This window comes from Lontra canadensis, unplaced genomic scaffold (genome assembly GCF_010015895.1).
Source record: "Lontra canadensis isolate GAN:19392208 unplaced genomic scaffold, GSC_riverotter_1.0 scaffold40, whole genome shotgun sequence".
Lineage (NCBI taxonomy): Eukaryota > Metazoa > Chordata > Mammalia > Carnivora > Mustelidae > Lontra > Lontra canadensis.
In genome coordinates this window covers 1,658,497-1,802,675 of record NW_022631034.1, presented here as the reverse complement: position 1 = coordinate 1,802,675, position 144,179 = coordinate 1,658,497, and the positions used below count along the sequence as shown (strand labels likewise).

General features: G+C 38.4%; 3 protein-coding genes and 1 long non-coding RNA gene across 11 annotated transcripts in view; 2 read left to right on the top strand and 2 right to left on the bottom strand.

Annotated features, from left to right (window-relative positions):
• SERBP1 (SERPINE1 mRNA binding protein 1) overlaps positions 1-12,875 on the top strand; it is a 16,037-nt gene extending 3,162 nt beyond the window's left edge. The window contains exons 2-8 of one of the 4 annotated variants that reach the window (XM_032870071.1): positions 1,351-1,501; positions 2,177-2,317; positions 2,448-2,519; positions 3,144-3,218; positions 6,042-6,219; positions 9,147-9,320; positions 10,657-12,875. In XM_032870071.1, coding sequence (XP_032725962.1) covers positions 1,351-1,501; positions 2,177-2,317; positions 2,448-2,519; positions 3,144-3,218; positions 6,042-6,219; positions 9,147-9,320; positions 10,657-10,713 — 848 coding nt within the window. In that variant the 3' untranslated portion in view covers positions 10,714-12,875. Of the gene's footprint in view, positions 1-1,350; positions 1,502-2,176; positions 2,318-2,429; positions 2,520-3,098; positions 3,219-6,041; positions 6,220-9,146; positions 9,321-10,656 lie in introns of all 4 variants that reach the window. The other 3 variants (XM_032870069.1, XM_032870070.1, XM_032870067.1) reach the window with 3 other exon arrangements.
• Positions 12,876-23,035: 10,160 nt separating this feature from the next.
• IL12RB2 (interleukin 12 receptor subunit beta 2) lies at positions 23,036-98,571 on the bottom strand. 5 transcript variants are annotated; one of them, XM_032870062.1, is made up of 16 exons: positions 98,371-98,571; positions 86,960-87,071; positions 84,901-85,188; positions 77,612-77,726; positions 76,504-76,688; positions 75,026-75,168; positions 73,347-73,497; positions 63,972-64,051; positions 52,571-52,790; positions 44,481-44,681; positions 39,732-39,830; positions 39,483-39,641; positions 34,590-34,727; positions 31,553-31,643; positions 28,636-28,736; positions 23,036-23,601 (listed from the first exon to the last, which is right to left on the bottom strand). In XM_032870062.1, the coding sequence occupies exons 2-16, from the start codon at positions 87,033-87,035 to the stop codon at positions 23,060-23,062; spliced, it is 2,589 nt and encodes an 862-aa protein (XP_032725953.1). In that variant the 5' UTR covers positions 87,036-87,071; positions 98,371-98,571; the 3' UTR covers positions 23,036-23,059. The 5 variants fall into 5 exon arrangements, with proteins under 5 accessions (XP_032725953.1, XP_032725954.1, XP_032725955.1 ...); XM_032870063.1 differs by lacking the exon at positions 98,371-98,571 and adding an exon at positions 88,975-89,476 and having other exon boundaries at positions 23,036-23,599; positions 28,637-28,736; XM_032870064.1 differs by lacking the exons at positions 86,960-87,071; positions 98,371-98,571 and adding an exon at positions 88,975-89,476.
• A 34,382-nt stretch (positions 98,572-132,953) lies between these two features.
• Positions 132,954-144,179, top strand: part of LOC116874993 — a 61,934-nt gene continuing 50,708 nt past the window's right edge. The window contains exons 1-2 of the long non-coding RNA XR_004384111.1: positions 132,954-133,205; positions 139,377-139,518. This is a non-coding gene — a long non-coding RNA (uncharacterized LOC116874993). The remainder of the gene's footprint in view (positions 133,206-139,376; positions 139,519-144,179) is intronic.
• Positions 138,965-144,179, bottom strand: part of IL23R (interleukin 23 receptor) — a 57,449-nt gene continuing 52,234 nt past the window's right edge. The window contains exons 10-11 of the mRNA XM_032870059.1: positions 142,547-142,637; positions 138,965-139,691 (exon numbers count right to left, since the gene is read on the bottom strand). Of these exons, the coding sequence (XP_032725950.1) occupies positions 139,038-139,691; positions 142,547-142,637 (745 nt within the window). The 3' untranslated portion in view covers positions 138,965-139,037. The remainder of the gene's footprint in view (positions 139,692-142,546; positions 142,638-144,179) is intronic.

Below are 144,179 nucleotides of genomic sequence, written 5' to 3'. Positions count from 1 at the left end.
TGGGGTGCATCCTGATGGTGGTCACTTTCTTAGAACCAGTGAATCAGTTTAAGATCTTGTTATAAGACTAATTCCTCAGCCTTTTTTTTTCTTTGTCAGAAATTATGGTTTGGGAATTAGAGCATACCTGAAATTTTCCAGTCATGAATTTATCTACTTATCCTTGAGGCCAGTAATGTATACTGGTTGCCTTTGTGGCCCTCAGACACTAACAGGAAAAAAGTAATACTGGGGGAAATCACTAAATGCTTCAGCCATCACTTAGTGCCACAAGTTTCTATTTCCTTTTTTTTTTTTTTTAAGATTTATTTATTTATTTGACAGACAGAGATCATAAGTAGGCAGAGAGGCAGGCAGAGAGAGAGGAGGAAGCAGGCTCCCTGCTGAGCAGAGAGCGGGATGCGGGGCTTGATCCCAGGACCCTGGGATCATGACCTGAACCGGAACCCACTGAGCCACCCAGGCGCCCCACAAGTTTCTATTTCTTAAATAGAAAAAAAATAGTTTTTTAAAGGGGTATGTGTGTTTGGGGGGAGGGGATTTAAAGATTTGGAAACAAAGGTACTTGTTAAGGCAAAAAAAAAAAAAGCTCTCCATTTATAATAAAACAACTGGACTATTTCCTAGTGGTTGCATAGCAGTATTTTTTTTTTTAATTTGTGTGTATGGATATGGATGGATACATATGTGTATACATATACTAATACAAGAAAATAGTACTCTTTTCTGGTTAATTAGTTGTTTGAAACTGTGGAGATGTAATCCTCAATGCTGTTTGTTTTCCTTTCAGTTTTTCAATTTATAGAACTATCACTCTTTACTCTGCTGGGGTTCTGTTTTCTCCAGATCATTTAAAATAGTGGTTCTCACTGTTTTTCTGAGGGCCTTTCTTTTGTGAGTGTGTTGATTTGCTTGGGTATTATTAATGAATGGCTACTGGTGTTAATCTCTTTTGGTATCTTTAAAGCCAAAATGTATCATGACTAAAATTTCTCAAAAGTTAGAATTTTAAATTAAGAGACTGTGGCATCTTGAAACCTGAGAGGAGTGACAGTTACTCAGATAACTTTCAGGTTGGTTATAGAGACTGCTTGGTGGGGGAGGCATAATTATGCAAACTACACAGAAGTTTGAAACAAGTTTATGGTCTTTAAATAGGAATTTCTCAGGTACTTTATGTTACCTTTCTAGAGATCCTTTCTAGATACTTTATGTTATCCTTTTCAGCTGCAAGTGCTAGTTACTGGATTGAAAAAAGCAGCTTTTTTTTTTCTTTCTGGTCTTCAATAGTCTGCCAGTTTTTTTGTGTTGCAAAAATAATTTGCTTACGCAGGTTATTTATCATTTCAGGAATAAGACGTGTTGGAAGAAGACCTGATCAACAGCTGCAAGGTGAAGGGAAAATAATTGATAGGAGACCAGAAAGGCGACCACCTCGTGAACGACGATTTGAAAAGCCACTTGAAGAAAAGGGTGAAGGAGGAGAATTTTCAGTTGATAGGCAAGATTTTTAAAAATCTCTTCATGTTTTGTCAGTTTAAGAGAGTCATGTCTCAGTACAAATCTATAAATTGGGCGTAATTTGCCAGGTAGCGGTGTGGCTGGTTACGTTTATCAGTTTTTCAAGAAATACCTAAGTGTATTCATTGTTCTACTATGAACATTTTGGTAACAATTTTTAGTGTGCAGTCTTGGATTTCTGGTAATGGAACACTTCAGTTGAATCGATGGACAGTTTCTTTTCCGTGGTATCCCCAGATGTTAGCAGAAAAGTCCTCTTGGGTAATTGTTTATAGCAAAACAGATTACTCATATTATCGTGTTAGATGTGTTATGCATGAAGATGTGTTCATTTTAATTTCGAAGTGTATTGGTGAGGTGTAGTGGTTTTACTGGATTATAATATGAATAATTATGAAAAAAGTACAGGCACTAGTAGTAAACTTTTAGAGAAAGCAAAAATAATTTTCCTGTTTGGGGGGAGCTTCCCAGTTCTGATTCCTTTTATGTGGTTCGAAGTAGACTGTTTCTGAATTTTCTAAAACCTGTGTTTAATGAACCATTGGGTTATTAGCCAATAAATATGTTTCTACATTTGAGCCTTTGGATGCATTCCATTCCTCCTTTGTTTTTTCTGGAAACCTTGGAAGTACATGATATTTTTTATTTGTTGCAGACCGATTATTGATCGGCCCATCCGAGGCCGTGGTGGTCTTGGAAGAGGTCGAGGAGGCCGTGGACGTGGAATGGGCCGAGGAGATGGATTTGATTCTCGTGGCAAACGTGAATTTGATAGGCATAGTGGAAGTGATAGATCGTAAGTCTTACATTGGTTTTTATTGTAGTTTTACATGTGATTCTACTTCTTTAATATAACAAAATTTGCATTTCTAGAATTAAAGAGTATTATGTTAACTCAGTTTTGTTAGTTCTTTTTCACATTACAGTGGCCTGAAGCATGAGGATAAACGTGGAGGTAGCGGATCTCACAACTGGGGAACTGTCAAAGATGAATTAACGTTGGTATTCTGATTTTTAAAAATAAATAATATTTAAATAAGATTGATTTTATGCTTTATTAGAGTTTTGTCTGTAACTTACATTTTAACTTATCTGTAGGACATTAACAGGTGCTCTCAGAGCTACTCCTTAAAATAGCTTGTTGGATAGGTTTGAGTACAGTATGTCACATGACCGATTTTTCTATATTTAAATAAATGTGATGTTAGTTTTTCTTTTCATACAGCTATGTAACTTTTCCTGAAACTTTACATTTTAGTTATTTGGGTGTTCTGATTTTCTGTGTGTCTTTAATAGTTCCTGTTAGAGCTGTTGACCCTTGTGGTCATTAAAAATTTGACAGCCTGGTGATGTTTGTCTTAAAGTAAGCTTCTCTGTCCTGCTACTTTTTGAGTAAAGTACTTGAACTATAAACTTGGATCAGTATGCATTTTTAAATTATTTTCTCTTAGAGGTCTACTGGGAAGTAAATTTAGTAAGAAAAGACTCAGAATGTGAAGATTTTTTAAATTGTGTAAGAAATCCTTAAGCTACATGTAAATGGACCTAGATGCTTTTCTCTTTCTTTTTTTCCTTAGAGAGTCCCCAAAATACATTCAGAAACAAATATCTTATAATTGCAGTGACTTGGATCAATCAAATGTGACTGAGGAAACACCTGAAGGTGAAGAGCACCCAGTTGCAGACACTGAAAATAAGTAAGTGGTTTATGTATAGTGGTGATGCCACTATACATAAGCATTGGAAGCAATTTGGGTTTCTACCGAGAAAATAACATAGGTGTTTAATGCTGTTATTTGTATATGTGCTGCCGTAGAGAGCACTAATGCTGTTATTTGATGGCTTTTAATAGGAGGCTTGTGTTGTACAACAATTCTTCAAATAGTATCTATTCAGAAGAGTGCTCTACACATTCCTATATTGGGCTATAATGGTTTGAAAAATAGAAATTGTTATTTCTATTTAAAATTATCATTGTTGTCTTTGAAAAGATAAGGAAAACACGTATTTTAGTAATATCTGTTAACTTTAAGAACAAAAATAAACTATTTAACCTGAGAATGGAGAATAGTAATAAGATGTCCTGCATTTTACTTAGCTATTTGGTAGAGAAGTTGTGAATGGCTTTTAATATTATTATAATGAATAATCCTGGTGATGATGGCTATCCAGAGGCACTGAATAGGTGGGAACTGGAAGCTAAAGTTGGGGGGTTTCTAAAAATTAGACCAAATGATTGACAGAAAAGGTAGTATTTAGAACACAGTTCAAAGTACTTTGGACTCTTAACTATATAAATTTTATTCCAAAACTAGAAGATGTGACCATTTTAAAATATTTTGTTCATCTGAAGTTTTTTTCTTTTTCCATCAACATAGAATTGGAACATAGCATTATTAGCATGTTTTAAAACGTATGAGGAGAGCAAGGGCCAGAATGTATGTTATTAATTCACTGGCTTTCTTAATCCAATTTTTTCATTTTCTGAATTTTTAGGGATAAGATTTGATTTTGAAGTTTTTCATTCAGGGATGAAAGAATTGTAAAGATAGAAATACTTTAATGCCTTCCTCTATTATCCATCAGCCCAAGCAGAAGTTACATGCTGGTCATGTATTGTGATGTAAAGACTTTAACTAGGAATCATAGGGTTTATAATTCTTAATCAGAGCATATTTAAATCGGGTGGTTTCTGCTTTTTCTCCAAGGCTTTATCCTACAGTGAACCATTGTTGGTAATTCTATCATATTCCATAGGTTTGTTGGAAGAAGGAATGATAATTGATTTACAGTTAGAGTAAATAAAAACACATGGTATTAAGTGATGTTGAATTTGGGGTAATATGACATTACAATTTTGAGTGGTAAACAATAAAATTATGGTGGGCGACTAAAATGAACCTTAATGTAACAGGAGTACTTCATAACATCCAACACAACTGTTCCTTTAATAAAGAGCCTATATTTAGATCACCTTAAGAGTGATTTGCAAAGATTGTAAGTTTATCAGAAGAAATTATTGACAGGACCCAGGAATGAAATTGCGGATATTTGGCCTAAAGAAGATTGAGATAATGACATTAGAGCAGTTTCTGGTCTTATTCTAGAGTAGAGAGAATCTGAATATAGCATTATATCTTGCATATGGAAGTATAAATTTAAGAAGCACAGGCTGAACTTTGATTAATTCCCTTAATATGTAGTTCCCTGAACTTCTGTTTTGTTCATTTGATCCTTACAGCCTTTGAAGGTAGGCATTGTGGTTTCATGACATGGTAAAAGTATGCCAAGTTCTATTCTTGGCTCTGTCATGACTTGGGAATAACTAGGACCTTTTCTTGATCCTTAGTTTTCTCATTTGTAAGGTGACAGAGTTGGACTTGATATTGATAGCCAAGATCTCATTAATTAAATGTAAACATGGTATAGGCAGTTTTAAGATAAGATTTGTCAAACAGGAGTAGCATGGAAGAGAGATATTTGAGCTCTAAGGCTAACTGAATCACCTGCTATCTTTGGAAGGAAGCAGGGCTCCCAAAATAGCAAACAACTTGTTTGGTGACCATTACATGTTGAGATTAGACTAAAATAAGAGAATCCTAGGCCCATGCTTTGTTTTTATAAAAAGGGAAAAGAATAGTATATAACAGTTATATCCTGAGAATTTTATTTGGAAATAACTAATTTAGTATTAAGTATTGAAACTGTTTTGTGGAGGGTTCCAATACTTATAAAACCACAGTCTCCTTCCCATATGCAGGCTGGTTTGAAAGTTTGGAGTATACAGGATTTTGGATTTATGGGATCTTTGCTTTTAAAATTGTTTTGTCATTAAGTGTTAGTTGATAAAGGAGAGAGGAACAGTTCTTTTATATTCTAGAGTGTGAATTTTGGTTGTTCACGGGCGTCCTAGATGACTGCCTCTATTTTTGTTATAAGTTCTATATTGTGGGAAATTGTAGAAATTATAAGTGTGTTTTAAGAGAAGCTAGGTCAACTATTTTAATTACATAAGGGTACAGTCTTTATTTATTTATTTATTTATTTATTTATTTATTTATTTATTTTTATGATGGAGAGTGGGAGAGGGAACACAAGCACAAGCTGGAGAAGAAAAAGCAGGTTCCCCGCTGAGCAGAGAGCCCGTTAGGGGGCTTGATACCAGGATGCTAGGATCATGACCTAGGCACCCCAAGAATACAGTTTTAAAGCAGTATAGTTTTAAGAAATGTGTATTTTGGATAAAGACAGTTCAAGGTTGTTATTACTGATAGTTGATTTCATAGTTTATGAAGTTGAGTTGTGTATTTCTGTTACCCATGCTTTCACTAATTGAAGAAGCATGGAATTTCTATTCTCCACCAAATTATGTGTTAACAAGAGGACAGAAGACTGGTATCCTCTTGTCCTTGGATAATCTCTAAAGATTACCAACAAGCCAAAATTTTTTTCTTCCTTATAATCATAAGTTACGATTTTATCAGCCCCTTACCAACTATAAAACAAGTATGTTTTCACAGGGAGAACGAAGTTGAAGAAGTAAAGGAAGAGGGTCCAAAAGAAATGACTTTGGATGAGTGGAAAGCTATTCAAAATAAGGACCGGGCAAAAGTAGAATTTAATATCCGAAAACCAAATGAAGGTGCTGATGGACAATGGAAGAAGGGATTTGTTCTTCATAAGTCAAAGAGTGAAGAGGTAAAATTAAATTTTGTGGTGTTTGGAAATGCTCAGATGTGTATTGAATTGTATTTACTTGTTTTAAGATATCACATGGTTAATCTTTATAAAAAATAAAAACTTCACATAAGATCCTTGGGGGTAGATAAATTGTTCAAAAAGGAAAATAAACTATGTTACCATATATTTCAAGAAAGGTAGTCTTTCTATAAATATATCCAGAATATATTTAATGTGGTGGTTTTGTTTTTTCTAGAAAGCAATCTGTTGTATATCATACAATTACTAGTGTTTTTGAAATAAGGTAGGTCTTTTCATGATGGTATTTTTTTAAAAGTCCCGCCTTTGAATCAGTTGAAAGGTTAGCATTTTCATGTGGTTTAACCAAACCTAAAAGAATGGCTTCATCCATGTTCAGTTTTTCAAACTTTGTCATTTATAATGATCAAGACTCTTTAATAATGATGCTATCCTTTCTGAGGTCTGATGTCTTATAAGAACCAGCAGATTAATTTACTAGTGAAATATTGGAGAAAGACCTGTTTCTGCTTTCTGATTTGGTAACAGTCCCTTGGGTAGGTAGTTAGAGGAATGGCTCACTGCTACATCATTTAGGGCTTGTGCAAGTATGAGTTTTTAATCATAAAGTTAAATTGAAATTAAGGCAACCTGTAATAAGATGCAGTGAGATATTGCATTTTAATTTTCTTAAATATCTGCAAAACAAACTTGGAACATTTTGAAATAAAATCAAGGTTGAAACAACTTTGACTCAATAAAATAATATAAATGGGGACATTGTCTTAAGGGCCAGGTCCTGTGGGAAAAAAATATTTGGCTTCATTTGAATGCTTTTGCTTATTTTTTTTTGTAATTCTTTCAGATAAAGTTGTGTATCTGGGTTAAAGTATTCCTGATTAAAGAAATCATGCAAGTTCATCTGGGGAGATTGTTAATTTGTACTGATGATTAAACTGCTTAATATGGGAAAGATTTACTTAGGTACCTTTGATAGAATTATCTGTAACTTTTTTGGGGTCTTGACAGAACTGTCTCCAGAACAAGACACTGCACAATAAACTGATATATTTTACATAATTCATTAGTTACCCTGAAGTCTCTTTATGCAGTTTGTAAAAATCACGTTAGTCACAGTTTTACATTGAGCTTTTCAGAAACAATTATTATATAAGATGATATATATAGAATTAGGAATCTTTGAAAATTAAAATGTGAAAGTGGTTGAGAATAACTGAAACTGGGATAATTTTGTTATCAAGCCACTTTTTGTGTGGATTCATGTAGCCTTTGTGATGTGGCTACCTGTTCGGATCTGAACTTATCGGCATATATGGTCTGGTCTTTGTGTAGGTCTTCAAGTTTGTTGTATATTTAAGGGCTCTTTTTCTTTTACATATCCTAATCCTCAGAACAATAAGTAGTAATTAGGGAAAATAAGAAACTTTAGAAATGGAAAATTGAATTACCGTGTTAATTGACAGGGCTGAAGCTAGAGCTCTTATTTCCTGATATCATTTCACTGCCCTAGAAGATAAAGCAAAAACTATGCACATTTATTTGCTGCCTTTAAGAGATGTTCCCTGAACATCCAAATGTCCTCTGTATTACTGTAGTAAAAACTTAGAGGTGTTTCAGCAGTGTATCAATTAGGTTTTTTGGCTTCCGTGCTCTATAAACTTATAAAACGCTTCTAATTAATGAATTGATACTGTTGCCTTGCAATAGCAAATGTTTAAAAATTAAACAATTAGTATATATAATTGATTTCAATTTGCTAGTGGTTTTGTGGATTTACATTTAAACATTAATTTTAAATTGCTCTCTTAAGAGGAACCTTTTACTGCCTTTAAGTTGCCTAGCACTGAGGAATGACAGTTTGGATAGTAGATGATTAAAGGGGTAAAGACATAGATATAAATACAAAATTTATTGGTACTTTAAGGGATAGTTATTAACAGATGTAGTGTTATAAGATTTAGAACAAAATGTTTATTGTTCTTTCAGAAAAGGATTATACCAGTATTTAGAAAAACTAAAACATACTTTAAAGTAGTGTAAGAAAAGTTATCAATTAGAAGATTTTAAAACCTATTCATCCCAAACGTACAGGAAGAAATTAAGAATTCAGCCGCTTAAAATTGTCTGGCTTTGTTTTTTTTTTTTTTTTTTTTTTTTTTAACAGAGTTGGTGGTATACCTTATATATAAATACAAAGAAGGATCTGGATTTCACAGACATGTTGACTTTAAGGTTACCTGTCAATATTTAAGACTTGCATTTTTTATGCTTGGCTTTTCAAGGCTCCCTGATAGAAAGTTACATTTCACTTGAGTCTGTCATTTTCCAGTTTATAGGAAAGAACACAGAGTAGTTGTACGTGAACAGAAAAGCATTCTGAGAAGTTAATACCTGATTTTCCCAAGTAATACTTGGGAAGAGTACAGAGCGAGTTTTCTTTATAACTTAAAAAGTGATTCAGTATTAATCATCAGTAGAGACCTCCCATTCCATCTATCCATAAGTCTTCATCAGGGGTTCCATATTGGAATCTACCTGAAGCACATATTTAAAATGTACTTTCCCAAACCTCACTTCTAAAGATTATGATTCAGTAGGTTTCAGATGGGGCCCAGCCACTTGTGTTGTTTGATTTTATACCTTTATTCAAGACTTGCCAGTATGAACTGTAGTTTATAAAGTTAAAAGTCAAAGGGTTCTTACTCTAAGATGACTATAGCTGATCCCTAAGCGTTACATATTAACTGTAGTGGCATTGGCATTTTTAAAATTATCATTTGTTGATATATTTGTTCACATGAAGTGCAGATTAGATTTTTAGTCTTTTTAAGAGAAGGTTCATTATTTAGAAATTTGCAGTGTTGCTTTCCTATTAATCACCCCATGGCCTGCTCTTAAATTCTTAGGCTCATGCTGAAGATTCAGTTATGGACCATCATTTCCGGAAGCCAGCAAATGATATAACGTCTCAGCTGGAGATCAATTTTGGAGACCTTGGCCGCCCAGGACGTGGTGGCAGGGGAGGACGAGGTGGCCGTGGGCGTGGTGGACGTCCAAACCGTGGCAGCAGAACTGACAAGGTAATTTTAAGAATTCTTTCACTTTTTGAAGTAATTCGAGGACCTCTTTCGGTAAATGAGTGACCTAGATCTTTTTGGGGATAGGATTAAAAGGGAAAGGATAGGTATACTTTGAAGAAAATACATTCTAGGCTATATTTTTGCTTAAGGCACTTAGGAATAGTGCTCTAGTAAAGTTACACTTATCACTGTTTCCTGAGTATTTACCAGGTGTTTATTGAGTACTTACTAGATGCTGGTCATGGTGCTGTGCTAGGTATTTTATGTACTGTGACATTTAATTGTTGTTACTACATTGACATCTCCATTTTATAGAAGAGGAAATTGAGGTATAGGGAACCAAGTTAACTTTTGGCTTTGGCTGAGGTCTACTTGAAATTCCAACTACTTCCTTTGCCTCGACTCTCTTGCTCTTTTAGTCTCAGGATAGCATTTGTGTCCATAATTGTGTGACACTAACTGGATGATTATAGGCATGTATTTTTTCTTGATTTAAAAAAAAAAATTTTTAACTACAGTGTGCGAGCTGGTTCATTTTTGTCCTACTTTTATAATTTAATACCTTGTACCATGTGTATGACACAAAATAGGTTCTTAAATATTTTTATAGAAGCCCTAGTAAATGATAAGTTTGAATTCTGATCTGATACCAAAGTACATACTGTTAAGGACTAGATAATATTAAAATATTAGCAGTAACTTCTGGGTTAGGTTAGTTCATTGTCTCTTGTGGTCTGGCTAGGAAACAGTGATGTCCTCCTGAATTGTCAACACCTGATGATGTAAATTGGGAACCTACCTGCTTGATTGAGTCTGTCAGTGTTTGATTATAGTGGTAGCTTAATACAGATTTTATGGTTGCCAATAATAATGGGGTGCTGACTTCTTTTTCTTCCTCTGAACATCAGGTTTTTTAACAGGTCTTTGTGTATGTAGATCTTTAAGTATGTTTTTGCTGTTACTCTTTGACTGTAAGTAGGAGTTGGGTCCTTTCTAGTATTGATGAGTGAATCATGTAATAGGTTTCTTAGCCTGCTTTCAAACTGAGGCCATTCTTATTTAGCAATTGAGGAGAATAAAATAGTAAACAATCATATATATATCCCATGTGGTTCTCTTTATGTGATTTATTAGAAAACTAAACCCATGTTACTAAGGAATAGGTCTTGATAGACACTCAGGACAAGGCTTGTTGCAAATAATTATAGTCCTGTTCTGATCCGTAACCGTAAAGCTTTGACACATTTTTACTTAGTATTTTAGAGTTATGTGTGTAAATGTAGACGTGGAAATCCAAGATTTGAGAATTGTTAATTTTGATCTCTTTCTTTTTCAGTCAAGTGCTTCTGCTCCTGATGTAGATGACCCTGAGGCATTCCCAGCTCTGGCATAACTGGATGCCATAAGACAACCCTGGTTCCTTTGTGGACCCTCCCATCTGAGGTTTTGCATGCTTAAGGATCCCAAACGACTTAAGAATTTAAAAAAAAAAAAAAAAAAAAGACTCTCATTCATACCATTCACACCTAAAGACTGAATTTTATCTGTTTTGAAAATGAACTTCTCTCGCTACACAGAAGTAACAATATGGTAGTCAGTTTTGTATTTAGAAATGTATTGGTAGCAGGGATGTTTTCATAATTTTCAGAGATTATGCATTCTTCATGAATACTTTTGTATTGCTGCTTGCAAATATGCATTTCCAAACTTGAAATATAGGTGTGAACAGTGTGTACCAGTTTAAAGCTTTCACTTCATTTGTGTTTTTTAATTAAGGATTTAGATGTTCTCCCAATTACAAACTGGTTTTAAATATTGGACATAATATCAGTTTTAATACCTGCTTTGCATTTTCACACATGGTCAGCTGGGTCATGTAAACTTTGATTTGTCAAATTTTATGCTGTGTGGAATACTAATACTACTTTATGTATTTTAACTTAGTTTTAATATTTTCATTTCTGGGGAAAATCTTTTTTCACTTCTCATGATAGCTGTTATATATGCTAAATCTTTATATACAGAAATATCAGTACTTGAACAAATTCAAAGCACATTGGTTTATTAACCCTTGCTCCTGCATGGTTCATTAGGTTCAAATTTATAATTGACACAATTTCAAGTATATTTACTTTTACAATGTGTGGCTTTCCCATTTTAAAAACCAGACTAGACACCTTATTGGTGGAAGTTTAAGCTACTTATTGTTGATACACATCCTATCAAGTGAAGTAGTTTTATAGGGATTGGGTTTTTTCCCCCTTCAAGGGATGGGTGGAACAAGTTGATTTGGCTACTGCATAATATTTAAACTGTTATGTAAAATAAGCATCTAGCCACTCAGTATGATATGTGTGTATGGAAGGTCCCAAATCAAAATTGTTCTTCCATAATCAACAACCCTTTAACCCTTCCTTTTTCTAAAGAAACCAAAGGGCACTGGTTTGTATGGTAAGATGGGGGAGTATGTTAATTTTTGGAATTTGGAAAGCAGACAGCTTTACTTTATAAGGTTGGAACAGCAGCACCGTCCATGAAATATAAACCAAAAATCTTACTGTTTCTGAATTTCTTATATTACTGTTAAGTTTGGTCTTGAGTTGATAGATAACTGTTCCACATAAAGTGATAAGTATTTTTTACCTCTTCCTCCATTAGAAAATTAGGTTAATGGGTTCCTTGAATGGGGGCATCACCACTTACTAAAACATACATGGAGAATTATCAACAAACAGATTTTCTAGGATTTTTTTTTTTTTATCTTATGCCACATTCATTAGTAAACAGGAAAGGAAGTTTCATGTACAGTTTCAAAGATCTTCTGTAACTCAGTATTTTCTACCTGTGTATGGTAATGTCTAGTTTTGAAATATTGAAGATCTTAAATAATACCTATTTAGCTGATTCATTCTCCCATATACTTCTAAAAGAGAAATTGTACAGTACAAGAGTTACTCATTTGGATTAGATTTATTAATCTAGTTACCTGCTAGTTTGACATCTTAGGAAGGAGGTAATTGGTTTTTAATGATGGATAAACTTTCGTGCTGGTGTTTGGATCTTATGATGCTGAGCATGTTCTGCACTGGTGCTAATGTCTAATATAATTTTATATTTACAAACATACCTGCTACCCAGAGGCAAGTATTAATTTAGTCCATATGGACTATTGACCCCTCTTGAGATTGCAACATACACGCTCTGAAATCATTGTGGTTAGACTTTCGAGTATCTTAACCTTGTTTCTGGACATGTAACATGTATGTAAACCTTGATTTTTAGCAACATATAGAAAACACCTCCTATTAAAAACACGTCACAAGTTCTACTTAGTGTCAGCCATTGCTGGCATTCTGTCACTAGAGAATACAGCAATATCTGGTATGTTGCAAGCTTTCAAGATAGCCTGAACTTTAAAAAGTTGGTCCATTAGTTGTATCTGATGGATGTAAATTTGCCTCCAAGTTCACTTTGTGTCAAGAGCTAAAACTGTGAACCTAACTTTCTCTTATTGGTGGGTAATAACTGAAAATAAAGATTTTATTTTCATGCTCACTTCTTAAAAGTCATGAAAACAATCAAATAGGAGCCCATTTATCGTCACGTGTTTTCTGACCTGTGTGTGCACCCCCAAGATGATCACGTTTCATTCCCCCGCCCCTCCCTTAGATTTAGATTTTGCCTTTGTGGGGTTTTTGTTAAACCAGGACATTGGATCACATTTGGAAGGGATGAAACCTACAAAAATTAGAAAGTTGAATTTTTAACTTGTAAAATGAATTTAAAAAAAAAATGAATTTCAAGGACTGACAAGGCAGTTGGCATTTCTCTTAGCAGATCACATATTGAGTGTGAAGGTTAATCATACTGAATGCCTCTCTTTTTTTAAAACACATGATAAAATACTAAAAATCCTTTAATATGTATCTGTAAATAATACTGGTGGCTGATTTAATGTTCTAGTCAACATTTATTTTGATGCTTTTACATGGGAGTAATGCCAGAGTTGGTAATGCCAGAGTTGGTAAGACATTTTCAGCTTGCATTGAAATAATTGGAATCTAGTTAACTTTTTTAGTTTAATTTTTGGAGACCTGTGTGGAATGAGGAAAGATTTTAAAATGTGCAGTAGGCATTCTGTATCTAGTTAATTTACTCAGTTTTATTTTGAACATGTAAGCATGACACATAATCTCCAGGGTTGTAAATATATTTGGGGCTTATTTCAGGGCATGGGTTTGGAGGGAGAATATTAAGTACTCATTCTGATTTTATTTTTCTAGTTGCTAGAGGTCTTTGCACTGAAATAGAAAAGTTTTACTGTGCCATTAGGGAGTTGCATACAAAGTATAAATATTATGTATTGGATATTTAAACTATGGCATATTTAAATATGCCTTTAGAGCATTAGTATTACGTGGAAGGAACCAACAGGTATTAAAAGGTTAAAAAAAAAAAAAACCACACAAGTGTGAAGCTACTGGAACCTGAATGATACTAACTACAAGGTAAGATTATATCAGGTATATTAATGGTCATCTGTCCCAACTTGGATGCAGCCGGTATGCAAATTCTAGGGTTCTCAGGTATACTTAAACTGTACTTTCTAAAAAAAGTAAGTTAATACTTAGATTTTAACCCATACATTTGTAATTTTGAAATTAACCTGTGTTGAGTGAGTAAAAACATAAGCCACATTTCCAAATCAGCTGGAAAAAGCCCAGAGTGTGATTAGTATTACACTTTACAGAACGTTTAGTGACAAGTTGTAAAATGATCTCTTAACCAAATTTTCAGATCTAGTAATTACTGAACTAATTTTTTGATGTGATTTGCAAAATTGTCAAAGTTTTAGCATTAAGATTGTATTGACTGGCAGCTTTTAGAAATTTGGGTGGTTTCTTTTTGTTCAGCTTAGGTTTATCTTGGTCATATTCTCTCATGTTGAAAAATCCCACTTGAATTTTAGGTTAAATAGAGAAGATGTACAAGGACTGATTGAAGTAAGCATGTTTCAGGCTCAGAGGAATTCATTAAATTAAAGAATATAAGGAAAGAAAAATTGTAACTAAAGGATGAGAAGCTCAATTTCAGGAAATGATTAGTAGGATATAAAGATACATTAGTGAAGCTATCAAGATTTTGGCCTCAGGAAGATGGCATTGGAAATGAGTACTGTTTAAATAAGTTCTATATCTAAGCTAGGAGTCCCCAAACTAAAGCCTTTGGCCTGCTTTTGTACAGTTCATGAGCTAAGAATACTTCTACATTTTTAAAGGGTTAAAAGCTTACTATACAAAAGATGGATGTAACCCACAAATCTTAAAACATCTGTCCCTTTGTAGAAAATATTTCCTGACTTCTGATCTAAGCTGTCATTCCCAGGTCAACATAAAAGAGTTCTTTCAAATGAAAGTTTAGTTCTAGGTACAAATTAAATCATCCTACCCCATGGGAAGTTGTAAAGTTAGCAGTATCTTAAATCAAGTTACCTCTTAAATTCTACAATCAGAATAAGGGCAAGATATCTGGTAACATCCAATAAAGATGGTCTTGTTATTTTAAGAAAGATTATATAACTTGTAATTTAAATATATGTCCTGAAAACTTTAGGAAAATATAAATTTGCTGCAAGTATGTTTAATGCCGTGATTACAGTTTAATGTTTTATATATAGTACTCGTTTTTGTCAGTGCTAAACTCCTGTTCCAATGGGTTTTTCCTATGAGGTGAGACTTGTGACCATTTTGTATAGGTGAGAAAACGAATGTCTTTTCATGAACTCCATAGGTTGAGTTGGGGTTGAATTGCTTCAATTGCTTCTTGATGACTGAGTTCTCAGAGCTGCTTCTGAAGTATATTCATTTGGGCAGAATTTAGATTTTGTGCCATTGATTACCTCGTAAATAGCTAGAAGTCAATATTTCTAAATGGAAGGAAAGAAAAGACGAAAAATGACCCATAGAAGTTAGGAAATTACCAAATTATGTTTTTGTTTAAGGTGTTACTAATTATGTAGGTACTTAAGTGTTTTAAATTGTTAACATTGTCCCTTTTGCTTCCTACTTGGCCGGGTGTGGTATTTCCTAGTATGCGTATGCCGAGCTTCGTGCTTGAAGACATATAAAGATAATTGTGATAACTAATATCTGATAATTCTGATTAATTATGGATTTCTTAAACCTATTGGATAACTGATACCAGGTGTTGAGAGAGGTGCTCTGACCTGGTCTTGATAACGGTTTTATTTCTTGAATAGCTGTATAAAGTGTTAATGGGGGAGAGCAAAGCCTAATTAATATTCAGGATTTTGATACTTGGTGAACTGAGTACTGGAAATGGACAGTATTGATTACACTAGATTACCCTCAGTTGCATTTGTAGCTGATCATTTAAAAATTTTAGGACTTAGCTGTCTTAATTTGAAGAAATGGCACTGGTTTTCATCAACCTAGCATGAAGATTCCTTATAAAGTAGTCCACCTGAATGTGGTTCTTGACATTTGAGTGCACAGAGTTCTACCTTGGGCATAAAATTTATTAGCCGATGAATAATGTCAAAAACTTTGTTTTGGGAATTTGCTGAATTCTTTGTTTTACATCTTGGGTGTAATAATCTATAGGGAAATATTTCTTTGACAACCTCACTCAAAGTGCTGAGACTGCAAGAGGTGGTTGTAGAAATTGATGGCTAAACACATCAAAGAAGATGGTAGTTGTTGCCACCCACCCACCCTGCTAACTTCCAATTTCTTGGCTGAAAATGCTGATGCCAGTATGATTGGTAAATTGAACTAAACAGATACCTTCCTGTTTAGCGAGAGAGAGTTGGTTTGTCTTTGATCTAGAAATACTGAATTTCCAGTGAAGCTTCTACACTTTTTTTTCCAGTAAAGGAAGAACTTTTCCAGAAATTACAGATAATTTTGTTTCAGCATGATTTTATATATATAGTTACCAAGGTGTTAAGTGCTAAAGTCTAAAGAGTGAAGAGTGCATGAGAAGAATGGATTGGATAAAGGTACTTTCACAACCTGTTACTGGTCACTAGGAAGGAAATCAGCATAATTTAGCAGGTATATTTTATTCATAATGGATGAGTGGCATTTAGTCACTGTATTAACAAAACCCAGTAAATCTTTTTTTTTTTTTTTTTTAAACAATTAGACCCCCTCTTTCCCCCCCCAACACACATACTTGGGTCATGGTGGAACTCTGGAAGTCATGTTGACTGAAGTGGAGAAGGGCATTGGATGCTGTGTAATGCTAAGTGAGATAGAATCTGAGAAGACATTCCTTTCAGGAGAAAATGGGCAAGATTTATTAGAAGATTGCCAATATATTGTTGATGAAGAACTGAAATAACAAGCACCTCCAGTTAAGGGAGGGCATTGATGTTCCCCTTTTTTCCAGGATCATCAGCCTTGCTACTTAAGAGTTATTAGACTTTAAAAATAACTAGATTTTTAGAGGAAAGAAATCTGAATTGATTTGAAGATTGCATCTGTAGCTGGAGAAATGACTTACGACTTAATTATCCTTGCAAGTTATTTTTGTCTATTGCAAGCAGGTCAAAGTGGGTGTTTTCTAAAAACTGTCTGCAGCTGCTTTGAAATCTACCCTGCCATAGACCAGGGGGGCTAAACTAAAGGGAGTGTATAGGAATGGAAAGGAATCTAGTCATAATGAAGTTGTAGTGCAAGTATGAGGAGAAAACCCTTAGGAAAAGTATTTTATGCAGTGTCATGGAAAGGTGGCAAGTGATTTTTTTATTCATGATGGAATAAAGTAAGATTTCTGTTTCTAAATGATACCTTGTGACACCCTATTTTCACCTTGAGAGTTTTTGTTTGGGGAGGACTAGGGATGGGTTGTCTTCAGGCTCCTTGGTTTAGGTGGCACAGAAAATGCGCCCTCAGCCTAACATAACAGGCCACATTTGCTATGATTGCCATTTTAGCAGGTGAATTGAGATTTTCTTTCACAAAGAACAAGTGTCTTATGTTACTGGTTTTCATCCGATTTTGAAAGAATTTTTTTTTTGCAGCTTTTTGAACTAGTAAAAGTATCCTGCTATGGGGCGTTCAGGGCTTTTGAGAACAGTTTTTTTATTCTCTGAGAAACCCCTGATAGTTATTACAGTATTTCTTTGGGGTCCTATTATTAACTTATAGTCAAATGTCTGAAATTGACAAGGGAAGGGTATTTTGAACTTCATCTTACATTCTTTTGCCAGGGGTAAGGCCAGGGTCTCTTACGGAAGAATTACTTAAATTTGTGGAAATTAAAAAGAGGCATGAATTTACTTTTAAAGGGAACCCATGACAGCACATGAATAAGTTTGTATGTCACTTAGAGATGTGATTGGAAATCTCAGCAGAACCAACTTAAGAATGGTTTTGCTGCCATAAATAAATGTCCACTAGCAAAATGTGGATCCAATCACCACAGAATAGAGGAACAATAATTCACATACACAACAAAAGTCAAATGCAGCCCCAAGAAAGTCTTTGTGGAAAAAATTAATAGGTAAGTTGGGTGGGGTAATAGCTATTTTAATTAAAGAGAAAACACATTGCTCTGGTTATTTTTCATTTAAAAGCATAATGTACTTAGAGCTTTAACTCAATTTATCAATTCCTTAAATAATGGGCTTTAGTGGGAGTGTTACCTCCTTTCTGTGGCCTAACTGCCTTCCATTACAGGATTTAGATTAGCTGGGTAGATAAATTTGCAAATTCAGGAGTGACATATTTTCTGATCATTTGAGCTTTACCATGGTTTTAGGTAGCTTTCTCAAGAATCCGTAATCTAGAACTTCAGAAGTATGGAAATGCCATTTTTTGGTTACCTAGTAAAAATAGGAATCAAAGATTTTTATGGCATTAACAGTCAATTACAGTCAAAACATCAGTTGATATAAATTTGTAGAGCAGTCTTACATAGGAAGGAGTTACACAGTAAAGTTTGTGCTCTGAAACAAGACTGTTCAGTATCCAGTACTAGTTACGTGACTTAGGTTGTTTCTGTTTTCCCACCTCTATAGTTAGAATGAATACTGCATTACACCCTTCAAAACTGCATGTACTAAGGACTGTGTTAGATGTTATTGTTTGTTACTCTTGTTATAAGGGGGATTTGGGAAACGTTGGCTTGTCATATAAACTTTGTATTTCCAAGAACCATCGTTAAGTTATTACCCTAAAATTTCCAACACCCACCCTCACCGAGTGTGTCATCTGCTTTGCCTTGAAATTTCACTTTTCTGCTATGCCTTCTGACAGGAGTACTATTGGTCAGTGAAAGTGCCAGACACGGTGGAGGATGAAAGCGACATGGGCTTAAAGTGCTCAGTAGGGTCTGTCTCTAGATCCACTGTTTTCAAGTCTTCGGAAAGAGATTGGTAATACTTCATATTTTATTGACTTTTTCCAATTATAAAAGTAATGAGTATTTGGTGAAAAGAATGCAAAAATGTAATTTAAAAACCTATGGCTAGAGATAACCACTAGCATTTTGGTGTATATTTTTCCAGTTTTTGTTGTTGTGTTTTGTTTTTGCATTGATTTATAAAAAGTGAGAGGATTCTCTTCAGCCTTTTGTAACCATTTCCATGTCATGTATTGTTATACTTCTATAAAGACTGTATAGTATGCTTTTCAAGCAGTTCTACAATCCATTCCTATTTCAGGCATGTTAAAATGGGGGGGTGGGTAGGGGGAACGTCCATCATGGAAATTGATGAAATATTAGTTTAATTAGCAGTTTTTCCTACTCCGAACATAAAGTAATGTTGTATCTGGAAACTGGTAGAATCAGATTCCATGAAATTGAGTGTTTTATTATATGGATTATGCTATAACCAGGTTCCTACTGAACGGCATTTAGGCCCCCTCTCCATTTTCATCTATGCTGTAATCAGTCCTTTATCCAACTTAATTTATACTGTTCTTTAGTCTACGTTGCTAGGAGTGGAGTTACTTACTCAAGTTTTACTGAATATTTTGCCCAACTGCCTCCCAAAAGGAGCCAGCTAACATTCCTATTTGTGAATACCAGTGTCTCTGGTTAATACTGGCTAATTTTCCCCTTGATTTTGCTAATTTGGTAAGTGGAAAAATGGTATTTAACTTTCATTTCTTTGATTACAGGTGATTGTTTCATGTTTCTTGGGCAGTTACATGTATTTTGAGTTGGCTCGGTCCATTTTTCTTTAGTGTTGGCTTTAGAAATTGATTTCTTAAAAACACCTACGTTATTTTGGGCATATATTGCAAATATTTTTATATAATTTGGTGTAAGTGTTTTTGCAAAGTTTTAATTATTCTTTATTATTAGTTTATTCTTATTTAGGCTATGATGTTAAGATCTGACTCTATTGACAGCCAATTGATTGAGACCTTTCTGCTCGCTAATTATTCTAGAGAAGTGATTTTACTTTAGAGTTCATCTATCAGCCTTTCATAGGGTAGGTAATATGAATGTCCAGGAGTCCTTAAGATCGGGAAGAGAAAAATGGGGTTCTTTTGGAATGTTTGGGCTGCAATATTGGAACAGATCACAGTTGTACCAGATGAAGGAAAAGGCTAATGGAGAAAAACCAAGAATCAAACATAAGGGATTGACTAGAATAGAATGTGCCTAGCTTGGCATGTCTTTCACTGGCCTCAGGGCATTGGTGAGTTGCAGCTGTGGGCTATTAATGGAAGCTGAGAAATTAGGACAGAATGGAAGGGAAAAGTCAGTAAAGGGAAAGAACTAGATAACACTAGTTAGACTTTATTGCCAAAAAAGAAGACAGGCCCAGGAAATAGGATCTCTGGCTTTTGGGAAAGAGGGCCTTTTGAGGGGCAATTTAAGATAAGGATTTCTGCACAAGAATTAGTAGTGGAGACTCCCATGTATCCACTAAGAGTGAACTTGAACTCTTATTTGTGGTATTTAGGTCTCAGAGAATAAGGAATTTGATGTGTTTCAAAGGAGCAGAGATTTCTGGGTTGGCTTTGGGATGTGTAGAAGGAATGAGGATTGAAATCAAAGGTAATTTTCCTGAGTAATAAAAACTGAGCATAAGAGTATTCATGAGCCTCACCTAGTCCTGGTTAAAGGAGGCAACCTGATTTGGTATTTTGACTGCATCTGCAGGATGAGGGGATTGTGAAAACTACTTGGCAAGGGCAGAACAACGTTTACCCGTCCTCTACTGTTCATGAGAAGAGGGTGTTTTATCTGGCAAAGTGAGCAGCTAAAGCTCAAAGAGATCTTTAAGAGCTACTGCTACATGTATTATATAGCAATGTCAATGAACAGTAGAGTAGAATGTTGGGAATGAAGAACAAATACAAACTCGGTTGTCCCGATAAAGAGGAAGCAGGCACAGCTAGACTGGCTTCTGGAACAGAAGGAACAAAGTGATAACAGTGGCAGGTGATGATTCTTTGTTTTTATTGATGGCCTACTATGAAACAGGCATGTGCTGGGAAGGCAGATTACCATTGTTCCTGCCTTCATGTTATTTACAGTCCAGTAGAAGAAGTAAGTGGGCATTATGCTTAGGGAAGCAATGAGGGGGTGAGACCTCTGCAGTCTTAGAAGGAGCCTTTAGGAATCAAGGAGGTCTGTCTTTTTTAAATGACTTTTTAAAAAACTTTTTCTTTTTTTACTTTTTAGGAAAACAAATGCATTATCACCCAGAGACAGGAAAGAGTCTCTAGGGGGAAATAAGATTGGAGCTGGGTATTGGGTCCAAGGTGGGGGAGGGATGAATGTTGAAGATGAGTATCAGGCAATCAAAATCAGAGATAAATAAAGTAGGTATTAGAAGAAGAGAAGTTTGCCCCCATTGTCAAGAGGTGATAAGTTATCTAGCTTCTAAGGAGGTGGCCTTGTCTGTTACAACCCAGTTTAAACAGTCAAACATGGGGCACTAAATCCTGGGTATAGACAAGCCAACACTGAAGCTGCTGAGCTGGAAGAAACCATGTGTGAAGGTGTTAATTCTTAGCACCTAAATAGAGAATAGAGATATAAGGAAGGAACTTAAGCTTTTCAAAGAAAGCCTGTGGAAACTAAGTATGTTTGGAGTGTCAAGGAGTATAGATAAAGAATTAAACATGAAAAGGCATAGCAGATGTTCACGATTTCAATTTCTAAAGCTCTGAGAGACAGCTGGTAAAACCAACACTGTCTCAGTGCCCATGTTTGGGTGGTGTCAGGGTAAGGGGTAGGCTCCAGGGCTTGGCAGGGATTTAAGAAAAAGGTTCTTGGACCTTTCTTCCTATTTGGGAAGGGCACTAAGCATTTTGAAGGACTTCCCTACCAGCTTTGCAGAAGGGCCTATAGTGAAGGGACAGAGGCATGATGGAATAAGGAAGGGGGACAAACCAGGGCCACAGTTTTAAATGAGTAAAATGTATCTTGTTCCAAGTTCATGCTGAGAAAAAGAAAAGTATCTTATAGGCTCAACTTGAAGACCAGCTCAGTCTTCCTGAGGAAGGAAAAACAGGATGACTTGGGGGGAAAGGGATGACACAAGTATAACCTTAGTGATTCGGGTCTTAGACCCTGAGACAGCCCTGATCCTGAAGGCAACAGCTGCTGCAGCAGAAGGAAGAGGAAACAAGGTGTCAGCCTTTGGCCCACAACTTTCCAAGACACTGGATTTCAGAGAGGGGAAGCTGTTGGCCCAGGGTCTTCACGGAAGGTTTATGGTAACTTTCCACCATCAAGCTGCTCTTGATTCACTGAAAGAGGGTGACGATGAAACAATAGGAAAAAGGTACATTTGTGTAGGCTTTCATAAGGATAGTCACGACCATCTTGGGGGGACTTTTATGTCCTTATCTGTAAAACGGGGTTGATCTGTTTTGAAAACGCCCTATAATGCTTACTGGTGTATCCGTCATTTTGATCTGTGCCCTCCAAATACAGTAGCCACTAGCCATGTGTGACTAATAACAGTCAAAATCTGCTTACTCCCTCAGTTCTACTACACAAATTCCAAAGTGGCCAACAGCCAATGTGGTTCATATCTACTGCATTGAACAGTGAAGATATATAAACATTTCTACCTTGGGCCTATTGGATGCTACTGACTTAGGTGTATGACCTGCTATGGAGTAGCTGCTTTATAAACTGTTGAGTGAACAGTCCCCTGCACTGTTAGTGATTGCTAGTAAGAGCCTTGGTTTCCACTCTACCCTTTCCCTTTCCCAGCAAACAGAGCCAAGAAGTTGTAGGAAACCAGATTGGAGTCTAGGTGCACAGTGTACACAAATGACCATTGGACAACATGGGTTTGAATTGTGTGGGTCTATTTAGGGGGATTTTCTTCAGTGAATATAGTATAGTATTATGAATATATTTTTTGTATGACTTGTAACATTTTCTCTAGCTTTATTGTAGAATATAGTATATAATACATCAATAAGAGTGGTCATCAGGCCAACAGTTATCTTTCTGGGGAGTCAAAAAAATATGCTGGTTTAAGCTTGTGCCCCTAACCCTCACATTGTTCAAGGATTACCCACAATCCCAAGGCCCTCTAGAGAAGGCAAGATGAGGTATCTGGGTTAAGGCCAATTCTCAGTTCCCAAGATTGATCCTGAGCTGCTTGTCTGCCGTCTAGCTGCAAACTTGATAGTAGCACCCTAGAGGTGTTGGCCACTGGAGTAGAAGAAGGCTGGGGAGGTGGGACACATTCAGGGTTAGGGACACATTGACTGTCCAAACTTCACCATTTACAGCATGAGGGAGTTGCATCCCATCTTTAACCGATCCAGAGTCAGCTTCTTGTCACAAGAGAAGGTGAGTGGGTGAAGGGAACTTGAAGGGAAAATGGAAAGAGAGATGTGTTGAGGCTCTAGTTCTTCCATAGGGTCAGTTATAGGAACCTCATGTGAAGGGAGATACTCTATGTTGGAGGGTAAATATCCCTCATGGGTGGGAAGGTAGTCCACTGGGAGAACTGTCAAGGGGCTCGCTAGGTGTCCTGGCTTTGAGTCAGGGCCCCTGCTCCCCAGCATCTTGTACAGATCCACTAGTTGTCCTGTCTCTGCTATGAGAGTTTTTGAAGGTGGTAGGCTTGAAGCACTGTACTGTGTGTCTTCCTCAGAGGTATAGTGACCTTGGACTCCTTGCCCCTTGTCTGGCCAGTTGGGGTGATAGGGATGTCTGAAGAGTGGGGTTACTTGATGAAGGACTTCAGTGATGACCAGGGTCTCAGGTTCTTCAGGATTGGGCCTGTCTGTCAGGAGACTGTCCAAGGGCAGCTGCTGCTTCTGAAAAAAGGGAGAGACTGATACAGCTATGTTATGTAAGTAGCCCTAGGCAACCAACTTTTCCAGGGTTATGAAAGGCCTCACAGCCTGCACTGCCTAGTTGGCTCAAGGTGGGACACTGTGGGCCCCTGACTTTATGACCGGAGTGAAGCAGTTAACATCGTCAGGGAGCAAGATAAGAGCCATGGACTCCTTAACGCCCCCAGCCAATGAGTAACTCGCTACACAGCTCAACCCTCAACTAGACTTTCTGATGAGTCCAACTGCACTAGCTATTTCTCTAGGATAGAGGGCATGGTAGGTGCAAAGCGAAGGCTGGGCTTGCTCCTGTCTGGGGGAGGAGCCAGGAAAGACTTTCAAAAAGTCACACTGGAGCTAAATCTTGAGAAAGGTAACTTTTCATTTTCACATAGGGATGTAATGGGCCAGGAGGACGGGTCTGTTCTGGAACCTGTTCTTTTGCCAGGCAAACAGGCTTTGGAAATTTGAGGTCACATGATGAAGAGATTTTTTTTTTTTTTTTTAAGGGATGCTAATGACTTTGGGCTTTGCTGAAAGGTTTAGGGTAAACTGGAATCTGGAGTTCCTTGGAAAAAATGTTCATTCTTTTTTCCCCTATGGCTGATTTTGTCTGCTACTTCTCTGCCTTCTCTTTGTCAGTATCACATCAGTTACTGACTCTTCAATATCCTAATTTTTTCCTTTCTCAATTTACTGCAGATTCCTGAGTCCAAGTGCAAGCACTTTGTTAACATTTCTCTTTCCATGCTTTAGTGGGCTCTACCTGCCCCTCAAAACTATGTTTCCCACTGACTGCTTGATCTTTCTAAAGCCACTTCCAAAGCCTTCATCAACTCAGACTTTATCTGCAGTGAAGCTTCTAGCCCTTAGTCAGGTGCCTGCACCTTCCTCTCCCTCCCCATGTCTCCATTCAGAAACTACTTAAGGCACACCATCCTGTTTTTTTTTTTAAACACATTTTTTCGCAGTGCCACCACCACACTGGTGCTTCCACTGCTAGCCTCCACCGTGCTTTTGTTTGCTGCACCATTTCCTGCTTGATGCCCTTCCTCTCTCATGAAGCCCCTCCTGATTGTTTCTGCAACTGGACTCCTACAACAGCAAAGAAACCACCATCAGGTTCTTGGCACATGGTATTTTATACGATCACTTTTTTTTTTTTTTTTTTTTTTTTTTTTTTAGCATGCCCATATACCATCTTAAACAAGGATCATTCATGCCTTAAGAGAGGAGTAGGATGACAAAAAAATAGCCTTGGTACAGTGGTAACCCTGAGAACTAGTCCCAACTCTGATACTCTACAGGCTGGGCAAATTCCTTCAACCTCTCTGGCCTTTGGTTCCCTCATCTGTCAAATGCCAAGTTGTGTAAGAGTGTTTAGGTCTGGATTGGCCTCTGATTCCCCTTCTTTCCTCGAGCATGGCAAGCATCCAACAAGTGAATGATGGTGCTGTCTCAGGACACACTTCCACAAAGGACACTGACAAGCTAAAGGGTAAGTGTGTGTTTCTTTTTTGGGAGTGTGCTTTTTCCTGATCATCACCCAAACTGGCTGTGGCAGAATGGTCTGGCTTGGTAGATGGCCTTCAGCTCTGGGAAGCAGAGCTAAAAAAGCACTGTAACCCAGATGTGGGAGAGAGTATACAGAATGCAGAAATGGTTTGTTTCTTTTGTAAGGTGAGGCATTTGCTATGCCTTCTTGAAAGCTTTGACAATATTGATAGGGCCTGCTCCTCAGAGCTTGTACAAAGCAGGCCCTCTGGCTAACAAGGCCTGGGGCAAGGCCTCTGGGACCACTATTAGCTCAGGTACCTTATGGACACCGTTTAGTTTCTGCAAGTTCAAAATGGGGAACATCCCTGCGATCGTCTTTATGATTTGGCTTTTTCTCTAGAGCTTGGAGACATGTTACATTTTAGCCATATCTTAAAAAGTGGTAAGGGGGAATCTAAGGCCTAGGAACTCAAAGAATTCTCAGAATTTTGTTAGAGGTGAAAGACATAGTACTGTGTTTCTAATGTTTGCCTCAGCCTATTGCCAGGAGAACAGTTTGGGTCTTTAAAAACAGTCCACCTACTTTAGAGGTCAAGTGACATGGAGTTCTGAGGCTACCTCAAGGCCATCATAACAGATGCCATGTTTAAGCAAAATTTTATTTTCTAATTTACCAGTTATTTTTTCAAAAGATACATATGCTCTTAGTTTTGTAAAAAAAAATTTTTAAAGTTTGAGGAGACTTTGTAATGAAAATTAAGTGCTCTCTTACCTCCAACCTGCTACCCAAAGGCAACCAGTTTCAAATGCAGGCTTCCAGAAATACCCTGTACACATGCTGCAATTGTGTCTGTGTATAAAATCTCCCTCCTTTTTATACAAATGAGAACCCATTTTAGACAACTGTTACAAACTATTTTTTCACCTTCAAATATCTTAGGGATTTTTAGACATGTAGATCTCTCTCTCTCTTTTTTTAGTAGTTGCTTAAATACTATTGTATGGATGTACTCACATTTAATCTGCTCCCCTGGTGGCAGGCTATATTATGCCCAATTTTTTGGCTTCCATTTACAGTGCTACAATGAACATATAAACTATACAACCTTGGACACATGGATGGCAATTTCTATTATCTTTTCTCTGTGCTACTGTCTCTAACCCTTTGTGTGTCTTTCCCAGCATTTCTTCTAGGTTTTTACAGTCTTCATGGGCCCTACATGCCTCTGTTTCTCTTCATGCCCAAACAGAGGCAAACAGACTATGACGCCAAAGCTGTAATTTTGGGAGCCAGGTGTCCGGGACTGACCCAGAGATGCTTCCCACCATGCTATTTCAGGCTCTTAGGATGTGGAACTGTGGAATCTCAGCAATGGAAGAGAGAGATCTTAAAGCTCAGCTGATGGAGCTTCTAATTGGATCCTCTCTGACACCGACAATGGCATCCTTATCGAATGCATTCCCATAGGTCATCACAGGACTGCCACCAAGTGAGAGCCCAGTGCGTGAACACCTCTTCAGTTAGTCTGTTCAGCTCAGAGGTGTTGACTCCTAGAAACCCTCCCCTCACCCTATGTTTAAAGATCTTTTAGAGCATGTAATATAATGGCAGGTAGCACATCCTACTTGTATATGAATCCAGGATCCACCATTTACTAGCCAACTAGTGTTGGACAAGTTACTTAGTCTTCTGTGCCTCAATTTTCTCATCTGAGAAGTGAGGATAAAAATAATACAATCTCAAAAAAAAAAAAAACTAATACAACCTCATAAAGCTGTTGTATGGATTAGATTTTAATGCATGAAAGAGGTTTTTAGAGTGCCTGGCATAGAAAAGCTATATGGCTATATATACCTTATTTTTTCATGCTTGGCTTTATTGCACTTTGCAGATACTGTGTTTTTTTGCAAAATGAAGTTTTGTGGTAACCCTGCTTCAAACAGGTCTGCTGGCATCATGTTTCTAACAGCATTTGTTCACTTTGTGTCTCTGCGTCACGTTTTTATAATTCTTGGAACATTTCAAACTCTCATTTTTATATTTGTTATAGTGATTTATGATCAGTGATTATGACTTGCAGAAAGCTCAAATGAAGATTAGCGTTTTTTAGTAATAAAGTATTTTTTAAATTAAGGTATGTATATTGTGTTTTTAGACAATGCACTGAACACTTAATAGGCTACAGTATAGGATAAGTAATAACTTTTATGAGAAACCTAAAATTCATTTGACTTTATTGCAGTGGTTCAAAATCAAAGCAATAAATCAGAGGTATGCCTGAATATATGTATATGTAAACATATGAATATATTATTTAATAATACAATTATATACTGTATTATATATAATACAGTATGTATGTGACATATATATATAATTAAATATATGTCTACCTATATAAAAGCTACTGTTGTTATTATTGTTCTTGCTATTGAAACTTAACAGGGACAAAATTCCTCAGTAGTGAAAGATGTCAAGTGTGAGTCTTCCTGGGAAGAAAGAACCACCTTTGCCTTGTATGATCCACGTGCCTTACGTGACATCTTCATCCTCATAACAGTTTACATGGGAGATACTGTCAATTCCTGTTTTACAGAGGATGAAACTAGGGCTCAGATCATCAGGACAGTTGCCCAAGCACAATCCACCATAATAAGTGGCAAAGGTGGGGTTTGCACCCAAACTTTATTTCAAAGGCACTAACAGCAGTGACTTCAGTTCTCATTGAGGCAGACATGGCTGAAACCTGCTCTCTCCCTGAGCAACAGCTGGTACCACTGGCTTCTCGCCTGAGGAAGGGTGTGGATGAGAGAATGCGCTGTGTAACTGAGGAGAAGAATCTTGGAGGAGAATGGTTATGAGGTACAAGGAAGAGTGTGGGGCTGCCAGAATCCTGGTCAAGAATGCTGGCATACCACCTTCCTCCTCTTTGCTCCCCTGAAATGCAGTCTTGCTCCATGTTCAGATGCCTCCAACTCCCAGAACCCCCACCCAAGATGGCCATCTTGCCCACAGTGAGCTATTCTTACCTCCTTGGGCTGTGCTGCAGTGCCCTTCTCATCCTTTAGTCTCCGCTCTCCTATCTACTAGCCGAGCAACTCTCCTTCTTTAAAACCTTATCCTTACACAATGGAATGACTTATTGGCTTCCTGCCAACACCAAAATAGTCTGAGCTCTATTTATCTGTTCTATGCTCAGGACAGGAAATGTCACGGTAAAGCTCCAATTCTCTTGAATTTGGATGAGTCAGGCTAGTGCTCAGCAAAAGGCAAAAATACTTGCTTTTTTATTTCTTTTGAATTAGTTGAGGTGAGGAGGGGAACATAAGGCAGAGAGAGGAATGAAAAGCTGTGGGTCTTTTAGTCTTTTGGTCATAAGCTTCAGAAAATTCCTGTGCATGGGAGTGGTGACTCAGTAACCTAGCACGGGATTCCACCTATCCATAGGAACTAAGCACTAGAGTGGGAAAATTACATCACTGGAATCCCATCAACTCACCAGTAAGCCTTTATAACCTTACCTCCACGATGGGGTATTTCTTGGCCCAGGTGCTGTTCGCTGGGTCTGGAATTTCTTTACTACACCACTGAGGTCTGAGGGCCAAAAGGAGAACAAATACCCTATAGATAAAACAATGACATCTGGTTAAGTGTGCCCACAGTGGCATGACAGCACTGGTGCACTGATTTCATTGTAGAGGTAGTTCAGTATGGAGGTATGCAAATGAATACAATAAAACCCTGAAGGAGAAAGATGATGCATCATTCAAGGCTAGACTAGTCTTCTCTGAAGTTTGGATAGATGATAGAGTCATGATGCAGCCATTTGGGGTTTGCTAAATAAACAATGAAACTTTTACTCAATGTAATGTTTAGCTGTCACTATCCAGCCGTGCATTCATTTCTCAGTGACTAAACCCCTAATGTGTGATGAGCACATGCCACATACTGGAGATGGAATAGCAAGCAAGAAGACATGGCTCCTATCCGTGGGGAGTTTACTATTTAGGTTAGAATGTTTATAAAGTGTTCATGATAAGAGGTAAACTATTATGATAAAAGTAAAAAAAAAAAACAAAAACCCTTAAAGAACAAAACAGGATACAAATGGCATAAGTAGTTTGAACATAACCAAGTTTTTAAAAAATGCCCAGAAAAAAAAGCCAGAGAGAAATAATCCAAACTGTTAACAGTAGTTGTATTTGATAATCAGAGGAAATATGGGGCTTTTTTTTTTCTATCATTTCTGGGTTTTTGAAAAAATTTTTTAAAAATTATTTATTTATTTGACAGACGGAGATCACAAGTAAGCAGAGAGGCAGGCAGAGAAAGCGAGAGGAGGAAGCAGGCTCCCTGCTGAGCAGAGAGCCTGATGTGGGGCTCGATCCCACGACCCTGAGATCATGACCTGAGCCAAAGACCGAGGCTTAACCCACTGAGCCACCCAGGTGCCCCATTTTTGAAAATATTTTAAAATGTGTTCATATTACTTTTGTGACATGGAAGGAAAAGATTCCTAAAACTGTTTCTTACAAATGCCTGTGACTTAAATGTTTTATTTTTTTAAAATTTGAAACTAATATGAAACATTTTTTAAAAATTGGCTTTAATAAGCTTTGATGTTTAATAAGAGTAGAAAGCTTCCAGGATGGTTAGTCCTTTGAAGCAACAGATGTGCTCCTGTGACAGTTTTTCTCCAAACAAATGTGAGCAGATCGTGCAGATGAGGACAGTGCCCAAGGGATTGGGGGCCAATAAAAACCTGGAAGAAAACGGGATCCCTAATGGTTGTGTGGAGCACAGCTGCCAACCAACCTGGATGACTCACGTCAGGACTACTCTGTGGGAGAGCAATAAACTATTTTATTAAAGCCACTGATCTGGGGATTTTTTTTTTTTTTTTAACAAAAAAGGCTTCACCCTAACTGGTATTTCCCTGAAGAAGATGAATGTGATCCTCCTTGACTCTATTCAAATTAAACTTTTTCAAAGTCTACCTAAAGAGAACTCTGCTTTGAAGTATCTATCACACATGGGAGCTTCAATAAATGCAAAGCTTTTCAGTCAAGTTCAATGGCTAGTAGAATGACTTTGAGCTTGTATTATTTTGGCCTCTCCTTACTTTATACATTTGGAAAAAACTCTGTATTGAATAACTCATTAAAAAATTCTCTTCACAAAATCATACCTGTTTAAAGAAATTGTAGAAAATAGTTAAACAGGACTACAATCACCTGTTATTCTATCCTCTGATAGAACCACCATTAACATTTTGGTGCATATCTCTGAGGTAGAGGGTGTTAATCACTTCCCAATACTCCTTTACCTTCTTCCTTAGGTAGAGAACCCTGATATACTGGGATGACAATGAGCCCAGATGTAAGACGACAGTTTTAAGTTTCCCTTACTCTACCACGTTCTGGCCAATGTGGTGTAACCGAAAGTGTCCTAACTTTTTCACGTAAAGACTCCTGAACAGGGATGTGTGGGCGCTTTCCCTCCTTCTGCCTGTAGTTGTAGAATGCAGGCATGACGACTATAGTTCCTGCAGTCATTGGACCATGAAGTGAGCCAAGGGATGAAAGCCAAGAGAGGATAGTGGCACAAAATGACAGAAGGAGCCTAGATCCCTAATGACTACATTGCTACTATACCAGTCTTCAACCTAAGTTTACATCATTAACTTGGGTGAGAAACAGCTAGTTTAAGTCCTATAATTGGCTTTTTATGTTACATAGAACCAAATTTAATGCTAGCTGATATATCTTGCATATGGGTATGTATGTATGTGTGTGTACTTTTTAAAAAGTGAAAGTATGTAATTCTTTACAACCTTTTTAACATGTAATATTGCAAATATTAACCATTTAATTTTCTTCTACCTCTAATGGATATAATATGCCATACAGCACAAGATACAGTTTGATGTAGGAAACAAGTCCCATATCACTGGGCATTTAGGTTGTTTCAAATTGTTCTCCCTTAATGAAAAATAATTCGGTGAACATATTTGCCACTAAATATATGCATATACTTACGATACACTTGTAATAAATTTCTTCTTATAAATTGCTAGGTCATAGGTATGTTTTAATTTTTTTTTAAGATTTTATTTATTGACAGCACAAGCAGGGGAAGCGGCAGGCAGAGGGAGAAGCAGGCTTCCTACTGAGCAAGGAGCACGATGTGGGGCTCGATTCCAGGACCCTGGGTTCATGACCTGAGCTGAAGGCAGATGCTTAACTGACTGAGCCACCCAGGCGCCCCAGTATCTTTCAATTTTTTTAAATTAATATACACTGTTTCCAAGAAAGTAGAATAAATTTAGTCTGCTACCAGAAATGTTTAAGAAAACCCATTTCTCTGACCCATAGTGGCAACAGCTATTATCATTAAAAAAATAAATTTACTGAAATTTGGAAATGTAACCAACTCACTTTTGCCGGAAGTAACGCATTGAGAAAATGCCCAATATGACGACAGCAACACAAATGCTTGGTGCCACAAACACACTCCAATTGGCTTTACCTGAAAAGTTAGCAAACCCTGTGACTTAGTTATCCACAATGAACATGTAAAAATACATTTTCGTGAACTCTCTGGCACCTACCCACAACTACTGGATAGCTAGACTCAAGAACAAGGTCAACTTGTTTTTGTCCCTTCAGTTGGGGAAAATGGGCCTATGGTTCTAAGGAAGGGGCTCCAGCCCTACAAGGGCTCCTTCCTCTAACAGGGGCAGAAGGAGAAGCGGGTGTGGTATACAAAGCATTGACTGTGAACAGGGAGCCCCGAATTCTAGTCCTGGCTTTGCCACTGACGGCTATGTGATCAATGGACTTCAGATTCTTGATCTATAAAGGTTGAATGATGACGTCTACCTTGCAGGTTGCTGTGAAGATTAGAGATGGTGCATATGAAGCACATGGCGATGTATCTGAATATAAGCAGCCTTTGAGAAATGGTATGACCTATTTCACCAAGCCATTGGAAAAGCCTGCTGGTTTTTTTTTTTAAGATTTTATTTATTTATTTGACAGAGAGAGAGAGATCACAAGTAGGCAGAGAGGCAGGCAGAGAGATGGGGGGAAGCAGGCTCCCTGCTGAACAAAGAGCCCGATGCAGGGCTCGATCCCAGGACCCTGAGACCATGACCTGAGCCAAAGGCAGAGGTTTAACCCACTGAGCCCCCTAGGCACCCGAAGGAAAAGCCTTCTGTTTTAGTAGGGTCTTTGAAATTGTTCTCATTCCTTGCTATGAATATGCAGTTTGCAATGTGTTAGGATTCTTCATTAATTCATCCAGTTAATGAGTATTAACGCATTAGGCCCTCTTGGGTGCTGGGATGCACAGATCACTAGGACATCGGCTCTGCTGACTTAAGTAATGAATCTAGTCCAGGAGACATGTGTAAACATGTAAATAAACCACGATGCCATGGGGTATACATAAAGGCATGTACAAGGCAGTGTAGCAGGGATCAGCATGGGAAATGACATCAAGGGGAGCCCAGGGTGTTCTCCCAAAGACACGATGTGAAAAGTGACAGATCTGAAGGATGGAGCCAGCAAAGCAGACAAGTTAGCGAGGCAGACTAGACACAATTAGGCAAAGGCATGGAAAGAGCAAACAGTGTGGCACTTTCCGGCAACTACGGGTAGCCTGGTTTTGCTTTCAAGTGTAAGCGATGAGCGTATGGCAGAGGATGAAGCTACACAGGTGAACAGGAGCAGATCATGCCGGGCTTGGGGAGGGAGCAGTTTGAATTCCGCCTTGAAGGGCCTTGGGGAACCACAGGAAGTGGAATGTCAGCATGGAGCAGGGTGTCTTGCAGAAAGATTCTTCTGTTCCACAGCAGGGCAGGTAGAGGTGGGAACCCAGGGGAGAGAGGGTGAGCAAGGAGGGATGAGAAGCCACAGCCCTGCCAGCCCCCATGAGAGGTGTGTCACGGGGGCTGAAGGAGGGGAGGTTGACGCAGGCAGCTTTGCTACTCCCACCACTCAGCACGATCTGACATTTCTTTCGCATCTGCTGTCCTTCCTGGGCAGATGGGACAAGTCTGGAGTACCACAAGTAGAAAGATGCTGAGTCGTTAATCCAATTAATCCCTCACAAGTTAGTTTCCATGGGAGTACTAGGAGATGGGGTTTGTCAGCTTTCCCAGTTGAGCAGTACCTGGCATAGAACAACAAAGTCCCGAATGATCAACCTGATACCCCATGTTGCAAAGCAAGAACAGCTTGTTTCATGCTTGGAGCAGATACAGACAGGTGCTGCCAGAGAGAACAGCACAACTTAGCCCGCAGAGGGAAGCGCATGTTAGCTAGGTCACTTATTTATATACTCCAATTTAACTGAATCACTAAAATCTAAGTTTGAACTGTAGTTCTACCATTTGCCACTTCTATGACTTTGGGTAATTTTCTGTACCTTCTCGGCCTTATAAAAAGGCATCCTCATTCCATATTTCTTTATTCATTTTGAATAGAGTGCCTCCTGGTACTGTAGCCAGGTACAATCATGTAAAGCAGACACTTTATGTGGCTGTGGTCAGGATTAAATGAGTAAAAGCATGTGTTACACAGGCTGAATTGTGTCCTCCCACCCCAAAAGTCCTATGTTGAAGTTCTAACCTCCAGTACCTCAAAAAGTGACCGTATTTGGAAACTGCAGATGTAATTAAGATAAGGTCAGACTGGAGTAGGGTGGCCTTAATCCAGTATGATCAGTGTCCTTTTAAAAAAGGAAATTTGAACAAAGACACACACAAGGAGAATTCCATGTGAAGATGGAGACAGCGGTCCATAAGCCAAGGAACACCAAAGACTGCCACTCAACTTGGAGGGGAGAAGCAGGGAGCTGATTCTCTCATAGCCCTCAGAAGAAACAACTCCGCCGACACCCTGAACTCAAGACTTCCACAAGTGTGAGAAAATAAATTACTATTGTTTAAGCCACTCAGTTTGTGGCCCTTTGTTACAAGAGCCCCAGCAAAATAACTACAGTATGCAAAGTACTTAACACAACGACTGCTGCATAGTAACTATCTGATATGAAATATCTGCTATTATTGAGATTATTCTCATTGGGTACTGGAACAGATATTTAGTGAACAAGTACCTTACTAGACCTTGAAGATAAACAGATACCAGTTCCTGCCTATCGGATTCAGAGTTTTGAATAGGGGTCAAATGTAGTGCATTATGAAGGAATTATGTTGATGCATTTGGGAGGGTTTCCTGGAGGAGGAAACATTTAGGCTGAGTTTTGAAAGTTAAGTAGGTACTATCTCCAAGCAAACCATGAAGTGGTAGGGTACTCCATTTAAAGGAAACAGCAAGTGCAAAGGTGTAGCAGCAAGAAGGTAACTGATGAATGAGAGAAACTCTGATCATCTCTATGCCAGACATAGTGGGAGTGTATGCCCATGTAGGGTTCCAGGGTGGACATACCATCTTTGAAGTTATTTCTTACCTTGCAGACAAAACTCCCTCTCGTTTCCTGGGGGGCTTTCCCCAGCAGCTGTCAGAGCTGTCATCCACAGGACATATGTCACTCTGGGCTGCAGGTTGTCTATTGAATGTGAATTTGGGGATACCCTGTAGGGAATTTCTGAAAGAAGGATAAAGATAAAAGAAGAAAGGCACGTATTAAAGGAAATATTTGAATGTGAGCTTTACTTATTTTTATTGTTGTTGTTAATGATTTATTTAATTTGAAAGAGAAAAGCACATTGCTGTTTTACAAGTACTAATTCATTAATACTTAATACTTTGATAGGCCGTAGACACTGTCATTTATGGCGGTCCTACTTCACAGCATACCAAAATAATTAAATATATTTTCTGTGGTAAAATCTTTTTTTTTTTTTTTAAAGATTTTATTTATTTATTTGACAGCCAGAGAACACAAGTAGGCAGAGAAGAAGGCAGAGAGAGAGAGAGAGAAGCAGGCTCTGCACTGAGCAGAGAGCCCGATGTGGGGCTCGATCCCAGGACCCTGGGATCATGACCTGAGCCGAAGGCAGAGGCTTTAACCACTGAGCCACCCAGGCGCCCCTGATAAAATCTTTTGAAAGAACTTTTATCACTCTGCCTTTTTTTTTTTTTTTTTGAGATTTTATTTGAAAGACTGAGCTTGTGCATGCACAAAAGCAAGAGCCAGAAGCGGCAGAGGGAGAGGGAGAAGCACACTCCTCGCTGAGCACGGAGGCCCAGCAGGGTTCCATCCCCGAGGATCATGACGTGAGCCAAAAACGGACACGTAACCGACTGAGCCATCCAGGCGCCCCTATCATTCTGCTTCTGAAATTATTTAGCTGTAGTAATTCCTTTTATTTCCCATGACTATTAACGTTTCCAACGTTTTTAGATATCTTTGAAAATTTGGGGGGAGGAAATTAAATACACAAATTGTTTTCAATAGAATTTTTAAGCAAGCTAAGTTTCGCAGTTAATAGTCAGTTAAGTAACATTAATTTTTATTTTCTGCTTTTTTTGGTAGGTCCTGGATACTGGTCTTAATGGGTTTAATATAATGATCTGCTTTAATTTGACATAAAACCTAAAAGTGGGAGCAATGGTACTTAAATTAGATTTACTTGGTGGTTTAAGCCTAGATAATTGGTCCCTTTTGCTCTCAACACTCCTACAGAGTCTCAGCAAGGAAGATGTTGTGTTTTTTGGGCAATGCATGGGTGTTGTTTTTCTCCTCCTATAGTACACAGGCAGTCTTCTCCAGTGATCTGCCGGGTGTGAGTTTTGGAGTGGCTTCTCAAAAGCTGCGGATACGGGGGCAGGGGGACTAAAAGATCAAGGGCAGAACTTTGGCAGGGGTCGCCTCCTGGCTCATTCAGCAGATGCGTCTGTGCTGGTGATCAAAGTGGAAACTAGAACCCAGCACTTTGAGCCTCAACATCAGTTACCGGCTCACAAACCCCAGGGCAGGTCAGACAACACTCCTGTTTGCTAAATGTATTTCAACAGACACAAATATTTATTGAGCTTGTGCTCTTGATGAGTCACCACGTATATACAAAGGCATAGAATCTGCCTCAAAGTGTTCACCATCTAATGGGGAAAACAGCTCTTGTATTCCCACACCCATGTTTACTATGGGTAACCAGCAAGAAGGAGTCCTGTAATATCATGGTCACTTCACCCAAAGCGGGTGAGGCCTGAGCAGATCACCTAACAGCTGTGACTATCAGAGCACTCTCTCTATTCAAAATCCTGTTGAGAAAAAAGTACCATGTGGAAAATTGCAAGCCAACTCTAACCTGATGAAATTGTTTGCACAGACTTAACCAGTCTGATTGAACTCAAAAATCTCTTTCCTTATTCCTAAGGCAGGGAATTAAAAAAATAATTTTGGAGAGACCTTCTGCTCATCTTGCTGTAGCAAAGCATCAGTGAGCCTCAGAGTCAGCTGTCTGACTGCGTGAAGGCATCTCCAGCTCTGAGAGTGAAAGGAGACCTTAGAACAGAAGGGAAGGGATTTGAATGGTTTGCTGGTCAAAGAATGGTCAAAGAAGTTTACATGCAAACACACACACACACACACGCATGCATGCACGCGCTTGCGCATATATTTGAAGAACAAAAATCGTAACTCTGTGGAGGGAGCAGTGAGGTGGTTGATGGAGCCAGCAGTTTGGCTAGCAAAAGAATTTGTGTTGAGTAATGGGACAAAGAAGTCATGCCAGAAATACTGGTTCTGCTGCCTGGTCCAGACTGTGATCTCCAGCAGAGATAAAGGGGGGCATTCAATCCATAGGGGTCTGAAATTTTAGGCTCCGGTGGTGAAACGAGGAGACACCAGTTTAGGACGATGGGCTAGTTGCCAATCTTTTGAAAGGCTGCAGGTAGGAAGGTCAAGTGCTACCAGACAAAACTTAGCTGCAGTTACTGGAAACTAGTTCTAACCTGACAGTCTCCACTGGTTTAACAAGTGTGGGGCAGTATTCACTCATGTGTCAGTCAACAAATACTGTTATTACGCGCACCTCCTGTATGCCTGGCAGTATGGTAGGTACAGGGAGACAATGATGAGCAAACCTCCGGGGCTTCTTCCTTCAAGATTCTTTGAAACTGTTGACAAAAACAGCCAGGAAGTAACAATGCACAATGTGTGCACTGGTAGAGACATGCGCTCTTGGAGCCCATGGCAGTATCGGCATGTATCCAGTGGAGCGGCTGTGCACCAGAATCCCCTGAGCAAGATACTGACGTTGTGCAGCTGCACCCCTCCTTTCTGCTCAAGCAGGACTATGTACTCCTCCTGCACTCCCCAGGCTCCCTTTGTGCTGCTGCCTGGGGTGGGGGGTAGCACCCAATGACAGAGGACAGGGCCCCTTCCTCCTTGGCGCTCCATCTTCCTCTTCCGTTTGTGATGTCTCTTGGACGTCTTTTTCCCTTGTCCTCACTTACTGCCCTCTACCGCTCTCCGGAAGCTGTACTTGTGGGTCTGCCAATGACTGCTGGTTGCCAAATACAGTAGGGAGCTGTCAGTCCTTGATTCTAGTGGTTACATCACTTTTGTGGACCTCTCCATCTCCCTCCGTAGACCCAGAGCTCTCGGAAGACTGGGCACAGGTCTGATTCATCACCAAGTGCTTGCAGCAAAAGGAAAACTTATTTTAAACTGGTGTGAAGTCGGATTTTGAATCTCTACCTCCTTTCAACTTATTTTAAAGTGCCCTTACATAGGGAGTGCCTGGCTGGCTCAGTCCCTGGAGTGTGCCACTTTTGATCTTGGGTCTTGAGTTGGGTGTTCAAATTACTAAATAAATAAATAAATAAATAAATAAATAAAACAAACAAACTTCAAATGCCCTTACATAGACTTTAGATTCATCAGATTTGTGATAAAATAAGGTAGAGATTTTCTTCAACAAGTCTAAGAGTAGCTTTAAGAACCAGTTGACTGTGTTGATTGTTAATAGGCATTGTGGTCTTAATTCTGCTAAAATGACAGTTGGGGGTGGGAGGAAGGAGCACATTTCAAGTGGAGAATTCCAAATGGCCCACAAAGAGGTCAATGAAGTCACCAGGTTCTGGAGTGCATTTCTGGACTGACTTATCCATATAGGCCCAGTAGGAAGCAGCTCTGTTCAGTGATGGGTTCTACTTACCAATGGTGGATTAGTTAAGTGACTGCTTGCAAGGCCTTATAATAGAATTATGTAGAGCTTTTGTTAAAAAAGAGTGATGCAAATCCATACGTACTGATGTGGACTGATATATTATTGAGAGGCAAAAAGCAAGGTGTAGATCAGAATATAGATGATGGTCCCAAATATATGCTTTTATGTGCATTAAGGTTTTTTTCTGGAAGAACGTGTGAAACACTGCTATAGCCTAAGAATGGAGGAAGAGATAATTTCCATTGTATAGCTTTCTCAACTATTTGAATGCTTTTACCATGTGCAAGGTTATTTATATAATAAAAATAAACTAGCATTAAGTGCTAGCATTAACTAGCACTCTTAATGCTAGTTCATTTTTATTATATAAATCAATATTGAAAAATATTGAAAATCAATATTGAAGATCTGCTGAGGTCAAGAGAAAGGACCATTCTGTCCTATCTCCTAGGTAAAAGTCCCTCTTACAGAAAGCTCTCTGGCGCCCACATCTCAGCTTGGATTTGCTGCATTCTTTCTGGACCTAACAGCTCTCACGAAGAAATAAAAATATTGCTTCTTTATGATAAATGGTCCTGAAAGAAAGCCAGCTTGCTTATGAAATAAAGAGAAGGTCAAGCCAGGAAGAAGAAAAAAAAAACCACGACTCTGAATAAATCAGAGATTAGAACATCAAATCTGGCAAGGAACTTGGAGCTGCTACATAAATGAGAAATGAAATCATCTGAGATAATGTCCCAGCCAGAATTTAATTGCTTTCGTTTTAGAGTTATAGAATAATTACAGGTCAAAAGAAGTTACTTACCCTGTATTGTATTTTACCTATTTTAAGGAGAAAATAATATGCTATGATAGTATTTGCAAATGTGAGAATTCAAAATTTCTCCCAACTCATCCCTTGCAAACCTCAGGGGTCTGCATGATAGTATTCAAGTGCTGTTACTGCCTTCTGAAATGCCGTCTCGCTACGTGAGCCATTCCTAAGAGCCTAGTCCATCACCTTCACTTCTATTTGCTGGGCACTAACATGGTCAGTCACTCTGTGTGAGTGTGTGTGTTTATATCTTTTATTTCTCTTCATTCAGTTAATTTCACGGATATTTAGTAAGCACCTACTATGTGCCGCTCACAGCGCTAGTACCTGTCAGAATGCACATGCGTGATGTTACAGGTCCCCGACACCTAAACGAGAAAGACCCACTGCATTTGTCTCTCCCACATACCGCACACTTGAGGCTGTGAATTGGAGTCCTTTTCCTTCCAGTATATCCTGTAATGGAGGAGGCAGCCCATTTGCTCCTGGGCTGGAATTTCGTTCCATAAAATTACCATACTCCCCTTTTCCTCTGAGATGGCATTAATGTGGGGGCCACTCCGTGGTGCTGCAAAGTAGAACACAGGAGGCTTTTGTCACCCTCCAAATCCAAACTGTTGAACAAAAGCAAAATTTGGCAAAAGGTCCCAAGACTCACGTTTGTGCTTCGAGTTACCCCGGATGGAGCTGCACCCTCTCTGGTCCCCAGATACCGCACACACGATGATTTCATAACAGCTGTAGGGTTTTATGTTCTCTGTAGGGAAAAGGGAGTTCTTATAACAGGTTTGGCATCATATGTGAGTCACTGAAGGGAGACATTTAAGTATCTGAAATGGATGCATTCAAGGCACTCCTTTGCTCTCCTTCATTTGAAGATAGTTCAAGGACAGTCTGGGCTGAGGGTGAAGGGATGACCTAAGTCACAAAATCTCAGCATCCTGTTTGCCACGTCAATGGCTTCAGGAAGCCACTGCTCCCACCACCAAGCCCAAGTTCACCTCATGGTGAACAGACAGGCCAACCTGAAGTGTCTTTTCAGGGTCATCACAATCAAGGAGACAAAAGCTATTCCACTTCCAACAAAGATCTAAATATAACCACACAGACTGCTTTTGAAACAGAAGTCACTTTCTCTCTCTCTCTTTTTTTGAGATTTTATTTATTTATTTGACAGAGATCACAATTAGGCAGGCAGAGAGAGGGAGGGGGTAGCAGGATCCCTGCTGAGCAGAGAGCCTGATGTGGGGCTCATCCCAGGACCCTGGAATCATGACCTGAGCTGAAGGCAGAGGCTTCAACCCACTGAGCCACCCAGGCACCCCAGAAGTCATTTTCAAGAAAAAGAAAAAGAAAGAAAAACCATGGACTTCTACAAACCAATTGTTCGCTATTTACAGAGAAGTGCAGCTGGTGTTTTCCAACACAGAACCTGGACAGGCCTTCTTACTCCAGGTATGCTTATGGGGATCTGCCCCATGCAGCTGGGACACACTGGGACAGCTCAGGGCAATGCAGCCTCTCCTGCTGCCCTCTTCCCCTGAGTTTCCCTCAGCTCCGGTCAGATTTCACTTGGTTCACAGCCTGGAGATTAGCAGGATACCTGGGAATGTTAATGCTAATTCCTCACTTTTAAAATGCCAAACTTTGCAATTTTCTGTTGGTCATGAAGTTGGCTGGCAAGTTGCTCTTTCCTGTCAAAACTCCTTATATCCATGAATTTCAGATTCTACTTCTTGTAAAGAAAAGGCTCTTTTTGGGGCACCTGGGTGGCTTAGTCCTTATGCGGTTATGCATCTGCCTTTGGCTTGGGTCTTGATCCCAGGGTCCTGGCTCCCTGCTCAGCGGGAAGCCTGCTTCTCCCTCTCCAGCTCCCCCTGCTTGGGTTCCCTCTTTCGCTGTGTCTCTCTCTGTCAAATAAATAAATTCTTTAAAAGGAAACGAAAAGGCCCTTTTCACAGATACTGTGCATAACATAGCTTTAAATTCCCAAGGAAATTTAATGGGAAATGAGAGAGAATCCTTACCAGACAACGATAGGGTCACATGGTCAGAGTAAGCACTCTCTCCCACAGTGTTTAATGCCCTGTCATGAACAGATCTGGTCCCCTCCACTGACAATTGATTAGGGCATAACATTTTATTTTTGAGGAAGAGGAATTTTATATCACAGAATAATTTACTAAATAATGTGTGTTTTATATGAAAATCCATTGTCCCTTAACTATCCCAGCAAGTATCACATAAAGCTCAGATGGCAACAATACTGTCAGAAGAGACCACAAGGAGATCCAAACTCATGCCACGGTGAGTTCCCATTTGTATTCATGAACCAAGTGATAGGGAAAAAAGGACACGGTCAGCTTAGTTCAGTCATCCAAAGATTCTTCGCCATGGCAGGCAGACCCAGAAGCCTAAAGGGCAACTTGGAATACGGAATCATATTTCTTTTGGGAGAGGGTTGGGCCTGGCCGCTGTTTCTAGTCCTGGAAGCAGCCGACCAGCCACCGTGTCATGTGCAGGTGTGGGAATTCCAGAGGAGCTCATTAAGCAATTAGTATCATTGCATTTTGCCATGCAAAACGTGAGTTCAGGGCAGAGGCCTTGAGACTGCTGTGGGTTTCTTGTGAACAGCCTACCCTTAGTGGAGGAGGGAAGAAAGTGTGGCTCTATAACTTAGCTGGTATTTCCCTTTGCATGAAGAAAAGAGTCCTAAAAACCTTGTTCCCTGATTCAGACTTTAGGGATTCCTGTTTTATTGGCTAGTTCTTATACAAACATGCCCTAATCATTAGCCTTCAGAAATTCACCTCAGAAGGTCCTTAGCTTTGCTGTCCAGTGTACAACATCCACATTCCTGAGATTTTTCTTTCTTTCTACACGCTGGCCCCAAATTCCAGGCTCATTTCCCACTACTCCTGTGCCTACATATATACCTCCCATCCTTGGGCAAAGGCTCTGACTCCATATTTATAAACTACCTCTTTGGTGGATTTTTTGTCAAAAGCTATTTTCATCTATTAAATATGGGAGAGGACAAACATTAAATGATCAATAATGAGGAGTCATCGCCGAGGAAATAGAGTGGGAGCATGCAGAAGTCCAGGCATCGGGGAAGGCCTTTCTAGACACCTACAGATTCTGACATATTTGTAAAAGGAGTGGCTCTGTATGGTTAGAATCATTTTTACCCACAAAAGACGGTACCGACGGTCTCTAGCTTACAACCAACCTATAACCCAAGAGCTGGACTGTGTTCTGGCCTCCAGAATATACTCCAAAACACCAGTGCTGCCCTGGCAGCTGGGAAAAGGCTGGTAAGGATCTTAATGGCAAGGAGTCACCTTACTGACCGGAGAGTGCCATACTGAATTCATAAGTATGAATTACTTAACTTTTTAAGTGTTTATTTCCAGAACGTAACATCAACACTAATAGCTAAACAAGTGTTTTCAAGCAGGGGAACAACTTTAATTAACAAAGTTATTTTACCCAGTATTATACTGATTTCATGCAAATGAGTATTTCTAAAGTGCTTAAAAATATTTTAGTTCCCTAAATACGCAAGACATTCTCTCTTATCATCTCTTTTATGGTATTTGAGTGTTATTACAGAAATTCTAAAAGTAAGAAACTATAGGGGCCACAGGGTCTAAACTACCCCACAGAGGTCAATCCTAATATAGTTTATAATAAGCATTTACAATTTTGTAGCAGTTTGGAATTCAGTAAATGCCTTTTCTATCCACTGTTTCATTTGATCTGATAGGCGTAACCGCGCTAAAGGGAAGTTGCTTCTACTGCAACAGTTCTAGGGACAGGGAACACATCGCCCTGAGGGCCAACTGATTGTCCTCTTAGAGACTATCACATGTAAGGCAATTTCTTTCTCAAAACTGAGCTGATACCTGGTTTATAATGTCTATGTAGAGGACTTAGTTTCATTCTCCAGAGCAACAAAGGGCAGACACATAGTCTTTCCCACATATACATCAAAGCCAGCAACAGCCATCAAACTGCCCACCCACATCTAGAATTCTTTTCTACAGGATGAATGGTTCCCACATTATTACTATTACTATTACTAGTATTATTACTATAAAGTAGGCTCTACACCAAGCATGGAGCCCGGTGCAGGGCTTGAACTCATAACCCTGAGGGCAAGACCTGAGCTGAGATGAGAGATGCTTAACCAACTGAGTCACTTAGGCGCCCCTAAATGGTTTCCATATTAAAAGTTCCAGACCCCCAATAACTAGTTCATCTTCTTCTGATATTCTTTGGGTTATCTAGACAACACCATCTTTAGGTGTAGTGATTATGTCTGAACACAATCCACTAGAAGTCTGAACAGCTAACCTGTACAAGAGGCTCACGGTTAAGGACTAGCTCACATACTGTTTGATAGTGTGGTCTGTTTATTCCATTTGTCTTGTCTCCATAGGTAGGGCGTGTGTATCCTCTTGGGGAGATGTAATGATGGCCATGGTGTAATAAAAATATTATAGAGTTTAGAGTTTGAAAACCTATGAAAATCTTAGCCCCATCACGTATAACAGTAACAGTGACAGCTAAATTATTGAGTACTTAAAATGTGTGAGGCATTGTTCACAATGTTTTCTCTCCATTAATTCAGTCAGTCCTCACAATAACCCAATGAGGTAGGTATTATTATTTTCCTCATTTGGCAGTAAGGAAACTGAGGCAGAGAGACATTAAGTAATTTGTCCTAGGTCACACAACCTAGTAAGTGACAGAGCCAGGGCTTAAACCCAGATAGTCTAGCTGCAGAAACAGCACTTTTTAATACACTGAGTTTATTCCTAAAAGTGACATTGACAAAGTTCTGTCTGATCATTTTACTATCTTTTTGGATGCTTTCTATCACTTGATAGAAACCACTGACAGATTTGGATTTGAGGACTGGGATGCCAACTATCATATAGATAAATCTGGATTTATTATCACACAAATAATATGCAACAGAATTGGGATTGAAAGATCTCCTGGTTTCCTCATCTGTACAAAGGGCAGAGTTAAACACTTGTTACGGATGATTGTTCTGAGAATTACGTAAACTCCCACGTGGAAGGTGCCTGTCACACTGACGGGTTACTACCTACTCTCAGCCATGCTTGTGTGGGTCAATGATGCATGTGTCTTATATGGCTCTGTGCCAGGCACATGAACTATCCATAAATACTAGAGGCTTTGATCAATCAGCTGGTCTTCCATGGCTGCAGTGCTGTGTTTTAAGGTAGTGTCCTAAAGGACTCAAGGTCATCACTGTCCCTCTCATGCAACTGCCTGTAATTGAGGAAGGTTCTGGGTTCCCATCTGCATGTTCTTTAAAAAAAAGGGGGGGGGACTTAATAGTTTTTGAAGAGGAAGGTGAACAACTAAATACCTGAAATCAGAGCTGACACGTTGAGTGGGGTACACCGCAGCCAGTTTAGAGGGGGCTGTGTGCCACCCCTGGGATGGGGCTCCCTCCATTCCACCACATACTCCTGGACAGCAGGTGCAGCTTTCCCAGGAGGCTCCCACGTCACCATAATGTTGTCCACACCCTTCGAATTTGCAGAGACCTGGCGAGGAGCCAGCAACTCTTTGGGGGAAAAATGGGGAAACACAAAAACAAAATCACAGGTGGATAAAGATATAAAAAACAATTCATCCAGCAAAGTGTTAGGAAAAACTAATTTCTTGTTAAGAACTTCAGATTTGGGGCACCTGTGTGGCTCAGTGGGTTAAGCCTCTGCCTTCAGCTCAGGTCGTGATCTCAGGGTCCTGGGATCAAGCCCCGCATCGGGCTATCTGCTCAGCGGGGAGCCTGCTTCACCCCCCCACCCCCTGCCTGCCTCTCTGTCTACTTGTGATCTCTGTCCACTAAATAAATAAAATCTTAAAAAACAAAACCTTCAGATTTGTTTTTATTAGTGCAAGGACCCTGTGCAGGGTTATTTTCCCTTCATCTTCCACTTCTTTGTCCCCAAAGGTAACTGCTGTAGTGATATATGCATACTTCTAAGCCACCTCCCAGATGTTTATTTAGATATCTATGTATCCTTGAAAGTTAGTGTGGCTTTGTGCTTGTGTTCTATATTTTCATGAAACGTGCTGGGAGTAAATTTAATGCTTTTTCTTACTTTTTTCCTTCCCACTCAATATTATATTTCTGGAATATGTCCATCCTGCTGCTATATGTAAATACAGCTCATTCCTTCCAACTGCTACCTCAAACCTCTTTCTGTCCAGTCTCCAAGTGACAATCAGGAGGTTCCTTCCAACTCTCGGCTAACACAAACAAGGATGCAATGAACATTCTTTGGCATGTCCTCATGTGAGCCTATGCAAGAGTGTCTCTGGAGATATCTGCACAGAGTTGCTCAATTATAGAGTAAATTCACACATTATTTCATTAAACACAGCGAGTGATCTTTAATATAGCCGGTCAATTGACACTGCAATAAAAAAGCATGAAGATTCTTATTTCCCCACCAACACTGGGTATTATCTGACTTTCATGTTTCTACAAATCTGGTACATGCAAGGGGGCATTTTACTGCGGTTTGTTTTTCCGATTTTTTAAAATAAATATGTTTTCCAATTTCTTATGAAGCTGAGCTTTTCTTTATACATGACTAGCGATCTGACTTACCCCTCTGTAAACTCCCTGTTTATATACTTCACTCGTGTTTTTTGTTGAGTTTCCTATCTTTTCTCTGATTTACAGCAACAGGTTTTATGTTCTAGATATCATTTGTTAGTTTCCAACACTAGAAATATACTCCAGTCTTTCAACTCTCTGATAACTTTATGATATGTTTGTTGCACATAAGTATTTACTTTGCTATAGGTGAATTTATCTATGGCTTGTGCATTTTGAGTCTTGTTTACAAATTTCTTCCAACCTGGGATCATGAACATACTGACCTACATTTTCTCTTATTGGCTTTTGGTTTTACCTTCCCCATTTAAGTTTGTAATCCAAATCTAGCTAAAAGGCTTTTTTTTTTTTTTTTAAAGGGAATAGATTTTATTATATTTTTCCATACTGAGTCAATATTTCCGAATGTGATGCCATCCCTAATATATACCAAGTTCCATACATTCATGGGTTTGTGTCTGCAGTCAACTTCTTTGCCAGAACACACTGTTCACATTACTAGGCACTGTGATGTCTGATTATCTGGTTGATAAAGTCCTTTCCTCGTTTTGCCCTTCATTTTTCAAAGTGGTCCTGGATATTTATGACACTTTATTCTTCCTTTTAGCTTTTAGAATCAGTGTATCAGAGTCCTCAGAAATGTCAGCTGGTACTTTTTATTGGAATTAAGTTAAATTATTCCATTTGTAAATATGCTGTTTCATTGAAATTATTCAGCTCCTCTTCATAAGCCCCAATTCCTCCTTAATGGAGGTAAGGCTTTTATGCATTCTTTGTTACAGGCTAATTCCTAGACACTTTATACTCTGACTTTGCTTTTTAAATGGCATCTTATTTTCTACCATTTATTCTACCATTAATTTGTGTGTATTATTCTTATTTCTGGAAAGCCTGCTAAAATTTCTAATTAGTTTTAGTAATTTGTCCACTGCCTTTGTTGAATTTTCCATGTAGTAATCTTATTAACTCCACATGTGAAATATCTTCTTCCAATCTTCAATCTCCAATCTCTTACTTACTATTTTGTTTTTATCTTGTTGCAAATTTTAAAGAGAATGTGCCTACCTACCTTCATAAGGTGATATTTGCTATAGACTTTTGGTAGAAAGTCTTCAAAAAACTAAGTTTTCTTTTTCTTCATAGTTTTCAAATAGGTTTATTTTTATAAAATACTTATTTACTAAAAAATTCTTTTTCACCAAATACTTTTCACATCTGTTAAAAACATATCCCTTTTCTCTTTTTTTATTATTGTGATGAGTTACATTAATACCTTTTTCTGATGTTGATCCATTTTTGTATTCTTGGGGTCAAACCTCTTGATCATTCTGTACTAGTTTTCCTCTCTCCACCCTCCCTTCCCCTTGCTTTTTTTTTTTTTTTTTTTTGGCAGAGACTTTTCAAAAGCAGATTTTATGTTTTAGAGAAGTGTTAAGTTCACAGCAGTGTTTTCCATATACTCCCCAACCCCACATGGGGACAACCTGTCCAGCTGACAATGTCCCATACCAGCATGGCACCCCAGTGTGGCATTTGCCACCAAAAGATTTTTTTTATAAATATTTTCAAGTACTTTTCCCCTTCATTTAGTTTTTCTGTTACTGGGACTCTTTTTAAGTAGTTGCTGTAATTCTCTTCTATTCTTTCCATGTTTTAACTTTTCTCATGTTTGACTTCTTTCCCACTTGGATGGCCACTGGAAGATTCTCTCACCCAATCTTCTGCTCATTCATTCAGTCTTCAGATGAGTCCTTTCTGTTATCCAACCTGTTGGCTGCGTTCTTGATTTCAAAACTAACTTTCCATATTGAATCTCTTGGTTTGAGGCTTCTTCCTAACCACCTATTTCTGACTGAGCCATGTTTCTAGCATCCTCTCTAATCTTTCTAAGGATACTTGTTATGCTTATTCAAACTCTCATTCTTTCTGTTGCATTAGTGAGATTTCCTATGGCACAGGTTGCCTTCCCCAGAGTGTGTGCCACTCAGATTTCTCCTAATTTTCCCCTTTGGGATCTTGTGTTATTTTCTTGGATTGCTCAGCAGCCTTGGCCTTTATCTTTCTACAGGGGGAAAGTGAAAGATTTCCCTTAGTTTGTGCTTCTCCTGGCAAGTTCAGGTGGGGAGGAGGAGCTGTTCAGGGTGAAAAGCTCCAGTGATGCTGCCTGAGCTTACCTGTCTCCAGGTTCCTCCAAGGTCTACCTGGTACGTCCAGAACCTACCCAAGCTGCCATGGCTGGAGCTGCTCTTCACCGGGGATTCAAGGCTGTTACTATCTTGTAATTGCCAGGCACATGGGGGTGGATGGCAGGAGAAATCTCAAGAGCCAGCCAGTTCACAGATGACTCTGCTTTCAGTCCTCCTCCACAGTTAGATGTTGGGGCTTCCTTGAAGTTACTTTGTTTTGCTCTCTAGACTTCCCTGCTCCATAGTAGAGATGTCCAAGCAATGATCATACCAGGGCAATGTGAGCTAGAAGGAGGAGGAAAACCAGAATGTGCTACCTCACTGCTCCCCCTTATCACTATTCCCCACTGCACTCAGCCATCTATCCTGTCCCTCCTGTGGCATCCTCAGAACTGTGCTTGGTGGTGAGAACCTATAACCCGTGCCCTGGCTATTTTGCAAGGAATTGAATTCCCCAGTAGGGGTTCCCTTATATTTCATTTGCCTTGGTATTAGATGTCCTGGCTGTGCCAAAAGATTTTTTTTGTTTTGAGAATGGAATGCATTCATTTAGTATTTATTGAGCACCTATATCTATCTTCTAGTACCGTTTGGCTGGTGATGGGCTAAAATAGCCAAAAAGCCCTTCTGACCACTGCTTTCTTTGGAATGAGCTAAGCAAATCAACTTGGCACTACCCTGTCTGAATCATCATATGTACCAGGAACCAGCCTGAATTTCCTTCCCATGATGTTTGCCAGGGCACATTCTCTCTTTCAGAACTCTGCTAACAACTCACCTTCTTTCTATCACTTTTCAAAATTATTTCTTTAGCTTCAATCATTCAACTTCCCATCTCCTTTCCCCCTGAGAGCTACTGAACAGAGTTATCCATTTCATACGGTATTTGGAATAGTTGCCCACCTAAGAGACAGGTGGTCTGGTTTTTCAGTCCAGCTCTGCCACTAATTGGATGTATGGTCTTGGCTACGTTCCTTCAGCTCCTGGGGCTTCAGTCTCTGACATCTGTGTGGGTCTCTGTTTATGACTGTACTGGCTTCTGACTCTTCCTGTAGTTTCAAGAATTCTTGAACACAGGGACTAGTCTGAAATATTAAATATGTTTTTACTTGTTGACTGCAAGTTTTAGCACACATTCAGTTTTCATTGTAGACCAACAAAATCACTTTCATGGTTCTTTATAGGCAATGCTGTGGCAGGTGCTTTTCACAACAAAGTTGTCCCTACTTTCTGCCTGGGTGAGGGGGCACATTATTTTTCCTTTCCTAAAAGGAAAACTATATATGTGAGTACTGTGAACATATCCTGAAAGAGAGGGAGACAAAATCATGGTATGCTATTCCTATAGATCATTCAGAATTTGTGTAAGAGCACTCAAGGATGGGACCGTGTTATTTGCCAGTATGCCCTCCATGTCACTCTGGGATACCCAGAGTATTGGGTGGTTCAGATGTGGTCTTAGGAGAGAAAATAGACCCTCGAGATTCCAAGATTTCTAGGACCAGGACACTCTTAGTTACAGCTTAGTTCAAGTACTCTCCTATCTTACCTCCCCAAGATGTTCATCCTTATTGAGCCTCATCCTTATGCAACACCTGCCCAATCTGGGAGAAACAGGTGTTCCTTTTACCTCTCTGTCATTGGTTTCCATTATCTTCCCACTCTGCATGGACTTCATTTCTTTAATTAGCTCCTCTCTTCCCTTAATCTCCAAGCTCTTCCCTAACCAATTCTTTTCCTCAACTTACACATTTGCTCAGCTCTCAATTTAAAGCAAACCCTCATGCCAACATTCCTCTCCCTCACCTGTCTCCCACGAACTTGTCTCTCCATACTCCAGTCACATGTTGCCTCCTTCCCTGGCCATCTTCTCCAAGCCCATGTTTCATCTTTCCTCTCTTCCTAGAGTTACCCTGGCATCCATCTAATCTCACACTTAATACTGCACCACAGTTTCCTTGTTTATGTCTGTCCCTCCCATGTGACTGAATATAACTGGAGGACCTCAACAGTATTTTTTACCTACTGCTGGATTCTAGCTCCCTTATGTAGTATACGCTCAGTAAAGAACTGTTTAATGAATAAAGTAGAGGCCAGCTCTAACATAATGAATGTGTCATTTTGAGATGTTGCTACCAAGTCTAAAGAAAGCACCTGGAACAGACCCAGAAAATTCATGAAGTTTATAGCCTCAAGACCCGTATGCAGTGACACCTGAAGAAGTAAGGTATTCCGACATACTACATTTTAACAACAGCAAGATACTATATAGTGGTATGAGTTCAATCTCCCCGACAGAATTCACCTTAAAAACTATATATGTGGTACTTACCCAGAGAAGAAAAATTTTTAAATATATAAAGCAAAAGGGAAGGAAATTCACCTGTAGTCCCATGATGCAGTTGTGACCTCTATTAACATTTCCACATACACTCTACTAGATTTTTTACCATGCAAAAAATGTGTATTCATGTAAATACATATTTCAAATGGCATCATCCCATATACACTATTGAAAGTCTACCTTTTAACTTATTATATGCATCTTTCCTTGCCAATAAAAGCATAGCTACAACACCACTTTAACCCTGGTGTGGGTTAAGGCAAGTAAGAGGCATGATATATTATTAAACCAGTCCCTTCTCTATTATTTTACATTTAGGTTGTTCATACTGTTTCAGTATTTCAAAAAATTTTCAATAAACATCTTTGTGCTTTACTTTAAAGCACTTATCATTTGCTGAAGATACATTTCTAAGGGTAAAGTTTTTTGGTGAAAAATACGTTAGTATTTAAGGTTACATATGGCCAAATTGTCTTCAGAAAGTTGTACCAATTTACATAGCCATCAGCAGGGTAAGCCTATCTTTTCCTCACACACTACCCACATGGGGTACACTAATTCTACTTATTCTTTCTCGATCTGATTCAGTTTCTCAGACTTTTCAAATTTTGCATCTCATTGATTGCTAGTTAGGCTGAACATATTTTCATACCTTTATTGCTACTTTTCTATTTATTTTTTGAGTTGCTTGTTCATATCCCCGGTCTCTTATTTATTCGAAAAAGTAGATAGACAGACAGGTAGATAATCAATCTTCTTTTGCCAAAAAATGTGATATATGCTTCTCTTAAACTGGTATTTACATTTTTAAGGCTTTGTTTGTGGTGTTTTAAAATTTTTATTTTACTATGCATAGCGTTTGAGCTTTCCTCCCCCACAGTTAATTCATCTTTTCAGGTTTGTACCTTAGGTACATACCCACATTAGTCACAGATTGCCAGTTGCCTACCAAATATTCTCTCCTTTTTAGCAAGGGAACACTGCTGCCTGAAATACACTTCTAAGCCTCCTTTGCAGCTGGGTGTGACCAGGTGACCAGTTAAGAGTCAATGACTACAAGTGTATTGCGTGACTTGGAACAAAGTTCCTCAAGTGTGAGGGGTGGGTCCTCCTCTCTTCCTTCTTTTTCTAGAAGAAAGTAGATAGAGCTCTGGCAGTCATCTTGGATCATTTCCATCTTGAGGATGGAAGCCAACTTGGAAGAGGAAATAGAAAGAAGGAGCCTGGAATCCTAATGATGTTCCCAAGCTGTCACACCAGCCCTGAACTGTCTACCTCTGGACTTCTTTTATGTGAGAGAACTGATAAGCCACTGTAGTCAGGCCTCTGGTAAGAGCAACCGTTACTCCTAAAAGCAATTCCTAATTTATATACCAACCTCGTTACATCAATATTTACTTGTATTTTCTTCTAGTTATTTTTAACTACTCTATCATCTCTATGTTTATGGATATATGACTGAATATGTTTATGGATATATGACTGAAAGGATATATAACAAAGATTTAACAGTGTATATAAAATAATCATGTTTGGGTAGAAGCTTCTTTCAAATGATGATTGCTAGACTCATATGTAGATAAAATTGTTCCACTGAATTTTAGGAAAGGATTTAATTATAGTTTTATTAGGCATTTTTGGAAAAGTTAGGCCAATGATCTTGACATTGAGAAATAGCACTTATAGCCACTTTGTTGACTAATCATAGGCTTTTATCTTGAGAAATCAATTTTCAGAACAAGCAACTATAAAATGTGTATAGCTAGTTGGGAGATTTCAATGTAAATAATTGGATAAATATCTAAATTTGCATAATAAAGAGCAGTAGTATAGAAAAATTTTGCTACAGTTTCATTGCAGCCAGAATTTCATTTTAATACTATTGGCTTTAAAAATATGTTTTGACTGTAAGTGTGGAATGTTGTTTCCTAGAACTTGACAACACATACTATTCTTGTACTAGAAAAATTAGCCAGATATTAGTGTTCAATTTAATGCAACTAACATTTGTTAAGCACCTGCTGTGTATTAGTCTCTATATTTAAATCTCACAATGACCTGTAAGACAGATAATATAACCCCTGTTTTAGAGAGGGGGAAATTGAAACTCAGAGGTGTTAATTCACTTGTCCAAAACCACTCACAGACTAAGTGCAAAAGAGCCTCTGAAGGTTGTTGGCTCCAAAGTCTAAACTCCTGTGTTACTCATGCCAGGCCCTGGGCTCAGCCTGTGGAGGATAAGAGGTAAGTAAGACACAGTTTACCATAGGCGATATTAAATAAAAGTTGGTACTCACCTGTCCCACACAGGTCCGTTATGTTAATACGAGTGGGCAGGGAACTGCCTTTTGAGTTAGCTGCAGACACAGTCACAACCCAATTTCCAGTTCTGGGAATGACCCATGTCCAGGAGGTGTGTTCTGTGATGTTCTGTAGTGTGACTTTCCCCCCGGCCACCTCCTGCAAGGTCACGCGATAGTGGAGGATTTTTCCTTGTGCCTCAGATACAGTCATATTCTGCAACGAAACACATTCACTTACTTGTGTACTCCCAGACAAGGTCGCTGGATGCTTTGTGGCTGGACCTGATGGCCCCTGCAGCAGTAGGTAACATATGAGTGACCTTTTTATTTACATCTCATCTCCTCCACTGTATATTTTTATATGCACCTAAGCCTACGCAAGCCCACCATTTAGGAAAAAAAATCAGTTAACTTTTTAAAGATTTTATTTATTTATTTGACAGACAGAGATCTCAAGTAGGCAGAGAGGCAGGCAGAGAGGGGGGTGGGGAAGGAGGCTCCCTGCCAAGCAGAGAGCCCAATGCAGGGCTCGATTCCAGGACCCTCGGTTCATGATCTGAGCCGACGGCAGTGTCTTAACCCACTGAGCCACCTAGGCATCCCCTCAGTTAACATTTTTAAAAGTTAATTCATAAAAATACATTGATTTTCCTTTCTTGCTTCAAAATAAAACTTCCTAACAGTAGAAAGCTCAATTACGTCTAATGGAACAAGTGCGAAATCTGAACTCTGATAATGTGGGTTTCAATTCTATCTCTACCAACCACTACTAGCTGTGTGACACAGAGAAAGGCAGTCAGCTCCTCTGAATCTCCACTTCTCAATCTGTGAAATACAACCCCCTCCACACACACCCCTTTTCATATAGAAAGTGTAATGCTGCCCATTAAATAAAAAATGAGATTTTCAAGAGCTAAACTCATAAAATCCACACTTAGTGAGCTGGATTAGCCATCTGTGCTAGGAAAGTAAGACACTGTTTATAAATGTGTGACTAATGAGTTTTGGAATTGCAAAAATTCCAATTGAGATCATTTGGGAGCAATCCCAGAAAGTAAGCAGAAAACTAATTATTTGTATTTTAACCCTGTTTGGATAAGGACCATGGGAAACAGAAGCAATGAAAATGGAGAGTGGCCAAGGTCAGTCCTGGCAGTGCCCATCCTTGCCTTGTGCAGGGAGAGGAAGGTTTAGCTTGCCAGACATAAGCATGATGGTTTTTTTGGCAAGGCTAGTCCTTCTTTGGGTTCAGGTGCTGAAAAGACACACATTAGGATTGGTAAATGCCCCTTTCTCTGATTTTCTACCTCTTAAGCAATCTTCTAATAATCTCTCAGGAAAGGCTGAAGTAACATGAACATCTGGTTCACTTAAAATTTGTCTTTTTCCCTTTAAGTGAATAAATTGGCCTTCTGATGATAATTTGCCTTCTGAAATAATTAGCATGCTGAGAGAGAATGTTCCTATCTGCTGACTCAAGTCTTCTGGGTAGCCCAGCAGCTGCATTCCTCACTGTAAATTAATCCATGAACATCTAGCTTTTTATATTTCAGTCTCTGGGAACTTGATTAATGCAGGTCCTATCCCAGGTGCCCTTCTGGATCCACAAAGTCCAGGACTGGATCTCATGGTCAATGCACCAGGGGAATGCCATATTGCTGAGGACTCTTCCGGGTGCATATTCAGCCTTTCCCTAGAAGATATCTTTGTGTTCTGGCAGGAACCAAGGAAGTTAACATTTTAATTGTCCATCACAATCAATTTTAAAGGCCTGTGGTGTGAATTAAAGTTAAGTGTCTGCTTTTGAAATTGTGGTGTTCTGAACTGTTATTAATAAATATGCCCTTCGTCACAGGAGAAAAACAAGATAAATTAAAGCAAAAGCTGGCTAGGGAAGAACATCCCCTCAGGTCTTTTCTCAATCCATCCTTCCCTGACTCCTCTGTAGGTCCAGAGATAGGACTATTATTTCACTCCCACACCATGCACCTTCTCCTTCAAGGCACTCCTCAAGAGTTAACTGAGCTCACAAAGCTCCCCCTTCTTGGCAGGAACCCAAGGGGCTTCAGACTTACTCTGACAACTGAGGAACCAGAACCCTAATTGAAAAAACAAAACAAAAAAAAAAGAAAAAAGAAAAAAGAAAAAAGAAAGAAAAACACCTCGCAAATCAGCCCTTATTACCTTCCCCTCATTCTCCTTCATAGACACCTCAGCAATCCCAATCAATCCTATGGTAGAACACTAGAAGAAGGGGAAATGTCAGGTCATCTTGGATCCGGTGAACTTGCCTTGTGACTGCTGTAGAAATCTAGCTGATTTCCACATACTACAGTGATCTAGTAAGAGATGTGGGTCTGAAAGATGAGTAAAGGTTCCTAGAGGGTAGTGAAGGGCCTAGATCCAAACCCTTGCATTTTTTCCTTCACATCTCATATTTTAGACTTGAAAATATTGAGAAGGTAAGGGGTTAAGGTAGTTAGGGAAATAAATACGATATCCCATGAGTTATGCTTATATAAAATGTCAAGCTCAAATTTTGGGATAAAAGTTAACATCTCTCAGGGAGTTGGCCTCCTTCACCAATTTGAAAATGGGCTTAACTTGTCCAATATGGTCCATGCAACAAAAAACCAATTTAGTCAATAGGAAATCAGCTATTTATCCAGCTGGGCATAATGTCCTGAGGCAATTGAAAAGAGTTTAATTTGGTTTTTAAAAAAATAGCAACATAAAGTTTGCAAATAATGCACGTTAATCCATCACCTCTGGATTATATTGGTCCTGATGTAATGGAATATCATCACAAACCACAGAACCAGAAAGGATTCTATAGTTTAACAATTAATTCAACATTTCATTTTATCAATAGGGAAATAAGTCCAGGACTCGAAATGACTTGCTTAAGGCCACTCAAGGAACAGATGGAGGAGCTGAGAGTGGAACCCAGGGCTCCTGACTTTGAGACTAGTCCCTCTACTCTGACACGGTGCTCCTTACGTTGGGAAGCCTGAGACAATGAATGGGTCACTATAGGGCGCTATGTTTCATAGTTGGAATCCCAGTCAACCTTCTGGCCAGACATTGGAAAGCGGCTTGTCTCATTGTGAGGGTGTAGGACATTCTGAGGTGGAGCATCAACAGCAGACATCAAGTCAGAAATTTTGGGAAAGTGGAGATCCAGAATTCTTCTTTTCCAGAGTCAACAGGCCTTAGGTCACAAGGAGACTAGCTGTGAACCCAGAAGAACTACCATGTGAGGAGCCAGCTAGGTCCTTCCAGATGAACTTATTTTACTCTAATATTTATATATTTGGGTGTGTGGTGAGGAGAAACTATCTTTTGGGGGGCATACCATGAGTCAGACGCTTTATATCTACTCTCCCATTTAGTCCTCTTATCTCCCCATCCTGAGGTTAAGAAATCGACTAGGCTTCAGAGAAAAAAAGTACAGGGAGATTTTAGTGCGCCCCCTGGTGGGCATGAGAGAGGAAGGTGTTGTCCTGAATGTGTGCGGTGTCCCCGGTACTTCTTGTACATTTATGAGCAGTGCTGAAAGGGGTGTCAAGCCAGGGTTCCTGCATTGTTATCCTCTCCTACTGGTAAACGTTTGCTAAACAGGAAAATCTGTCTTATTGTGTCCTTCAGTTTTCTTTTTGCTCTGTGTGTGAGAAATGATTTTAACTTAGTAAACGTGACTTTTCTGATTTAGGTTTGTCAAAGAAACAAAGAGTGAGCAGCTCCCTTATAAAACTATTGTGAGAGTTCTGTTGGCTGAAAAGCCTTTCAGCATCAAAAATAACGTGGTGAATATAGGACATGATAGGACAAAATCTGGTCCATGTCAGAATGCAAGTCCTCTGTGTTTGTTTTTAAAATTTTCTTTTTTTAAAGTAATCTCTACACCCAACATGGGGCTCAAACTCACATCCCTAAGATCAAGAGTCACATGCTCCACTGACTGAACCAATCTGGTGCCCCTGTTTTGTTTTTAAGTATATGAGAGGAAAGGTGTTTCTATGAGTTGATAAATCATTTCTTCTTAGGACTTGAAGAAAAAACTACTGGACTTATCATAAAATGATATTTTATTCTGAAATTCCCGATGCAAACACACACACACACACACACCTGTCAGAACTAAGCCTCCATCAAAGAAGAGAGTCTGTAATCAAAACATCCTAGAAAGCTGGGGAATTCGAATATGTCACAGTTTTGTCATGAAGACTTTTTGCAGAGCGAGGTCAGTTTTTCTTATTAGGGCAGATCGTTCACTTTCCTGCTGTGTGACCTTGAGCAAATTATTTTACCTCTCTGAAGCTCAATTTACTTATCTGTAAAATGAGGATAATTCTATGTACAGATTAGTCTTACTGGAGGATGCAATAGGTTGAGGGAGGCAAATGGTTTCAAAGAGTGCTTGGCGCATGGTAGATTTCTGCCACTTGGTGAGTTCCCCACTCTCAGTTACTCTAATATATAAATCATCATAATTGACACTTTTCCCCATTGTAATCATATGACTCTTCTAACCAATCTATGAAAGCCCAGCCATCTTGACTCAGTTTCCACCATAGCTCTGTATGAAAGTCTCACCAATGTCATACTGTTGATTACAAAGTACATACAGTATGTGGGTTTAAGCCTGGGTACCTTGATTTCAGAACTCATGACTGTTTTCAGCAACCCCAGTCCAAACTGAAGAAATCACTGTATTGAAATGATCCATCTGTGGATCTGTCCTCCCACTAGCCTGTCAGCCCATCTTTGCCTCTTCGGCATCCTGCACCATGTTTGTCTTCTAGTGACTTAGCAAACACTTTTCATGATTCTCTCATTAATCTTTGCAGCCATCTCATGTGGTAAATTCTATTACTGTCTGCACTTTACTTGTAAGCGAAGGAAGGCACAGAGAGGATAAGCACCTTTCAGAAGAACACACAGCCAGTAAGCGGTGAAGCTACTACTTGAACTCAGTTAGCACAGCTCTACCTAGAGGATGAACTCTTAACTGTTGTCCTGTTAGCACTCAGTAGATAGCGCCAGGTGTTTTGCTACCCTGAATCTATTTAACTGATAGTAATCCCTCATGCTAATTACCCTGACACAATGATTTCTACCTTATTTTGCAGCAGAGGAACAGCAATATAATAAACTTTGTCGGAGCAAAACTTTGTCAGAACAAAACTTGAACTCCCCTTCTATCTGTTTTCTATCTTGTTAATTCTTCTCTGCTACCCACTTTCTTATCTTCGTCATTGACCACATTCTGTCATCCAACTGAAATTCCCTACATAACAGCTAGTATAATATGTATGACTAGTAAGCAAGGCAAACAACCTGTTCTTTCCAAAAATACCTTCAGAAATGCTGTGCCAGCTTGCTGGGAAAGGGAAGGAGACAGAGTTGAATATTACAACAAAACTATCAAAATCTTCTCATTTGCTGCTTTTGTATTTCAATACCAATTCTGAAATTGGATGCCTCCTTTAATTATATAAAGGCCTCAGGGTCCCGACAGCCAATCTTCCCTGTGGATTTATGATAGACCTTCATTCTACATCAATATAAATCAGATTACAAGTAATATTTCCTACATTTACTGGATTTCTTTCATATGAGGAGGCCAAAGGACACATCCCCTTCGTGCAATGTGATATGGATGGGAATAGTCTTCATACAACACAGAGAAATACAGGGAGAAAGAGACAAGGGGAATGTGCCAACAAGGCTGCCTCTGGCCACAGCAGCCTTTCTGAGGTTCTGCTGTGAGCTGCTTTAAGAGGCTTGTTACTTTCTCTTTCTTCTCACCTTCTGTGGTTTGAGGGTAGCTGTTCATCCAAATGAGTTATTTCATTTAGCAAATCAGTAAAACCCACGAAATCTTCCCCCCATTTTTAGAACTGAGTTTGCTTAACTCTCTTTTAACTCTCTTTTCTACTGCCTGTGAAGGGCCCTGGTCATTCCAGGAGGGAGCCACCAGCCGCACACAGCCATGGAGCTCTTGAAGTGTGACTGAGATGTGCTGTTCTCTGGTGGGGGAGATCTTAGCCACTGTACCCATGAGCGCTTAGTAGATATGCCAGTTTTCAAAGACTTGGTAGGATAAGGAGAATGTAAAATAGCAAATCAATAATTTTAAAATATGACTACATATTGAAGTGATAATAATCCATACATACGTGGGTTAAATAAAATACATTATTTAAATTAATTGTACCTTTTTATTTTATTTTATTTATTATTTTTTAAAGATTTTATTTATTTATTTGTCAGAGAGAGAGAGAGAGAGCGAGCACAGGCAGACGGAGTGGCAGGCAGAGGCAGAAGGAGAAGCAGGCTCCCCATTGAGCAAGGACCCCAATGTGGGACTCGATCCGAGGACACTGAGATCATGACCTGAGCCGAAGGCAGCTGCCCAACCAACTAAGCCACCCAGGTGTCCCCTTTTTATTTTTTAAATGTGGCTACAAGAAAATTTGAAATGATACATGTGGCTCTCATTTGTGGCTTGCTTTATATTTTTATGGGATGGTGTTTCACTACAGTGATCCTTTATATCCTTTACATCCTACCAAATGTTCTCCCACCCTTGTCCCAGCTAAAATGTTCTTCTGGGGTCAGCTCCAATATTACCTTGCAAGAGGTCTTCTGTGACTCCTCACCCATTCCCCTGCTCTCCTTGCTGACCCTGATCATCATTCCCCTAGCTGAATCTTGAACTGCTCCTTAACACCTAACTGCCCTCATCACCCCCATTTCTGTCCTCCTGGTCTGTGAGCTCAAGCACCTGAGGACAGCACTTGTCTTACTCACTTCCATATCCCTGGCATGGAACAGTGCCCAGTACTAAAGAGAGGCTTTAATATGTTTGTCTGTTTGAGTGAATGGATGATAAATAAAGTGAACTTGGCTTCCTTTATAAACACATATTTCTCCTTCAGATCCAGGCCTCAACCACAACTGCAAGAAAGTTTATGGTCTGCTGTGATTAAGAAATTAACAGAGGAAACTGGAAAGGTTAATGTGATTTAAACCCATTGCCGTATCTTTTCATACACTATCTATCTATCTCTCTATCTATCTACACAGTGATTTTCTCTTAAAGAATACATGTTGTGTTAACTGGAAGAAAAGTGTATTGGAATCATGGATTGAAATGCTTAAACAAAGAATAGGAAATAATATGAAACTTGCACAGAATGAAGAGACAGGGAATCCGAGGGAGAGGAGGCTAAAAGCACCTGTGAAGGACTCTAACATGACACTGGGGCTCTTTGTGACAGAGCAACACTTTCTAATTGTCATTGCATTTATTGTTTTAACAATACCTTGGTATTTTTGTTTTATTTCATAGATTAAGTTGTACTTTTTGGCTTCAGTACAGAATGAATATTTGTCTTAAAAATAGCTACAGCAAAAAAAAAAAAAGTACAACATATTTTTGAAGAAACAGAACTTTCGGAAGAAACCTTTGAGCAGAAACCTGAAGTAAGTAAGTAAGAACCAGAACAACAAAGCAAAGGTCTCCTTCACCCTCAACACATTGCCACAATCACATTCACATACACACATATTCTCAAACACAACCACACTCATACCCATACAAACCCCCCTTACACACTCATACTTACTCACTGCTGTAGTCTGAATGTTTGTGTGTCCCTCCCCAAGATTCACATATATGTTGGAATCCTAATGTCCAATGTGATGGTATTAGGAGGTAAGGCCTCTGCGAGGTGATTAGGTCATGAAGGTGGAGGCTTCATAAATGGAATTAGTGCACTCGTAAAAGAGACCCCACAGAGCTCACTAGCCCCTTCTTCTTCTTCTTTTTTTAAAGATTTTATTTATTTATTTCAGAGAGAGAGACAGCACAAACATGAGCTAGAGGAGGTGCAGAGGGAGAAGTGGACTCCCCGTTCACTGAGTAGGGAGCCTGATGTGCGGGTCAATCCCAGGACCCTGGGATCATGACCTGAGACAAAGGAAGAGGATTATTAACCCACAGAGCCACCAGGCACCCCTCACTAGCCCCTTCTGCCATGTGAGGATATAACAAGTCTGCAACCCTGAAGAGGCCCCTCACCTGACCATGATGACACCTGATCTTGGACTTCCAGCCTCCATAACCACAAGGAATAGATTTCTGTTGTGTATAAGCCACCTGGTCTATGGTATTTTGTTATAGCACCCACATAGACTAAGACACTCATCTATATGCACCTGCACTGACACATATACTCATATATACATACCCACACTCACACCCCACACACATAAAAATCTCACACCCATTCACACTTACCCTTTGCACTCACACACATCTACAACACACATGCATACACATCACTCACACAGATACCCTCTCACTGCACATACTCACACTCACCTACATTCATACTTCACGCAAGGGCTCTACCCATTCAGCACCAAGTTGTTCGCTTCTGATGTAAACATCCTATAAAAATGAAAGGTCATCTCACATTTCCCCGGTTGCAAGAGAAACATGGTCTCACTTTGTTCATAGACTAATGGGGTTTTACCTGGGGCTTCCTTTGGTGCCAAGACCTGAAATCCCCCTCTCCACAGTGACAGGGTGTCCCTCTCATTGGGTTTCCCAGTACTGATCAAAGTGAAGAAAAAAAAAAAAAAGCCACCACACACGTCTTTGCTTCCTTTCCCAGTGAGGTCTGATTTGAGTCCTACCACAGAACACCTGATCTAGCTGCAGTCTTTCTTTTTAGTCTGTCATTTAGACGAGTCCCCATGTAATGGCAATATCTCATCAAATTCCCAAACCTGCCTGAGAGTAGCATAAGGAATCCCCCGTTGGATGAGTGAGGCAGGAGGGGCTCCAGACAGAAGGGGCAATGATTTCTACTCAGGAAAGGCTCCTAGCAGCAAGCACCATAGTACCTGAAATCTTCCTTAGGAATCATTTCATCTCCCTAGAACTGTTTCTGTGTTTATAATGTGAGTGATGGGACTGCACACTGCTTTCATTTCCTCTGGCTCTTGGGCTCTATAGTTCTGTGGTCTGAAGCTGGTCTGTTCATCTCAGTAACTCTGGTCAGTCTTTTATTCCCACTCCCAGATAAGTGGTCTACTTGGGGCCCCTGAATAAGCCTAGGATTTTGCAGACAAGGACTTAATCCTGTTATGGCCCCAAAAAACTGAGGACTAGATCCAACACTCCTTAAGGAGCCCCTCAGTCTGGATAGTCACCAAAGGTTTTGAAGGTGCCCTGTCTTGGCCACCAAGTTGGAGAAGTTTCTAGTATCTACATTTTTGGCTTTGTATTCAAGTCAGTTCCAGTCGAGCACCCACAATTCTGGTTCCACAAAAGGGGAATTTTTTTTTTTTTAAGATTTATTTATTTATTTTAGAGAGAGAAAGAGAGAGCATGCGAGCGAGTGAGCGAGCGCATGGGGAAGGGGCAGTGGGACAAGAACAGTGAATCCTCAAGCAGACAACCCCCTGAGCATGGAACCCAATGCAGGGCTCAATCCCAGGGCCCTGGGATCATGACCTGAGCTGAAATCAAGAGTCAGCTGCTTAACAGGCTGAGCCACCCAGGCTCCCCAAAAGGGAAAATTTTATAACAATAAGAGATGTCCACCACAGCAAGGACTGCTTACGAAGGGGAATTCTCCCTTTCCCAGATGGTCCCAGCAGAGGCATCTCTCTGTCCTGGGTGGAGTGGGAGCAAAGTTTATGACAGGAAGGGTGGACTAGAAGAGAACTGAAGTCTTCTTGAATTCCAAAACCTCACTTCAGAATTTAGGCTTTTCAAGGATTAGGGGCAAGATTAAAATGAGAAGCAGAGAAGAATTTGCATATGCACGTGGGCTGAGCCTTACCTGTGGCTAAAAAATGTTTATTGGAACTAAAACAGTATATCTTTTCAGATCACTGCTGAGGACATTTTGGGAGAAGCAATCTTTATGGAAGGAGGAATTTTGGTTTTAACCAGTGGCTTACTTGTGAAATGAAAACCAACAGCCAAGAATTGGACTGGGTTCTTCTATAATACCAATTATGGCTGCTCTAAATGTCTTGCTTTGAGAATTGCCTTGCTCTTAAACATGGCTTTATTTCAAAATAAATTTTAAGCTGCAGTTTTAGTTTCAAAGTGAAGAGCTTGATTGTGACTCACCAAGCTATTTATAGTGGTCTCATACCAGACATTTTGTGTGCGTGTGAGAGAGAAAGGAAAAGAGGGAGAAAGAGCTCTGGCTCATTTCTGAAAACTGAAGAAGATTGCAATTATCAAAATTTATCATGCTAACCCCATCAGAGGACTTTATACTCATTTCTCTGACTGTCTGCGTTTTGCGCTCATCAGCTTCCTAATTCCAAAACTGTTGACTTACCCTTACGTGGAAGAGGTGTAGGGAGAGGGATGCAGGCTTGGGGAAGGAAAGAGGAGCATAGCTCTCCTGGCAACCTCTTACGAGCATTCCAGTCAGGAGCTCAATTCAAATAGTATTTTCTTTTCATAAAGGTGAGTCATGATGTAGCAGAAAGAGGACTGGATGGGGTTTGAGTCTCAATTCTGAGCTTAGTAGCTGGGTAAGTGTAGGAAGAACATCCCCCCCCTCTCAGTTTTTCCATTTGTTAAGTGGGGATGCCTCGTACCTACCTCACAGGGTTTTTAAGGGATTTCGTGAAACAATTGCCCCAGATTTCAGCACTTTGTGAAACTCTCACACTCTGTAAAAACATTAGGTCTTACTGTTTTCTGGAAGGTTCTTCCAGTTACTACTGTTTTACTACTATTACTGATGAAGAGCTGCTTTCTGTTCCTGTTCACACTATTTTCTACTATTACTTGAGTTCTTGAGGTAGAGCAGCCTTCTTTCCACCCTCTACCTTTTTGGTGTCTACAGAAAATATATTCCTGAAAATCCATATCCACACACTTCTCATCTTTAATTAAAAAAAAAAAAGTGAATAAGTAAGGTGGCACAGTCATGGCTGGACATGTGGTCTGTAGGGAGGATAGGGTGACTGGGAGGGGCAACTGTCAGAAGAAATGCTGCAGTGGGGTCAGAGGGTGGACAGGCCTGGGGAGGAAGGCGTGGAAGTGGATGAGGAAAAGATGTGGTTGTATGGAGGCGAGAACACAGTCAGAGCTCTCACCCTTATCTGGCAAAAATAAATGACATTGAGTCAAGTGTCATGAGGATACTGTTGAGAAAATGAGTTCTAACTAAATCTCTGAAGCCTCATATAAAGCCATTATGGAAATAAAACATATTTTTGACCTTGAGACATTGTCCAAACATATAATTCTTTTTATATAACAATTATATCTCAGTAAAAACAAAATAAGACAAAAATAATTAAATATATAATTCTCTTGAATTTTACACTGACACTGAAAACTTACCTTCCAGAAAAGAGAAATCTGTTGTCTACTGTAGTCGATGTGCTGTTTCATGTACCAGACATCCAATGTCCCTGTAGGCTCTATTTTGAAGGGGAAAAAACATATTTTTGGTATCAGACACACACACACACACACACACACACACACACACACAGATCCACAGATGCCCAATATAAAACCTTTCAAAGGCAATTAGTTATTTAATAAATAACTCTGGGAGAGTAGGATTATAGAACAATTTCAATTTTCTTTGTGCCCCAGTATTGTTTTCCTCTTGTTAAACAATGAGCATGTATATTGTTGGCCGTAGAAAATACAAGGTTACCTTAAAAATAATTTTAAAAAATGGTAAGGAAATTAGATTCCTAACATACTCTTAAAATAGGTATTGATAAAATAACTCAGAGAAAGTATGTATGGTTTCCTCTTTTTTGTTGGAATGCAGAAAGAATTCTCAACAGAAAAATAAAACCATTAATCATAAGGAAAATATTTTCTGATCCTGTAAAAATATAAAATACAAATGATAAACTGTGTTCACTTCCATTCCTGAACTTACCATGTTGTGGCATAATTACTTGGTTTTATGATCATTAGGCAATGATCTTCTTGACAGGAAGGCCTATCTCATTCATCTTAATATCCCTCACACCTATGTAGTGTTTAGAAGGTAACAGGCTTCCAAAAACTCTTTTTAGGTGATAAATGAGCAAAGGGACAATTCAGGCAATATTAGCTACTTCATGCTAAAACACAGGCTGAACTGATAGAAGGAATAACCACTAATCCATATCAAATATGACCTAATTTAATTCAAAAAAGTCAATCAAAGAGATTAGAAAAGGAACTGAACAATCAACTCCTGTGTGTGTAAGAAAAAAGTGTGTGTGCACATGTAAGTGGGTGAAATAGTTTATTTCTCTCATTATCAGATTTGTTTTGATTTACAGGTCAGGGGTGGACTCCACAGAAAGAGTCCCTGAAAATAATCTTCTACTACAACAATGTAACTTGTTTATCACTGACACTTAGATTGTATTGAGATGAACTACATAGGAGTTCCTTTTCGAGTGACAATTTCCATTTAACCAGATGGAAGTTTCCAGAACATTAAGTCCCAGCAGGAAAACAGACGACAAGCAGCCAGGGAGAGGAGAAGAGAAAGAGGGAAAGGGAGGGAGCACATGGACCTGCACACACTATGGGCAGGTCCTGCGGGGGCCCACTCACAGTTATCTCCCCTGTCCTCCTTATCCCACAACATACGCAGCTCTAATGCAGTGGTTAAAGTGTGAGCTCCAGAGCTAGACCATCTATGGGCAAATCCCAGCTCTGCGATCTTGAACAAATGTTAACCACGTCCTTAAGTCACTTTCCTCATCTGTAAAATGAGTGTCGTAGTTCTATATGTCACATGGGGCTGTTGTGAGAATTAAATGAATAGCAGCATCCTGACCTGTGATAAGCATTCAATAAATTTAGCTGTTGCTGTTTTGGAAAATGAAATGCTGAGAGCCTAAGGAGCTTGTTCAAGGTCCCAGAAATAGTAAGTGGAGAAGCCAGGTTTTGAACACTGGTCTGTTTCATCCCATAGCCCGAGCTCTTTGCTCTGTACTCTGCAGTTATCTGGCTCTGAGAAGGCTTACAATTTCTCTACAGTACTTCCACCCCTAACAGGTGCTCTTTCATATTCTAATCTCTTCCTTTGTCACTTCCTTTTCCTGCCTCTCTCACCCTCTTTCCTATCTGTTTTTTTCAAAACTATCTTCATTTATTTTCTTCCCCTCTCTTCCCACTAGTGGTAACTTATACCCTTGCAGTGAGGACCTAAAGATAAGAAATGTTTATTTAAGACATTCTGAAAATGCTCTCCATCCTTCAGGATTATGAACAGAGACTCAGAAATCAAGCCTAGGGCTTTTATTCCTACTAGTCCAGATGCAAAAAGGCGGGGGGGAACAACACAAGCAAGAGAAGGAAAGGGGACCTGAGAGTTATCAACCACCTACTATGTTCCAGGAACATCTGGACACTTAATAATCTGTACATTATCTCATTTAATCCTCACACAATGCACGGGGTGCTTGTAGCTACACCTGTTTTAGAGCTGAGGACTAGGAGGCTGACAAAGGTTAAATGATCTACACAACACTTGGGGCTGGTGAATGGCAAAGCCAGGAGCTGAGCCCAAGTTCCACTGTTTCCAAAGACCTTGTTCTTCCATTACAGTTTACTACAATAAACAAAAATCTGAACAAACTAGATAATCCAGACATTGACTACATAATCAGGATTTGGAAACCTGGGTGTGCTCAATGTCAAAGCCAGCTGACTTGTTAGTGCTAATGTCTCCAGTTAATTACATATTGGTAAGAAATTTGAAGGAACACTCATTGCCTTATTAAAGATCTACAACCTACCAGATTACTGTGGAGCTAAGAATTGAATTCTAGAATCACAGTCTCTTCAAAGGAAAAATTGCAAGTGAAACTGAAATTTTAATGGTGCCCACCTGCAGAGTTAGCCTCTATGGGAGAGAAATCATTAGTTGAATCTGTGTGAGTTTCAAAGTGTAAAATTTCATGACCAGGGGTGTTAAACCACTGCTGCTTAAAGCAACATAAGAGCTGATATTAAAGAGAATCTCTGACATTCAACTGACACAAAATCACTTGAAGTTCTAACCTCAGTGTTATCTAACAAAGGCAGATAAAACTATTATAGGCAGGCCAGAAAAGGAAAGTCAAAGGCCAAGTCCAAGTGATTACAAAACAAATGGGCACAAATGATTAAAAATACAAATATTGAGAAATGGAAGTCAGGTCTCCTGAGATGAAACTACCTCTTATATAATAAATGGGGAAACTATACGGTTGAATATAGTCACCCGCATGAAAAGAAGCAAAGATCCTAAATTAAGCAGGAGACGGGCCTAAATGACCTTGAGGGTGCTTCCAACTCTAAAATCCCAAGATTCTGGGTTTCTGTGAAACAGTACATGTGGCAAACAAATCAGAGTCAATCCATGTGCTTCTGAGATGAGCATCCATATCTAAAGTCAGGCAAGTGCAGGGATGTGGTCAAGGGCAACTGAATCGCAGGTGGAAAGCAATCCCTCGACAGAGGTTTTCACAGGTAGTGAGGAGGAGGAGCATAAAGATTTCCAAGAACAGTGAAAATGGAGAATTTACCACAAAGAGAATATGGAAAAGGCATTACCTTGGGAGGTTTCAGGTAGTGGACTAAATGCAACACATGAGATTTTTTTTGGTCCAAGTCATCCTCCAACCAGGGCAAGGCAGAGATAAGTTATTTGTTGCCCTGGTTCCTCAATGTCCACTTTCTGGGGATGACACATTTATTTAAAATCTAGTTTTAAACAATTAGATTCAAACAGATCTTATAAGTATCTACTTGATTAAACAAGTTTTAATTTCAGAAGTTATCACCAGCTATGCCTGCACAGGATGCCCTATACAGACTCCCCCATTCCTCTTCCTTCTTGATTAATGATGTTTAACACTTGATTCACTCTTTCTTTTCCCCTCTTTCTGTCATCTCTTTTACTGTCATGAAGGGCCACCATCCACAGATTATTCCTTCCCAGTAGCTGGTACCGTCATTCCCTCTGCCTGCCCACTTCTAATGATATGTTTCTCTCAACTGATGTTTTTGTTTCATACTTCCCTGAGCAAAAAGAAATAATCAGGCAGGGATTCCCTCATCTTTTCACCATGGAAACTTCCAAAATTCACCATTAATTCTCAAACATAGCACTCCTACTTCCATTAAATTTCAACCCCTTAACCTGAGTGCTTGATCCTATCCTCTCTTGCTTTATCAAGGATCTTTTCTCCACTTCTCATGTATCATTAATTTCTCCCTCTCTGCTGGGACCTTATCATTACCTTGAAAATCACTACATTTTCTCTGATCCTAAAAACAAAACCAGCCAAAGCATTTCCTGATACCTCGTCCTGCTCCAGTTACTCCCCTGCATCTCTGCTCTCCTTCATAGAACTTCTTGAAGAGCTGTGAATTGTCCTGTCTTTGGTCCCTCACCTCACACTCACTCTCAACCTACAGCACCTTAGATTGTCTCCCCATCATTCTACTGACACTGCCTCTGGTTGGCAGTGAATCTGTGTTGCCAAATCTAAGAGTCACTTCTTTGTTCTTAGGTCATTGGACTACTCAGCAGCCTTTGACATAGTTGGGGAAGCTCTCCTTTTTTTTTTAATATGTATTTTTTAGAAATATAACCTTTTAAAATTTTTTAAAAGGTTTATTTATTTATTTGCGAGAGAAGGGAAGAGAGAGGGAGAGAGTGCCCGCTAGGAGTGGGGCAGAGAGAGAGAGGGTGAGAGTCCCAAGTGGACCCTCTGCTGAGTGCAGAGCCCAATGCGGGGTTCAATCTCATGACCCCAAGACCATGACCATAAGATCATGACCTGAGCTGAAATCGAGCATCAGATGCTTAAGTAACTGAGCCACCCAAGCACCGCATTTTTAACATTTTTAACATCCAGGTCACAAGTGAAGAGCTCGTTTCTTGATAGAACAGGGAGGCTTCACCCATACTAAAATTAATGGAGGCATTGTGCCAGAGTGCTGATGGGAAACAAAACAAGTTGTATTACAGTATATAATTATGATTAAGTTCAGAAACAAGCAAAACTAATTATTGTTTAGAGATATATACATTTCTGAAACCTATGAGAAAAGTACTGATAAATGTACAGGATAATAGTTACCTCTGGGGAGGCATGACAGGGGTAAGAATATATCAGTAATTTTATAGTATTTAAGTTGAATGGTGAGTTCATAATTGCTCATTCTGTTGTTATCCTTTGTAAGGAGAAAGTAGCTTAAACTAGGATAATCATAGTGGCAACAGAAGGAATGAAGAGATTCTGAATATGTTTAGGAGAGTCAAGTGCTAATATAGGGGAATGGGGGAAAAGAAGAATTTTTTTTAAAGGAGAATTTAAGGATAATTTCTTGGTTTTTGACTTCACTAACCAGGGAGATGGTGGGATTGTTTACTGAAATAGAAAATATTGAAACTGAAGTATTTAGAGGTTTTGTCTAGGCTATGTGTGGTTCAGAATATCTGTTGATATCTAGGTGAAGATATGGAACAGGCTACCAGAGCACAAATCTGAAGTTTTGGAGGGAGTCCAAGACTGAAACTATATACTCTACCTACCTACCTACCTATCATCTGTCTGTCTAGTTTTAGAGCCTTGGGACTGGATAAAGTCACCTGGGAAAACAAGGGAGCCATAGGGATTGACACTGAGAAGAGAAAAATGACCAGTAAGAGACCAAGAAGAACTGGTTAATAAAGCAAAATAAAATCCAGGAATATGAGATTTCACAAAATTCAAAAGAATCTAGTACTTCAAGGAGAAACTAGCTCCCTTCTCCTACTGCAATGACCTTGGAAGCCATATGTTCTAGGTGAGGGAAGGCCACAAAATTCCCTTGGAACTTTGCATTTCTTCTTGGTGTTGTATCCTCCAGGAATCTTTCCCTAATGTTCCAAAATAGACTATAAGTTTGAGTTTGAGGATCTGACTGGTTATCATTGTATCCCAGCACCTGGCATAGTTCCTGATACACAAACACCTTCCTCACAGATCAGCCAGAGAAGCATATATTTTTCATTGGTTTCTGTTTGGAAGGCTACAGGGAAAGCATTTCTTCCTTTGGGATAATCACCATCTTATCAAATAATTGAACCCAGACATTGATTTCTTCCAGGATAGGTGCTGGGCTTAGAGGGGACCAAAAAAAGAAAGAAGGGCAGAGACTGTCATTAGATCTCAAGCAACATTTTCCTTCTAATGAAAATGTTAGCATGTAAGCCTCTTTCAAAGGCTAAGAACCTTTTATTCTCATTTTCTCAGGTCTTACGCAAGAAGACACAAATATATATTCAAGTTTAGCTAGTTTAGGAGTCAGCAAATGATGGCCTCTTGGCCAAATCTGCTCCCTGTTTTGGTACAGCTTGTGGACTAACAATGGTTTTTTATTTTTTGTTTTGTTTTTACATTTTTAAATGGCTGAAAACAAAGAGAAGAATAGTTTTTTGTGACATGTGAAAATTACATAAAATTCAAATTTGTGTCCATAAATAAGGTTTTATTGGGACATAGGTTTGTCTACATATTTATACACTGTCATTGGCTGCTTGCACACTGTAATAACAAATTTTAGTACTTGACAGAGATATGGTCTGCAAAGTAGCAAATATTTACTGTTTGGACCTTTACAGAAAATTTTGCTGACCCCTAAGCTAGACTGTTATGAAGTACTTGCCAACCAAAATGGTAAAATAATCTCTAGTATTTAATTGGCCTTTTCAGCCCAAGGTAACTGAAGGATGCAGAGTAAAGAGCTCAGGCTATGCAATGAACAGACCAGTGTTCAAAACCTGGCTTCTCTACTTATTCTGGAACCTTGAACAAGCTCCTTCCCAAATGAAGAAAACAATAGCTAAATTTATTGAATGCTTACCGTGGGTCAGGGCTCTTGTCTTCATTTAAATTCACCCATCTTGGCAATATTTCAGAATAAGAAATGAATAAATGAATTGCCTAACATCTTAACTTGAGATGGGGTGGTTGCAATGGGTAACCCTACATTTTCTCCCCTCTGGGGGGTTTCTCACCAATCACCCATGCTATCACCTATGCTGGGGAAGGGTTATTCCTTTACTGCTCTGGCATGAGTTTGAGCATGTAGCATTTTCTTTATTCATTGTCCATAGTATAGATTACAGAACATGTAAATAATACTTTAAAAAATGGTGAATGAGCGGACAAAAACACTTAATTGATACTACAGCTCTGAGGAATGGCTTGTTCATCTTTATTTTGGAGTCTCCTCCTGGGTGTTCTGAATGCTGAGGGAATCACCTCCCCCCAACACCTGGGTGTATTCTCAGGCATGTCTGGAGGCCATGCAGCCCAAACTCAACTGTTTTCCACTACAGTCTAAATATGGTTGCTCAGTTCCCAGTATCAGGCCTGCTTTTGACAGATAAGGGCTGAGGGACTGTCTTCCTTAACAGAGGAAAGCAAGTTCTTTTCTCCTACTCCTTATTTAGTGGCCATTTAAAAAGTGTTTTTCATGGAGGACCATGACAGAAGTTGAATTTGATGACATAGGAAAGAGCCATATGGAGTAAATAAAACCCTCCTTCTCTGCTGACGTGATCTAAATAACTGCCCAATCCACCAGGAGATAACATTGCTCTCAGTTTTGAGCAGCAAAGGCTGCAAAGAGCTCTATTGTAAGGTCATTCACAGTTTTAAAAACTAAAAGAAAAAAAAAGAGAGAGAGAGAGAGAGAAAGCTTACCAGTAATTTTTTAAATGCCAAGTTACATATGAGTACAGAGCCAAAGGCTGAAAAGGAAGACGTGCTAAAAAAAAAAAAATAATAAAAAAAAATTCACACCTTTTAGGTGATATCAGTTGGTGTTTCATAAAGAAACTGATGACAGAAGCAGTGGTAAGGGGTGAAAACCATACCGCTCAGAGTAAGAGGGAAGAGGTCTTGCATCAACCCACAGAAGGATCAAACACAGCCAAGGGAAATGCAGACATTGAAAGGAAGCCAGCAGAGCTTGGTAAACGTGGTATCTCAGAGGGTGGGTTTCTTCACAAATGCCTGCGATTACTCTGAACGAGCCAGTTCCTTGGTTTAATTCATAACTGTCCACGAGTTCACAACCATAACAAGCTGCTGCACTCATTGTTATGATAGTGGTTTATTTTAGGGGCTATGAGAAAGTTACTGTTCTACCTTGAAGTGTTTTTAATTCAACACATAGACACTTAAAAAAAAAATCCTTTTCACACATCTCCAAACAGGTCATTATTAAATGTCAGTAAGAATGACAAGAATTCACAAGCCCAGAGTTTCCCTGATTTATAGTTAAGCCTAATGTGATAGAACTTAAAATCTTCTCAGCCTATTTACTACCTTGGCCTTGGACATAAAATATGGTCCATTTTCAAAAATTTTATCTGTAGGACACATAAAGTATAATCCATGAGGTATTTAAAAAATACATTACTTTGACTATGTGTAATAAAAGAATAAAAAGAGTAAGCTCTGGATTAGAAAAAGGACAAACATTTAAACGGAGAACAAATTAAGAGATTTGTATCATAAAATGAGAGGGAATAAATTAGAATTTGTTGGGTGGATTTATTTTAAAATATTTTTTTAAAAATACAGAATGCAATTACTATAAGAATAAAGGAAGAATACACAATTATTCTACAATTTATATATTAGGTATTTTATCTTATCAGATAGACCCTTTGGGTCCTTGAAAGTCACTGGGATATAACTGGTAAGTGCCATCAACTCTCAAAGGTCATTAGCAGAAAATGAATGTAACTTGTATCATGAGACTAACTTACAGGCACACATATCCATAAATTTTACAAATAAGCACTTAAGATTTTCTCACTTGAATACTTCAAAATCTCCACATAATAAAATAATGGATTATATGACAATAATTTTTCTTCTGAGCCAAATATACAGATTAAGAGAAGCTGTATAGTATGTCACTAAATGAGTGCTTTTAAAAACTAATATTCAGATGGCTACTTCTTGTGTATCCAAAGATTTGCTAATATTGACATAAAGCTCAGACAGGTAATTTTGCTCCAATAAAATTACACCTTCATAAGCTGTCTTTCCCATAATTGCCAAAAAGAAAATCCTATCAGACTGAGAATTATATTTGATATCCTTTCTGTAGCTATGGGCAGTCTGGTGGCCCTCATTTGAGCAGTGAGTATCAAAGGCATGATGAAGGCACTGCCATAATATTTAGAGGAGAGAGGATTGCTGGATGTTAAACTTTATTTAAAATGTTATGTCTCCAGAGTCTATCTTCTTTCAAGCTTTTAATTTTCATAGAATACAGAAAGTAAAATGTATCAGGTTTTAACTTCTATAAAGGAATGAAATTACTGGTTATGGTTTTGTGGAATGAGAGCATTCCTGAGATAAGAAGTGAAATAGAAATAAGAGTTATCACCAAACATCACTAAAGCATCAGCTGGTAACCACAGGACAACACATGGCAAACAAGAGTAGGACTTACTGAATGTTAAAATTTCCTAGCAATATAAACATATCACCCTGGACAATTACAATATTTAAGCTAATGTCAAAATTGACTTGTTAATTAATGTACTCATTTACTTGTTCATTAATGCATTAAATTAACTCATTGGTTTAGTACCAGTACTTAGAGATCCTATTCCAAGGAAATCCTTATATCTTCCTCTCCCTCTCCTCTCTCTCCTCCCTCTCCTCCCACTCTTCTCTTTAAAACACATACCTTCTTCTGGTGTTTGTGTTCTCAACGATTCACTCCAATCACTCCAACTACCTTTATATAGATGTAGCTTAGAGGAAATCTGAAATTCATACTCTGTGAATGGCTTCAGATCCAGCAAATCATGTCTTCCTTTGGCATTTGTAGTACTGACCTTGAATCAGACAAGATTTTTTTAAAGGGGTCTATTTAAATTAAATTAAAGAATTCTGACATACATAGGTAAGAAACTTGAGTTGATAACTCTATTTTTTTTAGATCTATCATTCATTGAGAAGACAATGACAGGGTTATTGAATACAAAGGATGTTAATTTGAATTAACTTCTCAATAAAAACAAACTCTGGGGTCTAAGAACCCATCTATAAAGGCCCAAGGGGGATCCTGAAACAAATTGAAAAATACCAGTTTTCAGAAGAGCCTTGGAGAATTTTCTAGAGATTATTTTTTATTTGGTCATAATTACAATGTGATAAATGTTTCTTTTAAAATAATTCTTTTGGGGGCGCCTGAGTGGCTTACTCATTAGGCATCTGCCTTTGGCTCAGGTCATGATCCCAGGGTCCTGGGATGGAGCCCTCCCTAGGGCTCCTTGCTCTGCAGGGAGCCTGCTTCTCCCTCCCCCACTCTGCCTGCTTGTGTTCTCTTTCTTGTTGTGTCTCTCTCTGTCAAATAAATAAATAAAATCTTTTTAAAAATAAGATAAATATTTTATTTATTTGAGAGAGAGAGAGAGAACAAGAGCAAGCATGAGCAGGGAGTAGGAGCAGAGGGAGAGGGACAAGCAGACTCTCTGCTGAGCAGAGATCAGGGCTCAATCCCAGGACCCTGAGATCATGACCTGAACTGAAGGCAGATGCTTAACTGACCGAAGCATCTAGATTCTAACACAGACATAGAACTGACTTCAAAAAGAAAACTTTATGTTAAAAAATTAATTACTATATTTCTCCTGAGTTTCAGCTATATGTGGAACTTACCTTTTGTTATTATTATAAGTCATTATATTTTACAAAAATACTAGGAGGAATTATAATCTTAAATTTAATTGTAAAAAAATTAAAGTCTAATATTAGAGCAAATTGTGGGTCTTAATCTTTGGAATATTCAATTCCATATGAGTCTCTATGGACATTTCCTAATACTCTTCCTTCTAATATGTTAAAAAAAATTACTAAAAAGTAATACAGAGGGAAGGGTAGCAGAAAAAGGTGAAATGAGTCCTTTACTAGAAATAAACCACAGAAAATTAATATTGGTTTACAGAAGCCAATGGCTTCTTAGCCATGAAGTGGCTAAAAAAATTTCAGAATCAGGGACACCTGGGTGGTTCAGGTTATAATCCCAGGGTTCTGGGAGTGAGTCCCACATAAGGCTCCTACCTCCATAGGGAGCCTGCTTCTTCCTCTGCCTCTGCCTTTCCCCACCCTTCCCTGCTTGTTCTCTCTCTCTCCCTCAATTAAAGAAATAAAATATTTAAAAAACATTTCAGAATCAGTGATCAGAACTAAAGATAGTTCTTAATAAGTAGAGATATATGTGACTATCTGTTATGTCCCAAATATGTACTTCAGGCTACACATTCTTAAACTCCGTATTTCACCGGCAAGAAAATACAGAGACCTGTGCAGTGATATTAAGAGCCCCTCCCTGATTTTCCTGTTTACTCTAAAAAGCATTACCATTTCCCAGGGCCCACTGCTGTTGGGCCGATATCTGAGTCGGTTAAGCAGCACCAGTCCCTCATCACTCCACCGAAGGATACATCTGCTCACAGAAGCGTTTACACATTTGATTCTGATGTCCCACGGGGGAAGAGGTCTCACTGGTAATCAGGACAAACAAAAGAGTGTGATTCAGGCTCCACAATCGGAAATAACCTTTGTTTTGATGTGAGATAGGAAGACTTGAACAAAACTCATTTCTAAGATACATGAACACCAAAGTTGGTGAAATATAGAAGACAGAAACCCCTGGCTTTCAGAGAAGAAACAGGTTGATTCACTATGAAATAATTAAAATATTTCTCCTTGATCTACCCTTATTTTTACCAAATAAACTACCTCCAACATTAGTGATGGTGTCAATTGCATTAAACCCAATATATCAAGAAAACCAGTGTGCCAAACCTGAGAGTCCCAGTGGCTGAGAAGACAGAGGTGGCTAGTGGTGATCAGCTCTCGGGAAGGGAAGAAACGCTAGTAGGAGAAGGTCGTGTGGAAGGGGCAGAGAAACAGAGAACACAGGAAAAGAGGAAGAAGGAAAGAAGGGACCTTACAGAGGAATAGTCAATGTGAAGAAATGGAAGGTAAGATGGGGAGAAGAATGATAGGAAAATGTATAGTAAATGCCTATGTCAAGACTTAGAGCATTATGTAAGCAAAGAGGTGCTGTGGGAAGAGAGAAGAGACAAGCACAGTGGAGGCCAGAACTTAAGGCGGGCCAAAAGCCCAGGCCTACTTCGGATAGTCAGAACTTGGAGATGCTTGAGATTGGCCTCTGATTCAATTGCTAATTATATTTGCTCAGAAATGTGCTGGGATTGGCTTTGTCTGGCTCCCAAGGTGATGAGAGGAATGGAAGTAGGTATTCTCAGAGAAAGATGCATTTGTACCTTGATACACTTTATCAGAGTTGTGACCTCTGCTGTGGCCCAGCAGGCCCACAGGTAGCCTATCTCAGAACAGTGGAGTAACCATGGGGCTAAAAAGACACCTCTGCCAAGATGTGCCTATACTGAGCTTCATGAATAACCTTGCAGGACCCTCTCCTCAGTCAAATGGTATCACTGGTAGCTAGTGCCTCGTAGGACTGGGCTCTTTTTTCTCCAACAGAAAGAATAATGTTGAATATTTCATTTCATACGATCATCTCTATAAAGTTCTAGCATCATGCACCCTTTTGCTTGCATCCAATATCTCTTCTTTGTGACACGGTGCCTTTTAAAACAAACATATATTTTTTTTGTTTTTTAAATTTTTTTAATTTTTTATAAACATATACTATATTTTTATCCCCAGGGGTACAGGTCTGTGAATTGCCAGGTTTACACACTTCACAGCACTCACCATGAAACAAACATGTAGAACATTCAAGTGATGTTTAAAATAATGTTCATATACCAATGAATGATACCTGTAAAAAGTAAAATAAATTGTACCTATGTCCAAGAATGTAAATGTGGATGGAAATGATGAAGCACTCCCAAGGCTATTGTTAGCAGTGACCTTGGCTATGTAGCTGGATTCAGGCTTTTCAGGGGTTAGACTGACTCCAAGGTCCAAATGGTCACAATAATGACCATTACATTGCTTCTGCCAAGTTAAATTTTTTGGTCCACTTAACCTAGAAATAAAAGACAATTGTGTTTAGCAAGATACTTTATGAGCTACTTGCTCCTTCTAGTACAAAGGAATAAATATTCAAATATTTAAAATTCTAGACATTTTGTTAAGGTCAGTCTTATTACTAGGAGATACATTATGGGAATATTTGTATTCTATGGTCATAATTAGGAGCATATTTTCTCCCCTCTCCCCTTACTCAGTAGGACTGAGACTTTTTGATGTTCATATAGATAAGTAACCATAGCTACACTGCCTAAATTCCCAAAACCCTGGCTGACATCCTGGCTCCTCAGGGCAGATCTAATTTTTATACAAAGCACCCAAGGCCACCTAGGCATTTTCTGCAATAAAGTGCCAGTTTTTAGTACAGACTGGAACCCTGGGCTCCACTTCCTTTCCCCCATTTCCTGCTCACTTTGGCATAGAGCAAACCAGCTGGATCTTTGGATGGGATTATGGGATCAACTCCAGGGAACAGACTCCCAGACTCTCCTTTGTGGGGACTTTCAGGTCAGGCGAAGGTGCTTTAATAAGAAACTCCTCCAAAGCTAATGGAAAGCTACCACAAGGATGAGTCTATTTATGTATTATGACCCCAAGAGTTTGCAGCTGCAAAACAGGGAAGGGGTATAATGCAGCCAGTTTAACCCTATTGGCAGGGAGGAACATCCATAACATGGACCTCGAATGCCCTGAAGAAATTTCTGAGTTAGAGCTCAGATCCAAGACCTTAGTTCCCACACTGCAGATGAAATGAACCAGTTTTAATTGATGAACCCCAGACTTTTTTCTTAAGTACCTAATTACCTAGAGGTGTCTAATGCTTCTTCTCTCTGGTAAAAATAAAACTGTTAAATATTTCTAAGTGTAGTCTAAGATAACACCTCCAAAATAGCTGCAAAAATACAGTCTTTCACTCACTGTAAAGTATACGCAGTATATAGATGGGTGTCTCGTCCTCTGTCCCAGGTGCAGGTCACAGTCCCACGTTCACCCTTCTGTATACAAGATAAGTTTTGAGGCTGTTCTGGAACAACTTTAAAGACAAAGTGCAAAGCCTCATATTTTAAGCAGCACACAGTCGATATCTCAATCATATTGTTATTATTTGGGAATAAGATAACAATATTTCCCCTATGTCTAGATTCCATCAAGTTTAAATTTGTTTCCAAGGCATGAATATCTTCTAAGAAACAATAGTGAATATGGATCAAACATGACCTGCCAAGTCCTATACATTATATGAGGTCTTTTCTCAATTAGACCTCACAGCAGCACCATCAAGTATTTATTGTTATTATCCTCAATTGATCCAAGAGGAAACTAAGCCTTAGAGGCGAACTATCTTGTCCCAAATTATAAAACTGTGAAGTGGCAGAGTCAGGGCTCCAGCCTAGTAGCTGACTTGAGTCGGAGCATTTTACCACCACATTCCTCCATTTTCCCTGACCGGTGAGCATCCAGGGCTAGCTTTATTACCACTGGTGAGGCTGAGTTTACTTATCTAGAGTGAAGTAATTCAAATATTAGAAACCTCTAAAGATTAGGGTCTCTTTCTCTCCATGGACTGGGTATTCGCTGCCAAGACATTTCCAACCACTGGCCCTAGACATGTCCTTTTGGGTTGTACCAGCTAAATCTAATTTCTGTAGCATCACCTGGAACACTTTATAAATGTTTATAAACTGATTCTTTATGTACATGGACACTGAGTACCTTCCATGGGCTGGGCATTACTAGCTATGGACATACAAATATGTACAAGGCAGGCAAGGTCCCTTCTATTAAGGGTGTGTATTTGTAAATTAAGCCATTTTCTAGTCAAAGGTAAACCCAAAGCTAGGAGTTTCTCAGATTTAGTGGAGGTAAGAGAAAATACTGTTACTTATTCATCTCATTCTACTCTAATACTGCTACCCACACGAAGGAGATGTTTCATTTGGGTGAGATAAAACAATTATACCACTGGGGCACCAGGGTGGCTCAGTGGATTAAGCCACTGCCTTTGGCTCAGGTCATGGTCTCAGGGTCCTGGGATCCAGCCCTGTATTGAACTCCGCATCGAGCCCTGCATCAGGTGTTCTGCTCAGCAGGGGGCCTGCTTCCCCTTCTCTCTCTGCCTGCCTCTCTGCCTACTTCTGATCTCTCTCTGTTAAATAAATAAATAAAATCTTAAAAAAAAAAAAACCCTAGATATTGTCTGTACCAAAACAAAACTATAATGGATGGAATAAATGGCTTTTTTTGTGTATGTGTCTTTAGCAAACATCACAGACCTGGGCACGATAATTGCCCCCTATGTGATAGTAGACAGATTAACTTCTCACAAGTTCAGTTTCTTCATCTATAAAATGGGTATACAATATGTAGCTCATATAGTTTTATTTAATGGAATAATAGACTTTCTTTTCCTGAAAGAAGACCCTCTCTCTCTCTATATATATATGAAATATGTATATCTTATATTGAATATATATGAACTATATATGTGCACACACACACACACACACACACACACATACTGTATACAGTTCCCTGGGAAAGGGTGCAGGGAAGGAAATATTTTGAGCATGGCTAAATGTATATATACACTGTATATGTTTGCATACATAACTACTTATGACTGATCCACTTAGACTACTACCTTAACTTCTCATTTTCTGTAGAACTTTTTATCTTGGAGCCAATAAAAATTGTCTTGTTCTTCCATTAGTTTTCTTATTATTAATATAATTCCAAACTGTCAAGCCAATTATCTGAACCACTGTTCCACATATTCAAATGCTATTTCATTTGCCTAAAGACCTCTTTCTTGGGGCCTTGGGAACTATCCAACAAGACAGGTTTGCCTCTGTGCCTGGTACACAGCTGTTATTCTGGTATTGCCCGTCCTTAGTATAATGGAAGTTCCTTCATTTTTTCAGTGTTTGATCTCCTGTTTCTTAAATCCAATTCTTTCTTCTTCCCTGATTCAATTATTTGTGTTGGTGAGGTACATCCTCCAGTAATTCCTTCGAAAAGGGTTCAGGGAGAAAATATTTTGAGCATGATTAAAAATGTCTTTATTCTACCCTCACACTTGACTGATACTTTGGCTATGTATTGAATTCTGAATTGAAAAGAATTTTCATCCAGGATTTTGGAGATGATGCTCTGTTGTCTTCTACATTCTTCTAAATTCAGGTCTGAAGCCAGGGACACCTGGGTGGCTCAGTTGGATAAGAGTCTGTCTTTGGCTCAGGTCATGATCCTGGGTCCTGGGATTGAGTTCCACATGGGAAAGGGCTCTTTCTCCCTCTATCTGCTCTGTCTGCTCTGCCGGCTGCTCTCCCTCTCTGACAAATAAATAAAATCTTTAAAAAAAAAGAAGCCTGAAGCCATTTTGATTCTTGAACCACTGTTTTTAATTTTCAGTAGACTATAGAATCTTTGCTTTGTCCCCACTTTTCTGAATTTTCACAAAAATATGCTTAATGAGGGTCTATTCTTCTCTGGATTCTCAGAGTTCATACATTCTGGGAAGTTTTATCCTTCAGTTTGGGAAAAAGTCTTAAATTATTTCTCTGTTGATTCTCTCCTATTTTTTCCTTTCTAAAATCCCTAGTTTTTATAGGTTGGATCTTCCTCTAATTTTATACCTTATCTTCTATATTTTTAAGTTCTTGGTCTTTCTGCTCAACTATCATGGAAAAATCTCAGTGTATAGATCCACCCTCCTATTAAATTTTTAATTTATCTTTGGGAGGAATATTTTCTATTCTCTGAGTATTTCCTTTCCACATGGCATCCTATTTTCATTCTATATGCAATAGTTTCTTATAATTTTCTGAGGGTATCAAGGATAGTTTTTGTTTTTTAACATTTCTTCTCCTTGAATACATATTTCTTCCACTTTGTTTATATACTTTGTTCCATATGTTTATTCTGGTTTCTATCTTTCATAGTAGACATTTTCCCCGGATTGTTATATTTTTCCTCATGCATGGGAGTGAGGGACACTAAATTACCAATTGGAGCTCTGTATGTGTGTCAGCTGAGGGGTGTCTGCTGACTCTGGGTTTCACTCCAAGGTGATCTCACAAGGTTTTCTTGAGAACCCATGTTTTAAGTAATTTTAGATATTTCCTCTTGGACTTAACAGATTTCCCTGAAAAAGATATTCTAACTTGAGTGGAGGAGGGTACAGGGCTGAAGGGAGCTGTATGTAAATCCCCTCTGTTTTCCAGCACGGAACTACCATCTCAGCTTAACTGGCTGGAACTAGTTTAGTGATCCTTTAATGCCAAGCCTCCAGTCTTAAGCCAGAGTAGGGCAGTGAATGTCTAGCTACATGGAATTGGGAAAGAGATCTGAGAATCTGTTTTTCAAATAGATTTTTCAATAAAATCTCCCATTTTTAGTCCCATTCTTACTCACTCCCAGAAGGACATGGTATCACCACTTTCTGAGTGTGGGTGGGAGCTTCTGCATTCAGTCATGTTGTATCATGACATTTCTCACTGCCAGCTGCTGGCTAAGCCAATTATCACTGGTCTACCTGCTTTTCAGCTTCCAAAAGTTTGTTGATATGTCTCCCTTCCCATTTCTTTTGTCCTTTAGGATTTGTGCCTCTAGAAAACTTTCTCTACTGCATCCTGGCTTAATTTCAGGGGGATCAATGTAAATACATGTGTTCAAACCACCATCATTACCTCCATAGGGTTAAGGTAATGATGACCAAATGAGATATAAAGCATGTGGCCCCTTTAAGTAATGAAACAGTTCTCACTTGTATCTTTATTCCTAAAAGTTCACAGAGACTCTCATTTTAAAGAGCAAAACTTTTTGTTTGTTTGTTTTGTTCTTAAAGATTTTATTTATTTGACAGACAGAGATCACAAGTAGGCAGAGAGGGAGCCAGAGAAAGAGAGAGAGAGGAGGAAGCAGGCTCCCTGCTAAGCAGAGAGCCTGATATGGGGATCATGACCTGATCCGAAGGCAGAGGCTTTAACCCACTGAGTCACCCAGGTGCCCCTAAAGAGCAAAACTTCTACTGAAAAAACAAGTCAACTTTCTGAACATGAGGTCCCTACACCATGAAATCAAGGTATCTACTTCAGCCCAGGACTTGGTTTTGGCAGAGACTATCTGTCCCAGGGGAAAACAGATTTCATTCTCTTTAATACAAGTGCATAATAGCTGACACCAAAAAAAAAAAAAAAAAAAAAGAACAGAAATCAAAGCCTCTGAAAATTAAAATAACTTGCAATATAATAGTTATGAGCATTATAGTTGTTATTGTTTTGGGGTTTTTTTTAGAGAGAGAGTGTAACAGGGGGAGGAGCAGAAGGAGAGGGAAAGAGAGATTCCCAAGAGGGCTCCATATGGAGACTGACATGGGGCTCAATCCCACAACACCGAGATCATGACTCGAGCTGAAATCAAGATTCAGAGCCCAACTGACTGAGCCACTCAGGTACCTCATGGTTGTTTTTGTATGTAAAAGCCCTACTTACTATGGGAAATTAAATGCCTTAGAAAAATAGCTTTCAGAAATATCAATAGTCAAGCATATATTGAGAACAGCCAAGCAAGGATCCATTGTCTTTCATTTATTACCTTGATTTTCTAAGTAGTTTGTGGATCAACCCTGCGAGGTTAAGTTAGAGCACTGATGGCTTAGTTACTACACGACTTGAATAAGCTCTTGGGAGCAAAGCCACCCAAGCCCAGGGAAAGGCTAGAAAGAAAAGGCTAAATTACCTATTCCTGGTTCTGAAAAACCAGCCAACTTTATGACAGCATTCTCAGGATATACAATGGCACTACAAAAAAGAATACCACTTGTCACAAAAAAGAAAAGGAGCTGTTTACTCCCTCACTAGAAAAGATTAAGCTTACTACACTAGGTGAAACCAAAATTCATTATGTCTTTTCTTGGAATGACTAGCCGTACTCAGAAAAAGCTATTGCTTCCAGTCAGTCCTTTACCTCAAAGGTGCTAAACTTGCTCAAAGAGCAGTCATTGATGGTGTGTTTACCACAAGAGCACACTGGACAAGCAACATTCTGGCAGTACCACGTAACTTAGCTGCACTATGACAGATCCTCTTAACCATCTCCTTAGGTCTTCTGAGGCTGCAAGCCTTTACAAATCCATCTCTGGATGGAAAAGTCCTGCTGAGATCAAGACCTGAGCCCATATCAAGAGTCAATTCTTAACCGAATGAGCCACCCAGGTAATCCACTAGATGGAAAACTTTAAACTTTAAAAGTAGAAAGATGTCAAAACACTCTAACACACCTGAGGAAAGGTAGGAAATACAACAGGATGGCTAAGGACGTGTACAAAAATATTGACCTCCAAGGCTATTGTTAGCCTATAAATATGAAGAAAAACAGCAGCAGCAACTGACATCACAGGCCTGGGAACATCTAATATGAATACATGATATTGGTCTGCTAAGATAATGAGTTATGGAGTGAAATATTCAGGTGTTCTGAGGACAAAAGAGGTGAGGACCAATGGTGCTTTTCAAAGAAATTTTCATTTGTCTATCACTTTCTTGTACTTTTTTTTTTTTTTAAGGGAAATGGACACATACCCAACATGCTGCACACAGGAAGAAGAGTCAAGCCAGCTGAAACCACCACCCTAGGGCTTATCACCTCAGTGCCTTCTATGTGTCCGGTACTAGATTAAGCACTTTGCATACCTGGTGTCATCTAATCACTACAACCATCTTATGAAGAAAGAAAAACTGGGGCTCAGAGAATTAAAACTGCCTATCGGTACACTGTTGGTGACGGGGTTAGGCTTCAAAGCCCATGCTCCTTTTAAGATACCACAGGCAGTCGGAGTTGAGAGTACATGACCCATGAGTGGTGTGAATAGGAGACCATGAACTGGAAGAGGAGGTCTGGACCTGGTTTATGTCTCCACAGCATCTAGTGATTCATTTGACTGTTTGCTTGGTGTTCTGCTCAGTGCTTCCAGTGGCTCTCCAGCAAGATTGCTTGGCACCAACCATATTCTTATAGTTTACAGAAAAGTGATTTCCATCTTTCCTGAAAAGCGTCTCACTGAGCTCTGTATCACTGTCTTCATGTCAGGGGCTCTGTCCTCGCATCTTGGTCAGTCAGCCTGCAGTCCTCCTACTCTTCCTTTGCCTCTTACTGGCAATTCCAGAGCTTCTCTGGAACCATGGAGGCAGAGTGTCCTGGGATAACTCAGAGGTCATGCATGGTCACTGGTTTGCCTTGCTGGGCCTTCAAGGTTAAGGGTGTGAACTGTAGTCTACAAGTTTTAGGCAGGTATATTGCTGGCTCACCCAGGGCACTGTGGCTCATGCTATAGATGCCAACTCTGATGTCTTAGTTCTTACTCCCGGCAGCTTCCCGGAGGGACCAGCTGTGCAAGCCAGCAAGTAGGGGGGCTGATACCCTATGGGTATACTTTGACCAATGACAGTTAAGTTCTCTTTCCCTGTCATTGTATTCCCATATGTTTTTTCTGGGACTGTCCCCAGTGACTAAGCAACCAGCTGTGTTTTCTGTTGGTGCTGTGGCCAGCTCAGTAACTTGACCTCGTGTTTGCTTTGGTCCTTTCCTTGCTCATTCCCTTGCTCTTGCTTCCTTGAGACTATATAACTCAACTTTCCTGACAAAGCATGAGCATATTAGTTCTATTCATGGAGATTTCTAGAAAACCTAGGAAAAGAGTGTGAGAACAGTTCTCCTTTAACCTCTGCTAAGTATGATAACCAGTGCTCAGAAGTTAATGTGGATGTAAGGACTATTAAGTTAGGGAAAGGTGAATTGCTCAGCCTTGGGTAGTCAACCTGAGCTTCATAAGTCAAAAAAGGTATCTCTTTCTTCTTTTTAGGTGGCTGTAGCTTTGAAAAAATTCTCATAAATCAAGAAGGCATGAAGATTCAGCCGCACAGATTCTCTTTCATGCCACTGGAGTCCAAGGACAATTAAGTCCTTGGTCTTAATGGCCAAAAAAACTAGTGGGGAGGGAAGCGGGGGAGAGAGAGAGAATACTACTAAATGAGATCCCAATTCTATTGCTTTCTGGATTTCTCACATTGAGGTGCTCCTATTGCTATCAAGATAAAATACATCCATGTGGCAGGAGAAGAAAGAACACTGCCCCATATTCAGATTTCTAACACATAAAAAATACCAAAAGATGACTAATTTTTAAGAATTCAGAATGGAATGCTCACCACCAACCAAGATCTCTGCCCCACATATTTGTAATTCCTTGTTTTTGCTACAGGCCAGTCTGCAGAAAAACACTGTTGTGCCCAGAGGAAGACCTGTGACTTGAGAACTGAGGAAATGACCATGCAGAAAATTGATTCTTCTTTTGAACCTGTAGAGGATTAACTTGTTAAAACTGGGATATTGTGAGCAGCCTTGTTCGGGCTTCAAAGAGCATGAAATATTGACAGCTGATCCAAGTGAAATTACACGGGAAGGCTCCACAGTCACATCTCCTCTCTTGCATGCATCTGCCAGAAGATACAAGTCAGCACATAAGAAACCCATTTCAACATGGTGGGTTTATATGATTCTCAATATCAGGGTAAAATTAATTGCATCAAACCATGGAAATATAAATAATCCACATTGTTCTGGCTGTATTGGTAATGCACCATGAGCACAGACGGCAACCACATTAAAGCCTAACTGTACCTTAATTAAAAGATGCATTGTTCTCAAAATAGTAAGACTAAAAGTGCTGAGAAAATAGGGTTGGAAGAACATTCAGGAACAGAGGACCAGGAAAAACCAAGCTCTCTTATATGCAAATTATTCACCAGGCTACCGAGAATTATTTCTCACAATAAATCACATTTGCTTCTATCCCCATTTCTGATTTATAAGGCTTACTTCAATACTCAGAGCAAAAGGGGAAAAAAAACCCCAGCAAAAATGAACAACCATTTATTTAAAAGGTTATTACAAACTCTAAGGGGTAGATTTAGGAATAATATTTTCTCTTGCTATAGTGGTATAAAGTATGTATAATATATAACATTATTTTATAACAAAAGAAAATATTCGGTGGCTCTGGTATGTTTGTGGTTGGCATCAAGGATGAAAACTAGGTCGTTCATGCCACACTTTGGTGTTCCTTCAAGATGCAAGACCCTGGGCTAGATGAATCATAACCCAATGCAGCTAATAGGACATTACGTGAATGTATTCTTCCTTTACAAGTGTTTATTTACTTCCTTATTTATTTATTGCCAGATACCATAGTAAACTCATTAAAAGAGAGGTCATTCTTACTCTCTAGAAGTTTTTGTGTAAATAAATATGACAACTAACCAGAAATGAAGAGCTTTTGGTGGTCCTGCCAATGAAAGAACCTCAGAATTATAGGTTGGCCTTGAATTTTCAGATGTGATGGAAAAACCTCCATGGAAAATCTTTTTTTTTTTTTTTTTAATTTTAGGATTGCTTTGATCAACTACCTTAAACAGGATTTGGTTAAAAAAAAATAAATCAAATAAAAAAATGCTAAACATTAATTTTAAATAAAAATTCTTTATTTTCAGAACTAAAACAAAGTCTCTTTTTCTCTCCCCTCCCATCCTACTTATATGTCTGTTCTCTGCCCGACTTTTATTGATTATAATGAGATAGAAAGTAAAAATGTAAGCTCCCAATAAAGAAAAGGCAAGGAAAATGTTAGCCATTATTTTTTTTAGCACAGTTGAATTCAGCCATGCCAGATACCATATTAATCTCTGTTAAAATACACTATCATTTTTCATTTTAGTAAAATTCGCAATGCCAGCTTTGCAGTTACTGAGCCACTTTAAAAAAAATATTTATTTATTTTTTAAAAAGTATTTTATTTGTTTATTTGACAGACAGAGATCACAAGTAGGCAGAGAGGCGAGCAGGGAGAGAAAGGGGGAAGTAAGCTCCCCGCTGAGCAGAGAGCCCGATGCGGGGTGCCATCCCAGGACCCTGGGATCATGACCTGAGCCAAATGAAGGCAGAGGCTTTAACCCACTGAGCCACCCAGGCTCTGCGCCTAGCCACTTTTTAAATAGAAAATTATATGATTGGATCTGTACATTAATCAACATAAATTAAATAAAATGCATATTAGTTATAGAAATGGAACAGACCTACCCATTTAAAATGAGAGAAGACTGACTACAGAAGACCAACTACCAGAACAATACCCACAAATACATATTTCATCTATAACTGAGAGTTTAAACTACAAATCCTTCTACAGATTCAATTACAGAAATATCTTACCTATATTTGCTTTGACCAACAACAACACAATGATAAAAATAAGTGCCAGTGAGCAACCTCCAACTGTATGTGCCATGAACAGTCAACTCTGGAATACACCTCCGTAATTTTCCTTGTAAAAGAAGACAAATTCATTCATGTTAAATACTTTCGAAAATACGAGAACCAACAACATTCGGAAGGACTTAAAATGGCCCTTTAATTTCTCTATATTGTCAGGTTTTTTTTTTAAGAAATATACTTTTAAAACTAGTAAATTAAAAATATTAAAAAAAAATATTAGCCACCTCTAACCCCCATTCACTTAAGCTTCTTGGCATTGGCAAAGGGTGGGAGAAGAGACACTGGAAACCTTTAGAACTGGGCTTAAGAACGTTGAGACTGTGGGGAGACTGTGGGGTGCCTGGGTGGCTCAGTCAGTTAAGGTTAAGCATCTGACTCTGGATTTTGGCTCAGGTTATGATCTTAGGGTTGTGAGACTGAGTCCCATGTTGGGCTCCATGCTGAGTGTGAAGCCTGCTTAATATTCTCTCTCTTCCTCTCCCTCGGCCCACTCCCCTAAGAAAAAAAAATAATAAAAAAATAATAATAATAAAAAAGAACTTTGAGAATGTGGGCAAGTTTCTCAACCTTCGAAGCCTCAGTCACACACACAAAATTTTTTTCTTCCAAACAGGGCTGTACCATCATAGTCAAGCATAACAGTGTTGAATCCCAAGACTAATGAGAATTTCTGAGTTATTCATGTGCTTCTAGAAGTAACGGGAAATTAAAAAGTGGCTCATAACCCTTTCCTGAAACTTAGTAAAAGATTGATCTCTTTGGTAAGAAGAAAGGGAGTTGTTGGAGTCTTCTATAGAAGTTTATTTTACTTGTTTGCTTGTTTATTCATTACTTGCTTATTTTACTATGCATTTCTATCTTGAATGTTTCAGAAAATGCAAACTGGTGATTTCTGATTGTTTCCAAATTTAAACCTACGGAATGGCTCTTCTAGTTATTAGGAAATTTTCTAAATTCTGTTAAAGGTGGACCAAAAATCCATAAAGTAGGCTGGAAAGTTCTGTGGTGTTAGGCCACTGGAAACCAGCCATTGCAAATGTTCACTTCTTACACCCATACTTAGAAATATGCCAGAACATATTGGCCATTTTCAAAAAAAATCACTTATTTATTCAAAAGGCCACATTTCATGTGCCAGGCATATTGTTAAGTGCTAGCAATACAACAGTACTGCTCTAGTGGATATACAGAAATGTCTCCACTTGTTCCTTTGACTTTCCTACCTCTAACCTAGCCATCAATCAGGAAAGATCCAAAAAATTTAGCACCTTTTCAATAGTCTTTGATGGCTGATTTTTCACCTCCTCCTGAATTTCAACTCTGAGAGGACCTCAGCTCACTCAAGACATTTTTTCTCTCTTTCTACTCCCTCCCCAGGCAATCTCATATGGTCACCTAGCTCTAGAAATTATTTATATGCTAATGACTCTCAGATGCATAGCTTCAACTCAGACATCTCTCCGTGCTCCAATCTGTCTCCTTGTGTCACCTCTTGGACCTCTAAAAGAGTGCTCAATATTAACATTATCAATTAGAATTCTTGGTCTCCAACCCCAAACTGGTTCTTTCTCTGGCCTTTTTGATTTCAGTAAATAACTGAAGCTGCTCAAAAACCTGGAAGTCATCCTTGATTCCACCCTCTTTCCCATCCCCTACAACCAAACCATCACTAAGTCCCATCAATTTTACCTCCAAAGTATATCACAGATCAATCTGCTTTTTTCCATTCCTACTGTCCTCACTCTAGTCCAAAAGACCATCATCTCCCTCCAAGACAGTTACAGTAGCCCTTCAGCGTTTCTCTCCAATCCATCCTTATCCCTTTCTAAGTCATTTTCACATAGCGACTACCTTTTAGAAGTATAAATCACATTACATTACTTGTTTCATACCACCACTATTTAAAACCCTTCAAATGTCCCTTGCTTTAGAATAAAATAAAAAATCCTTACCACACATGATCTTTCAGGCACCGCATGGCTTCACTTCTCCTGTCTTGCTACCATCATTTGGTCAACTTTTTCTGCCTTGATCGCTCTGTTCCATTTGCACTGGCTTTCAGACTGTTCCTTGAATAAGACATGTCTTTTGCTGCACAGAGACTTTACTTTCCATTTCCTCTGCTAGAATCCTCTTCCTCTGTTTCTTAGCGGCTGGCTGACTTACATACTTCAGATCACAGATCACGTGTCACTTCCTCAGAGAGCCCCTGCCTGACCACTTAGCCAAAGTGGTCTTGCCCAGCTACCTTCTACTCATCATCTTATTTATTGCCTTCCTGGTACAGTCTGTAACTACTGTGTTTATTTACTTGACTACCTGTCTGTCCTCTATCTTTGTGCTAGAATTTAAGCCACCATGAGAGTGAGAACACTGATTGTCTTGCTCACTGCTGTATGTCAGCCTTAGGAAAGAGTACTTAATAAATGTTTATTAAAAGAAAGGAAAAAGGGAGGAAGGGAGAAGGAAGATGAGCTATAAAAAAAACTCCCTATAAACATCCCTGTGGGGGCCAGAGTAATGGCCCACCAAAGATGAACAGGCCCTAATCCCTAAGAACCTGTGAATACATTGCATTACATGACAAAGGGACTTTGGAGATGCAATTATAGCTAAGGATCTAAGATGGGGAGGTTATCCTAAATTATCCTAAATAGATTGGGCCCAATATAATCAAGCAAGTCCTCAAAAGTGGGTGAAAGAGGCAAAAAGTTCTGTCAGAGAGCTGGGATATGAGAAGGCCTGGATCTGCCACTGCTGGCTTTGAAGATGCAGGAAGGGGGCCATGAGCCAAAGAATGCTGTGTCCTCTAAAATCTCAGTGTGGCTCTCCGGTTACAGAAAATACAAATTTTTTTTTTTAAGATTTTATTTATTTATTTGACAGAGAGAGAGAGAGAGCACAAGTAGGGGGAGTGGCAGGCAGAGGGAAAAGCAGGCTCCCCGCTGAGCAGGGAGCCCAACAGACATGGGGCTCAATTCCAGGACCCTGGGATTATGACCTGAGATGAAGGCAGGCACTTAATGAACTGAACCACCCACGCACCTCTAAAAGGTATTTCTTGTAGGTCTTAGTTAAAAATGTTTGAGAAACACTGATCTAAATTGAAATCTGACAGTTTCCCTTTCTCTAAACCATACAGTCCAAGGTCATGGCATACATGGCCTCTATGAGCTAATTCCTGCCTTTATTACCAACCACATCTACCACTTCTCTCTGCTGGCACTCTACTGTCTAGTAACACTGAGCTGCTTAGTTTCCCTGCACATCTCACGCCAATATATGCTTGTGTATCTTTGCTGATTCTATTCTCTTACTTTTCCACTGTTCCACTGAAATTGCTAACTCTTATTCATCTATCCCAACTCAGCTCAGAAACCCTTTATTCAGCCATTCATTCAGCAAATATGTATTAAGCAGTTGCTATGTGCCAGGGGCTAGGGATAGAGTAGGTAGGATTTCAGTCTCATGGAACCAACATTCTAGAATAGGGAGACAGAAAACAAAGAAATAAATAACAAATAAATTCAGACGATGATAATAGAAAAACAAGAGAAGTTAAGAGGAGAGAATCCTGGGGAGGAGAGAGGCTGGTCAGTGAAGGCATTTCTAGGAAGTGAAGCTTGAGCTGAGAATGGCAGAGGCCAAATGAAGACTAAGGATGAAGCCTAGAGGCAGAAGAATAAATTGGCTATGGCTATGGATGAGGCACAGAAAAAAGATCAGGGTGGCAGGGCAAGTGACTGCGACTGGAGAATGGTAGGACATGAAATGGAGAAGAATCCAGAAGCCAGATCTACAACTGGATTGTTTGCCATGGAAAGGAGCCTGGATTTTACTCTCAAGTCTATAGGAAATCACTGATGTTTAATTCAAGGTTTTATTTATTTAAATGAGTTTTAATGGGGCGTACTACAAGATATGAATTATATTAAATATATACATGCAAAGGGAAAAAACAAACCAAAAACGTTAGTCTTGGTTTCATGTATGGGAGCCAGAGTGGAAGCAAGCAGACCAGTTAGGAAGTGATCGCAGGTACCGATTAAGAAATGATAATATGGACCACAGTTATAGTAGCAGAGAAGGAAAGAAGTCGTCAAATCTAAGGAAGCCTTACCTATGTCTTTAGGTCAGACTGAAGCCTCCTGCATAGCATCCTGGCATCCTCACATCTTAGCACCTGCCATATTACATAGAACTAATTTATTTATGTATCTGCCTGTCTCTTCCATTTGCTTACAAACTCCTCATTAGCAGAGGCCACAATTTATGTAAAGCACATAGTGGGCATGTGCTGAACTGAACAACTTACATGGCTAAACCGAACAACTTATATGGCTTTTCTGTGCTCATCTATTTTGTTTCTAGTTTAATATAATGACATTACAACTATATTAAATCTGATTCTGCTACATTGTGATTGACACCATTAATAATAAGTTTTTTTTTTATTACCTCTACCTTGGTTGCTTCATTACCATGCTTGAATATTCTGGCATAAAGGAAATTATGAATTGAGCTAGAAGATAACTGAATTATGAAGGAACAGTTACATGGAGATTAAATAAGTTTCTGCTTCCTGACTACATGGAGTATCTACAGGGTGTCTTTCAATATGCATTGGAGCTATGATATTCTCCAAATAAGTAAAATATTTAATATCAAAATATTTTATTAGTTACTATAAGAATTTTTTAATGTATAAATTTTTAATGCATAAATATGAAAATGTATATACAAAATACATATGAAATACATATATAAGAAATATATATGAAATATACATATGTATGAAATACATACATGTATATATGAAATAAACAAAATCAAGTTTAAGGTTCAGTTTATATTGTACATTTATCTACTCAGAGACTTGTTCATTCTCTTTGAATACTCAGCAAAATACTTTCTCCTTTTATAAGAAACTCAGAACCTCAAAGACCTTCAAGTAAATGAGGTATCTTCCAATAAAATGAAACCTCCTATCAACTGTAAACGTCTTTCAGACAACCTGCTTGGAGGGTTGATATTAAAACTACAACTCTATCTTGAATCAGAAAATCAAAGAGTATGCTATCTCATTGACTCATCACTCAAATCGTGACAGTTTCCAGATAGTAAAAACAGTGTCTCAGTGAGGGGGACAAGGACTAGCCAGAAATATAGTAACTGGCAGAGGGCAGAGACAATTGCCCCTCAGTGAGTCTCTTTCCCCACTGCTCCAGGAAGAAGCACAAAATATGTACTACTGCAAAATCACATTTTACTAGGCTAGGAAAAACCCTTATCACAGGTGATCATTTCATGTAGGCAGGAGCACTTTCTACTTCTACACTTTCTTCTGTAGCACCACATTAAGTTCAAAGGACAGTGTGGAAAAGAAAAAGGCTAGTGAATCTCAGTCCCACTGTATGCTATTAACTTAAGAGTGCCATTTCTTACAGTGGGTACAGTAATACGGACCTAGACAAAGTTACTGGGAAGATTCATATGATAGTGGCATGGACCCATGAGAATACCTAGAATCAAGTAGGCGCTCCAGTGAGGCTAGCTCCTATTTTCCCTTCTGGGTCCTGCTTTTCCATTTCTTTCTTTCTTTTTTTTTTTTAAGATTTTATTTATTCATTTGACAGACAGATCACAAGCAGGCAGAGAGGCAGGCAGAGAGAGAGGAAGGAAAGAAGGCTCCCTGCTGAGCAGAGACCCCCCCCCCCAACTTGGGGCTCAATCCCAGGATCCTGAGATCATGACCTGATCTCATGAGCTGAAGGCAGAGGCTTTAACCCCCTGAGCCACCCAGGCGTCCCTTCCATTTCTTTTTTAAATCACTTATGACTTTCACTGTACTGGAATTATATGTTTTGTTAAACTAGGTTAAAAAAATCATATGTTAAGCTATCTTTATTCTTAACCCTAGGTATCAAATAATTTAGTAAGTCAGAGGAGGAAGGAACCTCAAAGGTTTGCTATTAATTGCCGTGGTCCTGCTGCTTTCTTCCCCTCCGAACAGCTGGCATTTGAGTCTGGGCGACTGCAGAACAATCAGGTGATGTACATCAAGGCTGGTTGTCTTACAAATGAATGCCCTTAATTACCCAGTTGACTCAATGAGGCAGAGTACAAAATTCTTCCCTTTTGCTGGCAAAGCTACTTACAGACATGTCTTTCCAGTAGCAGCTCAATATAAAGACAACACTTTGGAGGTCATCTCTTCCACCTTCCCCATTTTATAGATAGATAAACTGAGGCTCAGAGAAAAGAGAGGACTTGCCAAAGGTCATTAATAGAAGAATCCAGATCAGAACACAGGTTTCCTGATTTCTAATCCAATATTACCTCTAGCATGTGAGACTGCTCCTGATCAGTAGCAATGGTAGCAGCATATTATTAAAAATAGTGTTGGGGCACCTGGGTGGCTCAGTGGGTTCAGCCTCTGCCTTTGGCTCAGGTCATGATCCCAGGGTCCTGGGATCGAGCCCCACGTCGGGCTCTCTGCTCAGCAGGGAGCCTGCTTCCCTTCCTCTCTCTCTGCCTGCCTCTCTGCCTACTTGTGATCTCTGTCTGTCAAATAAATACATAAAATCTTTAAAAATATATATATAAAAAAAACAAAAATAGTGTTAATGCTCACTCTACCATTAATACTAATGCTATAGTTTGTTGATCTCTTACTATATTCCAGGCAAAATGCATATTACATACAATCTTTATGATATGCACTAGTAAAGCAATTATGATGCCTGATGCTTTAATCTTCAGAAGCTTGAATCACTATTTCTTTTCTTTTTGCTGAGATTATATGACTTATATGATTTATTATGCCTCAAATAAGGCAAGAGGCTTAGAAAATATCAAACTGGAGTCAAAGGAAGACTGTATGTTTACTGAATATACAGTAGCTTTGCTTCATGGATATATAACAGAATATGGTTATGCAAGGGAACAGTTCTACCAAGTGGCATATTGATGATTAAGTACAACCTGATCAATTGTTCAAAACTTATTCTGCCAAAAAATTCTAATGCCAAAACCTGTGGTGTGCTTCTTATATATTTACCCTAAAATGAAGCCATTAGTCAACAAATACCATTCAAAATCAGTTTAACTACTCATTCTTTTTTTTTTAATTTAAATTCAATTAATTAACATAGCGTATTATTAGTTGTAAAGGTAGAGTTCAGTGTGAATCATTATTTCTGATACCCTCCTCGCTCTCTCAAAAGAGGATGAAACCAACACAAAAACTGCATATATGCAGTATGTAACCACCTCTAATGATCTACTCTACCATGAAGATGGAAAAGGATAATCACATCGACCAAGTAGATAACTTGCAACTTGACCATTGGAGTGAGCCTTCTTTTCCATGACTTCTCAGGAGCTAAGTCATGAAAAAGAACGGTCTTCTGACTGAAGCATTATTTCTTTTTTCCTCCGAAGTCTGCCATATAGTGAAAAATCTCACAAGCCATAACATGGATAAATGCTGGCCTGTCAGGCCCTGATCATCAAATCAGCCTCTTCATGATATCATGTTAGGTGGTGTGACGGGCAAAGAAAGTAACATCACCTCAACCCTTTCTGCTTTTTCTTCTTTCTACCCAATAGTCCCAAAACTCTTTACATGAGCAAAACTGGACAGGACAGACATCTGTTTTCCTTTCTTACACACTCTTGAATTTTCTTTCATTTCACTGGTAAGTATTTGTAGTTTAAGTTTACCTATACATAAGAACATTCTTTTCTTGCTTGAAATCATGAGACTTCTGAAGTTTTGGTCCTTTTTTTTTTTTTTTTTTTTTTTTTTTTGTTTCTGTGGGAGGGTTTTTCTCCTTTCCTTCTTTATGACCTCTTTATCATGTTTCTTTTACTTACTTACTTTTTTTTTTTTTTTAAATAAGCTCCATGACCAGTGTGGAGCCCAAAGTGGGGCTTGAACTCTAGACCCTGAGATCAAGCCCTGAGAACCAAGATTAAAAGCCAGACGCTCAACCAACTGAGCCACCCAGGTGCCCTACTTCATCATTTGTCATAACAAAAGTTCCCTTATACTTTTACCCCTTCTTTTAGATTTTTCTGAAATGTTCTGTCAATTTTATTTGCCTTTATTTACATTTCAGATATACCACACTGGACATAAAAGATAGGCTCTTGAAATGTTGTATGTAAACAAATTACCTTGAAAATGCATTAAAGAATCTTATCCCATCCCCACCATCAAATCATTTGTAGTGTGAATTATCTTATAAACTGAACAAGCATTCCCACAAGAGAACTACAAAAAAGAAACAAAGAAAGGAGAAACAAGACATGGATGGAGTCTTGAAGAAACAAGGAACTTTCAAATCAACTTGTGTTATTTGTTATGTTTCTTTTTCTCTTTCTTGGATTAGCTCCAAAAGCCGACAATTTTCACAGCACTTGTTCAATTAATTTTTAACAATCCAACCTTCTCTATTTTAACTCTCTGAATTCTTCTAGAGGTAGAAATAAAATTTCTAGCTCTTCTAGAGATAGAAATAAAATAAGCCATTTACTTTTGGGAAGGATGATATACTGCAAAGAGCACGGTATCTTAGGGTCTGAAGAACTAGATGCCTCTGGTTCCTCCACTTTTGTCTGTGTTACCATCACAGTTAACTTCACACTTCAAAGCCTCTTTTCCTTGTTTGAAAAATGGCAATTAACCTTTATCAAGAAAAATAAATCTCTTTCACTAAAATTTTCTTCCTTGGTTTATTGGCAGGGTCTCCTTCCATCGTGAAGTCTCTATTTGTGGACAGTGGCATGAGGTAGGAGGTTTATCTTTGGATCTTGGGTATTATGAAATCCTGGCAAGTTTTGCTTTACCTTGTAGCATCAATCACCTAGTCTTTATAAAGTGCTAGAAGACATCAAAAATATTAAAGCACATTACAATTACTTTGTTTTGGAAATTTTCTAGGCATTTCACAACTGACGATAATTGGAGGCATACCGACAGGAGGTGTGGTGAGCTAAGACTAATGATCATCATACCACAATTTTCCTCAAGATTTCTTATATAAATGAATTCAGCTGAAGTCTCAATACCAACAACCCTATGGTTCAACATCTCTGCCTGATGTTTTACTCAATGTTTACTTCTTCCTCTGCATACCATATAAAAGAGATATAAATTAAGATTCTATTCTTTATCATCTTTTATAGGCATTTACTTAGCAATTTATCACAATGCAGAGCATATAATTGAGTTGTTAATATTTGATCATCTGCCACACAAAGTAAATATTGGTATCTCAATTCTATAGATGGGGAACTCTACAAGTTGACCAAGACAATACAGAAAAACCAGAAGCAAATTCAGAATTAGGTAAATTAGAATCACCTACCATAATTGAGTTTCCTCATCTGTAAAATGAGAATAAAAATAGCACCTTCCTCACCGAATTATTGTGACGGTTAAATAAGAAGCTCTTATTACAGTGCCTGGTATATAATAAGAGCTCAGTAAATATTATCTGCTATTATTATGATACGAAAAAGGGTGTTATCACTTATTTACTTTTCACTTATTTTTCAAGGACAGGCTTGCTTTTTAACCCCTCTCTTTACCTATTCTTCTGGTTCATCACTGAAAGATTAATTTGATCAAAACTAGGTCCCATAACTCCTTTATAATAGGTGAATTTATGCCACCTATCATCTTTGACGTACTAAGTGTTCTCATAATTATTGTCTTCCCAAACACTTTTAACATCTTGAGGACAAGGATTACATCTTACATTTCTTTATATTCACTACAGTGACCAGCACAATGTCTTGAACATAATAGCTATTCAATACGTTTGTATTTAAAAACATTATTGTTACCATTAGCAAAGATCACCACGATTCCAAGACCAAAGAGGACTGGACAAGACTTCTTTGGGATTTGGCTTACTTTTTTATGTTGGTCTGCACAAATTTAAGTGTAGAAGTTGAGAACAGTGTTATTGCAAAGATGACATATAACCAGAAAACAAATCAGGTATAGTAATAAAAAAATAAGTTCATGCTTGAGAAATAACGTGCAACATCTATAGAGAAGATTCTTCTCCCATAAAAAAAAATCTTTCATATGCATTAGAATTTTTTTCACCCTAGAACTCATTCTAACACAGGATTCAGAGCTTGCCAAAATTTGGAAACTGACCATCCTATGTAATCATCATGATATTTCAAGAAACAAGACACATCAAAAATGAATGTTGCAGACTCTTACAGAGCTTTTCATGCCTAACAAAATGCTGGTAATGATCGAGGATTTTACATTACCATAACTTTTAGGCAGAGAAATAGGGCAAATGGGAAATGAGAATATAATGTTTGTCCAAGTGGAAATGGATATAATGTTATCAGCCAGAGAAGCAAAGGCAAGAAGCAGAGAGTCTGGAGCCAGAAACCTGTAACTTACCATCTCTGTGAAAGTTCCCACATCTGTAAAATGAGACTATTAATAACAACTTCCCAGTTTTTTAAAGAATTATATAGGCTAACAATATATACCCAAAGGCCAGGTACATAGTAGTGGTTCAACAAAGACTTTTATCCACATAGGCTATACAGATAAGGGATTATAATAATTATTCAGAGTTAAGGGATAAAGACTGATTTTGTCCTGTTCTCTAGATATACCTGGGAACAGCCTTTTTGTATGCTTCTGGGTTACTATATTTAAGATATCCATCTAAAGACGCAGACACTTAATTTCTTACAATGTTTATATTTAGTGCCCCTAAACCAAGTGAGAAAGGCCTTCCTAAAGGCATTTTACAGATGAAAAAATTGAGTCCGGCCAGTGGCTAGCCAGGCGGCTTGTCCCAGAACATCCACTAGTAACTAACTGGCCAGGTAGGGACTCTGGGTCTGTCTACAGAGGCCACAGGAAAGTGCTGCCCATAATGGGACTTTACACTCCTCCTGCGAGACTAAGACTCCTCAACATCCTAGTCAGAGAAGGTCTATTTTCTAGGCCGAGTCATGCCTGCAGGCCTGGACCAAGACCGGACCCAGAGTGGTGCCCTCAGCCGTCTTCCAGATGCCAGCCCTCCCTGTCCGACGCACCCACCATCTGCGTCCTGCCCCAGGGAGAGCCCGGGAGGCTCAGTCTGAGCGCCTCCTCCCCTCCAATCGGCCGAACTCCAACCTGGCACCTTTATGGGCACATCAACACCCAGGGAATGAGCACCTCCATGAGGAGAGAGTCCCCGCCAAGCCTCCGGAGAGGAGCGAGGCACAGAAGGCCCAGGCATTTAGACACCCCGCTAGATTCGGATCCGGAGGTCTCCGGTGCCCCCACCCCACTCAAGCCATTGGTCACTCACCGCGCGTCGCGGATGTGCCGGCGGCGGCTCAGGCCGGCGCGCTCCCGGCGCTCCCCGCGCACGTGTCGCGCTAGCCCCTGGCGCTGCGAGCTTCCCGCCGCCAGCGCGCGCCCTCGGGCCGCCGAGTCCGCGGCGCGCGGATGGTAGACCCCGAGGGTGGGCGCGGCGGCGCTAGGGCTTGCGGATGTGGTGGCGAGCGAGGAACGCGGTCCCAAGTTTCAGCGGCCGGACGCTGGGCCCCGCCGGCGCCTGCGGTTTCCACGCCGCCCTCCCAGCCGTCCGGGGCCGAAGCCGGGTCCTGCCACCGGTGGGCTCCCAGCGCCGCCTTGAGCAAGGTAATTATCGCTCCGCGCCTGCCTTCCCCCTACACAAAATGCGGGCAGTAAAGTCTTCGCGTACGATTGAGCGAGAACTGACTGAATTAGTGCGGGCAGTTCTGTGCAGGGTATGACAAGCACGACAAAACCATGTTCTCGGCTTGCACAGCCACAGAGGAGCCACTTTGCTGACGCTTATTAGAGTGAGAACTTTCCTCAGAGAGGTTCTTCCTCTGCGCGCTCCCGGCTGCCCGCTCTCTCCACACGCAGGTGCCAGGCTCTCCCCCGTGGGCCCGGCGAAAATACTAGCGCTTTTATTTGGGTCAGCTATCTAAAAAATGAAGAAATGAACATTCAATAGCTGGCATGACACCGACCCTTAAGGGTCCCACTTTCTATGTGTTGTTTCAGGGTTCTGAGGGAAGAGGGAAAGCTGCGCAAAATGCAGAGGGGATTACCGAAGTGCCCTTCACTTATGACAGTATTTACTGAATCCAGGAATTCAGCTATACAACATACCATTTTTTAACGTAGCGGTAAGAAATAAGAACTGTCACTCAGACTACGACACACTGGTTTTTATCACTTAATAGACTTTCGATTAAAATATTATTGAAATGTCCCTTTTAGACTTATTTAGAAATATATGTTTATTATCCAACACTCCTGTTCATTCATAAAAGGAAATAGCAGAATAAATTGGTTAAAATATTCTTCAGATGCATTCACATTGAGTCCAACACCCCGATCATTTTTTTTGTTTCACTCAGCATCATCCTCAGTGACATAAGTTTTTTTTAATAAGGCAGCATCCCACTGTTATTTCTGGGGGATTCTTCCAATCCACTAAAACCAACCCAAGTTTGCTGAGCATCTGCAGAGCCAACCACATCTCTGTATTGTTTGGGCAGAAGGCATAAGACTCCCAATTTTGGGGCAAGTTAAATACCAAAAAAATGTGCATTTTAGAATCAACAATGTACACTAGATTACTTTTAGGAGATGGTGACGTATTGTAGTTTACACACTTTGGCAATTTGGCTCCATAAGTAATTTGATAAAAATTAAAACTTTAAGTTGTAGAATCTTAACATTACTGGTGAATGATTGTGAAAATCATTTGCAAGAAAGTCAAAGAGTTATCTTGTTAAAACTGAGTTATTTTTTATGCTATTTATCTTTTTCACCCAGAAAAGGCAAATATTGTGCTCGTTTTGGCAGCACATATACAAAAAAGGCAAATATTCTAAATTTGCTGAACTTTTCTTTAATGTTATGCATCTCTCAGTAGTATGTTACCAAATAGAGTTTTCTGAAAAAAAAAAAAAATCACTGTCCCTTCAGGGTAAAAATAATATTTTAACACTGAGTGAGAAGGTGCTATGAAGAGAACATTCGAAAACAAATATCTCAAAATGTTACCATTATTGGGTTTGCGGGGGAGATGGCTGGTAAAATTGTTTGTCACCTACAAACATGAACACTTAAAAAACCTTGGAAACAATTTGCTATCGTTTTTCAGTTTTTCAGTTGAGTAGTTCAGCAAATTTTAAACCCATTTGTTAGAAAAAATAGGAAAATGCAGCAGTTTCTGGAAAACAACTGATCAGTAGCAGAGAATAAAATTATGATAACAGGGATGCCTGGGTGGCTCAGTTGGTTAAGCAGCTGTCTTCAGCTCAGGTCGTGATCCCAGCGTCCTGGGATCGAGTCCCGCATCAGGCTCCTTGCTCGGCAGGGAGCCTGCTTCTCCCTCTGCCTCTGCTGCCACTCAGCCTGCCTGTGCTCGCTCGCGCTCTCTCTCTCTCTCTCTGGCAAATAAATAAATAAAATCTTTAAAATTATGATAACAAAATGTTAATAAGCTTGTATAATTCAAGGATAACGTTATTTTTTCAATTTTTTTTAGTAAAAAGAGACGCTTTTATTTGATTAATTATTCCAAAATGTATTTTACTCTTTATCTCATGTTAAAGTTTAATTTATATTTTGTGTACATTTTACTACATATAGTAACTATATATTTGTAACACATATTTATTTATGTATATATAAAAAATTTTTTAAAAAGATTTTATTTATTTATCCGACAGACAGAGACCACAAGTAGGCAGAGAGGCAGGCAGAGAGAGAGAGATGGGGGGGGAAGCAGGCTCACCTCTGAGCAGAGAGCCCGACGCGGGGCTTGATCCCATGACCCTGGGATCATGACCCTAGCTGAAGACAGAGCTTTAACCTACTGAGCCACCCAGGCGCCCCAATGTATATATAAAATTTATAAGGAAGCAAAAAACCAGCTAAACGTATATTGGCAATGTATTCTCAATTCCTTTTTTCCTTTAGGAGTGCACAAACTAGGGGCATCTGGGTGACTCAGTCAGTTAAGCGTCTGCCTTTGGCTCAGGTTATGATTCTTGGGTCCTAGGACTGAGCCTCATGTTGGGCTCCTTGCTCAGTGGGAAGCCTGCTTCTCTCTCTCTCGCTCTGTCTGCTTGTCTTCTCTCCCTTCCTCTCTCTGTCAAATAAATAAATAAAATCTTTAAAAAAAGAAGTGCACAATCTAAAAGTGCACAATCTAAAATTCTAATTGCAGCATATTATAAAATTGCTAAGTCAGATACAGGATGGTGTCCCAAACCCACCTGAGCCGTTTTCTTTAAGAGAATGAATGAATATATTGGAGAAAGGACTTGAATCTGATGGTTAAGCAAACAAAACAAATTATAAAAATACAATAAGATGCAGGCAACAATGATGCCCTTCATTATTCTCTTCTTTTCCCTAGATGCAAATAAACAAGATGACCAATCTTACATAAATATTATTAGAGAAGTTATCATCTAAGTCCATCAGTATATCATTCAATTAGGGTTAAATATTGAGAGAAGACTTGTGTTAATAGTTTCTGGTAACAGAAGTTCTCTCCTCCTTCATGTTCCTTCCCTGTGTTGTAAGCTCCATTAGCACAAGGACCACATCTGTCTTGCTTATTCTTTTATCTCCAGCACCTGGCACAATGAGTGGCACATGACTGGTGTTCAACAAATGTTTATGGAGCTGAATTGACTTGTTCTAGAGAGATCTCATTCTCTTTGGTCAACCAAATTTATAGGTGGTATTGAATCTTCAAAACTTTCAAGTTAAAAGAAAAGTAGTTGGAAAATTATATGTAGCTTTTCTTAGCAATCCAGTGACTCTTCCATATGGAATCTAGCCATCTTTTTTTTTTTAACTGTTCTCTGATAGACTGTAAAGGCCTTTATATTTTCTTCCTTTCTTTCTCTTCCTTTTTCTCCTCCTCCTTTTTTTTTTTTTTTTTTTTTTTAACTATCTGGGAGTTTCCCTCGTAAATGCATGTCTATTATCAGGGGCTAACTGTGTAGTTAGAAAAAAAAATCTTGCTTTTGAGTTTCTGAGAATAAGCCCTAAATAGTGGAGAAAACCTAATGAGGCAAGAGCCTAACATACAAACCAAAATATCAACCTAGTATGATTATTAAGTCTACGGGTATGAAATGACCTTCTATAAAGCTGTAGCTAGATGAATGTACTTGCAAATCAAAAGCTCAATTAAGTGAATAACCACAGTGACAATGACAAAGACTTTTCTAGGAAATACTAGTTCAGTTTCCATTTCTGGTACTTTTCCATTCCTTTACATGTCTATTTTGTTTCATTGTTGATACCAAAAGTTCTAAAAATACTAACTCACACAGTGCTATGACAATTGTGTATCATTTATCAGAATAAGTACTAAGAGATGGTTGCCAACAGTGATTTAGGGCATCAGAGAAATGCTGGCCCCTGTTAAACTTGGTAAGAAAGTTTGACATATATCTTAACCTTTTACTTTAATAAGGAGATAAGAATCTAAGATTAATTATTCACCCTTGCTGCTTCACTTTGCAAAATTTCATTTCTGAAAGTTTTCACTTAATTATTCATCTGCCCAAAATGTTACACTTATAGCGATACCAATATAGCTCCTAAACATATTTGTAGTATCATATGTTGAAAGGCTTAAATAAAATAGTGTAGTTCAACATTCTTAGATTATTAGTAATCCCCAAAGATTCTTAAAATGCAGAGTTTTAATGTTTCCACAACTGACATTTAGGAAGCACAGATGTTGTTTACAGATGAACAAGCTACATGGAAAATGCCATCTCTTGGAAAAGAGTGAAGTGTATTCAAGAGATTTCAAGATTGCCATAGGCTTTAGTAAATGAAAATAAGGTTAAGGAGTAAAGTAAGACATGGGGCAAATTTAAAACACTGACAACCACAGGGTCCCACCCAAATAAACTTGATTCACAGTCTGGCTCTGCTATTCTCAACAGCTAAATCTAAGAGACACAGGAGTTATAGGATCCATGGATTTCATTATATAATGGCTTATATGCCTGTCATCAGAGGCAGAACTTTGGTGGCCCAAGAGAAAGTGTTTTCTAGATTCTTATGAAGACGAGAGTGTTTCACATAAAGTACAAATTTCTCACAAATATTTCTATACAAAACCACACGTTTCCTTTAGTTAGTTAGTTATAGAGCTTCTCAATGAAAGCCTAACAAAGAACACTCTGAAACATGGATGCTTGGTGTGCATTAACATTCTATTCTGTATTTCATTACTTGAGGCTCCAAATAGGCTTTTGCTCCATGCTTCCCATATATAGAAAGTAGTCCCTGATTTCCTAACTGAGAGCCAAAATCCTGTCCTGTCATTGCATCCACTTGAGAGCCAAGCTCTCTCTGGGAAGTGAGCGCGGTGGCTGCCTAGTGGGATAGGACTCCTCTGTTTGTAATCCCAAAACACATGTACCTACACCCCACACCCCTTCCACAATGTAAAGCAGTGAAACAGGAACAGAGAATGCTCCCCTTTGGAACGAAGAAACATGTGAGATGCTGGATGTCACCGGTCTGATCTGCTGGGTGATGTGTTAGGGTTTTTGATTTTGATCTATAGGATCTGTGCTAAAACTGAACAGGAGGAATCTCAATCAAGACAAACACAATAAAGTAATAGCAAATTTTAATAATTTGTCATCTCTCCCCTAATCTCTTCTCCAAAAGTAATAGTTTTGTGAGAATCTTTCCACATTTTTCTTCATGCCTTTATAGGTGTATAAAAGCATGACAGGCTTTCCACCTGCTACATTGAAACAAAAATTGAGCCGTGCTATTATTCACCTATCTGTCCATCTATCTTTGTTTTGTTTTTCTTTACCACATAGCATAAACATCATTCCATAACATACACAATTGATCTAATTCTGTTTTCAAGAGCTACGATTTCCATACTGTGTATGTACTAAAATTTAGTTAACTATTTTCTGATTTATAAGTCTTCAGGGTTTGTTTGTTTTTTACTTTTCCCCCACAAACAAAAGTTTAATATATTCACCAAAATAAAAATATTTTATGTATATATAGATATATGGAAGTTTTATGTGTTTGTAATAGAATAGATTCTGTTTGTAATAGAATTTTGTTTGTAATGGAATCTCACATGTGGTTTGTTGAATCATAGAATATGAGCTTTTTCAGTTTAATGGATTATGCCAGATTTTTATCCCTGTTGTAGTAATTCACACTCCTACTAGCATACAACATTATCACTAACAGTGAATGTTATCTATCTTCTGTAATTTTTATCACTCTAACCGATGAGAAATGGTATCTCATTATTTTAAACTGTATATCCCTCACTACCAACATCTTTTCATATGTCCGTAGTTTTTACAGATAAGTATTATCAATTAATCTCAGTGTATCTTCAAATAGCATATAATTTAAGAATGTCACAATATACTTCTATCTTCATACCTCCCAAATATTTCCCTGTACGTTTTACTTTCATATATAATACAAACCCACAATACATTGTTACTACTTTTGTTTTAACTATTTATCTTTTAAAAAGAAATTTAAAAATAGAAAACAAAAGTTTTTTTTCCCACATATCTATGATTACCAGCACCATTCATTCTTTTGTATAAATCAAAGTTTCCATGAGGTAATATTTCACTTCTAAAGAAATTCCTTCAACATTTCCTATAGTGCAGATATGTTAGTGACAAATTTTCTCAGTTTTTGTTTAAAAATGTTTTTATTTCACCTTCATTTCTGAAGAAATTTTTTTTAAATCTTTTTTTTTTTAAAGATTTTATTTATTGATTTGACAGAGAGAGATCACAAGTAGACAGAGAGGCAGGCAGAGAGAGAGAGAGAGAGAGAGAGAGAGAAGCAGGCTCCCTGCTGAGCAGAGAGCCAGATGCGGGACTCGATCCCAGGACCCTGAGATCATGACCTGAGCCGAAGGCAGCGGCTTAACCCACTGAGCCACCCAGGCGCCCCCTGAAGAAATTTTTTAGTATATGTAAAATGACAGGTTTCTTCTTCTCAGCACATTGAAGATATTATTCCACAGTCTTCTGGCTTGCATTGTTTCTGATGAGAAGTCAGTGGGATGCTCATCTTGTTTTGTTGTATGTAATGTCTTTCTTTTTCTCAACCCCTTCGATATCTTCTTTCACTGATTTTCAGTATTATATTTTGATGTGTTCCTGTGTGGTCTCCTTGGTGTTTATTCTGCTTAGTGTTTGTTGAGCTTGTTAGATCTATGGGTTTTCTTGTTTGTTTGCTTGGTTGGTTAGTATTTTCAGTTTTTCCTGACTTCGGAAATTTTTCAGACATTCTTTCTTTTTTTAAATTTTATTACCATATAATGTATTATTTGCTTCAGGGGTACAGGTCTGTGAATCATCAGTCTTACAGCACTCACTGTAGCACATACCCTCCCCAATGTCCATAACCCAGCCACCCCATTCTTCTTACCTCCCTCCTTTCCAGCAACCCTCATTTTCCTGAGATCAAGAGTCTCTTATGGTTTGTTTCCCTTCCCGGTCCCGTCTCATTTCATTTGTTCCCTCCCATCCCCCCATGACCCCCTACCCTGCCTCTTAAATTCCTCATATCAGTGAGATCGTATGGTGATTGTCTTTCTCTGATTGACTTATTTTGCTTAGTATAATACCCTCTAGTTCCATCCATGTCGCTGTAGATGGCAAGATTTTGGGGTGGGGGTTTGATGGCTGTATCATATTCCATTGTATATATACACATCATCTTCTTTATCCAATTATCTGTTGATAGACATCTAGGCTCTTTCCATAGTCTGGCTATTGTGGACATTGCTGCTATAAACATTCAGGTACATGTGCCTCTTTGGAGCACTACATTTGTATCTTTGGGGTGAATACCTAGTAGTGCATGTAATAGCTGGGTCATAGGGTAGCTCTATTTTCAACTTTTTGAGGAACCATCATGCAGTTTTTCAGAGTGGCTGCACCAGCTTGCATTCCCACCAACAGCATGGGAGGGTTCCCCTTTCTCCACATCCTCGCCAACATCTGTTGTTTCCTGACTTGTTAATTTTAGCCATTCTGACTGGTGTCAGGTGGTATCTCACTGTGGTTTTGATTTGTATTTCCCTGATGCCAAGTGATGTTGAGCACTTTTTCATGTGTCTGTGAACCACTTGGAGGTCTTCTTTGCAGAAATGTCTGTTCGTGTTTTCTGCCCACTTCTTGATTGGATTATTTGTTCTTTGGGTGTTAAATTTGGTAAGTTCTTTATAAATTTTGGATACTAGCCCTTTATCTGATATGTCATTTGCAAATATCTTCCCCCTTTCTGTCTGTTGTCTTTTGGTTTTGTTTACTGTTTCTTATGCTGTACAAAAGCTTTTGATCTTGATGAAGTCCCAATAGTTCATTTTTGCCCTCGCTTCCCTTGCTTTTGGTGATGTTTCTAGGAAGAAGTTGCTGCGGCTGAGGTTGAAGAGGTTACTGCCTGTGTTCTCCTCAAGGATTTTGGTGGACTCCTGTGTCACATTGAGGGCTTTCATCCATTTGGAATCTATTTTTGTGTGTGGTATAAGGAAATGGTCCAGTTTCATTCTTCTGCATGCTACTGTCCAATTTTCCCAACACCATTTGTTGAAGACCCTATCTTTTTTCCATTGGACATTCTTTCCTGCTTTGTTGAAGATCAGTTGACCATAGAGTTGAGAATCTATTTCTGGGCTTTCTATTCTGTTCCATTGATCTATGTGTCTGTTTTTGTGCCAGTACCATACTGTTTTGATGATGACAGCTTTGTAATAGAGCTTGAAGTCTGGAATTGGGATGCCACCAACTTTGGCTTTCTTTTTCAACATTTCTCTGGCTATTTGGGGTCTTTTCTGGTTCCAAATAAATTTTAGGATTATTTGTTCCATTTATTTGAAAAAAAAAAAGGATGGTATTTTGATAGGGATTGCATTAAATGTGTAGATTGCTTTAGGTAGCATAGACATTTTCACAATATTTATTCTTCCAGTCCATGAGTATGGAACGTTTTGCCATTTCTTTGTGTCTTCCTCAATTTCTTTCATGAGTACTTTATAGTTTTCTGAGTACAGATTCTTTGTCTCTTTGGTTAGGTTTATTCTTAGGTATCTTATGGTTTTGGGTGCAATTGTAAATGGGATTGACTCCTTAATTTCTTTCTTCTGTCTTGCTGTTGGTGTATAGAAATGCAACTGATTTCTGTGCATTGATTTTATATCCTGACACTTTCCTGAATTCCTATATGAGTTCTGGCAGTTTTGGAGTGGAGTCCTTTGGGTTTTCCACATAAAGTATCATATCATCTGCAACGAGTGAGCGTTTGACTTCTTCTTTGCCAATTCAGATGCATTTTATTTCTTTTTTTTTTGTCTGATTGCTGAGGCTAGGACTTCTAGTACTATGTTGAATAGCAGTGGAGATAGTGGACAGCCCTGCTGTGTTCCTGACCTTAGGGGGAAAGGTCTCAGTTTTTCCCCATTGAGAATGGTTTTGCTGTGGGTTTTTCATAGATGGCTTTGATGATATTGAGGTATGTACCCTCTATGCCTACACTGTGAAGAGTTTTGATCAAGAAAGGATGCTGTACTTCGTCAAATGCTATTTCAGCATATTGAGAGTATCATATGGTTCTTGTTCTTTCTTTTATTAATATATTGTATCACATTGTTTGATTTGCAGATGTTGAACCAACCTTGTATCCCAGGAATAAATCCCGCTTGGTTGTGGTAAATAATCCTTTTAATGTACTGTTGGATCCTATTGGCTAGTATTTTGGTGAGAATTTTTGCATCCATGTTCATCAAGGATATTGGTCTGTAATTCTCCTTTTTGATGTCTTTTTCTGGTTTTGGGATCACGGTAATGCTGGCCTCATAAAATGAGTTTGGAAGTTTTCCTTCATTTCTATTTTTTGGAACAGTTTCAGGAGAATAAGTATTAATTCTTCTTTAAATGTTGGTAGAATGCCCCTGGGAAGCCATCTGGCCCTGGGCTCTTGTTTTTTGGGAGATTTTTGATGACTGCTTCAATCTCCTTACTGGTTATGGGTGTGTTCAGGTTTTCTATTTCTTCCCGGTTCTGTTTTGGTATTTTATATGTCTCTAGGAATGCATCCATTTCTTCCAGAGTGTCAAATTTGATGTTGTATAGTTGCTCATAATATGTTCTTATAATTGTTTGTATTTCTTTGGGGTTGGTTTTGATGGCTCCTCTTTCATTCATGATTTTATTTATTTGGGTCCTTTTCCTTTCTCCTTTCTTTTTGATAAGTCTGGCCAGGGGTTTATCAATCTTATTAATTCTTTTAAAGAACCAGCTACTAGTTTCATTGATTTGTTCTACTTTTCTTTTGGTTTCTATTTCATTGATTTCTCCTCTGCTCTTTATTATTTCTCTTCTCCTGCTGGGTTTAGGCTTTCTTTGCTGTTCTTTCTCTAGCTCCTTTAGGTGTAGGGTTAGGTTGTGTACTTGAGACCTTTCTTGTTTCTTAAGAAAGGCTGGTATTGCTATGTAGTTTCCTCTCAGGACCGCCTTTGCTGTGTCCCATAGATTTTGAACAGTTTTATTTTCATTTTCATTTGTTTCCATGAATTTTTTCAATTCTTCTTTAATTTCCTGTTTGACCCATTCATTCTTTAGTAGGATGCTCTTTAGTCTCCATATATTTGAGTTCTTTCCAACTTTCCTCTTGTGGTTGAGTTCTAGTTTCAAAGTATTGTGGTCTGAAAATATGCAGGGAATGATTCCAATCTTTTAGTACTGGTTGAGACCTGATTTGTGACCCACGATGTGATCTATTCTGGAGAATGTTTCATGTGCACTAGAGAAGAATGTGTATTCTTTTGCTTTGGGGTGGAATGTTCTGAATATATTTGTGATGTCCATCTGGTCCAGTGTGTCATTTAAGGCCTTTATTTCCTTGTTGATCTTTTGCTTAGATGATCTGTCCATTTCAGTAGGGGGTGGGTGTTAAAGTTCCCTACTGTTATTGTCAATGTTTTTCTTTGATTTTGTTATTAATTGGTTTTTATAATTGGCTGCTCCCATGTTAGGGGTATAGATACTTAAAATTGTTAGATCTTCTTGTTGGACAGACCCTTTAAGTATGGTATAGTATCCTTCCTCATCTCTTGTTATAGTCTTTGGCTTAAAATCTAACTTATCTGATATAAGGATTGCCACCCCAGCTTTTTTTTGATGTCCATTAGCATGGTAAATTGTTTTCCACGCCCTCACTTTAAATATGGAGGTGTCTTTGGGTCTAAAAGGTGTTTCTTGCAACAGCATATTGATGGGTCTTGTTTTTTTATCCATTATGATATCCTATGTCTTTTGATTGGGGCATTTAGCCCATTTGTATTCAGGTAACTATTGAAAGATATGAATTTAGTGTCATTGTATTGCCTGTAAGGTGACTGTTACTGTATATTATCTCTGTTCCTTTCTGGTCCGTTAGTTTTAGGCTCTCTCTTTGCTTAGAGGACCCCTTTCTAATTTCCTGTAGGGCTGTTTGGTGTTCACAAAGTTTTTTAGTTTTTGTTTGTTCTGAAAGATTTTTACCTCTCCTGTTTTCAATGAACAGCCTAGCTGGATATAGTATTCTTGGCTGCATATTTTTCTCATTTAGTGCTCTGAACATATCATGCCAGTTCTTTCTGGCCTGCCAGGTCTCTGTGGATAGGTCTGTTGCCAACCTATATTTCTACCATTTTAGGTTACAGACCTCTTGTCCCAAGCTGCTTTTAGGATTTTCTCTTCGTCACTGAGAGTTGTAAGTTTTACTATTAGATGATGGGGTGTGGACCTATTTTTATTGATTTTGAGGGGGATTCTCTATGCCTCCTGGATTTTGAAGCTTGTTCCCTTTGTCAAATTAGGGAAATTCTCTGTTATAATTTTCTTCAATATACCTTCTGCCCCTTTCTCTCTTTCTTCTTCTGGGATTCCAATTATTCTCGTATTGTTTTGTCTTATGGTATCAACTATCTCTTGAATTTTCCCCTTGTGGTCCAGTACTTCTTTGTCTCTCTTTTGCTGAGCTTCTTTATTCTCTGTCATTTGGTCTTCTATATCACTAATTCTCTCTTCTGCCTCATTTATCACAGCAGTAAGAGCCTCCATTTTTTATTGCACCTCATTAATAGCTTTTGTGATTTCAGCTTAATTAGGTTTTAGTTATTTTATTTCTCCAGAAAGGGATTTTATTGTTCCAGAAAGGGATTCTGTAGTTTCTTCCATGGTTTTTTTGAGCCCAGCTAGTACCCTGATAGTCATCATTCTGGACTCTAGTTCTGATATCTTACTAATGTCTGTATTGGCTAGGTCCCTAGCCATTAGTACTGCCTCTTGTTTTTTTTTTTTTTTTTTTTTTTGAGGTGAGTTTTTCTGCCTTGCCATTTTATCCAGATAAGAATAGATGAATGAAAGAACAAAATACTAAAAGGGTAGCAATGACCCCAGAAAAATATACACTAACCAAATCAGAGGAGACCTGAAACCAGGGGGAGAAGAAAGGAGGAAGAAAAATAGGGGTGTGTGTGTGTGCGCGCGTGCATGTGCGTATTAGAGTGGAGAATAGAAAAGAGCCACACACCTGATTTTGGGTGTATTTTTGTCTGTTAGAAGAGACTGCCTTCTAAAATTAAAAGAAAAGAAAAACATATATATAATATATCTTAAACATATATATAATATATATATATATATATAACACAATGAAGGGATGGAATATGTCCATAAAGATGAAAATTAAGACAGATTCTAAAAAAGGATAAGAAGTTGGTTGAAAAAAGAAAGAAAGAAAAAAAAAGAGGAAAGAATGTGATCAGGCTGGAGACTAGAACAAAGCCATGCACTAGATTTAGGGCATATGTTGATCTGTTAGAAGAAACTGTATCCTGAAATTTTAAAGAAATTTTTGAAGAAATTTTTAAAAAAGTTATTGATAAGATAAAATAACAAGGTTGAAATAGGAAAGAGGAAAAATTAAAAAATAGAATAAGAAAAAAATAACACTTAAAATTTTTAACTTTGAAAGACTAAAGAATCTTGGGGAAAAAGCCATGAATTCTATGTGATGCATTCCCTTAGCTGTGGAGTTCTGCAGTTCTCATTGATTGGTGAACTTGGTTTTGGCTGGATGTTCTTGCTAATCATCTGGGGATGGGACCTCTTGCAGTGATTCTCAAATGTCTTTGCCCAAGGCAGAATTACACCACCCTTGCCAGGAACCAGGCTAAGTAATCTGCATGGTTTTGCTCTCATAGGTTTGTTCCCTGAACACTTTCTGTACAGCTTTGGAGGACGAAAATGAAAATGGCGGCTTCCCAGTCTCTAGTCCCTGTAGGAGCTGAGAGCTCAGGGCCCCACTCCTCAGTGCACCCTCACAGAAGAGCAGTCAATCCCTCCCATCTCCCTGGTCTCCAGCTGCATTCTGTGCTCACCCAGCCTGTGACTGAGCATTTCTATCTCTGGTGCACAGCCCCGTTTGGAGTCTCCAAACCCAGCAGTTTCCTGCAGTGTGCTCTCGTGCTTCTCCTCCCAGAGGAGGAAGGAGGGAATCTCCCTGGATCTGCCACTTTTGGGGTCCCTGCTTGAAAAGCAGTGGCCCAACTGTGCCTCAGATCACAGTTTAAGGTAACCCCGAGCTGAGAGCCCCCTCCTAGGCTCCATCTCTGTAGCTGGCTTCCCTGCTCCAATACGTGGGAGCTCTGCCACACTCAGACACCCTGGTCTTTTTGTGACTCTGTGGGTCCTAAGACCACACTGTCCCCGTGAGGGCTCCACCCTCCACTTAGCCTGTGAAGTGACCTCCCTCAGTGGGGCAGACTTCTAAAAGTTCCAATTTTGTGCTTGGCTGCCCTACAGCTTCCTGGGTGCCTGCCCCTCCCCCAGTGGTCTATCTTCCTGTATATCGCCTCAGGTTCAGTTCTCTGCACGTCCTACCTTCCAGAAAGTGGTTGCTTTTCTGTTCCTAGACTTGCTGCTCTTTGTCTTTTCAATCTCCTGTTGACTTTGTAGGTGTTCAGAATGGTTTGATAACTATCTAGGTGAACTCCTGGGACCTAATGATTTTTAGGTCTCCTACTCCTTCACCATCTTGTTCCTACCCTCCAGACATTATTTCTTCAAATATGTCTTCTGTCCCCACTCCTAGTTCCAATGACATAATTTTAGAATGCCTTATATTGTTTCCTGAGGCTTTGTTGTTTTTTTCTTCCCAGCTTTTTTCCCTCTCTTTTATTTAGTTTGGATAGTTTCTATTGCTGTGTCTTCAACTTTATTACTCTTTTATCTTCAGTGTCAAAGCTGTTAAATGCATCTAATTAGTTTCCTATAAGATATTAAAATATTTATCAGCTCTACAAGTTCCATTTGATTTCTTTTTATAGCTTCCAAGTCTCTTATTCAAATCCTTGATTATATTTATTATAGTTGTGTAAAGTTCTCATCTTCTATTTCTATCATTTCTGCTATTTCTAGGTTTATTTCTATTGTCTGATTTTTCTCCTACTTATGAGTCACATTAATTGTGCTTCTTTGTCCATTTAATACTTTAGTTTATTGAGCCCTAGAGATTGTAAAAGTTATACGATCTACAAAGGCTAAAATATTTGCTATCTGGCCCTTTGTAGAAAACATTTGGTGACCCTGCTGTAGATGTATAGAATTGTATTGAGTATAATTGTTAGTATATGAAGTACACAGCATGCAATTTTCTTTTAAAGTCCTACTCCCCCCTTTTATTACAATTAATACATCAGCCTCCCCTTTTTTGGTAGAGATTCAATACAAAAGAGTGAAAAACAATACAAACAATCCTCTTATTCCCCATCCCCATCACAAACTCAACAGTTGTCAACCTATGGTTTAGGGAGATTTGAGTTCTCTCATCATTTCTATCAGTCCTTCTACACTACACTCTGAGAGCGATGCTTCCTATTTTTTCAATTTATGCAAAGTTTTAAGCAAACACACCTTTGACCTGGGTCTACTGTTAAAAATTTCTAATCTCTACACCACCTTCTATTCATTGTGTTATCAAAGATACACCTTTATTGTGTGAGTGTATTTGGGACCATAGAATATGTATTATTCCTTTATTAGCATTATTCATGTTGGAATTCTTTCCATGTCAAGATATATAAGTCTACCTTATATTTTTCTTAAACAACTTTATTGCATCTGTAGTAGAAATAAGTCACAATTCATGAACTATTTCCATTCTAATGGAAATGGACATTTTGTTTGTAGTTTTCTATTATTGCACATAATATTGCAAGAAATACTCTTTATATAGCTTACATATATGTTTATGAACGTGTGTGGCTATTTCATAGGATTTTGGAAATAGAATTTCAGTATCAAGGAAAGTGCATGTTTATAATTTTTTTCAGCTATAATTGACATATAACATATTCATTTTAGATGTATAAGATAATGCTTAAATATATGTATATATTGCAAAATGATCACCACAGTAAGTCTAGTTAATAACCGTCACCATATATAGTTACAAATTTGTTTTTCTTATGATGAGAACTTTTAAGGTTTACTATCTTAGCAACCTTCATATATACAATACAGTATTATTAACTATAGTCACTTTGTTGTATATTATATTGCTAGGACATATTTATTTTATAACTGGAAGTTTGTACCTCTGACTCCCCTCACCCATTTCACAAGCCACACACACCCTGTCTCTGGCAACTACCAATCTGTTTTCTGTAGCTGTGAGTTCAGTATTTGTTTATTTTTTAGGTTTCACATGTAAGTGAGATCATACAATATTTGTCTTTCTGTCTGACTTATTTCACTTAGCATAATGTCCTCAAGGTCCATCCATGATGTTGCAAGTGGCTTAATAATATTCTGAGATATGTGTGTGCACCACAACTTCTTTATCCATTTATCCATCAGTGGACATTAAGGTTGTTTCTGTATCTTGGCTATTCTATATCTTGGCTATTATAAATAATGCTGCAGTGAACATGAGGATGCAGATATCTTTTTGAGTTAGTGTCTTTGTTTCCTTCAGATAAATACCCAGAAGTAAAATTGCTGGATCATATGTTAGTTCTACTTTTTAATTTTTTGAGGAAATTCTATCCTATTTCCTTTTTTTAAAAATTTTTATTTATTTCTTTTCAGCATCTATCCTATTTTTGATAGTATAGAAATTTACATCCCTATCAACAGTGCATAATGGTTTCCTTTTCTCTAATCCTCACCAGCATGTTATTTCTTGTGTTTTTAATGATAGCCATTCTAACAGGTGTGTGAGTTGATCTCTCATTATGGTTTTGACTTGCATTTCCCTGATGATTAGTAATGTTAAGCACCTTTTCACGTGCCTATTGGCCGTCTCTATCTTCTTTGGAAAATTGTCTATTTCAGATCCTCTGCCAATTTTTTAACCAGATCATGAGGGTTGTTTTTTTTTTTTTTTTTTTTTTTGCCTATTGAGTTGTGTAAGTTCTTTATATAATTTGGATATGAACCCTTTATAAGCTATATGACATGCAAATATTTTCTCCCATTCAGTATGTTGCCTTTTCATTATTTTGATCATTCCCTTTGTAGAAGACTTTTTTGTTTCATGTTGTCCCATTTATTTATTTTAGCTTTTGTTGCCTTTGCTTTTGGTGTCAAATCCAAAAAAATCATTGCCAAGACTGATATCAAGGAAATTGCTGCCTATGTTTTCTTCTAGGAATTTTATGATTTTAGGTCTCACGTTCAAGTTTTTAATCCATTTTGAGTTAATTTTTGTGCATGTAATAAGATAGTGGTCTCGTTTTATTGTTTTTCACATGGCTGTCTTTTTGTGTTTGGTTATTACAATTTTGTTTTATAGTTTAAAATTAGGAAGTGTGATATCTCCAGCTTTGTTCTTCTTTCTCAAGATTGCTTTGCTATTTGGTGTCATTTGTGGTTCCATACAAATTTAAGAATTTTAGGGTTGTTTGTTTTATTACTGTGAAAAATGCCATTGGAATTTTGATAGGGATTAGATTGAATCTGTAGATTGCTTTGGTTAGTATGGACATTTAAACAATATTAATTCTTCCAATCCATGTACACAGAATATCCTTTCACTTATTTATGTCTTAATTTTTTTTATCAATGTCATAATTTTCAATGTACAGGTCTTTTACTTCCTTGGTTAAATTTACTCTTGGGTATTTTATTCTTTTTGATGCCATTGTAAATGGAATTATTTTCTTAGAGTCTCTTAGTGTATAGAAACCTAACTGAATTTTGTATATTGATTTTGTACCTTGCAAATTTACTGAATTCATTAATTATTTCTAACAGTTTTGTGATGGGGTCTTTAGGGTTTTTTTTTTTTTTAAGATTTTATTTATTTATTTGAGACAGAGAGTACAAGCTGGGGAGAGATGCAGAGTGAGAGGGAGAAGCAGACTCCTCCTGAGCAGGGAGCCTGATGTTGGGTGCTGTCCCAGGACCCTGGCATCATGACCTGAACCAAAGGCAGACACTTAAATGACTGAGCCATCCAGGTGCCCCTTTAGAGTTTTAATATATGATATATCTGCAAGTAGAGATAGTTTTACTTCTTCCTTTCCAATTTGGATATGTTTTATTTCTTTTTTCTTGCATCATTGCTCTGGCTAGGATTTCTGGTACTATACTGAATAAAAGTGGTGATAGTGGGCATTCCTGTTGTGTTCCTGATCTTAGAAGATAGCTTCCAGCTTTTTACCATTGATTATGATGTTGTGTGCTTGTCATATATCGCCTTTATTATGTTGAGGTATGTTCCCTCTATACTCATTTTGTTGAGAGTTTTTTTTTTTTTGATTGAATTTTGTCAAATGTTTTTCCTGAATCTATTGAAATATGATCATATGATTTTTATCCTTCACTTTTTAATGTGGTATATCACATTGATTTGTGAATGTTGAACCATAGACATACATCTGGAATAACTTCAACTTGATTATGTGTATGATCCTTTTAATGTATTGTTGAATTTGGTTTGCTAGTAATTTGAAGATTTTTACATATATGTTTATAAGGATATTGGCCTGTAATTTTCTTTTTCTATAGTGGCCTTGTCTGATTTTGGTATTTTGACAGTATTGCTTCTTCTCCTATTTTCTGGAAGAGTTTGAAGACTGGCATTAGTTATTTAAATATTTGTTAAAATTCACCAGTGAAGCCATCTTGTCCTGGACTTTTCTTTGTTGGGAGGTTTTTGATTACTGATGCACTCTCCATTCTAGGAATCAGTCTGTTCAGATTTTCTATTTGTTCATGATTTGGTATTGGTAGGTTGTATATATCTAGGAATTTGTCCATTTCTTTAAGTTGTCTGATTTTTGACATATAATTGTTTATAGTAGTCTTATGATCCTTTGTATTTCTTTGGTATCAGTTGTAACATCTACTCTTTCATTCTGATTTGAGTACTCTTTCTTTTTTTCTGAGACAGCTTCATATCCCCTTTTCACTTTTTGTATTATCTTCTTTTTATTTTTTTAAAAGATTTTATTTATTTGAGAGAGAGAGAGAGAGAGAAAGCATGAGCAAGGGGAGAGGCCAAGGGAGAGAGAGAAGCAGACTCCCTGCTGAGCATGGAACCCAATGTGGGGCTCGATCCCGGTACCCTAGGATCATGACCTGAGTTGAAGGCAGACTTCAATCATCTGAGCCATCCAGGCGGCCCTGTTTTGTTGTCCTTTTTCCTCTTTTATCTTCCATCTCTAGTTCTATTCTCCCTCCCACCCAATTGATGTTCTCATTTACATAGTGTCTTTGCAATCCATATTCCTAGTGTTTATTTATATACATATGAATCCATGATAAAAATGTAACATTTGTATATTTTAAAATTTAAATGAATGGTATTATTTTACGAATTTATATTGTTTTTAACTTTATCCTTAAACATCTTTAAAGAGGATTTTATTCCTCTTTAAACATATTTTAAGAAGAAATAAAATTATGATCAACCCATGTTGTTACAAGTAACTTTGGTGTATTATTTCAGCTTACTGCATGGTATTCCATCAAAAGCATAACCCACATTTCCACATCCATATTCCTACTAGTGGGCTTCTAAGTTTCCTCCAACTCCTTGCTACCACAAATAACACCCTGATGAATAAACATCTTTGTGTATGTCTCTTATGCATGCATGTGGATGTTTTTTGAGGTATATACCCAGAAATGGAAGTGCTGGATCATAAGTGATGTACACACTTCAGTTGTACCAAGTCCTACTATGTTGTTCTCCAAAGTTGGCTATACCAGTTGCCATTCACATGAGTGATACATGAGGATATGTTTCTCCTCATCCTTTTCAGGATTTATATTATTCAATTGTATTACTTTCCTGTTGCTTTGCAACAAATTACTATAAGCTTGGTGGCTTAAAACAGCACAAATTTTTACAGCTCTAGAGGTCAAAAGCCCAAAATGGGTCTTACTGAGCTAAAAACCAATGTTTTGGCAGGGCTGCATTCTTTTCTGGAGACTCTATGAGAGAATCCATTTTCTTGCCTTTCCCAAATTCTGCAGTCTACTTGCTTTCCTTGGCTCATGGCTCCCTTCCATCTTTAAAGATAACAATGGCCAGTCAAGTGTTTTTCACATTGTATCACTCTGACACTCCCTTTTATGCCTTCTTCATTCATATTTAAGGACACTGTGATTACATTGGGCCTGCCTGGATAATCTCCCTCTCTCAAGGTCAACTCATTAAGAACTTTAATTCTACCTGCAGCCTTAATTCTCTTTTGTCATTAACCTAACCTAGTCACACGTTCTGAGGATTAGAATGCAGATTTTTTTGGGGGGGCATAGGCATTTTTCTGCCTACCACACCAAATTTCTAATTTTTGCCAATCTGTAAAGCATCTCAATGTAGCTAAAATGTACAAAGAACTATAAGTTGGTATGGAAAAAAATGAATAGGAAACTAGTAATGGATACAGACAATTCACAGAAGAAAATAACTGAAAAGCAAATAAATACATAGATGCTCAACTTCACAATAATAGCAATGCAAATTAAAACTATGCTGAGACCATTTTTTCTAAAAATTTGAGATACATTCAGATACAGTTCGTGTACCATATAAGTTAGTCATTTAAAGTGTATAATTCAGTGGTTTTAGTATATTTACAGAGTTGTGCAACCATCACCACAATCAACTTTAATTGTTTTCTTTTACCCCCAAAAGAAACACTGTAACCTTTAGCTATGCCCTCCAACTGCCCCCCCCACCCCCGCTTCATCCCTCCTGACCCTAAGCAACCACTTATCTATTGTCTGTATCTCTGGATTTGCCTATTTTGGACATTTAATGTAAATGGAGTCAAATGTGGTCTTTTGTGGCTGGCCTCTTTTACTTAGCATAATGTTTTTAAAGTTCGTCTGTGTTGTAGCATTTAGTATTTCTGTACTCCCCTTTTTATGGTTGAATAATATTATTCTCTTATATTGCTATACTACATTTTGTTTATCCATTCATCAGCTAATGGATATTCTGGTTGTTTATGTCTTTTGGTGGAATGATGCTGCGATGAGCATTCTTATACAAATTTTTGTGTGGATATATGTTTTCATTTTTCTTGGGTGTATTCCTAGGGATAAAATTGCTGGATCAAATAGTAACTCTATATTTAAATTTTTGAGAAACTGCCAAAGTGTTTTCCAAGGTGGCTGCATCATTTAAAATTTCTACCATCAGCAGTGTATGAGGGTTCTTTGCCAAAACTTACTGTCTGTTTGATTATAGCCTAGAATCTAGTGTATGTGAAGTGGTATCTCCTTGTGGTTGCCATTTGCATGAGACTGTTTTCACCTGTCACACTGACAAAGATGAAATTTTTTAAAAAACACTGAGGTAGAGGATATATTGGGAGAAAACAAGTACTGGCGTACTTTGCTGGTGGGAATGTGATTTAGTGCAACTTCTGTGGAGGTTCATTTGGCTTATTTATCAAAATTTGAATTGCACATACCCTTCAACTTAACAATTCCTCCTCTAGCAATTTGAGATATTCTTACACATGAAATTGTGGAAAACTATCTAGGTACAGAGATTTCACAACAGCATTGTTTGTCCTCCAATTTCCATTTGTATGGAATGGATTGTGTAAATGAAATACAATGGTACATTCAAAAGAATGAGGCAATTTTATATGTCTGGGTATGGAATTATCCCCAGATATATTGATAAGTGAAGAAAAGTGGGATGCCATGCATTCTACTATGCTGTCATTTTGCAAAAAGAAAAATAGGAAAACATGTATTTGCCTGTGTATGCCTAGGATATCTCTGAAAGAATGCATAAGAAACTAAGAGGCGTTGTCCCTGGAGGAGGGAATTGAGTGGCTAGGGAAGGGTGGGAGGGAATTTTTAAATATTTAATTCTTTCTGGGGATGCCTGTGTGGCTCCGTTGGTTAAGCTGCTGCCTTCAGCTCAGGTCATGATCCCAGGGTCTTGGGATCGAGTCCCACATCAGGCTCCCTGCTCAGCGGGAAGCTTGCTTCTCTCTCTGTCTCTGCCTGCCACTCTGCCTGCTTGTGTGCTCTCTCTCTCTCTCTGATAAATAAATAAATACAATCTTAAAAAAATATTCTTTCTGTATTTAAAATTTTCAAACTATATGTATACTACAGTTTTTTTATAGATAATTTTAAAAATTTTATTTATTTATTTGACAGAGAGAGACACAGTAAGAGAGAGAACACAAGCAGGGGGAGTGGGAGAGGAAGTAGCATGCTCCCGCTGAGCAGGGAACCTGATGTGGGGCTCAATCCCAGGACCTTGGGATCATGAACTGAGCTGAAGCAGATGCTTAATGACTGAATCTCCCAGGTGTGCCTATAGATAATTTTTACTTAAAATTTTCTACATAAAGTCCTGGTGTTACTTATTATACAGATTCCAACTTACTTTATTGTCTCCTGCTATTATAATTGCAATCTTTTGGCTGTGTTTTCTAATTGGATATTGCTGGGACAAGGGACACTAATAATGTCTTTGTACTGATCTTGTTTTGATAAAGTATTGTAATAACACTTTATCATAGTTTATCTTTTCTTTTTTATAGTTTATCACCTAAAAATGATGAAACCTTTTGTTTCTTCACTTCTAATTCTTCTGCTTGTTTGTTTTCATTGTCTTAATTTGTTGGTTGGGGAGAGTTTTCCTTGTCCCATTTTCACTAACAGGATAGCCTGTCTTTTATAGGATTATTCAAGCTTTCCATCAAGCATGGGTCTAAGACTGTCTGCTTATTTTCTTCAGAGGTAGTAAAACTCTAGTCCCAAAGGTTTTGTAAGTATCTCCTTTACCCTGTGAACTGTTCAGTTTTAGCTCTTACTTGATGCTTTTATTTTTGGCCTCACTTCATTTCTTGCCAGTGGGGCTGTGCTTTCCTGCTTTTGGCTTGGCTCTTTATTTTATTTTTCTTCAGAGAGAAAGAGAGAGGGCATTTGTAGGTGACTGGGGGTGTCGAGAGAGGAGGGGGAGTGGCACAGGAGAGGGAGAGAGGGGATCCAAAGCAGGCTCCATACTCATCATGTAGCCTGTTGTGGGGCTCAGTCCCACAACACTGAGATCATGACCTGATCTGAAATCAAGAACTGGATGGTTAACCAGCTGAGCCACCCCAGTGTCCCTTGGCTCTGTATTTTAAAACAATTAAAAAACTTGTTTAGAATTTCTGTGTGTTTGAAGTTAGAGACACCTTCTTGCGTCAGCTGGTGTATTATTATCTGGAAGCCTCCACCTGCTGTGGATGGAAAGTTTGTGTTTCCCCACCTGAGAGTCATATGTTCAAGCTTTAATCCCCAATGTGATCATATTTGGAGGTGGGGCCTTTGAGAAGGAATTAGGTTTGGATGCAGACTCCAGAATGGGATTGGTACTTATAAAGGGTTGAAGAGACCAAGCTCTCTCACACTGTGAGGAAACCAAGAAAAAGACTTTAGCTAGCATTCGACTCTACTAGTACCCTGATATGAAACTTCTAGTCTCCAAAATTGTGAGAAATAAATGTTGTTTAAGCCTCCCAGTCTTCTATATACTTCTTATAGCAACCCAAATTAAGACAGCCACCCCCATTTAATAGCCATTACTTTCCTTGTTTTTTTCCCCCAGTCATGCAAATGTGGTATATTTGACAGATTTTTTTAATTTTTAATGTTTTATTAACATATAATGTTTTATTTGCCCCAGGGGTATAGATCTGTGAATCACCAGGTTTACACACTTCACAGAACTCACCATAGCACATGCTTTCCCCAATGTCCATAACCCAGCCACCCTCTCCCTAGCCCCCTCCCCCTGGCAACCCTCAGTTTGTTTTGTGAGATTGAGTCTTTTATGGCTTATTCCCTCCCAATCCCATCTTGTTTCATTTATTCCTTTCCTACCCCCCAAACCCCCCACATTGCCTCTCAACTTCCTCATTATCAGGGAGATTATGTGATAATTGTCTTTATCTGATTGACTTATTTCGCTCAGCCTAATACCCTCTAGTTCCATCCACATCGTCGTGGCAAATGGCAAGATTTCATTTCTTTTGATGGCTGCATAGTATTCCATTGTATATATATACCACATCTTCTTTATCCATTCATCTGTTGATGGACATCTAGGTCCTTTCCATAGTTTGGCTATCGTGGACATTGCTGCTATAAACATTTGGGTGCACGTGCCTCCTCAGATCACTACATTTGTATCTTTAGGGTAAATACCCAGTAGTGCAGTTGTTGGGTCATAGGGTAGCTCTATTTTTAACTTTTTGAGGAACCTCCTGCTGTTTTCCAGAGCGGTTGCACCAGCTTGCATTCCCACCAACAGTGTAGGAGGGTTCCCCTTTCTCCGCATCCTCGCCAGCATCTGTCATTTCCGGACTTGTTAATTTTAGTCATTCTGACTGGTGTGAGGTGGTATCTCATTGTGGTTTTGATTTGTATTTCCCTGATGCCGAGTGATATGGAGCACTTTTTCATGTGTCTGTTGGCCATCTGGATGTCTTCTTTGCAGAAATGTCTGTTCATGTCTTCTGCCCATTTCTTGATTGGATTATTTGTTCTTTGGGTGTTGAGTTTGCTAAGTTCTTTATAGATTCTGGACACTAGCCCTTTATCTGATATGTCGTTTGCAAATATCTTCTCCCATTCTGTCAGTTGTCTTTTGGTTTTGTTAACTGTTTCCTTTGCTGTGCAAAAGCTTTTGATCTTGATAAAATCCCAATAGTTCATTTTTGCCCTTGCTTCCCTTGCCTTGGGCGATGTTCCTAGGAAGATGTTGCTGCAGCTGAGGTCAAAGAGGTTGCTGCCTGTGTTCTCCTCAAGGATTTTGATGGATTCCTTTCTCACATTGAGGTCCTTCATCCATTTTGAGTCTATTTTCGTGTGTGGTGTAAGGAAATGATCCAATTTCATTTTTCTGCATGTGGCTGTCCAATTTTCCCAACACCATTTATTGAAGAGGCTGTCTTTTTTCCATTGGACATTCTTTCCTGCTTTGTCGAAGATTAGTTGACCATAGAGTTGAGGGTCTATTTCTGGGCTCTCTATTCTGTTCCATTGATCTATGTGTCTGTTTTTGTGCCAGTACCATGCTGTCTTGATGATGACAGCTTTGTAGTAGAGCTTGAAGTCTGGAATTGTGATGCCACCAACTTTGGCTTTCTTTTTCAATATTCCTTTGGCTATTCGCGGTCTTTTCTGGTTCCATATAAATTTTAGGATTATTTGTTCCATTTCTTTGAAAAAAATGGATGGTACTTTGATAGGAATTGCATTAAATGTGTAGATTGCTTTAGGTAGCATAGACATTTTCACAATATTTATTCTTCCAATCCAGGAGCATGGAACATTTTTCCATCAAATATTAGAGTTTTAATTTTTATTTTATTTTTTTTAAATATTGGAGTTTTTAGACATCCTAAAATAACATAGGAGAATATGTTTAAGAAATTAAATGATAAGATGGAGAATTTTGGCTGAGAGCTAAAAATGGTAAAAATCAAATGGAAGTTCTACAACTGAAAAATACAAAGTAAGAACTAAATGAATTGATTTAATAGTAGATTAGATGCAGCTAAAGAGAAAATAAGCAAATTGGCATGTAGGTCAGAATACAATATCCAGATTGAAGCATGGAGAGAAAAAAAAATGTAAAGGACATATGAGAAACAATGATGAGGTCTAACATCCATCCAGCTAGAGTCTAGAGAGAAAAGAGGGCCAATAGGACAGAACCCAGGATATATCAAGAGCTCCTAGCAGCAAACACCTCAAAAGAAAAATGGGCAAGAGACTTGAAAGACACTTCTACAAAAGGGTATTATGGGCCAAATTGTGCCCTCCCACTGATATGTTGAATTCTTAATCTCTGTTATCACAGAATATGACTGTATTTGGAGACAGAATCTTTAAAGAAGTATTTAAGTTCAAATGAGATCATTAGGATGGGCCCTGATCCATTATGACTGGTGTCCCTATAAGAAGAGGAGATTGGAACACAGACACACACAGAGGGAAGACCATGTAAAAACAGGGAGAACCAGACATCTACAAATCATAGAGAGGTCTCAGAAGAAACCAACTGTATTGACACCTTGATCTTGAACTTCTAGCCTTTAGAATTGTGAGAAAATAAGTTTCTGTTGTTTAAGCCACCCAGTCTGTAGTACTCTGTTATAACAGTCCCAGCCAACGAATATAGAAGGTATTCATAAGGCCAGGAAATACACAAAAATGTGTTCTACCTCATTAGTCATCAGGGAAAAGCGAATTAAAACCACGGTGGGATATGACCACTTATCCATTAGAATCGCTAAAACTTTAAATGTCTAATAGTGCCAGGTGTTAACTAGTAAAACAATTACTGACCCACTTCATAGATATTTATAAAACATTATCTCAGGTACTATGTTAGAGAAAGGAGCCACAAAGATAAACAAGATAAATACTCTCCTTACCTTCCTAGAACTTAGAGACCAAGAGGGAATATAGATAACTAAACTAGTTAACAGAGATAATATGTACTAAGGGCTGTGATCCTGAAGGTGTACTTTGCTTTGGGGACTTGCAGTAAGAATACCTAGCTAAATATGGGAGTAAACTCAAAGGCAATTAAGGACATAGGGAAGCATTTCAGCGCTCTTCTAATGAGAGATGGACTGAGATATGTAGGTTCCACAACCAGGCAAACAACTGGTGTTCCTTCAGGGAGATGGTTTTCAAATAACTGCTCAACATTTGTGCAGAGATGAGGCTACATCTGAGAAGAGCAGAGAGGATCACAAGTTCTGCCTCAACCCTCCCCTATTCACAGCAATCTCACTCTAGCCTCAGAATCATCAAAATAGAAGTCTGCAAATGAGGCTGGCTTCATGGGTGTGTGACCTGTGCAGTTAAGTTGCACAGGCCACAAACTGAGAAAAGTTGTGCTTAGTTTAATTCTCTGCTGTTGTCTTCTCGAAATTCTTAATGATTTTTTAATAAGGAGCCCCATGTTTTCATTTTGCACAGGCCCCTTAGTTTATGTAGCTGGTCTAGGCTGCAACTAACTACACTTAACAATTCTTAAACAGCCATTTAGCATACTGAGTGGGAGTTTCATATGGCCAAGACTGTTGTAGATATAGACAGACTCTCTGGGCCTACTACAGACCTGCTGAATTAGAATCTGTATTTTAAAATTTCCCCTGGCAATTTAATGCACATTAAAGTATGAGAAGTGTTCATTAAGAACACCTCATTACCATAAGTGCCCAGAGTGTAGCTAACCTCCTATCTCCTCTGGTGGGCATGTGACTTGGCCTGGCCAGGAAGAGCAGTGCATTCCTGGGCAACAGTGATTGATTTGTTTAGAAATACGTATATGATGCATGTTATGCCAAACACACTGTTGGAATTTATGTAGGAACTACTCAACTGAGACTGTCTCTTTTTCCCTGGGACTGCTAACAGTTAAAGTGACCTGGGTGTGGAGTTGTTGGGGCCACCGCACGAAGCCTGAAAATAAAACCAACATTGCAGAAAGACAAGCTAAGAGATGAGGAGAAACTGAGTCTTAATGCTGTTGCCTTCGCACCTGGGTCAAAGTGTACTTGAAGCTAAATCTACCCTGAACTTTTGAATTACTTTATCCAATAAATTTCCATTTTCTTTTAAGTTCATTTGAGTTGGTTTTTCTCTTCTTGAGTACCAAAAGAGACTGGATGGATAAACTCTTACTCATTTCTACATAAGGGGACTCTCAGAGGTAGAGAAGTATGGTTTTTTTTTTTTTTTAGATTTTATTTATTTATATGACAGACAGAGATCACAAGTAGGCAGAGAGATAGGCAAAGAGAGAGAGGGGGAAGCAGGCTCCCTGCTGAGCAGAGAGCCCGATGTGGGGCTCGATCCCAGGACCCCAGGATTATGACCTGACCCGAAGACAGAGGCTTTAACCCACTGAGCCACCCAGGCGCCCCAAGAAGAATGTTTTTCTATAATTATGTGTGTAAACCAATATGTGCCTTTTTTGCTTGAACTATCCAGTTTGGTTATCAAGCTGCAGAAATTCGGTGGATAATTACTAAATTTCCTCTTCATCTTACTTTAAACAATACCAGTCCTGGATCAAAAATATTTTTCTTTGCTTGTATTTTTCTGCTATTTCAAAACATGCCTTTCAATTGTAACTATTAATAAATGACCAATTTCAATGTGTAATAACATGTTTTCTTTTGGACTGTAACTTCCTTGGGCAGTTGACTGAGCCAACAATGCTAAGAATGAAAAACTCCTGTTTTTATGTCAGGAATAAATGGCTAAAAGCATTTTTCCAACGCTTGCCCTTCCCCCAACCCCTATTCTTTTTCTCCTTTAATTGTAGCTTAAGTTATGTTATCTCAAGGAAATGATTGACCCACATTTTTTCTTCAAAGTAATATTAGAGCTTTTTTTCCTTCGAACTATTCCAAACTAAATTTTATTTATCTCTGACTACCTGGTAGGTAGCTCAGTGCCTTGCACATTTTCTCAACATGGGCCTTTTGAATTCTGTTAAATTAAGTCTACAAGATAAAGTTTATAAGGTTTGTTAAGGTAACAAATCTAATTTGAATATAGATCATTAGAGCTGGAAGGGACTGAGAGATTCTTTAGCTGAACGCTTTTTTACACTCTCTCCCTCCGTCTCCTTCTGGCTCTTCCTTTTTTCCTTCTTCCTTCCTTCTCCCTCTCTTTTTCCCTCTCCCTCCTTCCCTCCCTCCCTCCTTCTGTCTGTCTGTCTCTGAGAAATAAAACGTCATAGATACAACTAAAGCCCACCCTACCATTCCCTCCCTCTGCCTTCCCCTCTAGGTAAGCTATATGGTGAAGTTGGTGTCTATCAACCTAGTGTATGTTTTTATACTTCTATGATGTATTTTAATGTCTGAACATTTTTATAAATGGAATCATTTTAATGTATTATTTTGCAGTGTGTTTTTTTCCCATTCATTCTTATATTCTTGAGTTTATCCCTCCTGATACATTTGGATTAATTCTAGAACAAGTTTGTATATGAGCATAAGGAACCATGTATAGAGCTGCTCACTGCGGCATTGTTAGTAATAGTGAAAAAGCCAAAACTACTCAATGGAGGGGAATGGATGAGCCATTTCTTATAATGGAATGGCAATCTACATTTAAAACAGAACTTCTGTGTTTTACGTGGTCAAGAGAGGTTATGTGAAATGAGACATGCCATTCAGGCAGGTAACAGGAAACCTAAGCCCATACCCAAGACTCTAGGTAGAAACCTAGTGCTCCTTTTTACTTAATTAACATTATATGTTGAAATAATTTCAAACTTACAGAAAAATTGTGAAAACAATATATACAAATAATTTTGATATACCTTTTACTGGATTATTTTTTATGTTTTGTCACTCCCCTCCAGTTTCTCTTGAAGCAATTTCTCTCTTTTTAAAATATGTTATATAGTTGACACAGAATGTTACATTAGTTTCAGTTATACAATATAGAAATTCCCATTCCCTATACATTATGCTATGCTCACCACAAGTGTAGCTACCACGAATTACCGTACAATGTTATTACAACATCACTGACTATGTTCCCTGTACTGTGCCTTTTATTCCCATGGTTTATTCATTCCGTAACTGGAAGCCTGTTTGTCATAATTTCTTTACTAAGCCATCTAAGAGAGGTTGTTTGCATATATTATGTCTCTTTAGTTATATTCTAGTGTGTTTTCATATAGATAAAGATATATTTTTAAGTATTCACATTACAGGTATCAAATGCAGGAAATTTAACTTTGATACAGCATTTTAAAAATAATCTACGTTTATATTAAGATTTTGTTGAATGGTCTCATAATAATCTTGACAGCAAATCTCCCCTCTTACTTGCTTTTGGCATAGGTTTCAATTTAGGATCTTGCGATGTGTTTGGTGGTCAAGCTTAGATTTTAAATGATTATTATTGCTGAATCTGAAAATATTTCACAGGTGTGCCTTTTGTAATTCCTCTATTACACATACCTGTAGACTTTAATATATTCTTGGTGTAACTGTTATATTCTTGGTGCTGTACACATTATTATTACCAAGAAGATTCTAGCCTTATATGGCAAATGTTACAGACACTATTTAAACAGTACCTCCCATACCTTGAGGAATTCACACTAGGATACAGTGCTAAATGAGGGACATGGTGCGAATGAGGTGACCTATGTTTAAAAGCTAGGTAAGTGATGCAGGATCTCTCTGACCCAGTCTCCTCAGCTATAAAATGGTGATGATAATGCCTCACAAGTTGTTGGGAAGTTAAGTCAGGCATGGGAAGCTCCCAGTATGAATTTCTAGAACTCATTTATGGCAGATTTTTTTTTTTCAATTTGTGCACTGAGATTTAATTTTATGGCAACTAGTAGCTCTTAAGTCTATTCACACCAGGAGATGTGAGAGGTGACACTTAGGTCATTTCTTCCCCAGTTTATGACAAAGTTACCTGGTTCCTGTGCAAACACAGAAAAAGTGCTTTCTCTTTTACATGTTATACCACATAAAACTTGGTTCCGTGCAAAAGATTTTTGTTTATGTAGGCATAGAAAAGGAAATTTGCATCACTTCACTTGAACATTTTGGTTAGCCATGCTTTACTTACATTCTGAAACTCAGTCGTGTAATTTAAAGGGATTTTCCTCTTCTCAGATAACGTGCAATATCTTTATCAAGACATAATTATTGAGATGGAAAGATAACAATTATATTCATTTACAAAAACAAAAACATTAGAACTTGGTTTCTATTTTAGTCTTCCAGATAGGATGCATAATGAGTTGATAAGGCAATCCAGTGGTCCTTCACAGGCTTTTAAAATTTATGGTGTTTTCTTTCAGCTGAATTGCATTTATTGCCAATTCCTCTGTCTGTAATTGCAAAGAAATTGATGTAGGGAGAAGTCAGGATGTCTTGAGATTTAACCCAGTAACATTTACTGAAAGCAACACCAAATACATCTTTGTGCAATAGTCCCTATTCAATATCAGGTAAATTAGTGTACAAGAGAAAACAAATGCCATCATTGTTAATCGTAATTAAAAGAAAGTGATATAGATTCTAGGAGCAAAATACAAAGCCTTTTCTTCTTAATTCTAGGGGATTGTAATATGACTCTCAATCATAAATAACAGAAATACAACTCTAAGAAGCTTAAGCAGAAAGAATGTATGATAAAAGTTTCTTACACGCTATAAGTCACAAAGGTGATTGAACCTTATTAACAATTATAAGGAGGGATTCAGGTGCATTTAGGATTCCCATTCTGTCCTTACTTTTTGCCCTTTTCTATTCATCAGTTTATTGTTTTTGTTTTATGTCTACAGACCATCCTCCTTTTATTCTGGCCACACAGAGAAGAGCATGATTGACAATAGCTTCTAAACTTTACATCTAAAATTTTGTCACTGGAGAGAGTCCCTGTTTTTTCCAAAATTGCTGAGGAGAGCCTTTGCTTAGTCCAGCTTAGGTCGGGTGTGCACCTCCAGCCCAATTGTTATGATTAGAGGCAAGTCCTGGGGCAGGACTCATCCACACTGGGTGAGGATACTTCACATCAGTCAATTGGTGCCAGCTGACCAGGGTGACACCAAAGGAACAGTGGAGAAAGAGAGGGGTAGTTTCTAGAAAAGGGGACCTGGGGAGACAATATAAGACTACCATAGGGGTGTGCTCCAGCCATTCTGTGAAAAATTAATTTCTGATAGCTTATTGCATCCATTATGATTAATTAAGATACGGATAGCAGAACCAACAATAATGGTCATTTCAAAGCATTATTCTTGGGGAGCCTGGCTGCCTCAGTTGGAGGACCATGTAACTTTTGACCTCAGGGTCATGAGTTTGAGCCCCATGTTCAGTGTAGAGATACTTAATAAATCTTTAAACAAACAGACAAACAAATAAAAATATTACTGTCTTATGAAAGTAAGAGATAAGTGATCCAGGACAGCTCCTCAAAATCATCTGGGACATGGCCTTTTTTCATCTTTCTGCTCCACTATCCCCAGTGCATGGCTTCTATCTCCAGGTCACCTAATGGTCCCAGATGGCTGCTGGAACTCTAGCTACTATGCCCAATTTCCAGTCAGGAAGGAGGAAGGGGGGACATGGAGGGGAAAATATTTATCCACTTTTCTGCCTCCTTTAAAAAAAAAAAACAACTTCCAGAAATCCTTCTAACAGCTTCTGTGTATCTTTCATTGACTGGAGCTCAGTCACATGGCCACACCTAGTGGCAAAGGAGGCTGCAAAATGTGTCTTTGCGGGGGGTGCATTGTTGCTTCATTACTGGAGGAGTTCTGTTAGTAATTAAGAAAGTGAGAATGGATGTTGAATAGATAATTTGAAGTCTCTACCACATTTACTATGAGACAGATACTGGTAAATGGGAAAAAGATGAGTATGATATGTAAATTGATAACTATAGCCAGTTTCTAAGAAGGCACAAGGTGAGGGAAATAGTCCAGTGCTAGATGGAGACATTAGCCCAGCAGGGAAAACATGTATCTTTTTTGTTTTACAGAGCTAAGGAGAGAAGATGGGTGAATGCAAGTTTGTAGATGGGATATAATGAGGTGGAGGGGCCTCCGTTTATCTACATATGTTGTCTCTGAGAAGAGGTGACGGAAGAATTACTGCCAAATAATAATGAACAAAGGCAAAAAGTTTCTTTTCACAAAGAGGAACAATTAAGTGGATGGTTCTCAACCTTGGCAGTGCATAAAATACCCCTGATGAAAAAGTATCAATGAGGCTGTCATGGTGAGCAGGCTTTGGTAGTTTGTTGTTATTTAAGTTCTTAGGTGATTCTAATGTTTAGGTAAATGAAAACCACTTGCCCATTTCAAAACAGCTGATTTGCTGTAGGTTGTAAAAGAGATCTGGACTAGGAGTCAGGAGGAGGAATTGCCTCCTCCACAGATGACCAAGACAACCCCAGCTTCATTTAGAAAATGAAGATTTTCTAGATTGAAACACAATTAGATGGCATTTGAAACAACAAATAAATGAATAAGTATATTTTATGCACTATCTCTACTTGGCTATTTTAGGTAGAATTTACTGACATTTCTTTAAGTCACTATGAGATTGCCCAGTCTTTTAGAATTCAGCTGTTGTTTTTTATGAGTAAGCTATTTAGCTATTTAGCTCATCTTCTATAAGGGGAAACCCCTGTTTGCTGGTTTTCTTTAATACATCATGCAATTCATCTGGCCCTTATTATCAGCCAGAGAGCTGTCTAATTAGTCTGGTGGCCAGAAACCTTTCCTCCTGAAGAAATGAAAGACATTGTTTGCACACTGAGGTGTTGTTAACTCTGCCATATGCAACTCTTTGAAATAACAGTTTTGGTCAAAAGTAAAAAGTGGTTAAAAAAGCTGTCATGTTGAAATGATCTAAGGAATAAAAGAAAACTGCACAGTCAAAAAGAAAAATGTTTATGTTTACATATTACCGCTTTCTCATCAATTAACACAGTGTCAGTTTAGAGAGAAGCAACAATGATGGTGATAAACTAATAGAGTTCTGGAAGAGCCTCAGAAAACACACTGAGGTCTGAAAGTTCTTGGACACCTTTGTGTATTGATTTCCTTCTCATGTGAAGCAGATGGAATTAATAGATTAGACCATTGTTTATTTATTCATTTTTTAAACAAACATTCGTTGAGCACCCCACTATGTGGCAGGCACCGTTCTAAGCATTAAAGATTTATGGGGAGAAAAAGGCAAAATTCCTGGCGTCCTGGATCTTATATTAGATTAGGTGACAATGAACACATTAATGTCTAAAAAGTGTAGCGTACTTGATTTTAGGTGGTAGTGAGTGCTTTGAAGAAGGAAAAGCAAAGGAGAGTAGGAAATATGGGCTGGGGCTTGCAATTATAGATAAAGTGACCAGGGAAGGGCTAAAAGGCAGTGTGTTCATGAGCAATGCAATGGTCTTGAGGAGGAGCATTCCAGGAAGAAGGAATAGCAAGAGCAAAGACTCTGAGGTCTTTACTAGGTGGCCAGGGGGACAGATAGAGGTAAACTATGTAGGACCTCATAGGTCACCACTGTGACTTAGACTGCTGTTGTTTGTGGGATAGGAAGCTGTTGGCAGATTTTAAACAGACAAGTGTTGTTTCAGCAGGATCATCTAGGTATATACAGTTTTGTTAGTGAAGATGGACCTTAGGAGATTTTTATAATAACCCAGGCAAGGGATAATAGTGATTAAACTAGGGTGATCAAGTTGAGGTAGTAAGAAGAAGTGATTTAATTTCTGGGTATATTTTGAAGGTAGAGTGGGTAGGATTTCCTGATAGAGTAGACATGAAGAGTGAGAACAACAGCAATAAAAAAAAAGCCAAGGGTAATAACTAGATTTGTGAGCATTGGAAAAATGGCAATACTCTTTACTAAGATGGGGATGTCTGTGAAAACACAAGGCTTGGGAGGTCATCTCATATGGGTATTACAGGCCATGAGGATGTGCACATTGATATGTCAGATAGACAGTTGAATGAGTCTGGAGTTCAGAATAGAGGCTGGACTGATCTGTTTTCATGATGTGTAGATAGTGCTTAATGCCACAGGAATTGTTGAGATCACCAAAGGAGAAAGTAAGGCCTGTGCTGTGGGGTCTCCAGTGTTTATATGATAGAGATACTAGGGGAAAGCAGGAAATGAGACTGAGAATGGGTGGTCAGAGAAAGAGGTCATGGGCTTGTGGTATTCTGGGAGTGAAGTGAAGAAAGTACTGCAGGAAACAGAGGGTCAGCTCTCTGCTTTTTTTTTTTTTTTTTTTTTTTTTTGGCAAGGTACACAAAGGTCTGTATCTCTGTCCCAGAAAATAGGACAAGGAGAGAACACCTGAAACTCTAGTGATTGCCCAAGGTCACAGAGTTGGCATGGGGTAGATCTGAAAATCAAAAACCCTGATTGTTTGACCTTAATCCAAGTTCTTGAAGGGAAAATGAAGGAAGAAAATTTAGTTCACATATTTGCAACAGCAGGTATATTTGTAGTTCTACATGCTTTTCTGCAAATTTTTTGCTTAAGTGAAGATTTCCATTGCTTAGTAAAACAAAAGAAACAAAATGGAAATTAAAAAAACAAGAATTTTAAAGAGGGCTTTTAAAAATGAACATTTCATTGAAGCGATGAAGATAGGTTGAATCTATCATGTATTGTGTTTCCAAAGCATGTCTGGGTTGGGTTTTTTGTTTTTTTTTTTTTTTTTTTTTTTTGCATTACAATTGCTTTTCTGCATTGCTCTGGGCTTTCACCAGCTCCCTCCCATCCTTCCCTCACAGGGCTTTGCATAGGCTGCCTCTCGTCAATCAAATGCAATCTCCAAAGTAGCACATTGAAGGGAATGTGCAATGAATACTAAAAAAGGAAAAATGAACCTGCAAATAAATCGCAGCTGGCAGCTTCTTAAAATCCTAATCTCTTCATTTAATGAAATACAAGTGATTTTCAGTTTCAGCAACCAAGACAAAATAAATCTTCTACATGGAATACCAAAGTAAAACGAGGGCCGAACTTCATTTAAATCAGGACAAGAAGAGGTTTGGAATAAGTATCACATCATCTATCAATATCAGACTTTGCTTGTTTACTAGGAAGTCCTGAACACTAAAACAAAAACAAGAGTAGGGTGGGAATTGGAGGTCGGTCAGTGTTGCTCACTAGGTGGACAGGTCTGGTCCTGCACTACCTAATAGTACATGCTTTGCAGGTTCTCCAGTGCTCTTTCCTCTCCTCCTCTTTATTCCACATGTATACTGCCCACTGACATTCTCTGCCTCGCTCTCCTCTCATATACCTCATATTCCCATTCTTGCTGCATCCATGTAGGCAATTCTCATGTGTGTGTAAGGATCTATACACCAAAGGAATTATTACAGGAATGGGTTTATTAGTGAAAAATTGTAAACAATCTAAATGTCCGTAAACAGAATAGGAAAATATATTAAAACATGTTTTTTCTATGGAATACAATTCAACTGCTGAAAAGAATAAGATAAAGCTATATATAACAACATGTGAAGATTTCCAACATATATTGCTAGGTGGAAATAGCAAGTCACAGAGCAGTACCATATGTTAACCATTTGGGTTAAAAAAAAAATGGGAAAGAAAAACATTAACGTATTGAGAGTCACTAGATGATGGGGGTGGAGCACAGGAAGCAGAGGTGTGAAGAGGTACTGTCCCATTTCACTCCATTTACACTGGTATTACTTAGATTTTTTTAAAGTGTCTTTTTATGAATTACTGTGTAGCTTAAAAATTAACTTTAAAAATGTCACTGTTGTATTCTTTCTCACTTCTAATAATATTCTCAAGCAGGATATGAACAGAAAGAAAACAGTCAGGTTTATTGACTTCCGTATCTCACACTTGGGCTCCAGTGTTTGACTATGATTTCCTTCCTGTGCTCTGACAGAGTCACTAATTTTAGGTATGCCTTTATGGTTAGAAACAGCATTTTGCTTTGCTTGAATTTTTGAACCAATAATCTCAGGAAAGAACTATGTTTCTTTTATACCAGTATAGTATAGTGTGTTTTTTTCTTTTCATAAAGTTAGGCCAGAATCCTCTTACCACCCCAAACAAAAATAGACCATTTAAGAATAAGTTCCTAATTTGTTGCTAAATGCTAATTATGAGAATTAGAGAATAAGTTGTTTTCCTGAATATAAGCATAAAGAAAATGCATCTTCAGAAAACTGATGGAAATACTAGATATAAAAGATTCATAGTGTTTATCCTAAATTAAGTTGAAAAGTGAAATTAGCAAGATAGCTAAGGAGTTTTAACATGAAACGTTAATTGGAATTTAATGGTGTAATTTTAGCAGTGGGAAAGAGACATAATAACATTCTATCAATCCTTTGTTGGAGTTCCTTGTAATATTGCCTTAACTGTAGCATCCAAGAACATGTTACACAATCCACTCTATGAATCAGAATCCAATTATTTTATATTGGTTTCATGCTTTTACCCAAGAGAAATTCATAAATTGTTTTTAATTACTTCTTTTATTTTAAATCAGTAGTGTCTGCCAAGTGGATAACATTTCCCATTAAAACATCACCTCCTATAATTGGTATAATTACTTAGTAAAGAGATAAACCACAACACAATTTGCCAATCTTTGGGTTTATAATATCTAATTATGTTCAACACATAATATTTTATTCTCAGGGATCACAAAAAGAGCATAATCTTGAACAAAACCCAAACATTTATGATAAAGTAATTAGAAAGAAACAAGTTAATTATTGCATATAGAACTGCCTCTTTGAGCAGTCTCTGAGAGAGAGCTCCTTTTTATGCAGCTGCTCAAGAAGTAAGGAGGTTTGAGGGCATTTTGGGTGCCCTTCACCTGGGCTGGTGGTCTTCTGGCTGGAGATGGAAGATTTGGTACAATCCCAAGATAGAGGGTTTTCAAGGAGGACCAGAACCCAGGTCACATATTTGGAAGAGAGAATCCCCAGCCTGGGATTTTCATCCTGTATGCATAGGCTGATGCAGAAGAGGGTTGTTGGGGACAGGCATGACATTCAACATCTGTTTCAGCAGATTTGCTTTCACCTATTTTACATTTTGGGCTTCTGCAACAAATTTCATTTGGAGAAAGGGTATCAGTTGCTAAAATTTATTTTTGAAAACCTCTGTCTATGCCATGGTCATGTGCTGCCTCTATGTCAAAGAGAGAATGACTGAAAATATATAAGAAAAGAAAAAAAGGTGGGAAAACCTTGCGATTGAACCAGGAGGGCAAACATTAGATGAGAACCACATGCTAACACTCATAAGCCTTTTTATATCATCAGTTGTATATCTAACTCTGGTTAAAAACACATTCCTAATTTAAAAAATAATAAAACACACACATAAACCAAGAAAACAACCCTAAACAATACTTCACTTGTGGCTTCCCCTATTGCTTCTATATAAGAAAAGAGCGGAAGAGTGTGAAGAAGATACTAGAACAGGAGGAAATTGGATGTCCCTTAATCAGTTTTTAGTATTGCCTGGAATTGGGATTCCATTTTGCTTCAGCATTACTGAGGATTAATCTGCTTTTCTTTCTTTGTATTTCTCTCTCCTTCTACCCTTTCAATGGTATCTTGAGGGACTTTTTCTGCCTCTTTCTTTCTTCCTCCTGCTCCTTACAAACACTATGAGACTCAGAGAGAGAAAGTTAATAATAAGCCAGATGGAAAGATAAATAGATATACATGCTTGTCCCCCAGTCTACAGAAGATGCTGGCTGAGAATGGGTAGGTGGCAAGGGGTTGGGATTAGGGCCAACTTGTACAGGAGACAAAGAAGTAGAGATATTAGTCACTGGATAACTTTTCTATAGAAGGAATTTGAATTGGCAAACTGATTCTCACCCACTGGCTCCTACCTGTGATTCAGATGGCAACATCAGTGTCCCTTCCTGGAAGAGAGCTTCCCTGACTGCCCAGCAAAAAGTGGCCACCAAATCACTCTCCACTATATTACCTCATTTTACCTCTCTACACAACATTTATTATTATATGGAATTTTTCTTCTTTATTTTTTTCTGCCTCTCCCCAGCCCTAGCTTTAGCCCCTTCCCCACAAAAATGTAAGCTCCTTGAAAGGCATATATTGTCTGTTTCTTGGCCCTAGAATATAAGCCCCAAGGCTGCAGGGACTTGGCTGGTTTTGTTCACGTCTCTATTGCTCAAAGTGCTTTGCACATCCAGTACTTCAGTGGATAGTTGAATAAAAGAATCATGGAAAGAAAACCCTTTCTTACTGGCAAGCTTGCATTGTGGTGAAACAGTTGAAACTTTCCCTTAGTTGGAGCAATGGCAGGCACATTGCCTCTATTATAGGTACAGCTTCAGTTTTTAGTCCATTGGACCTACAAGGGTTAATGGCAAAGATGGAACTAGAAGTATCTTCTCTGTGCTGAGCAGTGATGTGGGTATGGAAAAGACACCATAGGAAGAGAAAGGAGCCTCCTTCTCACTCCAGAGGACAAGAAGTTCTAAAGGAGGCATTCTCTGCAATGGAAGTTTATGTAGATCAAATAATGCTGCAGTCTCTTAAGCTTGACAGTAGCTTTTTTGATGTGTGGCAGATTACAATTATACTGAAATATACTTTGAAAATATTCTTCATATGTAAACAGATGTCTTCATCAGGTTGGTAGACATCAAAGATTTGTCTCAGTCTTTAGCTATTTCTATCCCGTGTACTTTCTGCCTTTTTGCTTCATTATATTCTCCCTTCAAAGAAGAATAAAGGAAAGGCATATGATCGTTTACAAGTCATGCTTAATATTAGCATTTCATTAGTGAAATAATATATACTCCTTTTAGAATATGTAAAGTACAACAAATATACACAGATTTTAGGACAAACAGAATAGAAATTCATAGTAAGGGATACGTTTTTTACACTGTGAATAGTAATGTTCCATTCTGGAGCAAATGACTTTAGTACATGATATAAAGTAAAATAAAGATTGTCAATGCAAAAAAAAAGTGAATCATAACAAATTGCTTATATGCTGGGCATTAAAGTCTTCATAGATAGAACAACCATATGATTTATCATCCAAATGGGATGCTTCTAAGAGTGAAAGGGTACACTGGTCATAAATAGCACTGGGGCAAAAGACCACAAACCAGTGTAAACCAGGGTGTATTGTCATCTTCCTCATGGGGACACTTAATAAAACAGCATTTGGGTTTTTAAAATTTTTTTTTTTAATTTAAAGTTTTTTTTTTTTTTTTTTTAATTTATTTGACAGAGATCACAAGTAGGCAGAGAGGCAGGCAGAGAGGAGGAAGCAGGCTCCCTGCTGAGCAGAGAGCCTGATGCAGGGCTCTATCCCAGGACCCTGGGATCATGACCTGAGCCAAAAGCAGAGGCTTTAACCCACTGAGCCACCCAGGTGCCCCCCGCCTTTTTTAATTTTGAAGAAAAGCCAGAACAAAACAAAATAGCTTGTTCATGTGCTTAACACACAGTAGGCAACTGGTCCTTTTTAAATTAACTGCTCAATTTATTATAACAAAATCTAATTAATCTGAATATAAATTATTATTTTGATAACTGTTCAAAGGAAAAAGAGAAATTCAGTGGATAGTCTACTTTATTTTCAAATCATTCTGATCGTTAAAAAAATTTTTCCTTGGACCATAAAAATTAATCAGAATAGAGAAGTCTGCAGGATGCCAGCGTGGCTCAATTTGTTAAATGACCAACTCTTGACTTTGGCACAGGTTATGATCTCAGGGTCATGAGATAGAGCCCCATACTGGGCTCTGTTGAGTGTGAAGTCTGCTTGGGATTGTCTCTCTCTTTCTGTCCCTCCCACTCTGTTCACACTCTAAAAAAAATTTTAAAAAGTAGAGAAGTTTGCTGAGTACCATTTTTCAGCTGTCTTTCAGTATTGACCTGGGTGGGTGATAAAGTTCACCTCCAGTCCTAGACCTTATTGAGTATAGCTATAAGGAGCACCATGTTGAGAGGATTCTGAGGTCACCTTAAGGCTTAGCAGAAAGGTGTGTGGTGATCAGTTAGTGATGTCTGCAGGAGACATGGGATATGGGGCAATGGTAGGCATGTCAAGTGTTGCCATCCCAGATTTGGACAAATATGGGTTTTAACAATAATTGCCTGACATATATCTAATACACAGTTGATTACAAAAGGAATAATTACACCTTGCTGATAATGCATCTACTACTTCAGTTCTGCCATAGTGTAATTAATTCACCAGCTACACCACAAGACAACAATGCCATCACACTTAACCTGAATGAAGACAGCAGTTTCATGATGTCCTCGCATCATTGTTTTATCACTCTCTTAGTCCAAAATCAAAATAAAGGAACATCAAATCCCTAATACCTGCATAGAAAGTAGTAGAAAAAAATAATACAACAGACATGCTAATTAATGCTCCTCTGATTCTATTCTTATTTTGTTGTTGGGACTATATTTTTATCACTCAAGAGAATTTTAAGCCATAAAATGAAAATTAAATTTGCTTCTCCTCTTGCAAACAAACACTAATGTCTCAATTTTTAAGAACTATTTCCAACATTTATTTCACCACCACATATCTTGTAGTATTTATCCTTTGTACAACAGAGAGATCTGTTCTATGCCTTGCAATGAAGGGAAATAAAAAGAATATAATTGTTGGTACTTCTAAAAAAAATACAGAAGGTGTACCTAATATTGGTGCTTCCTTTGTGACTATGCAGTATGTTCCATCTTTGGGACTTAACTCTCTAACTTTAAAAAAAAATAGGTCGGAATTAAACTTAGGTTGAAGAGGAGATGATCCAGCTTCAGATTGCAAGGCAGCTTTCCCATAATCACTTTGACTATGCAGCTCTACTTTTCCAAGAGTGAAATCGTATTGAAGTGGTTTTCCAAAATATTTTGTGGAAAATAAGAATTAATAGATGGCAACTCCTCATTCATAACCCCCAAACAGGAAACAAATTCATCGGGCAACAGGGTCTGTTCTGGAATAGTTTCATTGGGTGAAGCATTTTCCAAAAGCATGGTCGTTTCTCCCTCAACTGAGTTTTGCATGTCCAGAGGGCTGCATTCTCCTTGATTTAAAATGAGGCTTAATTCTTCAAAAAATAGTGTGTTGCTTAGCGAATTCATACTTGAGACAGAAAAAGCAAAATTAGGGTATTTTTTAAATCTGGCATTTTCCCCCAGGTCTAAGGAATCAGCCATTGGTTTGAGAGTTGATGAAGATACGTCATCATTTTTGCTGAGATGGTTTCCCCCAGTGAGAAAATTTGAAATCTGGGGTTTATACCCAGTGCTGAGACCAGGAATATACACAGCTGTAGTGTTGGTGAGTAGTGACTTCTGCAGGCAGTCTCTGGCCTCCAGGGATTCTGTTTTCTTTTCTGCCTTGTAGTCGATGGGCTTGTTTTCTTCTGGGAGAAAGATTTCTATCTCTGTAACCACCGGATCAACATATAGGACCTGCTCGCTGGAATTATTATTCATAAATTCACTTTTTTCCTAGAAAGAAAGATTTTATTTTTATTTTGCAAAAGGCATTTAAAGGAGCTAACTGGATAATTAAGTAAGAACTGGAATTCTGCTTTCCCTCAGCTTTCCTTTCCCCTCCCTCTTCTGATACTGTTTGTCCTCCCATACAGTTTCCTCCGTTTGTTATCCTCCTCAATTCCAAGTCTTTATTAAATTCTCCCACAAGGAGACTAAAGAAAGGAATAATAAAGATAATCCTTGTTTAAAGCACATGTCTTGGTTTAAAAATTTTAAAGAGAAAAATATATCTTGCATATTAACTTGCATATTATTTCTGTACCTTTTAATATTTGGAAGTTTAATATATTGGAATATTTCTGAATATCATGGAGCATTACTACAAGAAAATACCTCATTGCTTAAATAAAAGAAAGGAAAGTGCGAGAATCCTGTTTTGCTTCTATTTTCAAATAATGTAATAATAAATGCTTTGTGCTGAAGTTCTAAAGGTATATGCAGCTATTCACAACTCAGACATGAACAGGAGGGTCAGTGAAGAGGGGTTTTATTTGTATAAAAGCCTGATGACTTTTCTGGGTAAGAAAATGACTTGAGGCCTCAGAGCTGATGGCTGGCTTCCTAAGGCAAAAAACTCCCAACAACTGCTGTGATAAAATTATAGCCACCTGCTATGGACTGAATGTTTGTGTTCCTCCAGAATTTATATGTTAAAGCTCTAATCCCTAGTGTGATGATATTAAGTGGTGGGGCCTTTGTTGGGTAATTAGGTCATGAGTGTGGAATTCTCATGAATAGAATTAGTGCCCTTATAAGAAGACATGGGATTGTTATCTCTCCTTCTGCCATGTGAGGATACTGCAGGATGGTGGCCCTCTTCAGGAGAGCTCTCACCAGGAACTCAGCCTGCCAGTGCCTTAATCTTGACTGTGAGAAATAATGTTTGTTGTTTAAGCCATCCAGTCTATGGTGTTCTGTTATAGCAGTCCACTAGAACACTACCCCTTAATCTTTGGGCAGAAAACAAAACTTCATCTGAAGTTTTGTTTCTAATTCCAGTAGCCCAGAATAGGAAGAAAGTTTGGCAAAAAAAAAAAAAAAAAGAAAAAAAAAAGAAAAAGAAAAAAAGACTTTGAATAAAGCAGCATGAAGTGTCATTCAGATTTTCTTCAGATTCAGCCTCCTAGGGAGCATGCCAGGTTTGGGTTGGGAAGGGCAGACATGTTTTTGAAGGTCAGATGAAAATCAAAGAAACTAGGCATGTTACAAGAAACAAAGAATACAAGGTGGCTATGTTCTGTAGAAGGAGGTTTTTTCTTCCGGCTGGCAACTGAGTGATGTGGGTGGGAGTCAAAGTGTAATGAAGGACATGGAAGAGCAAAAGGGACCGTTCCAGAGTGAAGATAATAATGGAAGAAGAGGATCTGACCACAACGAGTTCAGGGACAGTTCTCTGAGCCACAGAAAATCCCCAGTTCCCTTGGATAATAATTAGTGAAGGAATAAGAACTACCTAGTGGAAAGAAAAACAGGATTACAGTATTTATTATCTATAGTTTGATGAATATATGCTTGTCCTTCAGTTATTTGTTAACTATGTACTTCATCACATATGTGAGTTCAGTTGTTCTAGATCACCCCTGCACTATTAGTAGGCAATATTATCTCCTTCAAAATCAGCTGTGTGTACACACTTTCTCACCTTCAATTATCCAGAGATAGGAATCCTCCCTTCTGCCTAAGGTGAACCTTTTCACCTCATCCCTTTAGACCATCCCCTCCTCTCTTTTTCACAGTCTTGTTTGACCGATATTCCCTCTTTCTCTGTAGTAGTCCCTCTTAAACCTGACCAATTTAGTATAAATATGCTTCTGACTCATGTCCCTCTAAAGCTACTGTTGTTCATTGACTGCATGCGGATATGAGTTCTGTAACAGGACCTTCTATGATCTGATCCTAGTCACCATTCCAGCAATATACCAACCATTCCTATCAAGCTTTTTAATAAAGCAACACCTAACAAGCTTTTCTCATTCTGTGCTTTTTCTCATGCTGTCCTCTGTATTTTGAGTGTTTTCTGTTTCTCCTAAGCAACTCCTTCTCATCTTTCCATGTGCTTCTTGAATACCCCCATCATGTTTGGTTTCATTTCTGTCACTGCACTTATATCAGAGCACTGTAATGCTTGGATGATATGTCTGTCCCATCGGATGGGTTTTGAGACACTTAATGGTGAAACCAGACTGCCAAAAAGTAGAAGGAACACACATAGCAGAATCTTTTCCCTCCTAATAATCAGCAGCAGTTCCTCCATAACTGGCAAAGTCCCCTATAGTCTCTGGGTCTTCCCCGCACACTTTCCTGTTCTTTTTGAAGTGGAAACCTGGCCCAGGCCTGGTGACATTATCTTCCACAGTCCTCTCACATTTATTTTCTCAAATCCATTGGACGTCAGGAATGAAGCTGATCTCACCTGCTTCTCCAATCTCATGTGAAACAGAAGACTCTTTTTGTCTTTGAGCCTCATTTTACTGAGCTTTTCTGCCTTTCTCCTTTCATCCCCGAAGTCATCTATCAACTATTGGCCACAAGGTGACTGACACCTGGCCCACAAGCTTCCTCTTCCCTTTTCTCTTTTGAATAGTATTGTTTCTTTCTTCCTTCTCTCTTTCCTTCCTCTAACTTAAACCCCTCATCTCCCTTAAGTATAATTTGAAATATGTATAATTCTGTTTTGACATATGTTTATACAATTATGCTAAAATGTACACACATTTATTTATTTGAACAGAAGTTCTATTCTAATTATTGGATTGCACTCTTAGTCTTAGCCGCCACTTAGTTTTTATTTGATGGTGTTTGGTTACCTGTAGCATTTTTACAACATTACTGTTTTCCATATTGGGAATATCTTCATGAAGCCACTTTGGTATTAGCAATAAGATTCTTCTTTTAATCCTAGGAAATAAAAATGACACATTAGAAGAAGCATTTTACTTAAAGATTGGAGCAGGCAATCACATAGGAGGCCAGGAAATCACCTGGAATGGAATGCATAATAAAGGTTAAACTTCCTGATGTAGATTTCCATCTCCAACTTGAGTAAGGTAAGTGGGAAGTTGATTCAATATCTTTTCAGATTTCCTCCTCTATTGTTCTTTTTTCTTTTTCTAACGAGCCAGAACATTTCAAAACACTCACACTAGATTCAAGTTGAGTGGGAGAACCACCCTGGAAATAAAACTATATGCATGTGCAATATGGCCACCATTATAAGCAGATATCAGTGTAGAAAGGATTGGAAAATATTAGGGATATTTTGTAGAGCTTTCCAAGCTGACCACAGCCACAGAAAAATATTGAAAAAGAGAATGCTGTATAATAAAATGGTATAGTTCTAGCTCCTCTAATTCTGAATTTGTTCTGTTTCCATAGAGGGTTGAGGTGATAATGCTGTCTCCAAACGTTGTTTATGTGGATAGAGTAGGAGGCTGAAGAAGTTGTCTTGCAGTTGTATGGCACAGTGAGAATATTGGTTTTTACTTAGGTTGTGTGTTTATTAAGGACCACTGGGGTGAGGTGATAGAAAGGAAAGGGAGAAGTTGTGAACACCCCACTTCTTCCCCAAGCTACACTGGGCACTACAGAAAGAAGCACTTTCTGCATTTTATAGTACAAATCGATTTGAGCAGAGGTTGCAATAGGAACTTAGACTAAACTGATCTCTGGTGCATTTTTACCTGTAAACAAAGCACCTGTTAGCAACAGATCAGACTTGTTTATCTGTTTAGGCAAGTTTTCTAAGGACTTTTACTGAGTAACAACCAAAATGCTGAATGAACTTTGCTCATTCAATTTGACCTTGAACTGTAGGGTAAAAATAATTTCTTTACACATATTTAGACAATGTTTTATGACTCAAATTTTTTTTTACTAATTCACACTCTCTTTCTATACTTAAAATGAGACCAAATTAATAAGTTCATGCTATTACAGAAAATTTTTTACAGCATGCCAATACAGTGAAAACATTTAGATCTATATATCTACATAGATATCACAAATCTATACATATATATCTATATATATCACACACACACATATATGTATATGTGTGTATATATATATATATATACACACACACACACACATTCATTTTTGGTTTCAGTTTAAAATGTTCTCCAGTTTTGTTTCGAAGTAAGGCTTCTATAAGTTATGTGTAGTTAGAGTAAATAAGAGTGTCTGCTTATATATTTAAGAGTTGTATTGAAATGATCTCATTTCATTTATCTTTTTAAAAGGAATATTTACTTAAATAATTAAATGAGCAAAGAATTATTCTATTTTCTTACTTGTCTTGCCAACTGTAAATTAATTTTTATGTTATTAATAACAAACTTAATATTATTTAAAGTTTCACAGTATCTTTGGACAATAACAAATATTAATATTTTTATGTTATACAAGTTCAAACTTTAAGATGTTTCTGGGGGATTTATA

Excerpts from the sequence above, each read along its gene's own strand:
- IL12RB2 (XM_032870062.1), bottom strand. The coding sequence starts at position 87,035 with ATGGCACATACAGTTGGAGGTTGCTCACTGGCACTTATTTTTATCATT. Across the intron at positions 85,189-86,959 it reads GTTGGTCAAAGCAAATATAG|ATGCATGCAAGAGAGGAGAT; the intron begins GTAAGATATTTC and ends ATCTTCTGGCAG. Across the intron at positions 76,689-77,611 it reads TATACTGCGTATACTTTACA|GTTAAGTGGACCAAAAAATT; the intron begins GTGAGTGAAAGA and ends TTTTATTTCTAG.